General features: G+C 37.7%; 1 pseudogene across 1 annotated transcript; it reads right to left on the bottom strand.

Annotated features, from left to right (window-relative positions):
- Positions 1-31,165: 31,165 nt before the first annotated feature.
- Positions 31,166-139,069, bottom strand: LOC149172157 (polyubiquitin-like; annotated as a pseudogene). The gene is made up of 4 exons (XR_016259070.1): positions 138,943-139,069; positions 137,382-138,102; positions 85,033-85,269; positions 31,166-32,764 (listed from the first exon to the last, which is right to left on the bottom strand). The product of XR_016259070.1 is annotated as a polyubiquitin-like (transcript).
- Between the last annotated feature and the right edge of the window lie 5,110 nt (positions 139,070-144,179).

Genomic DNA, 144,179 nt, shown 5'->3' with positions numbered 1-144,179 from the left:
TTAGTGGAAATTGAAGAAAATAGAGGCCTCATTGATATAAAGGTTTATGACGATCAATTCATAGCTTTTGGCTGGTTAATATTTTTTTAGTTTGATTTTGGAGCTCTCTCTATATTCTATCTCTCATACTCTTGCACATTTAGAGCATTCTTGGAGCACTCTAGCATTGGAGAAAGGAAGGCAAAGGAAGGACATAAAAGCAAAGGAAAGCAAAGGTCAAGCAAGGAAGATATGGATCAAGCGGCTACAACGGAATTACTTGCAGGTATCGAGTTGCATGTGTGATTTCCTTGATAATTTGGACATTCATGTGTGTATTTGGTTCTCTTGTTGTCATTGGCATGGGATTTACTAGGTGTGACAGTGGTCTCATATTTTCGTTGCCATTTATAGATAACCTTGGTGTGATGGGGTTCTTTCATTTGGTTGAGCTTTGGATTTTCGGATGGTTTTGGAACTGAATGAGGTGGTCTCAATAAAATTCCCAAGGGCCTAGGAATCCTTTGATCGATAATGGTGAGATTGTGGTGAATCCTGAGGGTGGAGATGGGAAAATTCCTCAGGTTATTGGTGAAGAAATCTGGAGGCATCCAAGCTTGCTTATGGTCTAGTAATCCCTTGACCAGTTTTGGCAGGATTGCAGTAAAGTCTGGTAGTGTATGTTTTGTTTGGGCCTAGGAATCCCTTGACCAGTAACAGCAGGATTGCGGTAAAGCTTGGTTGTATAGGTGAAGGTTTTGAGCCTAGGAGTCCCTTGACCAGTTTTGGCGAGATTGCGGTAAAGCCTGAGGAAGCCCTGATTGATTTGTTGTGAGTCCAACATTCATGCTTGGAATATGGTATAGGGGTGATTGGCTGAAAGAAAGATTTGGTTCACACCAATCTATGGTCGAGTGGTACATGGAAGTCCCTAACTTGGTTGGATATTTCATATGTTAATAAAAGCTCTTTTCCTCTTGTATTTCATGAGTATTTATACTTGTTATTATGTGGCTTTGATGATTATTCTATCATTGTTATTATTCTGGTTATATGATGGTTATAAGCATGGTTTTATGACAAAATTTAATTATGACTCTCATCATGTTTTGATTAGTAAATGAATGGTTAATAAATGCATGACCTAATAGATGTTATTGCATATATTGTGAGAGGGAATCAGACCTTCTTAATTATTTTCATATAGATATGAAACCCCTATGTTTAGATATGCATTTTTAACCTGTAGATTACATGTTCACAATTTGTTTGACGAAATTTCTGTCATGGTTAGACCTTGTTAGGTCAAGTTATTGGCTAAATTTTTCACTAATGGATTTTTCCTTGTGTCATTCATCATTATGGAAAGTTCTATCAAGTTCTCGGCAGAGGTTTGAATCCTATCCCTAAAAAAAGTGGCTCAGATCTCGAGGCAAATGCACAAAACTGAGTAATTTAGACTGTAGTCAGTTGGAAGTAGGGTTATCCATGCCACTAGAGACTTACACTCATTGGCTTTCCTTGTTATGCAAGCAACTGAGATTCCAAGTCAGTGAAAAAGCAAGTTAGCTCAGGGTTTGGGCACCTGAAGTGATTGTTTAGCTCATGGGATTTCTATAGCTCCTAAGGAATGTCAGTAAAGTTTCAGTTTGTCGATTCCACTTCCTTAATTGTGCCTAGGAAATTAAGTCATATCATACTAAATATTTGTCACATATTTACCCTAATAAACTGGTAAAATTATATAATTATTATTAATAATAAATAATTTAAATAATCTAATCATATATGCAAACAATTTATATCAAATAATTTGTATGTGTAATGACCCACTCATGCACAACATTTAAGAAAACAAGCTTTCATCCTATGATAGAAAAGGATAAGCAGCTTAGGCTAACTAAATAATTAATTAAATTTAACTTTATGAATTTAGTAATAATTAAAATTTATGTTATTTATAAACATAAGAACCTAAAGAACTTCTTTGAGTTTCGTGAAGGCATGAAATGAGGTTGTTTCAGAGCACTCCAAAACCAGATTTTTCATGACAATGATTCCTCTCAAAACATAACTCAAATATGGGAAATGTATTTGTCACCACATTTGTTATGATAAATAATTTTTAAAATATTAGAAAAATAATTATAATAAAAATATTATATAAAATGTTTTATGGTAGAGATTTTCATGATGGAAAAATATTTATATAGGATATGGATATATGTATAATGTATAAACAAATATATATATGATATGGATAGTATGTATAATGTATTCACAAATATTATAATAGTACTGTAGTTATGAAATAACCAACCGAAAAATAATGTAAAATCGGAAGAGGTTGGAAAAGAAAAAAACTTATGTAAATATAAAATATGTTTTATTGTATATCTTTTTGAAGGTTAATTAAGGAGAGTGATGATAAATGATGATGTGGTTTTTAAAATATATATATATATATAAAGAGACATTGAGTCAAAAAAATTGTTTTTAACCCATGTAATCTCTTGATAGGTGATAGCCTAATCCCTTATCATCAATATGATGCCTTGCTTTTCAGTAATAAGTTAGCTATTAAGAAGACAATACCTACTATAATGTATTAATTGAATAAGTGTGTTAATAAAGATTCAAATCTTTTCTATAATATTAAGATTGAGATTGGTAGGATATTACTTTATTTATTATTTATTAAAAGTATATTGCGATATTTAATTATATTAATATTATATATATATATATATATATATATATATATATATATATTTATTTATTTATTTTTGTGTATGTTTTATTTTAAGATAATAATAAATTTGAGTGTAAATTAATTATTGATAAAGAAATAAATATGAATAGCATGAATTTTTTTTAGGTGTGTTTATGTGAAGATAAATTTACAATAAAGTTTAAAGATGCACATCTAGAACTCTTTTTTAAAATTAAAAAAAGTTAAAATGAAACTCTTTTTTGAGTGTGGTGATTATGTGTTGGAAATGTTACTTTAATGATATATTTAGTATTAGTCCTAATTGGTTAATACTTTGGCCATCCAAATAAGATATTCCTATGATTTTTATAAATTCAACTTAAATGGTTTAAAATGTTTTGTTTAAGGGTGAGCTCTTATATTATAAGAATAATAATAAGGAAAGAATAAGAATAAAAGAAGGAGAGATGGTATCCATTGTGACTTTCTTATCTTTTGACCAAATTGTGGTAAATCATATAGGATTGCATAACTTAGTTTAGATAGATACTTTTGTGGAGCATCTAAATTATGTTTTATTATTTAAATTTTATTGATACATTTAAATCATACACTATGATTTCAGTTAATAGCTATGTCAACGCAGGATTGTTGAGTATAATGTTGGAATGAGGTTTCATGATATGATTGTATGAGGATAATGATGCACACGTGGTTCTTATTCATTTAGTTTGATATGCTAATGATGTTGTATGCTCATGAAGGATATGATATGCATAGGGATTATGATGTTATGATATGAGGTATATTGGCATGTGGTTCATTTATTATGTGATTTCATGATATATCTTTGATGTTGGTATGTTGATGTTATAACTTATAAGGGTATTTATGATGCGAAGCATGTGGTAATTGCATGCAGATTTTATGACATGCATGACCATGCAATTATTTACTATCCAAAATGTGGATGTTATATTATCATGATGACATGCAAGACTTGCCATGTGGATTATTTTCTATGATTCTATGATACTATGATGTTATAGCTAATGCATTGGTTGCATGTTGATATGTGATGATTGACAGGAAATCCAGAAATGGGCCAAGAGGGTCGGGTTTTTTGGTGATCTCGTGGGAACCCATACCTACAAGGGAGAATATGAAATACCATAAGGGGTTGGGGACATACTCAATCAACACTACATATGTCAGTGGTTCCTTTGTCTTGTATATCTCTTGATGGATAGCCCTTCAAGGGCTATGGGACCACCTTGAGGAGGGTAAGTGCCTGATATTGGATTGGGATGTCGAAGTGTAGTGGGGGTGTAAGGACTTCAATGCTTGAGGTTTTGCACCTTAGTGAGTATGGAGGGAGTGGGTCAGTCTTTCGAGATGCCTGGAGTACCACTGCTTGGAGTACTAAGTCGAGTGTCCGCCTTGGGGCAGATGAGGTCTGAGCCTTGGCACGAGCCTTGGGGTCAACCTTGGGCTATGGTAAAGACTAATGAGGCTTTATTCCTAGTTTTGAAAGTTGGGAAAAATTACAAAGATTCCTTGGGATTTCCCTAGTGATGTGAAAGCTTTCGATCCCTGTTGGTTATACTAGTTTAGCACAGGATGTAGGGAAAACGTGAAGTAATAAATAACTAAATAAAATAAAAAGTTAAATGCTTCAACATAACTTCGGTACGAAGTTCCTTAAAGAGGGGGAGGGGGAGTATGTAATGCCCTGTAAAAATAATAATAAATAAATAAAATAATATCAATATATAAGTAAATAAATAATTAATAAGAAAGAAAAGATAATAATATTAAATAAATAATGAATAATGAATAAAAAATAATAATAGTAAAAAAATAAAAATAGTAAATAATAAACTATAGTTCTAAATAAATATATATATAATAAAACTATAAAAATAGTAAAAATAAGTAAAGTTAACAAAAAGTAAAAAGGAATAAAATTTGAACATTTAAATTAAGAGAAATATTAAATTTAGTAAAACTTAAAACAAATAAATAAAAGTTGCATGTCGACATATGGATTGTGTGCTTGCAGATCCCTTTCCAATTCCCTTCAATTTTTGGAATAGTCTGTTCTATTTAATAGATGAAGAAGGGAATGAGATGATCATTATTCTATATAAGAGTGTTGAGAGGCAAAGGAAACATTGGCAGTAGTACGTTGATTGAGGTCTCGAGGGTGGTCAGTTGTAGAAAGATTATGTGTATTTGAACCTACGGTTGGGTGGAGAGTAGTCTCCAAAACTTTGTTGCCGTTAATGGGATTCAAATAGTGTTCAACTCTGAAATCACAACTAAGGAATATCATCGCAACAAGGAAGTTGTCTCTACCCATGTTTTTTGAAATTCTATGCTAATTAGTTGAATAGTTTTGTGTTGATTATAAATCACATAATTGATCTAATTAGTTGTATATTTAAATTGTGGGTTGCTACAGGAATATGGATCTTAACAAACATGATTATTTCAAAAAATGAAACTATTAATAGTGATGTTCAAACTCCCAAGATTATGGTTCTATTTAGGGAGTATAACCTGAAACAAAAACCAAAAAAAAAAAAAAACCAAAGAAGAATCAAATTTCCTAGGTTGTTACAATGTTATCTAGTGGGTTTCTTCAATGGTGTAGCACAAGGGGAAAGTGTTGGACATTGGATAAACCAGCGCTCTCCATGTGTTTCACGACATGTGCTTAACCGCCTCTCTTGGATCCGTTAACTCTGGCGATGCGTCCATTTACTAACACCTACGGGTTTTGGTGTATTGGCAATCATGATTCCAACAAGTGGTATCAGAGCCAAAGGTATCGAGATTGAATCACACCCATCTTGCGCTGGGGGGGGAAATTGTTGGACATTGGATAAAACAACGCTTCCTGTGTGTTTCATGAAATGTGCTTAACTGCCTCTCATGGATCTGTTAACTCTGGAGATGCGTCCATTTAGTAACACTTATGGGTTTCGGTGTAACAACAACCATGATTCCAACAGAAATATGCCATGGTGGTACTTTTATCGAACTCCCAAGAAATAAGTCCTATCAATATAGAATTAGTATTGAAAAAGGAACAAATACAAAATCTCAAATGATTGCTTGTTGGGAACTTATGTATCTTGCTAACTTAGAAGAGAGAGTAATAACATTCTGCAAAGAAAGGGAGAAAAGAACCCTCCCGTAGAGGAGGACAGTATTGATCCAAGTCAAAATTTCCTACTCTCAGGTGTTATCAAAATTTTATTTAACACAAACATTCTCTTTCCATTGAACATTGTTTTATGGTGTTGTTACGTATGGTTTTTCAATTTCTATGATTTTTGTATGGTTTTCTAATATTTTATGTGCAAAAATGAAAGCAGGTGTTTAGCATCACAATCTAAAGTCTCTTTCTACCTAGGTTTTTAGGTTACTTTAGTCACCGGCAGTAAAAGTGGTGTTTTGGCACATTTGCTCATAATTTCACCACTAACAAATAACGACCATATCAATATCTAACATGGTATTTTATTATAAATAGAGGTTTTTCCTCACCATTTTCTCATGACCATTTTATCATCACCAAACTTATGAACCTATGTCTAAGTTCTATTCATCAACCATTTGTCCACTTGCATATGGAGAAAAGGGAGTAACAACATTATGCAACAAGGGAGAAAAGAACCCTCCCATAGAGGATGATGGTATTGACCCAAATCAGAATTTCCCACTCTCAGGAGTTATCAAAAATCTTATTTATTAAAAATATTGTATTTCCATTGAGCATTATTTTGTGGCATTTTTGCACATGTTTGTCAACTTCTGTTATTTTTGCAAGGTTTTCTAATCTTCTATATGCAGATCTAAAAGCGAGTGTTTAACATCACAATCTAGAGTCTCTTTCCATTTTTTTCATTTAGCGACTTTAGTCACCAGTAATAAAAGTCGTATTTTCACACATTCGCCGAGAATTTCACCACTAAAAAAAAACTGCCTATGAATAGAACTTAGACACAAGTTCATAAGTTCGACAACGAAAAAATAGTCATTTGCATATGGAGAAGAGGGAGTAACAATGTTCTGCAGCGAGGGGGGAGAAAAGAACCATCCCATAGAAGAGGGCAGTATTGACCCAAGTCATACTTTCCTAGTTTCAGGTGTTATCAAAAAATTTATCTGATAAAAACACTGTCTTTCCATTGACATTATTTTGTGGTTTTGTTGCATATGCTTTTTCAGTTTTTGTGATTTTTTCAAGGTATTATAATCTTTTTTGTGTATATATGACAATGGGTGTTTAACATCACAATCTAGAGTTTCTTTCTACCTTGGTTGTTAGGTTAATTTAGTCACTAGTCGTAAAAGAGGGATTTTGGCACATTTGCTCAGAATTTCACCACTAACAAATGGTGTCATTTTTTAGTGGTGAAATTCTGAGAGAATGTGCCAAAATCACACTTTTACTACTAGTGACTATAGTAGCCTAATAACAAAAATGGAAAGAGACTCTAGATTGTGATGCTAATGTTGGAAATACTAGGAAGGAGGTGAATTGATATTTCCTAAATTTTACACAATTGGTTAGTTTGTCCTTTTAAACATTCATGACATCAAACAAACATGAAACATCACAACCTCAGTACACATAATATTTTTCTCAACAAGAATTGTTATGTATGGTTTACATACAAATTTATCAGTTGAACTCGAAGGAAGTACAAGACTCCCCAAAGGTTTTACTAGCAAAGCTAGAAGAAAGAAAATGTTCCTTGAATGAGTTTGGGCTACTGTACCAAGGACAATGACCCAACTACGCTCTGCTCCATGATCTTCACTTCACTACTACACTCTTACTTCCACTGCTTCTATTGTCACATTTGTTTCCATTGCTACAACTATCCATTGGCATGCTTGCTACTATAACTTCAATTGTCCATTTTCACTACTGCTACTGCCACTTCAACTGTCCACTGACACTATTTTTATTATCACGTATGTTGCCATTGTTCTTGTTACTATTATCCATCGCAACTTTGTTATGCACTTGACCTGCGAGAAACCCAGAATACCATAAATATAAAACAATATTGCCCGAAACATAGAAATATCACATGAAATAAGACAAGTTGCAAAGATATTTTATTATTCAAAAGAAGAATACAATGTTCACTTGCCGCTCTAAGGGGACAACCTCCAACAAATCAAGGCTCAATTTCAATAAGACTCCATTCTTCTTCCCTTGCTATCTAATACTATTTATAGCCTTATTACATCCAAAACCCTAACTACTAGTAGTCCCTTGCATAACACGAGTTAACCACTTTATTTATTAACTATGGCCCATTTGTAACTAATTGTGGTCCCTTTTCTATAATGCATGTCAACTACTTACAATTCTTATTAATGTGGATAACTTCTTACGGGCTTTATTGGCTCAACTAACTAACTATGACTTTGACGATGCTTATTACATGAATCAGGGAGTTAGCGTTGGAACCTAACATGCCCTCCCCCATCAAAATCATCCTTGTCTAGAAGGTTGAAGCTGCGGAAAATGTTGAAGACTATTGGTTGGTTCCCATGTCACATATTCTAGAGAGGTGTCTTTCCACTTGATGAGGACTTCCTTGATCGTGTGTTCGCGGAGATGTATTTCAAGAGTATCGAGGACCTGTTTAGGTCGGAATCACGGTGAATCTTCCTCATTCAATTCTAGAAAATTCGTTTGAACCCTGAAATTGCTCCCCACAACTTTCTTGAGGCAGCATACATGGAAGACTGGTTGGACTTTTGAAGTAGTCAACAGGGCCAGTTTGTAAGCAACTGCTCCTATACGTTGAAGTACCTGATAAGGCCCATAGAAATGTGGGGCTAGTTTATGTCAGCCCTTTTCTTTGAGAGAAGTCTACTTATAAGGTTGGATTAATAGGAACACCTGGTCGCCTACTTGAAATTACCTCTCTAAACGGTGTTGGTCAACCTGTTGCTTCATTCGATTATGAGCTTGATGTAGATTATGTTTGAGATGAGTGATCATGGTGACACAGTTCTACAGGAGCTAATCAATTGCTTATACATTTGAAGATTCGAGGATATAAGAAGCTGGTGAAAGTGGTAATTGGCCATACACTGCCTCATAAGGCGTCATCTTGGTGGCTTCATGATAGTTAGTATTATACCACCATTCAACTAAAGGAAACCATTGTACCCATTGATGTTGCTTCTCTGAGGTGAAGCACTGCAAATAGGTCTACAAAAATTTGTTAACAGTTTTTGTTTGACCATCGGTTTAGGAATGATAGGTTTTACTCATGTGGAGGTGTGCGTCATGTAGCTTCAAAAGTTCCTGCCAAAAATTGCTGGTGAAAGTAGGGTCTCGATCAGACACAATGGAAGTTGGCATGCCATGGAGTTTGAATATTTGGTCCATGAAAACCTAGGACACCAATGTTGGGGTAAATGGGTGCAGAAGAGCGCAAAAATGAGCATATTTGGAAAGTATGTCAACACCCACCATGATGACAGATTTGTTTCCAAACTTTAGGAGACCTGTAATCAAATCCATCGAAACACTTGTCCAGAGGGAAGCAAGGAGTGGCAAGGGTAGCAAGGTGCCTGGTAGCTTGATTGTTTCCCTTTTGTTGCGCTAGCATATATCGCATGGCATACGTCGCATTCAACTACAAAAGTAAGAATGTTATGCTTCATGCCAATCCAAAAGAAAGAGAGACGTGCTTGTGCATAAGTCTTATGAAACCCTGAATGTCTAGCAATGGGAGAGGAGTGTAGATCTTCTAAGATGTAGGATTTTAGTGTGGAGGTCGGGGCCAAGACCACCCTATCCTTATAGTGGAGAACCTCATCCTTCCAAGAGTAATCCTCAAAGGAATTAGTATCTTCGCGTAATTTGTTAATGAGCTAGGATAGATAAGGGTGGGAGAACATTTGTGACGGCCTTCCTCAATCCAATCTGGTATGGGTAGAGAGAGGGATAACATTTCATGGTCCCCCCATCAGGAATAAGGACTTGGAAATTAAATATTGCTCGTACAAAACAATGAACAACTTCTGGTACTCTCTTATGGACAAATTTATGAGTGTTGCCACTATCAATCAACTCCAATTCTAGTTGATGTTTAATAAAACCTTGTATTTTGAGAGTTTGGGGCAAAGAAATTCCATCCAAGGCATGTAGTGATATAAACGGCTCATCTAGCGTAGTTGTAAGATCATTGTCTGGGTCAATTTGGGGTTCACTTGCTTCCTCGTCAAGCACTTCAGTGGATGAAGCTTCATCGGCTAAGTTGTTTTCAGTGGCATCAATTTCAAAGAATTTTGGTTCCTTGCATTTATGTCCTGGGGAATACTTGTCATCACAGTGGTAACAGAGTCATTGTTTCCTTCTTTCGGCCATTTCTGTAAGTGACGCCTTTTGAACCTTAAGTGTTTTGGTGGGGCCTGTAGCCTGGGTGGGACATCTATTTACTACGAAATTTGGATGATTGAACTGGGAATTTAAGGTGAATTCTACATATAATGCCTTGTGGCATGTGACCAACCAATTAGTTGGGTGATGCATTCAAACATGGGCTTGAATGGCTTCCTTTAGGCCACTGATAAAACATTCCAAGTAAAATTCATCTCCTAGTCCTTCAGTTTTGATGGCCAATTGTTCAAAAGTTGCAATGTAGTCCCTTATTGTACCCGTTTTCCTGAGCTTAGTGAGATGACCCAAAAAGTGAGATCCCTGATCAAAGCAGTCACAAATAGATTTTGGGAACATGTTCCAAGTTAGCCTCCCTAGATAAAATCTATGATGCCACTTCCACCATTGCCATCTCTCTTGGTCCAATTAAAGGGCTCACACATGTAGTTTAGTTCCATCCTCCTGTATATTATTAAGGATGAAATAAAGTTCTATTTGTGCCACCGATATTGTGGGGCTAGAACCATCAAATTTGTATATGTCCATCTTGGGTGTCTGGTGGCTCGAAGATTGGTGATCTCCATGGAAATGAATGTGATGGTCGGATTCTCCTTCTATGTGTGCATCTACACTATATTCTTCCCTCATGGGTTTGTGAGGCATCCTTATAGCATCCAATACTTGTTGGAGCTGTTAGAATATTGTAAAAATGGAAGAGTTTGGAAATGTGATAGGTTTGTTGAGTTGTATTCTTAGTTGTCAGGAAATGATCTTGATCTATGTGAGTTATGAGGGGTTGTTCTGGAAGTTATTGTTTTCCAATGTAACTAAGTTGTAGCTGAGTCAGAGTGTGTATCTTTCATGTTGTTATGTCCATTGAGTCCACTGATTCCATAGTTATATAATGAGACACATTGTGATATATTTGCAGTGAACAGGAGTAATCAGGCTTAAGCCTAAATTAATAAAAGTGTTTCGTTGTTTTAAACTCTATGCTTTCTATTTTGTTATCAGAGCTTTAAGGTTGAGATTTGGGAGGCTAGATCTGGATTGTTAATGATGGTTTTGAGGCCATCAGTGAAATTCCCTATTGTGGTTGTTGTGGAGTTGAGCCCGGCAAGAGGGTCGAAATCTCCGAGAGTAGGGATCTCGATCTGAGATATTTTTATGGTATTTGTTTGGTACAAAGGATTTTCGAAGGCCAACTTTGTTTGGTGGCCAAGAGTGGAACCTCGTCAGATCACTGTGACATCTGTCACTGGTGATATCACCACAATTTTGCATAAAGAGCCATGAATGGCTATGAAGAGTTCCAGTCACAAATTGTAGCTGTTTTTTTTATCTTTGAAACTTTAAATTGATTTCTTGATCTCAATTGAGATGTGTTGCTACAAGGTTGTTACATAAATAATTGTCCAAGTTATGGAGTTGATTTGCACTGAAACTATGTGAGCAATGGAGCTAAGAAGTCGTAAAACTTTGTTAAACCACTTTTAATCACCTTGTTGAAAAAGTTTTGCCGCGCGTAGTAAGAAAGAGCTTTTGTTGGAGCATTTTTCACTGTTGGCCATCTTGTTGTAGTGAGTTGTGTAGACTAAGGTGTGCATGTGGAGATTGAAGTTGTGAATAACAATGAGTCTTGTAAAAAAAAAGATAAGAAGGGTCGATTATTTAATAATAATAAAAAAATCAAGTTAATACATTTACGCAATGGCATTAAAGCACCATGCATGAGAATGTTTTGGAGAATTTTTTAAGTGGGTTTATTAAAATGTTTGGGGAGATCTTTCTCTTTAAATAAAATAGTGGAAGCGTGGATCAAATTAGTGGTATCATTCTTCTTTTTGCATGGATCAGAAAAAGTATGAGGCAAAGGATGCTAGATGAATTAAAGTGGCAGATCTGAGGTTTAAGTGAGATCATTTTACACTCTTTCCTTGTGCGGATGAAAATCTTCCCATTGTTTGTTGTTTGTTGTCGTTGGAACAACCATTGTTGAAGAAAGACACCATTTACTGCTCTCCTCTTGGAATCTATAGAGCCACATTGCTATTGGTGCTAGATCTAGCAACAACAGTGGAGGATTCAGTGCTTCAATGATTGGCACAAGCTTTGGTGCAGAGCCTCTATTGGAGAATTTTTTTTTCTGAGATTTGATGGATATATAGACAGTGATTTCTACCTGGTTCTTTTGGTGCACGCATCTTTGTAAGGTGCGGGTTTGGACGATAAAGGTGGCGGCTATTATTTTTTGGCTCTGGGAGCAAGATCCATGGGTTTTGTGAGCTTATTTGAAACTACAAACTTCATTTGGTTAATTAATTTCAGGTTCGGGAAGTTGTTAATTTGTGATACCAGTGGAGATCTGTTGACATTGTGTGGAGGGCCCGTCTTTCGAGGTATCCCATCTGTCGATTTGTCATAAGATTCGGAGAACTCTAATCTATCAACGCAAGTGATGGATCATCTGAGAATCAATCCGTGGCAAGTGAAGGTGAGTTGCAACTAAGGGAGTCTAAGCTGATTTTTTGTGAAGGAGATCTGCCATCCATCGAGCGAAGGAGAGCTTGATTCTTTCTATGTTGCTTGTCTATGAGGCATCACTGAGACGACATGTACAATCGTGGAAGAGACGCAAACTCACGACCTTAGTGGAAGCATGGTGTGGTGTGTTTTTGGTGCATTAAGGAGTCTCAAAGATCGGCCTCGATTAAGTTGGTGACTTGTATAGGAGGTAGTGCAGTTGACTCATACTTTTGAGCACTTATTGAATGCAATGAAGTAACTTGAAGTTGTGACTTGTGCTTGTTACATGTGAAAAGTCACAGAGGTCAACCAAAGGAGGTAGTATCTGTTGTGAGGTTGTGTAGTAACAAGCTTGTCCATTGTAAGTGCTTTCCTGTTGGTGTTTTCTATCGTATGCAAAGCGAAGTCATGTGACTTGATGTGGTTTCTTATTGCTCAATTGTGATTGAGACGTTGCTTGTGAGGCATAGTTGTTGGATGTGTAAGGCCTTGTGCTTTCGTTATTATAGAGAGCTGGTTTTTACCAGGTTGTCCAGTATTATGATTGTTCCACCTTTTCATCTGGTGCATTAATGAAAGGAGAAGGAAATTATGGATAGGAAAAGTAAAATAAAACAATTCTGAAGAGAATTTAAACAGTTTAGGAGAAAGTATCATGGGGCTGAGGTGGAATATGAAATGATAAATATAGATTTGAATCAGCGTTAAATGGAATGCTCTGAGAAAACTAATGAAGATGAAGGTGAATCTTTAGTAGAAAATCTTTAGCTTGGTGCAGAGATTGCAGAGGAAAAAGTTATGGATGACTCAGTAGCAACTGATGGATCGAAGAAACACAAATTTGCAATAAAATTTGATAATGGATATTTGTGTTATGAAAATAAATTGAAGGTTATATTTGAAAATAACTTGATTGATAATGTTGGCGGCTAAATGCCTACAGGCAGGAACGAGCATCAGCAAGGCCACCAGACACTGGAGGCTAGCCAAGGCAACGGAGAGCATAGCAGAACTGATTACGGGGATCAGAGGCCTAGTCTTCCAAACCGTCAGGAGAAAGGCGAATGGATTGGCGGATTTTTTGGCAAACTATGGAGCTGACAACCCGAACAATAACATGGACAGGTGTTGGCAGGAGATCGCATGCCCAATCATCAAAGAAACATGCGGACAGTTGGCGGAAATAGACTTACTCCAGGCCAGCCAACCTTAATTGGTGATGGCATTCGGCTTTGGTACCGGAATTCTAAGGATACCGGTTATGGATGTAAGGCCGAAACAATTTACGGGATGACAGGACGGCTCGAACGGTGGAGGTCCTGGCGGCGGCAGGTTATTCAGAAAAGCGATCATTACAGATCGAGAAACAGAATGCACAACATCAGCATAAGCATAATCAATACGCTTGGAGTGGATCCGTATAGCAAGGTTTCAATGACATTAATGGCAATCCTGCTTGAGGAGAGGTGGATCAAGGCTCCGCGGATTAAGATCGAGCATGCAGGCATACGGGGCAATTCGCGCACAACCTTCCACCATCCCCACCGTTGGATCGTACAAGACACATGGCATAAGGTCAGTCGGAATGGAAGCAGCCATTATCAATCCTATTCGACCTGCATCAGCTCCGCTTGTGTGATCCTCAATCACACTTATTATCAAAGTACTCCCACCTTCAACGGCATTAACACCATCCTCAGGAGGATGCACAAGGGAATTCGCTATAAAGCAGCGGGCAACTGCCCTGTCTTTCTCACAGCTTTTCAAGTCAGCATTGAGCACGAGACCGGGAACAGAATTTACTTAAGTTGGAAGGAGCACGCAGCGTCTGTGATGGATGCGGGAGGAAGTCGTTGTGCAGCAGCAAACCGGGACCTCCAGGAGGCTAAGGGAGGTTATGAAACCCGGACGGTAGCAAGAATCAAACGGAAGATAGTTGAACTGGAAGCTCAAGCCAAGCGGGAGGAGGAAGGGCGAACGGAGGAAGAAGTTGCAGAGGAGGTGGACTGGCTGAAGGACCCGGGAACCCCCTCGAAAAGGGCAACTCAGTTTGTCAGAACACAGGCGGAGAGCTGGCGCACCAAGACCCTAATAGCCAAGGCTCTGGAGTCGATTGAAAAGGAGAAGCAGCACATTGTTACAGAGGTGAACCTCACGGAGGCGCAGATGGCCAAGATTATTGACTACAACAGCGAGTTGGACAGCAAGATATCCACTGTGCATGAGGCGGTTCAGACTCTCAATCGGATGCTAACACTGCTCATTAGGCTTCTGAGGGATACTATCAACACGGCTCCTTCGACCCCACAGCCGGCGACCACTGAAGAGCATAAGCCCGAGTCCCTTGAAGCCATGCAAGCGAAGGTGGACCGCCATGTGCGGGAGATTGGACTGGACACCATCGGCCAAATGGGAAAATACATCTAAGGAGGCACCTGTGTAGTTCTCCTCTGCTTTCTTTTCTGTTTCGGCTTTAGTCTGTTTATGTTGTTGTTTCTCACTGTAATGTGTCGGCAGTAACAGTTTTAAGATCTTTTGCTCTGTTCAAGCTACCCTGCGCGGTGGGCTCCTAGCTGGTATTTTGTGTTTGAACTTCTAAAGCAGGGGATTAGCTCTCGTTTATTGTACATCCCTGCTTTTGATCTGCCTCGGCAGATTTTTTGTATTATACTCTGTTCTATAATATAATCTTCTAACTTACACAAAAAAAAAAAAAAAAAAAAAAACTTGATTGATAATGTAACAAATAAAATATATAAATAATATAAATATAATGTAAAAGGTAATAATCATAAATAATATTTAAGTTAGGCTAATAATTAGGTTGAAGAGGCATGTCTAATAGGACATAACTCTTCATGAAGAAACGCTTGCGTGATACATAAGCAAGCCTCTTGTTCTCATTGTAAATCACTATCATTATCATTCTTATTCTTATTCACATATTTAATATAATATTTATATCCTTAATGGATAATTTGATATTCCAAGTGTTTTGGAATAATTAATTTATAGAAGGAACTTTGTTCGCTTCATTTGGTATCAGAGCCACGTTTGGCTGATCACCAGACCTCCTTTGACTATCAACCTATCATCAACCTTGTTGCTGTCATAATTAAAGTGTTTCGCTATATATTGGGAGATTCTCCATTTTTTAGGCCTTTGGCCATTAAAAAAAAAATTAACCAAAAAAAATATATAAGTAAATAAATTTAAAAAAAAAAAAGAAGAAAATAAAAAGTAAAAAAAACAAAAATCAAAACGGATACAAAATCTCATACCAAGTATATTTAAAGCTTTTTACGTGGAGAAGCCCGTAGTTTTAAAAACAACCCATGGCATTTTAAAAAGTTAAAGGAAAAACAAAAAACAAAAGGAATACGTTTTACTTTTTACGTGGAGAACATTTTAACGGAGGTTTTAAAAACTACCCATGGTGATAGCCCATGGTATTTTAAAAGTTAAAGAAACAAGAATACAAAAGGTCTTACGTGAAAGGTAAATATTACTTTTTAAAGGAGGTTTTAAAAACAACCCATGGTAATAGCCCATGGGATTTTAAAAGTAAAAGATATTTTGATAACATTGGAGAAAAAAGTGTGATCTAAATAATTTTAATCGTTCAAATCTAAAGATTGTGACCGTACCAAGAGTTACGTCTCATCGAAATTTTCCGCGAAAACAAATATTATTATAATTATGAAAAATGATACTATATAGGCCTTATATAGTTACATATAAAAGGAAAAGTAGGTTTCAAAAAAGTATATATAAATTTTATATAATTATAGTTTTATAATATATATAAATTATTATTATATAAATTTTTTATTAAAAGAGCGAACCAAAAAAGAAGAAGAAGAGGAGAATATTTGAAAAAAATATGTAGGAGAAATAAGTGATATTTTATAATAAAAATAGCTCCAATTGACATATTGTTTACGTAAAAACATCAAGGAAAAAATGGAGACTAGTAATGAAAGGTTTCCTGAAACCCGTAGTACATGTGTTCGCACACTATTTAACATCAAAGGATCACTCGCAAGAAGAGACATCATAATCTCTATTAGTCCTATTGAAAGAAGTAATTATGTTAGTTCTAAATGTGCTAATCAATTGGTAATTCCTTAATCAAATATAGTTGAAACAAAATTTTTTGGCAAACAATACGATATAAGCAATTTACACCTAAATATTGGAGATTATACTTTTACCTCACAATTCACCGTGCAAACCCTATCTTTTAACGATAGTGACATTGTTTTGGGATCACCATGGATGAAAACTCTAGGTTCCTTTATTCTAAATACTAAGAAAAAAAATTTAACATTTTCTTACAAGAAGAAGAAAATAACGCTCCAAGATGTTACACTAAAACCTAATTCAGTAACGCCAGAAGATATATCGGATATTTCAAAAGTGATTTCTCAAGAAGGCAAAAAAATATTACAAAATATGCAAAATGAAATTGACAAAATCACTATTGACAAAAATGAAGAAGTTTCTCGACTTAAAAACCATAGTGAAAAATTGCCGACGCAAATTAAGATATAAAGGAAGGATAAGAAGTCATTAGAAAACCAGGTACAACAACTTATCAAGAAGGAAGCATCAAATGTAGGAATTCAAGTTGATGACAAAACAACACATACCGATTCAGTGAATGTCACAACTCAAAAAGAAGACAAGCAAGTTGAAGAAAAGACGTGCGTGGATGTTGCAATTCAAACGATGAACATCCCCAATGAATGTTTCATAACAAACTCAACATCTTCGCCAGAAGAAAATATAAAAATTGTCACATGCCCAGTAAGAAAAAATTAAACAAAAAAGGTTCCATATCGGCATCCGAATCATTAGAACAGACGAATCAACCATGCTACATATTTGAACAAGTCAGAAACGAAACAACAAACTGATGTTCCGGATAATAGTGATGTAATCTCAATCCAGTCTTATGCTAACAAGTCGTCACAAAATTCCAGTAATCAGAATGTTATACAGAAGATTAATCTGGGATGGTCGGACACCTTCTTGGTGCGACAATTTTGTTTGTCACTAAGAAGATCATATCAACTTGTATCGACAAGGATGACTATTCCAAAACAAAAAGACTTTCAAAGCCGAAAAAGAGATCAAGCTTTTCTTCATCGACAAGCTTTGAGGACAAAGCTTTTCGAGGAAGGAGGCAATGTAACGAATAAAATATTTAAATAACATAAATATAATGTAAAAGATAATAATCATAAATAATAGTTAAGTTAGGCTAATAATTAGGTTGAAGAGGCATGTCTAATAGGACATGACTCTTCATGAAGAGACGCTTGCGTGATATATAAGCAAGCCTCTTGTTCTCATTGTAAATCACTATCATTATCATTCTTATTCTTATTCACATATTTAATATAATATTTATATCCTTAATGGATAATTTGATATTCCAAGTGTTTTGGAATAATTAATTTATAGAAGGAACTTTGTTCGCTTCAGATAAATTGTTGTTTGCTTCAGACGAATAATAGGTTAATGCTCTGCCCATCGTGGTAGAAGCGACGGAAAATCATAATGACAATCTTATCACAATAGCAGAGATAGAAGAACATGAAGACAAATCCATAGTAGCAATTAAGGGAACAATAAAGTTTGAAGATGCCAAAATTGATTATGATGCCCAGAAAAAGCTTATTGAAGAATGGCTTCAAAATTCCTTTGAACACACTGATGAAGGTCTAAAAGATGCAGTGGGAGTTACATGCTTAGTGGTGAAGGGTCTTGAAAATGAGAAAAATGGTGAATCAATATATAATTTAGACGACATGGAAATGGGAAGAGTGTTTGATACATTTGAAGAAGTTCATAGTATTTTGATGCATTGGAGGCCAGATGAAATAAGATATTATTATGAACTAATGAGGCAACAGTGAAGTAAACAGGGAACTATTGATGATGAAAATGTACTTGTTGAAAAAAGAGTTGAAATGGACTGACATCATCCTAGTTACAATAAGAAGCAATATCCAGAGTTCATGATCTGAAGTAGGAAGAAGACTAAACAAGTTGAAAGCGTCAGAGTTTGGAGCAGCAAGTCCAAGAATAAATTTCATCAATATGTTGAAGCAAAGAAAGTCAAAATGAAATGTTTGAGTCATATTTGTAAGCCTAGCTAAGACTTAGACTAGCAAGCATTGTTATGTTATAGAAAATCCATTTCTCCATTAAGGGGAGATGTTAGAATAATATAGAAATGGAAGAGTTTGGAAATGTGATAGGTTTGTTGAGTTGTCTTCTTAGTTGTCAGGAAATGATCTCAATATGTGTGAGTTACGAGGTGTTGTTCTGGAAGTTATTGTTTTCCAAAGTAATTGATTCGGAGTTTGTATCGTTCATGTTGTTATATCTATCAATTCTAGTGATCCCAAGCCCCCTCTATCATAGGTTTTCATAGGGGTGGTATCCCCCCTATACGGGATATAAGGCAGTGCCCCTAGGAAAAAAAACCCCTATATTAAGTGGGCGGACCTACATATGGTTTTGTGAATGGATTTTTCACAAAGTTTTGGGCATGATGGTTTTTCTGCCCTGGTATTTTGTAAATCTGATCAAAAGAACTATGGTTATGTTCTAATCAAGGGTTAATGGATTGGGATTTATGAATGCTTCAGCATGTATATATATGTATTATAACATTGAAAGGAACATAATGAAAAATCAATATGGTAGTCCCAGTTTTGGGTTCTGGGGGAAAATTTTTGTGTATTCGTTTTGTGTTTCTCACCATTATATATTTTCTGTTTTTTAAGAATTCATTTGTAGGTAATTTCTATACAGATGTAAAAACCTACATTTGGTATCAGTATTGTTTCGACTTCAAGGGGACGCCTTTGTTGTTGATGGTTTTTTTGCTCGAGCTTGTGGTGGACCTTGTTTAGTGGGAGATCTGTGTGATCGATTCTTGCGATGAAAGAAAATAGTGAGCAATGGAAAGATAGAGATTGAGAAATTTAACAGTAATAGTTTTGAGTTGTGGAGGCTCAAGATGAAGTATCTGCTAGTGGATATAGATCAGTGGATCACAGTGGATTCAAGTACTAAACCACAGCAATGTCAGTTGAAGACTAGACAAATTTGGATCGGAAATCAAAGAGCACAATACAATTGTGTATCTCAGATTCAGTGTTGTTGGATGTATCAGGGGAAGCTACGATGAAGGCTTTGTGGGACGAGTTGGAGACTTTGTACCAATCAAAGTCTCTGGTGAACAAATTGTCCCTGCAAAACAAATTGTATAACCTGAAGATGAAAGATAGAGTGATAGAGCATCTGAGCTCCTTTAATATTGTGGTAATTCAGTTGTTATTTGTTGATATTAAAATTTCATATTAAAATAAATGCATCAATTTGTTGCGTTCTCTACTAAATTCGTGGGATAGTCTGGTTGTTGCAATAGGTAGTAATACAACTACCTTAAAGTTTGATGAAATAGTCCCATCCTTGCTATGGGAGGAGATGAGACTGAAAAATATAGAAAACCATAATGGATGTCTTGTTTGTACGAAGACGGTCCTATAACAGAAATAAAATTAAGTCCTCGAGTGGGAGATAAAAACCCCAAAAAAAACATGTAAAGGTATGCTAGAAATGAAGAAAGGAATGGCACTTCAAAAATGATTGTAGATATAAAGCTCCTAAGAAAAGAAAGGGATCTGATGATGCTCCTTCTGCAGAGGCAAAAACCACCTCAGATGAAAGTGAGCATGTGTACTTGACTTCTTCTTCAGGTACACATGTAAATCATAAGGCATTGTTGATTGACTCAAGTGCATCCTCTCACTTCACTCCACATAGGGAGTGGTTCTGCGAGTATGATAAATATCATGGTAGTGATGTCTTCTTAGAGGATGAAAGGAAGTCTAGAATTGTCGGATGCGGAAAAGCGACGTTGAAGTTGCAAGGTGGAAGGATTAGAACACTTTTGAGTATTCTACATATTCTCGCATTGGCCAGAAATCTGATTTTTGTAAGCAAGATGGATGACGCATGTGTAAAAACAGTGTTCGAAAAATATACTTGCAATATGGTTCGAGAAGCACTGGTATTGATGCGGGGAGTTCGGAATGGAATTCTACACAAGCTTCTGGGTAGTATTGTTATTGATGGGTGCAACAATTTTGTGGTACCTAAAAGTAACGCATAAAATCTAGTGGTCTCTAGAGAAAAGACCATGTTATGGCATCAAAGACTTGGACATATTGGAGAGAAAGGTCTTCGAATACTTCATGGTAATGATATGATAAAAGGTATATCTAATTTCTCTCTATATTTTGACTTCTTGGAACATTGGTTATATGGGAGGCAGAATTGAGTGAGTTTCCCCTCTAGTGCTAAGAAGATGAAAGGGATATTAGAGCTTACGCATAGTGATATGTTTGGACCTGAGTCTTTGACAGTGAAGTCTTTGACAAGTTTAAAAAATTTAAGGCTCTGGTGGAAAACCAAACAGAGAAAAAGATAAAGATGTTGAAAACAGATAATAGTAGAGATTTTTGCTAGAATGAATTTGAAGAATTATGTAAGAAGTGTGGTATAGCACGACAGAAGAATACTCCATAAACACCTCATAAAAATGGGGTTTCTGAAAGAATAAACAGTGCATTGATGGAAAAATAAAAAAGCATACTCAGTGGTGTTGGGTTAGGACAAGAATTTTGGGCAAAAGTGGTGGAGACAACATGTTACATGTTTAATAAATCCCCTTCATCAACATTGGAGGATAAGACTCCACATGAGGTATGCACTGGGAAGAAACCCTTTATTTCACATATGAGAGTATTTACATGTGATGCATATGTACATGTTCCAAAAGAGAAAAGAACCAATTTGGATAGTAAATCTGAAATGTGTATATTTATTGGTTATAAGAATGGTTTAAAAGGTTATAAGCTTTGAAATCCACAAACAAGGAAGGTTGTGTATAGTTGAGATGTGTTGTTTAGAGAGATAAAAAAAATTATTAAACATAAAGTTCTACCAAAGGAACCTGAGAAAATAAGAGTTTGAGTTCAAGGATGAAGAATCGGACTCTACAACAAAACAAGAATCAGAAAATAAAAACCACAAACTCCAATTGTGAGAAAATCAGTGCAAGAAAGAAGGCGACAAAAAAGGTATAGTCCATCTGCCTTTTGTTCAAATTTCATTTTATATATTATTGATGATGATCCCAGAACTTTCAAAAAGGCAGTAGATTCAAAGGATGGAAAACTCTAGAAAGAAGCCATGGTTGATAAAATGGCATCTTTGGACAAAAATCAAGGTTGGGATCCGATGGAGTTGTCGGCTAGAAGGAAACCCATTAGAAAAAAATGGATGTTTAAGAAAAAGATGAATACATAAGGAAATGTGGAGAAATACAAAGCTCGATTGGTAGCAAAAAGTTATTCCCAAGTGCCAAAAATTGATTTTGGTGATATTTTTCTCTTGTTGCCAAGGTAGCTTCTATTAGATTAATTTTATTTGTTGTTGTTGCTTTTGATTTTGAGGTAGAATAGATAGATGTCAAAACAACATTTCTTCACGAGAATCCCAAAAAAATGATCTAGATTAAGTAACCTGAAAGTTTTACGTTGACGGGAAAGAAAAAACTAGTATGCAAGTTAAAAAAATTATTTATATGGATTAAAACAGTGACCAAAGATGTGATATCAAAAATTTGATACATACATACGGGCACTTGGCTTCACCATGAGAAAAGTGGATCATTGTGTGTATCTTAAATTAATTGGTGACCGTGTTATTTCTCTGATCTTGTATGTGGATGATATGTTGTTGATTGGAAATGACAAAGAAATTATCCAGAATTCAAAAACCTAATTATCTTCCAAATTCTACTTAAAGGATCTTGGTGCTGCAAACTATATTTCAAGCATGGAAATTAAACGAGATTGGACAAAGATAAAGCTATGGCTAAATCAAAGGAAGCATGTCAAGAAAATATTGCAGAGGTCTAATATGCAAGATAGTAAATCAGTGAAAGTGCCTATCCCTGTAGATATAAAGTTATATGTTGAACAGTGTCCCAAAACATAGGAAGAGCAAGAGAACATGTCCCATGTTCCATATGCAAGTGCAGTTGATCCCCTGATGTATGCAATGATTTGTACTAGACCATACATTGCACATGCAGTGAGAGTATTGTGCAGGTTTATGTCAAAACCAGAAAAAGAACATTGGGCAGCAGTAAAGCGGGTTTTCAAGTATTTTCATGGCACTAATGATTATGGTTTGTGCTACCAAGAAAGACCAAGATTGGACAGAGTTTTGGACATCCATGGATTTTTTTACACACACTGGCTTGGAGATCTGGATCGGAGAAGATCTACACGTGGGTATGTGTTTAACCTATTTGAAGGTGCGGTCAATTGGATGAGCAAGATACAGTACGTAATGGCACTTTCAACTGCAAAGGCAGAATACGTGGCAACCACTCATGCAAGCAAGGACGCAGTTTGGTTGCAGAGATTGTGTTCAAGTATGTGGTTAGTACACTGAGTTATAAAGATATCTTATGACAACCGAAGTGCAATTTTCTTGGCAAAGATTCCTGCTTATCATTCAAAGACAAAGCACATTGATGTTGAATATCACTTTATGATAGATATGGTTGAAGGCAAAAAGGTGGTGTTCGTAAAGGTGGACACTTTGACGAATACTACAGATACATTGACAAATTTTGTGAGCACTGGTAAGTATTTTTGGTGTAAACAATGGCCATTACAAGGTTGGACCAATAACTAAGCTCTCATGTGACCCCCTGTGTGGAAAAGAAAACAATAAGTGGGAAAATGTTGGGGTGCATGTTATATTCTTTCCACAACTAGTCGCACGAGCGGGGTGGTCACAACCCCCTGTATTGGGAAGTTTCAGGGGGACGATAGCCCCCTTGTACAAGGCCTGGTGCGGACCTACCTATGGTTTTCGGCATGATGGTTTTTTTGCGCATGGTATTTGTAGATCCGGTCAAGAGAACTACGATTATGTTCTAAGCCATGGTTAATGGATTAGGGTTTATGAATGCTTCGACATGTATATATATATATATGTATTGTAACATTGAAAGAAACATAATGAAAAATCAATCCATTGTATATTTTCTATATTTTAAAAATTCATTTGTAGGTAATCTCTGTACAAGGTTAAAACCTACAGACTCTGTGTTTTCTATTTGGAATTGGGAGGTAATGGACACTTAGAAGTCATTGACTTTTTTCTCAAGGTTATCGACCTTCTCGACAGCGCTTTCCATAGCGATAACTTGAGACCTGGTATCAAGCATACACTAGCCCTGGTCAAATTTTGAGCTTACTTAAGAGTAGTATGGTTGCAAAGAGAGCAAACTCAAGAGTCAGTGACGTGGGTCACTTGAAACTGCATCAGGGAAATTTTGGGACTGCTTGAAAATAGGGGGCTTACAAATTAATGGTACCACTACAACCAACGCGTCATCTTAAATCTTATGGGCTAGGTCCCTTGCAAGCCTCTCGAGATGGCCCCCAGTGGATTTTACTCCCAGCTGATCAACATTATGGTGGCCAAATTCTAGAAAGCTTGATATTGTCAAATACCTTGCAAAAATCTAGAAAGCTTGCTACTGCGATAGCTTGAGACCTGGTATCGAGCATACACTAGCCCTGGTCAAATTTTGACCGACCTTAAGAATAATATGGTTGGAAAGAAGGCAAACTCGAGAGTCTAGGACTTGGGTCACTTGAAGCCCCGTCAGAAAAATTTTGGGACTCCCTAAAAATTAGGGGCGTACAAATTAATGGTACCACTACAACTAGCGCGTCGTCTTGAATCTTACGAGCTAGGTCTCTTGCAAGCATCCCGAGATGGCCCCCAATGGATTTTTACTCCCAGCAAATCAATACTACAGTGGCCAAATTCTAAAAAGCTCGATACTGCGAGATTCTAGAAAGCTTGTTCGATCTGAGACTTTTGTGATCTATATTTTAAATAAATGTCATAAGAATATGGGACTCTTATCTTTACTTCCAAAAAAATTGTGTCTAGGGCTTTGACAAAACTCTCTATCAATACTCGTATATTCTCTACAATATCCATCCTTATGTCCATATAGTTATGACATGCTTAACAATAACCATAGAATGTGTTTTCATAACTAGGTGTACAAGGTGATGATCTTCTAAAGGTGCCCCGTCGTTGAGAATATCCAAGGCTTTGTTGCTCTCCACTTTTGGATGCTCTTCTATGATTTGGCGCCTTGAATGCATCATCTTGACTTTTTTAGGCATTGGTCCTCCAACTTTCATTGTTAGTTGATTTATGCAAAAACTTTAATGTTGGGCTTCTCTTCATTTTTTGCACGAGGCTTCTTTTCTTCTTTGACATGTGACTTGTGTTCATCTTTGGCATGAGGCTTCTCTCCATGTTCGTCATGTGACTTCTCTTCATCTTTGAATTATTCATCCTTGCAACATGACAACTCACCGACATATCCAAGCCATGTCATGATAAGTGATGATCTTTGGCAATTGAGAATATCATCAAGGACCTGCGAGCTCCTCGATCTTTGATTCAGCGTGTCCAATTCTACTGTCAAGGTGAAAATTTCTTATTCAAAGATTTTATAATCCTCTTCCTTATACTTCATTTTACGTCTTAAGACTTCCTCAGTGCTTTTGGCCTCAAGTTCCCTCTTCAAGGAGGTGATCCAACTTGTTCAATTTATTTGGCTTTTCTTTTTCCATGAGCTGGTTTGTCAAGGTGTTTTCCCTATTGTTTGCCTCTTGGAGCATGTTTTTGAGGGTCAATTCCTTATTTGCTTCATCAAGTTCACAATCATTTTTTGGCGATTGTTGGTTTTTATTTTGATCCTAAAGTTGGTTGATTTTAACTACGAAACATCTCCAGTTATCGTATATCTTTGTCTTCTCGGCCTGTAGCTCTCCATGTTCTCGACTAAGAATATTATAATTTCCTTTGATCATATCCCTGTCCCATTTGAATTTTTGAAGTTTTTCTTTGAGGGAATTAACATCTTCGAGATCAACAACCATCTTATCTTCAACTACAATGTCCATCAATCAATTTTGAATGTCACAAATCTGCCTTCAAGTGGTTAAGCTTCAAACAAAGAACCTGCTCTGAAACCAATTGTTGGGAATACTAAGAGAGGGATGAATCAATATTTCCTAAATTTTATAGGATTAGTTAATTTTTCCTTTCAAACATTCAGAGCATCAAACAAACTGGGAACATCACCACATCAATACACATGAGATTTTGCTCAACAAGCATTGTTATGTATGGTTTACATACAAATTTACCATTTGAACAAGAAGTACAAGACTCCCCAAAGGTTTTACTAACAAAGCTGGAAGGAAGAAATTGCACCCCGAATTAGTTTGGGCTCCCGTACCAAGGACAATAACCCAACCCCAACAACACTTTGTTCCACAAGTTGCACTTCCCTACTACACTCTCACCACCACTGTTGCTACTGTCACATATGTTGTCACTGCTACCACTACCACTGTTGCTACTGTCACATATGTTGTCACTGCTACCACTGTACACTATCAATGATTAAATTGTCACTTCATCTGTCCACTGCCATTAATGTTATTGTCACTTCTACTACCACTATTGTTGTTACTATTACTATTATCCACTGCCCACTGCCATTAATGTTATTGTCACTTCTACTATTATCCAGTTACTATTACTATTACTATTATCCACTGCCACCGCTGCCCCCATGCTTTTCTGTATTATCACTGCCTACTTCCCTTATTTCTACTCCTTGTTACTACCATCCTTTTCTGTATTATCACTGCCTACTTCCCTTATTTCTACTCCTTGTTACTACCACTATCATTGGACTTCACTGCTACCCTTAAGATACATGGACCCTATCAGCCAAATAGATATCCATAGTGTTTAGAAATAAAAATCTTCTAGATTATTCACTAGCAATTAAGTCAATATTTGGAAACCAATCAATATGGATGATCACCAAAATATAAATAAAATAAAATAAAATCTTATCTAAAAAAAGATGTTAGATAAGGAAAGCTGTAGAAAAAGTTCATCATTTTAACACAAGTATACAAGTATCGAAGACAGATCTAATCTAGCCATTTTGGAACATCGTAGAGATGCATCAATGGCTCCGAATTTTGACCATCTCTAACGTGAGATGCACCAATGGTAAGTTGTCGTAGATATGCATCAATGGTTCCAAATTTTGACCATCTCTAACGCGAGATATAATGGTTCCGAATTCCCCCTATTTAATTCAAATTCTCCATTCATGTCTCGATGATGACATGAATCAATGGTTCCGAATTCCCCCTTAAGTTCAAATTCTCCATTCATGCCTCGATTATGAACAACAACAGAGTCTTAATCCAAAAGAGCATTATACTTGACTACATGATATCTATTTTATGAAAAAAATTATGGCGATGTTCTTCAATAGGGAAGCAGAATTGCTCTTTTCAAGTTATTTTTCAGTGTTGCAATTCAAGCTTATGACAGTATATAATATTTGGGGTTCTATTTGGTCTTTTTGAACATATTGATGGACTATTGACTTGCTGGTTGCTATCTATTTCCTAAAACAAATCCAGCTTGTCTTTTGAATGTGTATAGTGCATTATTGTTTATACGGTCATTATGTGAACAATTACATGCAAATTTTAAACTTAAAAAGCTCAACTCAATATGTATCTGAATACTAAAAAAAATAAAAAACAAACGATTATGTAATAATGATGAAACCCAAAGGAAGCGCTATCGAGACTAACTGAAGCTTTCACAGTATTTTGACAAACTGAAATTTTAACAGAATTTTCTATAAAAGACTTCGTAAATCCAGATTTAAATACCAACCATTTCTTAAGTTAAGATTTACAAAGTGTCTTTTCCGTGGTTAGTAGATCCAGACTTAGTAGATCTATATTTATATTTACAAGCAGACCTAGTAGATCTATATTTACAATCTATCTCAAGTTAAGATTTACCAAGTGTCTTTTCAGTCTTAAGTTGAGATTTACCGAGTGTAAATCCAGACTTAGTAGATCTAAAATTCAAGATTTAGTTTACCAATTTACATTAAGTATATTTACAATCTCTCTTAACTAGATTTACAGTATCTTTTTAGTACTTAGTAGTATCTTTTCAGTACTTAGTAGATCCAGAACTCAAGATTTACAGGTGTCTTTTCAGTACTTAGTAGATCCAGAGTTAATATGGATCTACAATCTCTCTTAATTCAAGACTTACCAGTGTCTTTTCAATACTTAGTACATCCAGACTTAGTTAATCCAGAGTCGGGTATATTTACAATCTATCTTAACCGAGTTAAATTTACCAAGTGTCTTTTCAATACTTAGTTAGTACATCCAAACTAGACTTAGTAGATCCAGAGTTAATATAATTCTAGGCTAGTTTCATCCCCCTTGATCTCACTAGTACATCCAGACTAGACTTAATCTCACTAGTAAGTCCAGACTAGACTTAATAGATCCAGAGAATATAATTCTAGGCTAGTTTCATCTCCCTTTTATCTCACCTTTAAATAAGCTAATCCACATAAATAATTCTAGGCTAGTTTCATCTCCCTTTTATCTCACCTTTAAATAAGCTACTCCACATAAATACCAATACCAGAGTCAATATCATGAATAATACCAACATTTTTTAAAATTTTCATTTTTATTATTACTTTACTTTTTCATTAGAGTTTTTTTTCATTACATTACCAAACTTCCAGCATATTGAGCTGGGGCGTAAGAGAAGCATTTCTAGTATATTAAAGTTATTTCTATTCATTATAATACAAAACATTTCTAGCATATTGCACTGGGGCGTGAGAGAACCCATGAAACATTTCCAGTATATTGGGACATTTCTAGTATATTGCACTGGGGCGTGAGAGAACCAATGAAACATTTCCAGTATATTGGGACATTTCTAGCATATTGCACTGGGGCGTGAGAGAACCAATGAAACATTTCCAGTATATTGGGACATTTCTAGCATATTGCGATCTACCAAACACAGAAATAGAACGCAATATACCAAACACAGAAACAGTATATTGCGTAAAACAATGGATCTACCAAAAACAGAGAAATAGTATATTGCACTGGGTCGGGAGAGCACCTACAGGTAAAAAAGATAGATCTACCAAACATGAAGAAATAGATTTAATAACCAAGGTTCATAACAACGCACAAAAACATTTTTAGTATATTTCGCTGGGATTCATAGGTAAAAAGATGGATCTACCAAACATAGAGAAATAAATATAATAACTAACCAAGATTCATAACAACACACAAGAACATTAAATTACAAAACATTTCTAGTAAATTTCGCTGGGGCATGAGAGAACCTATGAAACATTTCTAGTATATTGCGCTGGGGCGTAAGAAAAGCAGTTCTAGTATATTAAAGATTTCTATTCATTATATTACAAGACATTTCTGGCATATTGCACTGGGGCATGAGAGAACCTATGAAACATTTCCAGTATATTGGGACATTTCTAGTATATTGCACTGGGTCGTGAGAGAACAAATGAAACATTTCCAGTATATTGGGACAATTCTAGTATATTGCGCTGAGGCAGGAGAGCACCCTATAAGTAAAAACATGGATCTACCAAACACAGAAATATTATATTGCACTGGGTCGGGAGAGCACCTACAGGTCAAAAAGATAGATCTACCAAACATAAAGAAATAAATTTAATAACCAAGGTTCATAACAACGCACAAAAACATTTAAATTACAAAACATTTTTAGTATATTTCGCTGGGGGTTCTCATAGGTAAAAAGATGGATCTACCAAACATGGAGAAAAAAATATAATAACCAAGGTTCATAACAACCTACGAACATTAAATTACAAAACATTTCTAGTATATTTCGCTGGGGCGTGAGAGAACCTATGAAACATTTCTAGTATATTGCGCTGGGGCGGGAGAGCACCTATAGATAAAAACATGGATCTACCGAGGTTAATAACAACACACAAAAACATTAAATTACATAAAGCATTATATAACAAAGGTTAATAATACAAAGAGGCACAAAAATTCTCTTCAAGGGTAGGGATTTCACTTTGTTCTGCAGCTTCATACAGAGCTCTGCAACCTCAATTGCAGTAATCTTCATACGGAGCTTGAACTGAGCTCTGTAACTTTAATTGCTGTGAGCTTCATACAGAGAATGCACCGAGCTCGGCAACTTAAATTGTAGGGAGCATCATATAGAGATTCCACTGATCTCCGCAAGCCTTGCGACATGTAGTCTGGAAAATTTAAATTCCATCTCTACTTATGTATATGCATTACTGAATTAAATTACATCCCACCACCAACAGAAGCATGTACATTATCCAATTAAAATACCATCCATGACTGCAACGTTTAAATTACTGAATTAAATTACATCAGTAAGTTCATTTTAAAATAATTACATCCCATCCCTTAAGGCAGTATTTATATTTTTTAATCAAATCACATCTCTAATTGAAACTTTTAACCTGTGTAAGAGAAAATTTAGAGATCAAAGAGATCAAAATTCCTTCCCTGACTGCAGCATATCCAATATTGAATTGAATCGAAACATGGAAACACTACATAGTAAATTTTGCTACTCTAGTAGATTCTTCTAAATTATAACCTCAGCAGCATATCCAATATTGAGTTGAAGCGAAACATGCAAACACTATAGTAAATTTTGCTACTTTGGTAGATTCTTCTAAAATATAACCTCAGCTCATCCATATCTACTACTCCCCTACAATAATCTCTTGCAGGGTATATCCATTATTGAATTGAAGCGAAGTAAAAAAAACACTGAATTTCGTGACTCGAATAGATTCTTCAGAAAAAAACCTCTAATAGATTCTTCATAAAATAACCTCAGCTTATTCGTATCTCCAACCACCCTACAACAATCTCTTGCACGTTATATTCGTTATTGAATTGAAGGCTGAAGAGAATATGCAAACACTATTTCTTTACTCTAGCATATGCATTATTGAAACAAAATATAAAATCACTGTTTTGCTAACTGGTTAAAATCTTCATAAATACTCCTCCCCTACAACATTCACTTACACTAGTTGAAAGATAATGAATGCAATTAATCAAAAAATTCAGTAACTTCCCTCAACAAAGCCAATGAACATCCAAACTATTGACAGGATACGTTCGCCAATATAAAAGTTTCATCAACTCCCCCAGAGATGCGAAAACCAATACAAATATTGACCATCTCTCAGTAACTCCCATCAGCAATCTCTTGAGGGCATAGGAAAAGCCAATGAATATCCAAAATATTGACAGGATAAGCAAGCCAATGAATGCATAGACATAGTAATTTCAGAGCCCAACTTAAATTTCACCAAAGATTATTGGCATATATAGCCTCCAAAAAAGTAGCACAACATTTTCAACTACATTCACTTATCACATAATAGCAGATTGATTCACATAACAGATAGCATAGTCCTTATATTAAATGAAATAGCATAGCACTACCGACCACGTAGTACTTCGACTGACCAACGAACAAAGTGGAAATTATAACCTGAAACTAAACACACAAACAGCACATAGACATAGAAACATAAACAGTACTTATCCACGACAAGCAGGACGACAACTGAACATCACCAGACCATCATTGACACATAAGAGCCCATCCACCTAAAAGCCGCCACGGAGACGGAGAACCAGGTGAAGGGTCGACTCCTTCTGAATATTATAATCGGCCAGAGTACGACCATCTTCTAACTGTTTACCGGCAAAGATCAACCTCTGCTGGTCAGGCGGAATTCCCTCCTTGTCCTGGATCTTAGCCTTCACATTGTCAATGGTGTCCGAGCTTTCCACTTCCAGAGTAATTGTTTTACCTGTAAGGGTTTTTACAAAGATCTGCATCCCTCCTCTTAGACGAAGCACCAGATGCAGGGTTGACTCCTTTTGAATGTTTTAGTCAGCCAAGGTCCTACCATCCTCCAGCTGCTTACCAGCGAAGATAAGCCTCTGCTGGTCTGGCGGAATGCCTTCCTTGTCCTGGATCTTGGCCTTGACGTTATCGATGGTGTCCGAGCTCTCAACTTCCAACGTAATCGTCTTACCTGTTAGGGTTTTGACAAAGATCTGCATGCCACCCCTCAGACGGAGGACCAGGTGCAAGGTGGATTCTTTCTGGATGTTGTAATCGGCAAGGGTTCTCCCGTCCTCGAGCTGCTTTCCGGCAAAGATTAAACGCTGCTGGTCAGGTGGAATGCCCTCTTTGTCCTGGATCTTGGCCTTGACATTATCAATGGTATCAGAGCTCTCAACTTCCAAAGTGATCGTCTTTCCAGTGAGGGTTTTAACAAAAATCTGCATACCACCCCTCAAACGGAGGACGAGATGCAGGGTTGATTCCTTTTGAATATTGTAGTCTGCCAGGGTTCGGCCGTCTTCGAGCTGCTTTCCGGCAAATATCAGACGCTGCTGGTCAGGCGGGATCCCTTCCTTGTCCTGGATCTTGGCTTTTACATTGTCAATGGTATCCGAGCTCTCAACTTCCAGCGTTATCGTCTTACCGGTGAGGGTCTTGACGAAGATCTGCATGCCACCCCTCAGACGGAGGACAAGATGCAGCGTGGATTCCTTCTGGATATTGTAGTCTGCCAGGGTTCGGCCGTCTTCGAGCTGCTTTCCGGCAAATATCAGACGCTGCTGGTCAGGTGGGATTCCTTCCTTGTCCTGGATCTTGGCTTTTACATTGTCAATGGTATCCGAGCTCTCAACTTCCAACGTTATCGTCTTACCGGTCAGGGTTTTGACGAAGATCTGCATGCCACCCCTCAAACGGAGGACAAGATGCAGCGTGGATTCCTTCTGGATATTGTAATCGGCAAGGGTTCGGCCATCTTCCAGCTGCTTTCCAGCAAATATCAGACGCTGTTGGTCAGGGGGTATGCCTTCCTTATCCTGGATTTTTGCCTTTACATTGTCAATGGTGTCAGAGCTCTCGACTTCAAGAGTGATGGTCTTGCCGGTAAGAGTTTTGACAAAGATCTGCATCTTGAAAGCGTAATAACACTACTGAAGACCTGCAAATAAACAATTTCAATATTTCAAAGTCTTGAACAGATATCAATGAGTCAGGAATATTACAAGCTCGAGATAACAAGAAATACAGAGACGAAAGAATTACAAAAAGAAAATATCAGACATAAAGAAAATTTTCAGACATATAAAAACAATGAAGTGCCTAAATTATCAAAATTTTTGCTAATCATAAAATTTCTGCAAAAGCAACGGCAATATGTCATTCACAGGGGATAAAAAAAAAACCCTTTAACAAGCGAGACATCCGCAAAAAAACAAAGGCCCGATAGAAGTGCACAGAAACCCCCATAAAGATTTTCTACAGAAAACATATCGTAACCTAATCAAAATACAGGGCCGAGACAAAAGCACAGAAACCCTCCCAAATATCGCAATCTAATCAAAATAAAAGGCCGAGACAAGAGCACAGAAACCCTCACAAAGGCTATATACAGAAAACATATCGCAACCTAATCAAAATAAAGCACGGGTCAAAGGACCATGATTGCAAAACGAAAATTGAAATACACAAACCACAGAAAATACTGCAAAGCAAAGGGCAATGATTGCAAAACGAAGAGCCTGTTAATATTCTTTGCAAATAAATACAGAAACTTAAAATTCCATACCTGTTTCAGAAAAAATAGCTGAACTTATCAGAATTCGCAAACGCCGGAGAAGATATGAAGAATCAAGCAGAGTGGGTTGTATTTATAGAAGAGATGGGATTGAAAAACAGTGGGTTGTATTCACAAAAGAAAGGCGGATTTGGAAAACGGTGTGCTGTATTTTTATTATTATTGTTTTAAATGGATGGAGTGGTTTCATGGATAATTTGATAGATTTATTTGTGGGTAAGGGTTTTCAATAAAAAACGGTTGGTTGCTATTTTTAATTTTTTTAATTTATGGAGGAGGTTTCATGCTTCGGATGGGATAATTTGATAGATTTATTTGTGATCAAGGGTTTTCAATCAAAATATTAATATATTTGATCAATTATTTATATCACTTTTAAATAATATAGTTGTATTTATGTGATATTTATGTTAAGATGTTAATAAAGTATGAATAAAAGTTTTATTTTTACTTCTTTTAAATATATTTTTTATTAATTTGATTTAAAAATGGTTAAAAATTAATTTGATCACAGGAGACGTTTGAGATTGAGGACCACATATCTAGCACTTTAGCTTATCCTAGACTTTTCTCCTAGCTGCATGTTCTATTATATTTTATATTTTATAGGCATGCCTTTTGTTTTATCAAGATGGTTGTATTTTTTCAAAACAATGTACTATTTGTATGGTTGTGTTTTTTCAAAATAGTGTATTTTTTTTTTAGTATATATAAAATGTAATTTTCAAATTTTTTAATAAAAATTAAGATATTTTTTGGGAAAAAATAAAAATAAAAAATTGATAAAAAAATTATCATTTTATTATAAATTTTAAAATAAAATATTTAAATACTCTTATCAAATAAAAATTAAAATTTACTTAGTTTGGAAGGTTTGTTCATTTTGTGGATATTGGATTAAATTTTCTTGACACCTTTAAAGTCAAGCGTAGTAGCTGAACCGACAAGAAGTGATCCCTTCGGGTGGATTTGCCTAGTACCATAGCAATCACTAATCTCCGAAATTCATGGAGTACATAGAAAAAAATAAAAATAATTAAAATTCACTTAAATTAATATCAAAAATTAATTGTAAAATTGGATTTTGTTTCTATTAATTATTGGCTTTTATGGTAAATTTGTTTGTGGTGATTGTTTAATTGTGAGTGGTAATAATTCAATTGAATTCTATATATGTTAGTTATTAAATATGTAGGTATGGGGTGCCAAGTGTAAGGTTATCTTGTTTTATTTCATCATGGTATGTGCAGAAAATACTTTCAAATGGCAATGGTGTAAAGTTATAAGCAAATAGGTAAAGGTATTTGCTTTATTTCACGGGTTTAGGGAAGCCGCAGAAAATACTTTCAAATGGTGATTGGGTGAAGTTACAAGCAATTAGGTAAAGGTGTGTGTTATATTTCAAAGGGTTGAGGGTCATGGATGATAAACATATCAAAAATGTAATTGTTAATAAGGTTTCAACTCTAATTATTAAATCAGTGCTCAAAGTCTCCCTTGCAAGCAATGATACTCTAATAAAAATAACCAAATGAATCAAGAAAGAAGTTGCTTAGTTCAAAAGTGTTGAGTTCTACCATGTCCTCCAAATGCTTAACCATCACACTCATTGCATTGTCAATAAGGCCACCCTTCTAGAATGTGGCATTGAGGTTAAAAAGGAGGAGGGTATTTTTCTCTATCCCTTGAGTTCCATTTCAGTCATCATTATGCATAGCTCTTACATGCCAAGTATTTGGCACAATATCCCGCTTGAGGTGGTCAATTATCAAAGTCTATGACAAAGGTGCATTCACTCTGCAGACACCTTTGTTGGAAACTTAACTAAACTAAGAGGGGGGTGAATCAATTTAGTACATTCATAGACATTAAATTTTGATTTCGTTTCAATGATTAACTCAACTATTGAATAAGCAACATACAACTTATGAACAACAAATTTAATATATAACCAACATTTAATAAGTAAACCACAGTATAACAACTTTCATGAAAGCATAAAATCAGCACGCATAAACATCACATGTGGACACCAGATATAAGTGGAAACCCATAAAGGGATAAAAACCACGACTTTGATATTGTTGTGATGCAAAGGCAAACTCCAACTCCCTTTATACATCTTATTTATGTAGACTCCAACCTACAGGAGGTTGCTACTTGTATTGTCCTACTTGATCCTATCATGCCAATTTTGATTAGCATTTAATTAACCTGAAAATACTAACTTATAATTAATACATACCTACACTTGTGAAGTTGTAATTGTATTTTACTCATATGACTTTTATTATTTGTTATTATTCAATTCCCAAGGTGTATTCTCAAATTTACTTTTGGATAAGATATGGTCTTCTCCAATTTATTTCTAAATTAAATACACATATTTCAATTCTCAAGGTGTCTTCTCAAATTTATTTTGGGATAAGATATGGAAAAGAAAGTCAATATCATTAATTTAAAAGGATTGGGTGTTGAGATTGCAACAAGATGATGGAGCTTAGTGAAAAGAGTCGCCTTCACTAAGTGGGCCCGCAGGCTATTTTTGGCGCAAGTCTATTTTTAGACTATGTCTATTTTTAGACACATGGATCATGTCTATGTTTATGGATGATTGATCAAGTTGGGAAAAATAGATGGACTTCTATTTTTGATGAAAGTGTGAGTGATCACAGTGTGAGTGATCAAGTCTATTTTTAGACTAGCTGTCAAAAATAGAAAAGTCAAATATTATTATCTCACAATAATATTTGGACTATAAACTTAATCTTATTCTCTTGGAGCACTTCAGTTTGAGCTACGGAAGTGGCACATGCAGCTGTCAGAAGGAAATTCGTTTTTCTTATGAGTCAGTTGAGTTGTTGCATGCATGACTTCAGTTAGAACTCAAGTGAGTTGATTTTAGTGGACTGGAGGTACAGTTGATGGAGTTGTGTTCAGTTTAACTTAGTTAAACTGGTTGTAGTTAGTCTAACTGCAGATAGACTAATGATGAGTTGTTAAACTAATTATTAACTCATAATACAACTAAAGAATACATCAGTTAACTCAGTTGCATGTCAGTGCATGTTCAGTTCAACAGGGACAGGTGGTAGAGAATCAGATTGCTATCAGTTGTGACTATAGTTGTGCACCAGATCTTGCACAATCAAAGGATTGAGTATGCCAATGAGTTTGCTCACGTATTTGGCCCGCATTTTAGCCTTTGCTCACGTCCACAAAGAGTGAGTGACTATTTTGCAGGTGAAAATCGAGTTTGGGAAGCTATTCTCATCGGTTCTTGAGCAGGTATTGAGCAGTGGAGGCAGGCAAGCAGTGGAAGAGATTTGGAGATCAGATCTGAGCTGTATTGTGTGTAACAGAGGTTGAAATACTTGTGAGAAGTATTATGCTGTGTAATGTTACATGACTCAATCATTAATATACAGATAGTGTGGGGTTTTTAGCGCGATGCTTTCCCCGTGATACATATTGTGTTAATGTGTGAATGCTCTTGATGTTTTATTGTTATTGATGCTGCTATATTCTTGATCAACGTAGAGGAGATTATGTATTATACATGTTCCGCTTAAATTGTATGATCAGGATAATCTCTGTTGAATATGTGTTAAATTATTCAAAATTTCTACATGGTATCAGAGCTAGATAATTGTAGAAAAAGTTTCTACATGGTATCGGAGCAGCTTGATTTGTAGAAGAGATTTTTACAGGATATCAAGCGAGGGTTGATCGGAAGCAGTTGAGTTGGAGCTGGTGGAAATTCGAATTTGCAGCAGTGTTGTTGAAAATGTCTTTCAACGGATTGCAAATGTTATTCCAAAGCAAGAGCGACCTGGCGCTCAAGGATAAACTCAGTAACAATAAAGGTGAGAATGGATCTTCATCAAAGGTATCTGATGAAGAGAATTGCGCTTTGGCTGCCAAAGCAAAGAAGGGGAAGAACGAGAAAGCTTCTCATTCCGGTGCGAAAGGCAAGAAGCAGGATATGTCCAAAGTGAAGTGTTTTCACTGTCACCAGCATGGACACTATGCCACAAATTGTCCGCAGAAGAAGAAGAACAAGCAAGCTGCTGGATCTGCAGGGGGAGAGGCTTTAGCTTCTCAGTTTGAGCTTGATTTTTCATTGATCGCATGCTTGGTTTCAAGTGTGATGGGATCAGTATGGTTCCTGGACAGTGGTGCGTCTTTTCACATGACGGGAGATAGAGATTTGTTCTCTGATCTGGAGGACAAAGATCTTGGAGTGCACATCGAGATGGGCGATGATGGTAGATACAATGCGACCGGTATCGGTACCATTTCCTTTGAGAGGGAGTCTGGTAAGCCCTTTGTATTGAAGGAAGTCTTGCATGTTCCAGGATTGAAGAAGAATCTCATCTCAGTGGCGATGTTAGAAGACAAGGGGTATGATGTTGTTTTCAGCGAGGGAAAGGCCTTCCTGCGCAGCAAGACAACTGGTGAGACCTGGAAGATAGGGGTTCGAGTGAGGAACCTTTATCAGTTGCATGTAGATGGATGCGCAGCAATGGCAGGCAAGGCAAAAGGATTGGTGAGCCGGGATGATGGCGAGTTGTGGCACAGGAGATTGGGTCACCTTCACCATGGAGCCTTGAAGATACTGCAGCAGATCACTACAGGGCTTCCTAAAGGCACACTTGCGCAGTCAGATCAGTGCAAGGGCTGTACTTTGGGGAAGTTTGTGAAAGCCACCTTTCACGAGAAGGATAGTCGCGCCACGACGATCCTTGAGAGAATTCACACAGACGTGTGTGGACCTTTCTCAGTTGCTTCGACAGCAAAACACAGGTATTATGTGATTTTTGTTGATGATTTCTCTCGTAAGTGCTGGATCTTCTTCATGCAGAAGAAGAGCGAGACATATTCAAAGTTCTGTGAATTCAAAGCACTGGTCGAGAAGGAGTCGGGGAAGAAGGTGAAGGCTCTTAGGAGCGATAATGGTGGTGAATACATCTCGGACGAGTTCAAGGATTTCTGCAAGGCAGAAGGGATTCGTAGAGAGCTCATAGCTCCCCATAACCCACAGCAGAACGGGGTAGCTGAGCGGAAGAACAGAACGATTGTGGGTGCTGCACGGGCAATGTTGCATGATCAGGGCCTACCCCTTCACTTGTGGGCGGAAGCATGCAATACAGCAGTTTATGTGCAGAACCGTTGTCCTCATAGGATACTTGGCATGAGTACACCCGAGGAGGCTTATTCTGGTAAGAAGCCTGATCTTTCTCATTTGAGGATTTTCGGTGCTAACGTTTACATGCATGTGACGAAGGATGCCAGAAAGAAGTTGGAGCCGACTGCAGAGGTTGGGATATTTGTGGGGTACACTGATACGCCCCACAACTATCGTGTGTATTTGCCAGACAGTGGTAAAACTGTTGTGCGACGGGATATAAAATTTCAGGAGGAGAAAGCCATGAAGTGTTCGCTTGAGAGGGAGCTACACTTGCATGCAGATGAGGAGCTATTAGTTCCTAAGGATGAGCTTCAGGACGTGGATCAGCCACAGGACGAGGTTCATGGAGTGGAAGAGACCACTCATGCAGCGCCAACCATCAGAGGGCGAAAGCGCTTGACAGAAGCTGAGCGACTGGCTCAAGATGCAGAGAAAGTTGTAGGACCACCTACAGCCCAACGCAGGCAGAGACAGTCACCGGATCGGTACACTGGATACATGGCTCTTATGAGCAAGTATGTTGTGACTGAGCCATCCTCTTTCGAGGAAGCTATGGAGGATCCCGCATGGGTAGACGCCATGGTGGAAGAGTATGATTCTATTGTCAGAAACAGTGCATGGGAGATTGTTCCTAGACCGGAAGGGAAATCAGTGGTGGGTTCGAGATGGATCTACAAAGTTAAGCAGGCAGCTGACAGGAGTGTGGAGAAGTACAAGGCAAGATTTGTTGCCCGAGGCTTTTCACAGATTGAGGGGATCGATTATGAGGAGACCTTTGCACCTGTCGCAAGGTATTCTTCCATACGGACGATTCTTGCTCTCTCAGCGCAGATGGGATGGCACATTCATCAGATGGATGTGAAGACTGCGTTCCTCAACAGAGTCATTGAGGAGGAGGTGTACATTGAGCAACCCGAAGGCTTTGAAGTCTTCAGCAGCGAGTCGCATGTGTGCAGGCTCAAGAGAGCACTGTATGGGTTGAAGCAAGCACCACGTGCTTGGTACACACGGATAGACAGCTATTTCACAGGACTTGGATTCTCCAAGAGCGAGGCGGATCCGAACCTATACCAGATTGTGGTGGAGGGTAAGTTGCTTATCATTGTACTGTATGTTGATGATTTGATTCTAACGGGTGATGAGCTGTTGATACTGTCATGCAAGAAGGATCTTGCTACAGAGTTTGAGATGAAGGATTTGGGCCTCCTTCACTATTTCCTAGGATTGGAAATATGGCAGCGCAGTGGTGGACTGTTTGTTTCTCAGGGAAAGTATGCTCGGGAGATACTGGAGAAGTTCAACATGCATGGCTGCAAGCCTGTTGATACTCCTCTTCCTGGAGGTTGGAGGAAGGAGGATGCCACTTCGGGAGAAGAAGTGGATGCCACCGTTTATCGACAGTTGGTGGGGTCGCTGATGTATTTGGTCAATACACGACCTGATATATGCTATGCAGTTAACCAGCTTTCACAAGCTATGGTTAAGCCTACCAAGCTCTTCTGGAAGGCGAGCAAGCATGTATTGAGCCACTTGAGAGGCACATCGGGATATGGATCTTGGTATAGGCAGGAGGATGCAGAGTGGGTAGGGAGCCCAACGGACAGAAAGAGCACATCAGGAGGGGTCTTCAGTATCGGATCGACAGTAGTTTCTTGGTACAGCAGGAAGCAGAGATCTGTGTGGATGAGGATGATCTTGGTCGGGTTTTTCGGGTCCAAGCACATCAGGTACCATCATATCAGAGATTGTGTGCAGCGGAGGATCATGTTACTTTCATACATTCCAACGGAGGATCAGGATGCTGATATTCTGACGAAGGCTCTCACCAGGAGCAAATTCGAGTACCACCGAGGCAGGATAGGGGTTGCTGATAATCCATATCTCGTCGAGAGGGAGTGTTGAGATTGCAACAAGATGATGGAGCTTAGTGAAAAGAGTCGCCTTCACTAAGTGGGCCCGCAGGCTATTTTTGGCGCAAGTCTATTTTTAGACTATGTCTATTTTTAGACACATGGATCATGTCTATGTTTATGGATGATTGATCAAGTTGGGAAAAATAGATGGACTTCTATTTTTGATGAAAGTGTGAGTGATCACAGTGTGAGTGATCAAGTTTATTTTTAGACTGGCTGTCAAAAATAGAAAAGTCAAATATTATTATCTCACAATAATATTTGGACTATAAACTTAATCTTATTCTCTTGGAGCACTTCAGTTTGAGCTACGGAAGTGGCACATGCAGCTGTCAGAAGGAAATTCGTTTTTCTTATGAGTCAGTTGAGTTGTTGCATGCATGACTTCAGTTAGAACTCAAGTGAGTTGAGTTTAGTGGACTGGAGGTACAGTTGATGGAGTTGTGTTCAGTTTAACTTAGTTAAACTGGTTGTAGTTAGTCTAACTGCAGATAGACTAATGATGAGTTGTTAAACTAATTATTAACTCATAATACAACTAAAGAATACATCAGTTAACTCAGTTTCATGTCAGTGCATGTTCAGTTCAACAGGGACAGGTGGTAGAGAATCAGATTGCTATCAGTTGTGACTATAGTTGTGCACCAGATCTTGCACAATCAAAGGATTGAGTATGCCAATGAGTTTGCTCACGTATTTGGCCCGCATTTTAGCCTTTGCTCACGTCCACAAAGAGTGAGTGACTATTTTGCAGGTGAAAATCGAGTTTGGGAAGCTATTCTCATCAGTTCTTGAGCAGGTATTGAGCAGTGGAGGCAGGCAAGCAGTGGAAGAGATTTGGAGATCAGATCTGAGCTATATTGTGTGTAACAGAGGTGGAGATACTTGTGAGAAGTATTATGCTGTGTAATGTTACATGACTCAATCATTAATATACAGATAGTGTGGGGTTTTTAGCGCGATGCTTTCCCCGTGATACATACTGTGTTAATGTGTGAATGCTCTTGATGTTTTATTGTTATTGATGCTGCTATATTCTTGATCAACGTAGAGGAGATTATGTATTATACATGTTTCGCTTAAATTGTATGATCAGGATAATCTCTGTTGAATATGTGTTAAATTATTCAAAATTTCTACATTGGGGGTATTCATGGCATTGATGGTAGGTCGTTGAGGTAGATGAGAGGAAGAGACATAAAGGGAAGGAGAATGAGAAGAGAAGGGGGAGATCCTTGTTCTTTATTTTGGAATTGGAAGGTTTTATTTTGGGAGGAAGAATGTGGAGAAGGAGAAAGAGAAGGGAGAGAATGGAAAAAATAAAATAAAAAAATGAGAGAACTCAAACTTGGATCTATTGGAGAGTGTTGGTTTTAACTTGGACACACTATAGCTGGTTGGACTTGGGCTCGAAGGGTTAGGGAACCTGTGGAAGTTATTTGGGCTAGGAAATCATTCCTAGTTGGGTGGGAGGTAAATTCAGTCGAATAGCCAAGAGGAGCATCCCAATAGAGTCAGGAGCATCTCAACTGAGCCATTGGAATATGTATTATTCCATTTGTTGTTTTATTTATGTAAGTTGTTGTAAAATCGATTTTTTTACATGTTTAATATGTTGTTGATCAATTTTTACTTGTTTGATTTTATCAATTAAATGTAGAGTTATAAACATGTTATTTTTTTGTTATTGTAATTAAAATGAATGATAAATTTTGCCTAGTTAGAAGATCTAGGTTAGGTCTTCACATATGGTATCAGAGCCTAGATTCAAATATGGACCCAAAAAACACCCACCCACCTGCCAATCTTCTGTGCTCATAAGAAATTCACCTTGCAATCCAAAAAAAAATGAATTTATGTGGTTATAAGAAATTCACCCTACATTTAAAAAAAAATGAATTAACCGTATATTCAAGATATATGATTATGATATCTAGTATATTATGATGCCTGAGGTTCTTTTATTAGATCTGAGAGATTGGGTGTCTTTTAGTCTTGTTTGAGAAACTGTCATAACAAAAGCTTTCAAGTTCTTTTCTTGGACCTCAAAAATGGGGTGCCTTTTAATGTTATTTGAGAGATTGTCATACATAAATATGTCCATTTGGTAAATCATTTAGAGTATTCTTTCTATGGAGGGAGGAGAACAATAAAATTATAATATATGCTTTGTAAAGTTCAGATTATCGCCAAATTCATAAAACTAACAGTTGATAACCCAACATATCATTTAGAGTATTCTCTCTATGGAGGGAGGAAAACAATAAATTTGTAATATATGGTTTGAAAAGTTTAGATTTTCGCCAAATTCATAAAACTAACAGTTGACAACATGGATAAGTTGGGCCATAGTCACCAAGTGAGTTAGTTTTAGCTTGGCTGGGAATTTTCAAAAAGTGCATGAGTAGGAGAATGCTAGTCTAACAATTAGTGCATCAAATTTGTAAATCACCAAGGTGCACAAGGCATGGTGTTTGTTGGACATCAATCCACTAGAATAGCAACTTACAATGATATCAATGTGGCGTTGATTTGTCTTTCTTCTTCCTCAATATATTGAGATCCTTTCAATTTAACAAGGAATTTGTAATCATTGTTGGTTTATTGATTTATTGTTGTCATTTCACCACCATTGTCGAATAGACTAAATGCTGGAATGGAACAATGCAATTTGCCATATGTTTTTCCTTTTAGTTTTTTTGTTTCCTCATTTTAGATTTTTGAGATTACTGCTACTCCTATCATGTCATTGACATTTAGCCATTCTATTTATCATTATCGAATTCAATTTTATGTTGGCATTCTACTCAGTTAAATCCTACATTTCCATCTATAATATATAGACAACATTGCATTGCAGACATGCTCCAACAACATGTACAATTAGAAAAGTTATTGCACCTAATCACCCTATTGTTATGTGTGCCAAACTTTGACAAATAACCATATGTATATCAGGCAGTGACATACTTTGACAAATAACCATATGTATATCAGACAGTGACATACCCATATCCTCACTTTTAAGTGTGCCATGTCGACAAAAGTATTAGAAATTATTTACTTAAAAGAATAACAACCTATCATTTTTTTTTTACTTCTGAACTTCCTTTTCTCAGGAACACTATTTATTGTCGCAACACATTTTCCTTGAATTAATTACCTAAGTGATATTTTGATGTTATGAATTATTCCATGCTCTATTGTACAAAGGTGAAAATTTACTGGAAGAAAATTACATTTTTCCATGCTTGTTTAGTGGAGGGAAAGTGTATTAATGATCCTAATAGAGTAGATATTTAAAAGAAAAAATTGTTGGGAAAGAAAGGAGTGAGTGCAAAATTACGTGAGACAACTACAAAAAATTGACCAATTTTATAAATAGTTCAATGTTAAAATTACAAGCCAACATGCTCTTGGTGAATCTTTTCATGACAAATTTGATGCAATCAATTTATCATAAATGCAAGTGATCCTTTGTTTTTATTGAAAATGTGATTGATGCATATTTGCATATTTTCAACACTTTAAGGATTGATAATCATTCCTCATCATCCTGTATTTATTACCCATCTAAGCCAAATCCAAATAGCTCTTATTACATACCACATACATATTTATCTTTATATCTTTTTTCTTTTCTTTTTTTCGTGAGATACACATTCACGTTCTAGGAAATCTACTAGGACTACCATCGAGGGTAAATAGGATTATGCATAAGCTTGAGGCTTTGTCCATACAGGCCTCAAGGTGGTTGCTACAATAGTATACTTATTAAAAACATTACTCAGCACTTTAATTTACAATAAAATTTATATATACAAGTGAAGAACCTACCTCCAACACTAGCAAATGGTAAATATTAAAAACAAAAAAATGAAGAGCTTATATTTATATAAAGAAAAAAAAAGCTATCCTCATTTTACCTTTTATTCAATATAGGCCCTAATGTTTCCTCGCTCAAGAAAATAGAATACATTTTTAAGTAAAATTCATCCCAAAGGGATAGACAAATGTAATTCCAAGCTATAAAAATAAATAAATAATTAAAAGGAACAAGAGAGTCAAGTAATATTCACATATTTTCACAAACATTTCTCATCTTATTGAAAATTTTGTGCAAACTACACCAAATTCTGCTTATGAAACAAACTAGAATAAAAAAAATTGACTTTCACATGTTTGTCCAAACATTTCTCATCTTATTGAAAAATATGTAAGAACTACACCAAATTCTGCTTATGAAACAGACTAGAATAAAAAAAATGAATGTTCACATACTTGCCCAAACATTTATCATCTTGTTGAAAATTTGTAAGAACTACACCAAATTTTACTTATGAAATAAACTAGAATAAAAAAATTGAATTTCAGATATTTGTCCCAACATTTCTCATCTTATTGAAAAAATTGTAAGAACTACACCAAACTCTGCTTGTGAAACAAACTAGAATAAAAAAAATTGAATGTTCACATATTTGCCCAGACATTTATCATCTTGTTGAAAAATTTGTAAGAACTACACCAAATTCTACTTATGAAGCAAACTAGGACAAAAGTATAAAAGTTCACCCTGAACAGGAATGAATCTATGTGCCATAAATGCAATATTGGATTACTTAATCCAATTATTAGAATAAAGAAATTGCACCTTTGGCAGAAGTTTAATATTATATTACTGCACTAGATAAAAATCTATAGTTTCAGTGTGTTTCTCAAAATTTCACACACTGTGTTCTTCCCCATAATCCACTAAGTAGAAAAGCTCTCAAACCCTGCAAAAACACAGGCAAAGAAAGTTAGTGTTAAAGAATTGCATAGAATTGTATCACACTATAGATCATAATGGAGCTTAGATGTCACATGAAAAATTGAAAGGTGAATCTTAAATTTGGTGCTTCTGATAGGATTGTTTTGCATGCGTCTCCTCCTTCCTTTGGTGCTCGGGTGGAGCTTCTCATTTCGAGTGTTAATGCTTTGAATGTTGATGGCTTGGCAACTTGTCACAAAATATCTCTTTCATTCTCCCTCTGCCAAAATTTACCCTGCATATCCACCATTTTTTTAACTGAAGTAGAAATTTTTGAGCTATAAACACCCAAAATAAGGCACCAGAACTGAGTAGAAATTTCAGAGTTGCAAATGGCCAAAATAAGGCACTACAACTATGTGTTAGAGTCCTATAGTGATAGGATTCATAATTTTGAATTGGCTAAGGTTAAGTCTTGTACTATTGTATATACCTTTGTTTTCTGCAAATGTTTTCCATATTAAAATTAAAAAATGTAAAGAGAGTATGTCCTAAAAGAAATATCAAAGGACAAGAAAAATAAGAAAAGATCAAAAAATACAAAAAATGAAAAAACATGAACCCCAAAGAAAAAACAGGTCATGAAAGTGTGCAAATCCAAGTGCCACTACTTTTTACTTTACTGTCATAAATAATGGGTGTGTGCAGCTTGTTATACATGCCACAATCCATGATAGTCAAACTGCTTAATCTTGACTATTTCATGCTTTGAATGTCATGTTTATAGTTAGAGAATAAAAATCTGACCAAATAGTTTAATCTTGCCAGATCGTTAGATAGGTAGAGAAATAAAAGGAGCTCACCATTTTAATCTGAGCCCTTGGAAGATATAAGGTTAGAAGTAGATAGCCTGTTTCATAAAAGAATAAAGGAAAGAAAAGGGTTTGCTAGCTTAAGTGCACCCACCAAAGTGAAGAAAAAATGTGAGGGTAGATAAAAGGGTAAGTAAAGAAAGGTTGCGGAAATACAAGTCATTTGGAGCATAAGCACTACTATCATGCCTAACTATGTGTTTCAAGTGTGCAGGGGCAGTTATCAATGAAAAAAGCATGCTTATAAGCTGATTTGCCTGACTCCCCCTTCATTGCATTTCACCCCCTCTATATACTCACTAATTTCCCTTTTACCCCTTCATGGCTTATGAAAACCCCTTCCCCCTCATTTTTACTCCTACCCCTTAGTTTCACACATTTCCTAGTGAAATACTCCTAAAATCCATTCCCCTAAGTGTGAAACCCATTTCCCCCTTTTAAAATCATGTTTTTCTTTCAATAATTACCCAAAACTCCTCTAAACCCTTTATCCTAACTCTAAAAACCCCCCACTTCACTAACTCCGCCACTTAACCATTTCCCCAACTAAACTCGAGTTTAACCCGCCACCTTGGTGAGGTAAACTAACCTCGCTACCCCCAAAATTCCACTTTAATTAAATCTGTGATTAAGCATGGGTTAATTACTCTAAACAATGATCAAAACCCATGGGTCCCGCTAACCTCCGCCCAATCGCCCGACCACGCAACTTTCCCATGCAATGGTCGTCCGATCATCCACCCCCAGATCCAACTGCCATCGCCCATATTGCGCTCGCGCGATGTCCGGCCTTTAACAGCCCAAGAGCACGTGATATGGGTGGTTTTGCTCGGGGCCCATTTGCCTGCGTGTCAGCCTCTAGCATAGATCGCGTTCCCTGGCAAGATACCACCCGACCCCCATAAGCGATGCAATAGCCTCCAAAAACCACCTCCCCACCAAAATGAAAACCAACATTGTTCATAAAACATTCATTTCCCACCATTTTTCCAACTTGTCGCGGTTAAAAGCCTTCTGACCCCCATTTTCACCCTTTTTCGCTCAATTTGCATTGTTGAACCTCTGAGGCTCCTGCGCATTACGAACTCCTGCGACCAGCTATCAACCATCAGAGCCTTCTGACACCACCATTGCACACCATCTTAGCTGCCAAAGCCCTCTGCAAACCCCAATTGAAAACCAGTTGCAACCCCGACTATAAATTCTAGGTATTTAAGCATTAAACTGTAAGTGTCCTCCCTCTAATGAAAGAACATTAAATTCTTAAAATAACTGAAAGAGTTTGATTAATTTCAATTTAAATTGAGAATCTCCGATTCCCAAAGTACCAGAACCCCAACCTGCAACCAGCTCGTACCCTACCCTGGTTATTCAATTACTCAAATTCCACTCCCAAAGCCATATAAAGCCAAATTTTCCACATTTTATCACAAAAATGGCTGCCCCAACCTCTTTGCATGTAAAACCAGTGACAACCCCTCACTTAGACATTGACCACCTGGCCGTGGTAGACAGGGATTTTCAAATCAAAGACACAGTCACCCAAGACAACCTTCTAAGAATCCATTGTTGGGCCAAGGATAGATTCTTGAACAAAGCAGATGATATCCACCTTTGGGGCTCAAATCTATCCAACTATACATTCCCAAAAGCCCATCCATTCCCAAACATTGTACATTTTTGCCATGCTTGTTACATCCCTAACCAAAGGGCTATAATTGCCCCAAACGAGGACTTCTTGTTTTCAATTACTACTGAGTCTATTAACCAGATGCTTCAAATCCATCCCAGCCACAATTTGACTCCTTTGTCCATTGCACCCCTGTTGGACCTATACACCACATTGGACCCAGCTAAGATCAAACAAAATTTTCAAAATTTCATCATTAAGGAGCGCCATACTCCTAAAGACATTCCACCCTATGTTTTTGCTATTTTCTCAGAGACTGGCAAGAGAATAATCACCATGATCTCAAGCATCCTAGGATTCACATCAGACGAGTTTGTGGATGAAATAGTCATGGCCTTCTTGTCCATGTTCACTCCAGGCTAGCATCCTGCCATTTTGTATGATTATGCTCAGTGCATTGCAGACAAAATGCATGAACAGTTCACTAGATTACCCACTAAAAGAGTCTTGAAATACTCTTCAGTGTTGTTTCATATGTTCCTGTATTATCAAACAAGCAAGTTCCCAGTGAAGATTCAGAAAAAAAATACCAGGGGAAAGGAAAGATCAGTTATCTACTGGACACCCTTGATCTAGAGGTATAACGCCACATTCACATACAAAGACTTCATAGATTGTTTTGTGCACCTTGTCATGAACATGCTGACTTCTAACACTCAACCTAGAATCAGTACTGAGATCAAGAGAGTATTGCAACTGGAAAAGAATAGCAGAGGAGACTGGTACCTCTACCATAATCACACTGAAATTAGGATCTATGGCTGTGAGTTGCCCCCTTACAAATTGCCTAAGTATCTCCAAATGAGAATATTTTCCCTGGAATACTTCAGGCAAATGATAGGTGCAGATGAGATCAACTTCCTAGCTCCTAGGAAGAAAGACAAAGTTTAAGATGAAAAACCAAATGGGCCCTTTCATCTGCAACACCAAAGAGGCTGGGCTTGAAGTTGATAAGACACTCCAACAATTCAAATTCAAGAATAGTTTCATTTGGCATTATGACCCTAATGGGGTTATAAACAAACTCAGGCAAAAGGTCAAGCTGAGACCTTACATCTACTACCCAAGACCTGACATAGAATAGTATGCTAATCAGTCAGAATGGGTAGAGAACACATTGATAGATATGGACAGCATAATGGTGGATGTGGAGAACACCATGATTGACTTAGAGAAACAATTTGACCAAAGCTCTTTCTTGCAAGTCCCAGAGTTGGAAGAGCCGATGAATATACCTCCCATCATTCAGACTCTTGTCAATGAGGAGAAGAATCCAAAAAAGAAATAGGGAGGAAGCATCAAGCTCTACTATGGACACCACTGATCAACAGTTCCAACTAAGCAAAAGGCCCAAAATGACTCCTGTGTCTGAACAGGAAGAAAACATTGCATCAGCAAAAATGATTGATACTGATGCAATGGGGCAAAGGAGTAGACAAACAACTAAGACTGCTGCATCAGCAGAAACACAACAACCCTCTTCTTCAAACACCCAAATTATACAGAGACAAAAGAGTGTGGAGGTGTCTTCCTTTGTCAGGCCAGCTGACAAGGAAGCAGATATCAAGGAAAGATTCAAGGAGATTAAAATGAGGAATGAAAAGCTCAAGGCAGACACTTATGCCAAGTACATGCAGATGACACCACCGAATCAAAGTAGATTGATGTCAACCTTTGACATCAAAGAAGGTAAAATGCAGGTGTCTTTCCTACAGCCTACTGTACAGCAGCCTAAAACCACAACAGACTACAAGAAGACCAACTTTGAGGTCTTAGCCAAGGATGTGCATCCCATAGATCAAATAGAATTTCACAAGCAGGCTGGAGAGATGATCTACTCCACCCTCACAACAAAAGCAATGGCAACATTCAAGCTCAAGGACTCATTAGACAATGTGATAGCCCAGTACAAACTGGAAAAAGCATCTTCTAGTGCCAAAGACACAAGGATCAAATCCTTAGAAGACCTGATCATTGAGTTGGGCCATGACCCAAAGGACATCAAGGCTACTGAACATTTAATTAAGAAGAAAAATGAAGACATTGCAGCCCTTAAGAAACAGCTCAATCTGTCTCAATCACAGCACCCTCAAACAAAAGAAGTCCTAGAAAGCCAAACAAATCATGAAGAAATGATGGACTTGGTGCTGCAAATCAATGACTAGTTGAAGGAAATGGAAAAGGAACTAGACAACTTGATCCAGCTCAAACAAGCTGGTCTAGACAGTGCTCCTCCCACTGTCATTCCTACAGTGACCACAGTTGTGCCTTCCACATTGGCAGCAGCATTAGCTCCCGTTGGTCCAATGGCCACTACACTACCATCAACAACAACTACTACATCAAAAACGACATCGACAGCAACAGGTACCACAGGTGATGAAGCAAATAGGCTGGTCAAGGCAATGGAGGAAATGTCCATTCAGACCAATGAAATGAACAAGTTAAAAGAGAAACTTACCAGCTTGGAGATAGATTGCAGGTTAGCCCATATTATGCATAAGGAAGAATAACATAAGGCTACCAGAATGAATGAGAGAGTAAAAAGCCTAGAGAAAGAGTTGACACTGAGTGAGCCTTTGGGAAAGGCCAGACAATTGTTATGGGCCAATATCATTGACTCTATCAATGATATTTGGCCATCTATCCAGGTCTTTTTGAGCAAATAGACTTAATCAAACAAGCTACAGTGCCATCCAGAATGTCAAAGAAGAGCTTGGAGAAATGTCAGAGGAAGCAGTAAGAATTCTCCAATTCCTCAACTCCAAGAACAAATATGAGCTACAAGAACTTGACATACCTGACAGGATAGGTACCATTTTGGAAGTCAAGAGGGTCCTAACTAAGAGAAATTTAATGTTAAATTTAGAAGATAAGTGTCAAACCATGCAACTAGCCGTTGACAGGTTTATGACCAAGTTTGAGCTTTTGAGAGAAAAGGGACTACCTAGTCCCTTAGTCATAAATGATAAATTGATGACACAAGAGGACTACAACAAGAAAATCAGGGAAGTGGCCAAAGAACAGGCAAATACCTCATCAATGAGTGGTATACCAACTGGCAGAGTATTATACCAGACTTTTGAAAATATGTTTTACCTTTAGCATGAGGTGAAACACTTATTTATCAATAAGCCTACTTTTGCAAAATATACAGAGGTTGATGAGAGATATAGGAAAATACTCAACATCCAGTTACTAGATGAAGAAACATGGCAAAAACTGAATGATTCACAGTAGTAAAAACACAGTAAATTATAAACTGTAAATTATAAGTGTACAGTAAAAAGTAAATGAGCATGGTAAAAGGATGAAGATAGGTCAGCATAGTCAAAGTGTATCAGGTGAAAGAGTATCAGATGAAAGATGAAAGTCAAACAGACTATCCAGCGTGAAAGCCAAACAGCTTGCCAACATAAAGGGCTAAAAATCAAAGCATAACAGCCAGCAGAACCAAAATAACAGGGACAGCATGAAACAGTTCAATAGTTGTCTCTATCTTCTTGCAAGAAGATATTTTCCTTTCCTAGATTAATTCTCAAATTAGTTTGAGATATTTTGTAATAAACTTTTTGTATAAATACTTCAAAATTCGAAGTATTATGGTGGATTATTTTACATTTGTAGAGTTATTGTGATTTTGAACCTAAGGGTGATTGTACTATTTTCAAGTCAACAGACTGGAGCAAGTAATAAAAGAATTTCGCTATAGGATTCATGAGATGAGCCATTTGCAGTGAAGTACTTTCTTTGTGTTATTGTGTCACCTTTCTTTTGTGTTTCCATAATCTTAAATGCGTTCTAAAATCTAAATGAATTAACTAGAAATATCATACAGAATTTGTTTAATTACACTCTATTTTGCACAGTAATTTATTTACATGTTTTCTTCTGATACCCGGATTTGAGAACCCTCAATTGCTTTCCCATCCCGGTTGAATTCTTCTATTCCTTCCAAAGTCCGTTCTAGGGAACCCTTAATTTCTCCCTGGATCCGATTTAAAGCCATTCACCATTAGCCTCCAAGATTTGCAGTAACTCATCTATCTTGCCCTGTAGACCCTGTTTTTAGAACCCAATCCAGTCTTGTTTGTTAGCCATTCGACTCCATAGCCCAATGGTAGAACGCAATCTTCTTTCAAATTAAGTAAAGTGATCCAAACACCAAGTTTTCAAAACAAAACCCAAGTGCAATCAATAACTAGCCTAAAATTATCTTAACTAAAACAAAGTTAAATCTTAAAGAGAGAGCCCTCTCTGAGCATTAGGAAGGCTAGGTCCTGATCTCCAAAAGTGGTTTGTGGTTACCTTTGGTTTTTCTTTCTTCTTACTTCAAAAGAATTATCAAAGTGATAACATTTCTAGCGACCATATTGGGGACTTCGATCCTTAGTCTCATAAAACTTTAAGGAAACCTTAAATTAAATCTTGAGCCCCTTAAGGTCATTATCTGAAGTAAATTTTCAAAAATTTCATAAAAACAGTTTAAAAACTTAAAATTCTGGCTCCTAAGAAGATTCACTATACCAGGGCAAACCCAGATCCAAATCCTACAACTATAGTTGATGACCCAAATAGAATTCTAAGAAAACCAAAAAACCAAGAAACTTAGGCAAGTAGTAGCCAGCTAGCCAGAGCCAATTCACTCCCTGAGGAGTTGTCAACTTTAGAGGAAATCCCTTTTGATTTGTCATTTGACCTCTCATTATTTAGAACTAAATATAAGAATGATATCCATGAAACAGTCTTAGACCCTGAGTTTATTCAACTCATTGAATAAAAAAGGGTTATCCATCCATATTTAGATAAATTTGTCTTGGACGCTTTTGACAAGTTAGAAGCCTTGACCTCTACGTTGATCAGCAATATAGATAGTGCTTACCTTCAACAATTTGTTGAGCTAGCTGCCCTTATTGCTGCAGCCTCTCAAATTTCTGCACAGTCTTCATTCACTGTAAATACCCCTTCTTTTACCACAACTTCACCAATTGTATCTACCACAATCCAATCACCTAAGCCAGTTATTAATCAACCATCTTCATCATCATCTAGTTCACCTCCATCAGTTTCAAGTCCTTCCTCAAGCACTACAACTTTACCCCCAAGTCAAACCAAAATCACAGCAACGGCAAACTGATATGCTCCTCTTGTTCTACCTGCCCAACTCCATGCCATGCCTGCAGATTATCAGAGTAAGATTTTCCTGTTTGATGATATTGGTCATTACACTGCCTAGCAGCATGTAAACAAGATGTCTGACTTTTTTAAATTGCATGAGATAGATGAAGCAGATGTCCAAATGAGATTGTTTGCACAAACTTTGATTGGGGATGTCAAGAAATGGTTCAAAGCCTTTCCTGCTAACCATATTGCAGTCTTAGCCAATTTTCAAAGGTTATTCATTGATAGATGAGAGAGAAAGAAAAACCCATTACAAATACTTTCTGAATATGACAATATTAGAAAAGCTCCTAATGAGTCAGTTCAGGACTATTGCACTAGGTTTAATAATATCTACAATGCAATTCCAGCCAACATTAAGCCTTCACCTAACCTAGCATTAATAAAATCCCTGATGGTTTTGATGCTGACATGTCATACCAGCTAAGGGAAAGAAACCCTGAAATACTTGAACAAATGCAGAGCAATGTTGTTAGTGTAGAGGCCAACCTATTAGCTAAGAAAGCGTAAATGAGAAATGAAAAGAAAGTTTTATTTAAAGAGGAAGCTTCCACTTCATATGGAAAAGTAGATGTTTTAACTAAGAGTTTAGAAAGAATCATGGATAGGTTAGAAAACATGGAGAGGAAAATCAATGGGAGAATCAACAACAACAACCCCCAATATGAAACCCAAATTTTAGGAAGAACCCTAATGTTGCAAAGAATGCTACACCAGACCAACAGATTAGGCCCCCCTTCCAAGAGAACTATATTGAAGATTCACAAAACCAAGAAGCAGAGGATGATACCCAGATTAACTTGTTGGAAACCAAAGAGGAAAACATTGTTTTTCTTACTCAAGAAGAACAGGAGTTATATATGCTGCAACAGTTGCAGTTAGAATCTGGTGAATCTTTTGATTTTAAACAGGGATATGAGTCAGCTATATATGAGGTACATAAACAATATAGCTTGAGAAGTAAGAAGAATAACGAGACTCCCATTAAAAGATCCATCCAAACCCAGACTAAGATAATAAAAGAAGCTCCAATTAACAAAGTGTTGCAAATCCTCCCTAGGGGAACACCGAAGACTTCAACCCGTAAGATTGTAGATATAACCTCCACTGAAACCCAAACAGAGACAATTACTGAAAACAATCAAAATAAGAGAAATCAAGGCAAAACAGTAGAAACATAGACTAAAATGCCTACCACTGAGAAACAGAATAAGGACACTCAAACTGCACATATTAAGGAAGATCTAAATCAAACAAACAAACCTCAGCTCCCTTTCAACATTAAAAATGAAATAGCAAAATTAAAGATATCAGTTCCTTTGACCGAACTAGTAAAGAATGAATCTTATAGGTCACAGATAACTGAGACTTTGAACATAGGAGAGGGAGAGGATTTTGTTAATTTGAATGATGACCAACCTGAATTATTGTTTGGCCCTGAGGCCAATGGTATTCATCAGCAAGGGGGAGTTCCTCCTTTTTACATCAGCCTAAACATTCATGATAAAATTTTGCATAACGCTATGTTGGACTCAGGGGCATCCCACAATTTGATGCCAAAGGCAATAATGGAAAGACTCAACCTAGACATTACCAGGCCTTATAAGGATTTGTTTTCTTTTGACTCCAGCCAGGTTAAGTGCCTTGGTCTGATCAAGGAATTATGTGTGACTCTTGTCCAGTGCCCTGCAAAGAGCATTCTAATGGACATTGTAGTTGCAGACATCCCACCGAAATATGGAATGCTTTTATCTCGTTCATGGGGAGAAAAACTGCAAGGATCCTTGCAGTTGGATATGTCTTATGCCACTATATTTGTTTTTGGCCAATGAAGAAAATTATATGATCCGAATTAGATCTATAAAGAATGATTAACAGAGCCATGGCTATACCAAGTTGGGACAGACCTCAAAGAATTCATAACAGCGATCAAAAACACCTCTAAACCAGTCGCAGTGGCAGCCAGCATGGAACGATGAGGACCTCGGTCAAAGCGCGCTAATCGAGGCCCATGGAGACTGCGCGGGAGGCGAAATTAGCAACTGGGAGGCCCGGATCAGGAAACAGAGGGAGTTTTTGATGTGCGATTAGCGCATCACTGCGCGAAAACCATTAGCCTCAAGTTTAACAAAATATGTTGTAATAATGACGATACCCAAAGGAAGCGCTATCAAGACTAACTGAATCTTTAACAAAATCTTATATAAAAGGCTTGAGGTTTAATCCAAAGATGAATATTTGAAGATTAATCCAATAGAGAAAGATGATCTAAACATATTTAGAAACAAAAATCAATACACAAGTTTTCAAAAGGAAAAAATAAGACAAAGATAAAACATTATTGCATAGAGATATTACATACAAACACAGATCCATTTCCATCCTGAGTAGAAGATATTACATATCAACCTAGATCCATTGCATAGAGATATTACATATCAAACCAGATCCATTTCCATCCTGAATAGAGATATTACATATCAACCCAGATCCATTTCCATAGGTATATTACATATCATCAACCCAAATCCATTTCTATAGAGACATTACATATCAACCCATTTCTACAGAGATATGACATATCAACCCAGAACCATTTCCATCTTGAGTTATAAAATAGCCATCTTAAGTTATAAAATAAAGATATTACATATCAACCTATATCATCTATTAGGTATATTTACAATTTATCTTAATTCAAGTTTACCAAGTGTCTTTTCAGTATTTGGTAGATCCAGAATTAAATACCAATTTAATTCTGGATTTACCAAGTGTCTTGATTTACCTAGTATCTTTTCCGTACTCGGTAGATCCAGAATTAAATATCAATTTACATCATTTATCAAGTATATTTACAATCTATTTTAATTCAAAAATTTTACAATCTATTTTAATTCAAAATTTAAGTATATTTACAATCTATTTTAATTCAAGATTTAACAATTATTTAATAAGCATATTTACAATCTATAAATTTACTAAGTGTTTTTTCAGTACATAGTAGATCTAAAATTAAAGTATATTTACAATCTATTTTAATTCAAGATTTTAAGTATTTCAAGATTTAACAATTATTTAATAAGCATATTTACAATCTATAAATTTACTAAGTGTTTTTTCAGTACATAGTAGATCTAAAATTAAAGTATATTTACAATCTATTTTAATTCAAGATTTTAAGTATATTCAGGCCGATAGGCCTTCCTTTGAAAGGGACCTTTCGTCGTCCTTCTCCTTCTGACGCTGACACCTGGCGAACTTCGTCTTTGTTCATGCTTCATTCTCATTTGACACCTAGCAGAGTGGGCATTTTTTCCCGTAGTTGTTCAGGAAACGACTACCTCATTCATTACCTGCATATCGGCCTCTCTGCAAAGAAGGGGCGGAGGTATTCATGGATGCCGCCGCCTCACTGACTGAGCCTTGGCATAGCTGGACGATGCGCCCGCGCCTGGCGGAACAGAAAACACCCGGTTCAACGACAATCCATCCATTTTTTGCTCTTCATGTTTTTTCCACGCCCTCTGCAATAACGTTTTCCTGCTTTTCCACTCACTGCTGCAATAATGTCTCCAGCTTTTGCTGTGTTATCTGTCCAGGTTTTGCTGTCTTATCTGTTGTGCACTACTTACCTATCACTGTTTACACATTCGTTTACTGTTCACAAATTGCTCGTGCTCAATTTTCAGGTCAGACTCTCAGGCATACCATTGCGGAGTCGCTTTTCACATATCTCTGTCATTTAGTCTCTGGATCGTATCGGACAGCATCTGCGTTCTGGGCTTATTGCTGGTAACTTTCTGCACATTTTTCTCACTCTACATATTCGAAAACCCTTCTGCGTTTTGTTCTTCTTTATCTATTCTCTTTTTTTGTTTGTTTGTTTGGTTCAAACTACCAACAAATGATCCCCTGCGATATTAAACTTGATATTTTCTCCGCATCTTTGTGCTCCTCCTCGACCTGAAGCCTGCCACAGCAAATTTGAACTCCTGAGACGTCTCACTGCATCGATATCCGGTATCCAAGGTATGTAGTTTTTGCCTTTTAATGTCTAGCTTCATAATCTCTGAATCTGAAATAGGTTTTTAACGGGTTTTTTTGGGGGTTGGGGGCATTTTATATTCCGGATTTTAGGGCAACGGAGCTGATTTTTGGTTTCTTGGGAGTGGTTTATCGAATTGGGTCTTTGGTATTTTTTAGAAGTCCATAGAAGACAAGCACACACATTAAAGAGTCCTGGAGATCTGTCACCTTTGGCACAAACATGCTCTCCCATTGTAATGAGATCTGAGATTGAGGTCATGTTTTGAACTCATCTCAATCTTTAGGAATGAATTTGAATCTTTGTTGTGAATCAGATATTGCTGCTCCTCCCTGTTTAGTCAAGAAAGAATTTGAATCTTTATGGCAGTGGAATAATGTCTGTGTATGAAATTTCAGTCCTTTGATTGCTTTCATGGTTTCTTTGTCATAATTTAGCTTGTTGAATGAGCTAATTGTGTTAAAATCTTTAGCCCTAGATGATTGTTATCATTATAATCTCAAGGCAAACAATTCAAACTGAATTTATTTCACTGTTGAATCTAATATCTGAACATAGCATCAATTACACAATAGCTGGAAAAGTAAATGGGGGAAGCATAAACAAAATACACAAAAACACAGATGATTTTTCCTTCAACTCAGCTTCTCATTCCTTAGATCAAATCTTACGAGGTAACCTCCACAAGCTGTTAAACCAGCAGCTGTACAGTCAGACAAATCACCAAAATCCTTGTCTGTATGGCCTACAGCACATATCTGCTGTATGGACCTGTATGGCTGCTTTAAGGCTTCATAATATGATATATGGTTCTGCTGTATGGCCTTCTCACTAACTTTTGGTTCCTCTCCTGCTCGGTAGATCTATTCCACTGTAAGTTACCTCTTCTATCTTGTTTTATTTATGATGTACTAAAAAACCCCTAATCTGCCAAAACCCTGATCTCATCCTGAGATGTATGACCCGGTTTAAATCTAACTCATTAATGTATTAATTACACTTCATTAGACTCCTTAGGCTATGTCAACTGTAAAACATAATATATTTCACTTTTTTTTAGTGAATTATAAAATAGAATTAATTACCCACTTTTCTAAGTGGTCACTTTCGGCATGTCTCAAACCACTCACTGCACATTCACACTGAAATCTGTGCAATAAGTTCCTGTCTGAGCATGCTTCTCAACAAATCATATATGACATATTCACTTGATTGTTTTTCTTGTTTCTTCGACCGCATTTCCCCCTACAAGGCATTGGATCTGATTGAACCAGTTTTATGTTGAAAGTTTATCTTAATCAATTGATGATATGCCATCTTCAGGGCATGAAATATTGTTGTTCTGTGTATACCTTGGAGATCTGAACCGAACAGCAAGGAGATTGCAGGTGCGAGGCACTTTTTCCTGATTATCTGAAGTTCAGCCTTCATAATTTTAGCGAATCTCCTCTTTGATGACAAATATCAACACGCAAGAGAGAGGAAGTGTGATTACAAGACAATGCACTCTGTTTAAGCCTTTCATTTGACCCTGTTGAAAGCAAGATCCTCAAGGGCAGTTTTGAGTGATAACATGTCCCGGTGGTACCCTAATAAATGCAGTTGCCAATAGTCACATGGTGATGGCACGTAATACTAAATAGAGTGGTTTTCCACATTGTATGACCACAAAACTCAGAGTAAAAGTTGCCTTCGGAGATGACAAAGTACACATGGTCAAGGGTCAAGAAAATGGTTATAAAGATGCATATGGGATAATTCAGGAGGTATATGATGTAATGTACTAGGACTGACGAAGAATTTATAACTACTTTCCTGAATTGTAGAAGATTTTATAAGTAATTTTGAGATGATAATATATTAAGTTTGACTGAAGAAATGAAATAATTGACCTCGTTGACAATGTATAGTAATTAAATCAGGATGTTCCGTTGTAGACTAAAACCAAAAAATGTTTATACATCTGTCCAGTCTCTAGCCTGGAAAAATTTGACAGTCTCCCAACAGCGTTTTGCATTCTGACATTTGAATCAGTGCCGGCACGCACTGCGACCTGTACCTCCATTGATAGTCTCCCATTGTAATGAGATCTGAGATTGAGGTCATGTTTTGAACTCATCTCAATCTTTAGGAATGAATTTGAATCTTTGTTGTGAATCAGATATTGCTGCTCCTCCCTGTTTAGTCAAGAAAGAATTTGAATCTTTATGGCAGTGGAATAATGTCTGTGTATGAAATTTCAGTCCTTTGATTGCTTTCATGGTTTCTTTGTCATAATTTAGCTTGTTGAATGAGCTAATTGTGTTAAAATCTTTAGCCCTAGATGACTGTTATCATTATAATCTCAAGGCAAACAATTCAAACTGAATTTATTTTACTGCTGAATCTGTTTTCCTGCTTTTCCACTCACTGCTGCAATAATGTCTCCAGCTTTTGCTGTGTTATCTGTCCAGGTTTTGTTGTCTTATCTGTTGTGCACTACTTACCTATCACTGTTTACACATTCGTTTACTGTTCACAAATTGCTCGTGCTCAATTTTCAGGTCAGACTCTCAGGCATACCATTGCGGAGTCGCTTTTCACATATCTCTGTCATTTAGTCTCTGGATCGTATCGGACAGCATCTGCGTTCTGGGCTTATTGCTGGTAAGTTTCTGCACATTTTTCTCACTCTATTTATAAAGCCCTTTTAGTTTTTGAAACTACAAGTATCAGAGGATGCCATATTCGAAAACCCTTCTGCGTTTTGTTGTTCTTTATCTATTCTCTTTTGTTTGTTTGTTTGTTTGGTTCAAACTACCAACAAATGATCCCCTGCGATATTAAACTTGATATTTTCTCCGCATCTTTGTGCTCCTCCTCGACCTGAAGCCTGCCACAGCAAATTTGAACTCCTGAGACGTCTCACTGCATCGATATCCGGTATCCAAGGTATGTAGTTTTTGCCTTTTAATGTCTAGCTTCATAATCTCTGAATCTGAAATAGGTTTTTAACGGGTTTTTTTGGGGGTTGGGGGCATTTTATATTCTGGATTTTAGGGCAACAGAGCTGATTTTTGGTTTCTTGGGAGTGGTTTATCGAATTGGGTCTTTGGTATTTTTTAGAAGTCCTGTTGTGCTCTACAACAACACCCCATTTCATATCATTTTTGCTTATAAAACATTAACGTATGAAATAGGTCCCTTTAAAATTTGATTTGTTATCAATGCTATTATAATCCAAACAAGTCCAAAAAAAATGAATAAATGCACTTTATAAAACTTTCTGGGCAAACCCTTAAAAGAAATCATGTAATGATTTGTCATTGCGATAAAGCGATTGCAAGATCGCATATCGCAATGACACATGAATTATATTAAGCACCCCAAAGTTTTCCGCCGATGCGCATTCGGCGATCGGCGATCGACGATATTCCATGTACATGTTATAATGCTCCATGCCAATAGTCCCGACCCGATACACGTTCGGCGAATTCGGCGATCGGCGACACGCTACCACAGTTGTAATGTTCCCAAAGACTTGTCCCGATGCGATGCGCAATCGGGAATCGGGTATCGCGGCAATCTCACCCAAGTCTTATCGCACTCGAAGTTTTTCGCCGATGCGATATCGCATTCGGCGATCGGTGATATCCAATACGCACCATTAAAGCACACTAATTATATCCCCGATTGCGATCCGATAAAGCGCGGTTTTCAACGAAGAGCCGTTAAGTGATGGGATGGCACAATTCAATTGTAATAAAGGCTTGATCTCTCACGCAATCCTTCATCTACGCTCAACCGCCAAAACGTCCATTGCATGCTTAAGTGAATCGTTCACCCGAATAACGATATAATGGGCATTTAAGAAATGACGGATTGAAAACGGCTAATTAATAAGATCATGTCCTAAAATCTTTTCACGGATTGTATACGCGCCCATTTTAAAAGCTAAATCCTTCAGTTACGCATCTATTCATATGTGTTGTATCACTTAAGAGTTTTTATCGCTATCTCTGTGTATTACGCCCAATTGCCTCTTTGTGCAGAATTCATTCACGGAAGCTAGGCCTGAGAAGATGGGGAAGAAGTCCAAGAAGACTGCAGGTTCTTCCGCAACACCAACTGCGGGACAAGCGGCCGCAAACAAGAAGAAGGGACTAATATCCGATACCACATGCACGGGACTCACCAGAGTGACTTGGCAGGGCACTTATAACCTAATTGAAGCTGAGCAACCACAAAGGATAGTGACAGAAGCTAGTGTGGACTTACTCAAGAAGTCTGATGCGACTCTCAAAGATTTGGCCGACTCTTTCCTTCACAGGATAGCGGCCAGAGATCAAATTCTTCCTTATACTGACGTTGTGCGATGGGCGATTGAAGAAATCCCCATTTTGGACAGAACTTTTAATACAAGAGATGGGAGGATTTTCGGGTCATTCAAGCCAGAAGACCTAAGGCAAATGTATCATTTGCCTGAACCAGAGAAAATATATAACAAAGACTTCTTGGAGAAGTTCGCAAGCGAGAATGAGATCGAATCTGAACCTATCAAGGATTGGAGGCAAAATCCCAACAAGCACAAGCACGAATCCTCCGGTAGGTACTCGGTTGACTCTTTGGCTTCTCCTTATTGTTATGCGGGGATTATGATGTGTAGGCTGTGGGGATTGCATGATTCTGCCAATTTTACCATTGAAATGGTTCCTTTAATGGAGGCAGCAGTAAATAGTTGGATTATGGATTGGGCTACTATCCTTTCGGATAAATTAGCAGTAGCTGTTCGTGATTTTAGGTCTCAGTCTGTTGTTTCAGAAAGGAAAATGCCCCCGTTCTACTATAGTGCATATATCCTAGACACTCTTTGTTTCAATTCCGAATTTCCTGTTCTCGGGTGGAGGTGGACTGCACAGGACCCTTCACCCATTCATATATATCATCAAAAATTGTGGAAGTCTTCTTATAAAGACCACCTGTATCAAATCTGTAATGGTTTCATGGTGCCCATTTACTATTCCATTTTTGATAAACCCATTTCAAAAATTTCCTATCAAGCTTCCTTTGATTTACCAGCAGTAGCAAGTTGGTTTGGAGAAGAAAATTTCACCTATATCAGAGTTTTCGGCAGCAAAGCCGACCCACATGTTCTTCCTCTTTATGTTCCAGATAAGCTGCTAGCAAGGGAGATTGCATATCAGATCATGGCTGAGAGTACTACACAGACTCTCAAAATAGAAAAGAAGAGAGGATGGCCATCTTTTCCCTTCAGATGTGGCGTTTATACTCTGCATGATCTTAAACATGCAGAAAAGGAAGCCACGAAGCTCCAGTCTTTAACGCTAGCCACGATCCCAAACAGACCATACGACCCAAAAAAGACTGCTTACAATGCATTAGAGCAGGCCAAGTTAACAAGGTTTGAGCATCAGAAGGATATGTTTGATGACTTGTTCATTGCCGCTGAGACAATTGGTCATGTTAAAGAACTCGCTAGGATGCGATATAATGATGTGGGATTAACTGAGTTCAATAAACTCAGAGAACAGAGGTTGCAAACTCTGCCTCTGCATTTACTGACAACATCCCCAGCAACATCATCAAGCCGACCTGTTCAAGAACAAGAGGAGCAACAGAGAAAAGAACAGGCAGAAAGGCTAGAGAAAGAACAAGCCGAGAAACAGCATAGAACACAATTGGAACAAGAAGAAAGAAGGAAGAAAGAACTGGCAGATAGGCAGAAAAGGGAGCAAGAAGAACAACAAAAGAAGGAACAGGAAGAAAAACAGAGGAGAGAAAAAGAGGAGCAGCAGAGGAAAGAGCAGGAGAAAGAGCAGCAGAAGCAAACCACCAATATAGACACTACTATAGACCCCAATTTATTACAAGAATGGCAGCAATTTCACTCCATCATCAGTGGATTGGAATGTTCGAAAGATGGGGATAATTCTAAGACAAACGATACGCAGGATGTTACCTCTCCTCAGGTTCTAAGTGGAACCAGCGGCCCACCAAGTTCAAAAGAAGTTGAAGTTATTCCAAAAGACCCCTCTGACCAGGTTATTCTACAGATAGAAGATATTCCGCCATTGGATGTTTTCTACAGCCCAAAACACAGGGCAGTTGTAAAGCGGTCAAGGAAGAGACGAAGGATTGATCAACCTTCTATCTTCCCCGAACAAACGGTCACGGGTAATGTAGTATGGAAGGAGGAATTGGATCCCTCCGATGACTTAACAAAGCTATCACAGTATGCAGGCACTTACTCGGCGGCAACAATTGACAAAGCATCGGAGGTGAGCCTTCTATTGAAGAATAAGGACCAATAAATCCTTGTGTTACAGGCAGAATTGGTTGAAACGAGGCAAAAAGCAGCACAAGCCGAAGAACAGTTGCTGGCGCAACAGCAAGAGAACAATCAGTTGACTCAGCAATTGCAAGCAGAAAGGCAAAGGATCGATCAGGATGCGATCCAGAAACAAAAGGAATTGTCGGAGGCGTTGGAGAATTTGAAAGTGGCGAATGAGCAAATGATAAAGACCAAAGACGAGCAGATTGCTCAAATGTCATCGCAGCTGGAAAAGATGAAGGGTGCATCGCAGGTAAAAGAGTTTAAAACAGAGGCATTATTGATAAACAATGCGTTGATAGCTCAGGTCAGACTCTTATGTCAACAGATGGATCAAGCTGAGTCCCTATGTGAGCTAACTACAGTGATAAATCAACAGGTAGAAAAGGCCAGGACTGAACTAGATCAAGCGGACGAAGCCATTACTTCATATCTTGACTGGCAAGATACTGATTTGGGAAAAGCAGCGAAATTGCCCAGAATTAATGAAACACAGAAAGATATTCTTTTCACAGAATGGCACACTCAAGTGATGAAGGCAGAAAGTGCAGCTTCAAGATGTAAAACAACCACCAGCAATCTAGTGGATCTAGTCAATAACACTCTTTACCTAGCCAATATGATTTCTCAATGTACACCGGGAAAGATAACAACTCCAAATGCATTAGAGCTAACATGCTACCCTGAATTAGAAGAAAAAGGAAGATTAATCGCTGGAGTTAAAACCTTATCCTTAGATGCATATTGGCTCTTTTTGATCAAGCCACATACACAGAGATCTGCCCTAAAGTGCCTTACAGACGCAATCGGGTGTATAATTCCCGATATCCAAGATGCCACCTACGCTGCACAGCTCAGTTCGCGCCTCAACAAACCTCCGGAAGTTGATCCAATGCTTGCAATTAATCAACTCAGATTCAAAGGAAAGCAGACGACTTAATGAGTCACCCTCCCGCTTGCCAGATCGCCAGCCAAAACAGGATCAAGAGTTATTGATACCAGTTTAGTAGGATTTCTGTTTAAGTAGATATTTAAATTAGATTAGTATTTATAGACCCTTTCATTGTTTTGGAAAGGGTCGTAAAATTTTGTAACAGACTTAAAGGCTGAAGTTTGCACTACTGTGCTTCAGCCTATATTCTTTTGTGAAACTCGACCAATGGTTCTTAATTTAATGCGAAAGTTGTTTTATGCAATTGCGCACTATTGTCTGTTGTTTGGAATGCTTTCTGAGTTGAAGGAAGGACTGCGACGTAGCAATTAATATATGGGAGTGTTAAGCAGCTTACATGGTACTTTTATCTGCATCTGTATTCATTTCTCTTATATGAATTGTTGTGTTATTACTTCTTGCTATTATTGAATACATGCATGCGCTATAACAACAAATCTCTATCTCAACCCACTATTGGATGTTTTGTGATTTTCATTTCTTTTAATCATGTATGTAACAATGATATAAATGATAGTGTAGTAATTTCGCTGTTATCGCTTTGTGTAACTATTTATGCATATCAATCTTGAACAATTTAATATCTATGTTTTAGGACAGAGTCATCTATATGCATGTCTAAAAGCCCAGATCATCAAACGCTACACTTTAGAGATCGATAAAACCCAGGGGTAGATTATAGTTATTTTTATTCCTGGCAATATTTGTAGTTATTCGCTTATCACTAGTATAATCTATAAGTCGCGCATCCATCCCATTTTATCCATTTTTGGGAAACTGGTCTCATTATCCCCAGTCGGAGCCACTATTCCAAACGGAAAAGGAGCTGTACTAAGGTCTGGACCGGGTGGTTTCCCCTATGTTGTTGCAGCGATTTTCGAGGCCTCAACAAGTCCATAGAAGACAAACACACACAATCAAGAGTCTTGGAGATCTGTCACCTTTGGCACAAACATGCTCTCCCATTGTAATGAGATCTGAGATTGAGGTCATGTTTTGAACTCATCTCAATCTTTAGGAATGAATTTGAATCTTTGTTGTGAATCAGATATTGTTGCTCCTCCCTGTTTAGTCAAGAAAGAATTTGAATCTTTATGGCAGTGGAATAATGTCTGTGTATGAAATTTCAGTCCTTTGATTGCTTTCATGGTTTCTTTGTCATAATTTAGCTTGTTGAATGAGCTAATTGTGTTAAAATCTTTAGCCCTAGATGACTGTTATCATTATAATCTCAAGGCAAACAATTCAAACTGAATTTATTTTACTGCTGAATCTAATATCTGAACATAGCATCAATTACACAATAGCTGGAAAAGTAAATGGGGGAAGCATAAACAAAATACACAAAAACACAGATGATTTTTCCTTCAACTCAGCTTCTCATTCCTTAGATCAAATCTTACGAGGTAACCTCCACAGGCTGTTAAACCAGCAGCTGTACAGTCAGACAAATCACCAAAATCCTTGTTTGTATGGCCTGCAGCACATATCTGTTGTATGGACCTATATGGCTGCTTTAAGGCTTGATAATATGATATATGGTTCTGTTGTATGGCCTTCTCACCGACTTCTGGTTCCTCTCCTGCTTGGTAGATCTGTTCCACTGTAAGTTACCTCTTCTATCTTGTTTTATTTATGATTTACTAAAAAACCCCTAATCTGCCAAAACCCTGATCTCATCCTGAGATGTATGACCCAGTTTAAATCTAACTCATTAATGTATTAATTACACTTCATTAGACTCCTTAGGCTATGTCAACTGTAAAACATAATATATTTCACTTTTTTTTAGTGAATTATAAAATAGAATTAATTACCCACTTTTCTAAGTGGTCACTTTCGGCATGTCTCAAACCACTCACTGCACATTCACACTGAAATCTGTGCAATAAGTTCCTGTCTGAGGATGCTTCTCAACAAATCATATATGACATATTCACTTGATTGTTTTTCTTGTTTCTTCGATCGCATTTCCCCCTACAAGGCATTGGATCTGATTGAACCAGTTTTATGTTGAAAGTTTATCTTAATCAATTGATAATATGCCATCTTCAGGGCATGAAATATTGTTGTTCTGTGTATACCTTGGAGATCTGAACCGAACAGCAAGGAGATTGCAGGTGCGAGGCACTTTTTCCTGATTATCTGAAGTTCAGCCTTCATAATTTTAGCGAATCTCCTCTTTGATGACAAATATCAACACGCAAGAGAGAGGAAGTGTGATTACAAGACAATGCACTCTGTTTAAGCCTTTCATTTGACCCTGTTGAAAGCAAGATCCTCAAGGGCAGTTTTGAGTGATAACATGTCCCGGTGGTACCCTAATAAATGCAGTTGCCAATAGTCACATGGTGATGGCACGTAATACTAAATAGAGTGGTTTTCCACATTGTATGACCACAAAACTCAGAGTAAAAGTTGCCTTCGGAGATGACAAAGTACACATGGTCAAGGGTCAAGAAAATGGTTATAAAGATGCATATGGGATAATTCAGGAGGTATATGATGTAATGTACTAAGACTGACGAAGAATTTATAACTACTTTCCTGAATTGTAGAAGATTTTATAAGTAATTTTGAGATGATAATATATTAAGTTTGACTGAAGAAATGAAATAATTGACCTCGTTGACAATGTATAGTAATTAAATCAGGATGTTCCGTTGTAGACTAAAACCAAAAAATGTTTATACATCTATCCAGTCTCTAGCCTGGAAAAATTTGATAGTCTCCCAACAGCGTTTTGCATTCTGACATTTGAATCAGTGCCGTCATGCACTGCGACCTGTACCTCCATTGATAGTCTCCCATTGTAATGAGATCTGAGATTGAGGTCATGTTTTGAACTCATCTCAATCTTTAGGAATGAATTTGAATCTTTGTTGTGAATCAGATATTCCTGCTCCTCCCTGTTTAGTCAAGAAAGAATTTGAATCTTTATGGCAGTGGAATAATGTCTGTGTATGAAATTTCAGTCCTTTGATTGCTTTCATGGTTTCTTTGTCATAATTTAGCTTGTTGAATGAGCTAATTGTGTTAAAATCTTTAGCCCTAGATGACTGTTATCATTATAATCTCAAGGCAAACAATTCAAACTGAATTTATTTTACTGCTGAATCTGTTTTCCTGCTTTTCCACTCACTGCTGCAATAATGTCTCCAGTTTTTGCTGTGTTATCTGTCCAGGTTTTGCTGTCTTATCTGTTGTGCACTACTTACCTATCACTGTTTACACATTCGTTTACTGTTCACAAATTGCTTGTGCTTAATTTTCAGGTCAGACTCTCAGGCATACCATTGCGGAGTCGCTTTTCACATATCTCTGTCATTTAGTCTCTGGATCGTATCGGACAACATCTGCATTCTGGGCTTATTGCTGGTAAGTTTCTGCACATTTTTCTCACTCTATTTATAAAGCCCTTTTAGTTTTTGAAACTACAAGTATCAGAGGATGCCATATTCGAAAACCCTTCTGCGTTTTGTTGTTATTTATCTATTCTCTTTTTTTGTTTGTTTGTTTGGTTCAAACTACCAACAAATGATCCCCTGCGATATTAAACTTGATATTTTCTCCGCATCTTTGTGCTCCTCCTCGACCTGAAGCCTGCCACAGCAAATTTGAACTCCTGAGACGTCTCACTGCATCGATATCCGGTATCCAAGGTATGTAGTTTTTGCCTTTTAATGTCTAGCTTCATAATCTCTGAATCTGAAATAGGTTTTTAACGGGTTTTTTTGGGGGTTGGGGGCATTTTATATTCCGGATTTTAGGGCAACGAAGCTGATTTTTGGTTTCTTGGGAGTGGTTTATCGAATTGGGTCTTTGGTATTTTTTAGAAGTCCATAGAAGACAAACACACACATTCAAGAGTCGTGGAGATCTGTCACCTTTGGCACAAACATGCTCTCCCATTGTAATGAGATCTGAGATTGAGGTCATGTTTTGAACTCATCTCAATCTTTAGGAATGAATTTGAATCTTTGTTGTGAATCAGATATTGCTGCTCCTACCTGTTTGGTCAAGAAAGAATTTGAATCTTTATGGCAGTGGAATAATGTCTGTGTATGAAATTTCAGTCCTTTGATTGCTTTCATGGTTTCTTTGTCATAATTTAGCTTGTTGAATGAGCTAATTGTGTTAAAATCTTTAGCCCTAGATGACTGTTATCATTATAATCTCAAGGCAAACAATTCAAACTGAATTTATTTTACTGCTGAATCTAATATCTGAACATAGCATCAATTACACAATAGCTGGAAAAGTAAATGGGGGAAGCATAAACAAAATACACAAAAACACAGATGATTTTTCCTTCAACTCAGCTTCTCATTCCTTAGATCAAATCTTACGAGGTAACCTCCACAGGCTGTTAAACCAGCAGCTGTACAGTCAGACAAATCACCAAAATCCTTGTCTGTATGGCCTACAGCACATATCTGCTGTATGGATCTGTATGGCTGCTTTAAGGCTTGATAATATGATATATGGTTCTGTTGTATGGCCTTCTCACTGACTTCTGGTTCCTCCCCTGCTCGCTAGATCTGTTCCACTGTAAGTTACCTCTTCTATCTTGTTTTATTTATGATTTACTAAAAAACCCCTAATCTGCCAAAACCCTGATCTCATCCTGAGATGTATGACCCAGTTTAAATCTAACTCATTAATGTATTAATTACACTTCATTAGACTCCTTAGGCTATGTCAACTGTAAAACATAATATATTTCACTTTTTTTTAGTGAATTATAAAATAGAATTAATTACCCACTTTTCTAAGTGGTCACTTTCGGCATGTCTCAAACCACTCACTACACATTCACACTGAAATCTGTGCAATAAGTTCCTGTCTAAGCATGCTTCTCAACAAATCATATATGACATATTCACTTGATTGTTTTTCTTGTTTCTTCGACCGCATTTCCCCCTACAAGGCATTGGATCTGATTGAACCAGTTTTATGTTGAAAGTTTATCTTAATCAATTGATAATATGCCATCTTCAGGGCATGAAATATTGATGTTCTGTGTATACCTTGGAGATCTGAACCGAACAGCAAGGAGATTGCAGGTGCGAGGCACTTTTTCCTCATTATCTGAAGTTCAGCTTCATAATTTTAGCGAATCTCCTCTTTGATGACAAATATCAACACGCAAGAGAGAGGAAGTGTGATTACAAGACAATGCACTCTGTTTAAGCCTTTCATTTGACCCTGTTGAAAGCAAGATCCTCAAGGGCAGTTTTGAGTGATAACATGTCCCGGTGGTACCCTAATAAATGCAGTTGCCAATAGTCACATGGTGATGGCACGTAATACTAAATAGAGTGGTTTTCCACATTATATGACCACAAAACTCAGAGTAAAAGTTGCCTTCGGAGATGACAAAGTACACATGGTCAAGGGTCAAGAAAATGGTTATAAAGATGCATATGGGATAATTCAGGAGGTATATGATGTAATGTACTAGGACTGACGAAGAATTTATAACTACTTTCCTGAATTGTAGAAGATTTTATAAGTAATTTTGAGATGATAATATATTAAGTTTGACTAAAGAAATGAAATAATTGACCTCGTTGACAATGTATAGGAATTAAATCAGGATGTTCCGTTGTAGACTAAAACCAAAAAATGTTTATACATCTGTGCAGTCTCTAGCCTGGAAAAATTTGATAGTCTCCCAACAGCGTTTTTCATTCTGACATTTGAATCAGTGCCGGCATGCACTGCGACCTGTACCTCCATTTATTAGAAGTTTCTATCTTTATCTACGAAGAAGAGCCATGGCCTTGTTCCCAAACTTGAATGAACATAAAATATGCCCTCTACATATATTTATTTTATGCTCAATTTTTTTGTTTCTGGGTAAACACGACCTTTTACATGTTGATTTACTGCGCTGCTACACACGAGCTGTGGAATCCATATGTCTTCTCTCAGTATAGAAGGTAGTTATCTTATTTTTTTCCTTTTTAGTATTTTATTTTTTCCCCAAAACTTTCGTTTTATTTCAAAAAAATTCAAAGCTTCATTTACGGTGACATGTTCATGTTTTATGACTCCTAACTTTCAGAGCGCTGTAAATCAGGATGTTCCGTTGTAGACTAAAACCAAAAAATGTTTATACATCTGTCTCATTTATTAGAAGTTTCAATCTTTATCTACCAAGAGATGTACATTGACATGTTGGTTTGCAGAAGAGCCATGGCCTTGTTCTCAGAATTCTGTTATTCGAGTGTTTTCTTAGTGTTCTCTTCTGTGTTTTTCACTGGCAGGGACAGAGCTGTTTCCAGGTTCAGAAATTGTTCGCCCAGGTTCCCAGGTTCTCAGAATTCTTCTGTTTACCTTGCAGGTTAGTGCTCTCAAGCGCAAATGCCGTGCCTGTGTTTCTTTCTATTGTTCCTGTCCATGGTTTTTGGACCAATTTGGTGATTACATAAGCTTTATTGTCTCGGATGCTTCTTTACCTATTCTGAAATAAACCCAGAATAAACTATATAATGTATTGATTTAATCTGATTCCTCAAAGCATCAGATGGAAAGTTCTCTTATTTTTACAATTAGGTTATTTCTATTTTTCTCTCAACCTATGTTGTTGCTTTCATGGTTCTATTTGCAAACACTACGGAGACTTTAAAAAGGACTGTTTAATCAATAAGTGTGAGTATGTGAACTGAAAAAATTATGTGGTCGATAAAACTGTAATTCGTGAGGTGGATAAAGTGTTAAAATCTGTCAAATTCACCTAAGAGTTACCTGGGAGTGTCGGATGCTTTAATTACCATTTATATACGCCAGTGCTTTCAATGTGATTACGAACCCTGCCCCTACGGTTCACTTTGCACATAGAAGGTCGGAACTTTACTTCTCCCATGGTCCTTAAACTGCACATGGGCTTATCATGTGGATAACTCGCAAAGGCATCGTCTGAAAATTGATTCGGGTGCTTTTTATATTACCTTCATTGTTTCAATTTCATCTGAAATCCATGTGGGCGTTCGAGAATAAGCTTCTAATTGCTTTGAAATTAATCTGGGTATTTGGGTATGGCCAGCCTTGAAATCTAGTCTTTAAGAAAACAACACTCACAGGCCTTTTGATATCTAGGTGATCGAGATTGTCACAGAGATTTTCACCACTTGTTGGGATTGAAATTGTAGTCCCACTAGAACATATGATGATGTCAAGGGAAGAGAACAAGGATGTACAGGCCCCGGACTCGTCTGCCATTGAGGCTCCATGCCCTCTTGCAGAACCAGGAGATGGTGGTGGTGATAATAATAACGATGGAGATGTGGTTGTTTCTGCTTCTCAAGAAGAAGCCAAAATGATCAATAGTAACATCAAGAAGGATGGGTGGGAAGCAGCTCGTGCATGGTTGATGACATTGCCCAGGCGGAGGAATGTCATGCACAATGAGATCGAAGATTGGCTTCATAACAACAAGCACAATCTCTCTAGAGAAATCATCACAATGCCGCGGCAACATCTTTACCGATACCTTGTCAACCAGCACAAGCTCATTCGCAGAGCTGACCAGCCACAGTCGCCCCAACAACAGGTACTCACTTTTATCTTTTTTGTTTTTTGATAAGTATGCTTTTGCTTAAGTCACTAGGAGATATGAACCCCACTTCATAATACAGGACAATACCCACTTTAACAGGAAGAGTGATTTGAACTTTGTACCTGTACCGACTGATCATGCAGTAATACCTTTAATCTCAATCTAATTCTGAATTTTCATTTATATGGGTGTAGTACAGTTCTGAATTTCCATTTATTTGGATGCGGTGTAATTCTGAATTTTCATTTACTTGGCTTTCACAGGATAGATTTATGCCTTTTCTTTTCCAAAGTTTCCAAATAATATCTCGTGTGAAACCCAAAAGATATTTCCCCACATTTGTGGAAGGCATCTCGTGTGCCAAATACAGAGGGGTTTGAGCTAACTGAATTACCAGCAACATTGGCTGCAACTGATTGAGCTAAATGGTAGATTATGTTTTTATCAACAACCATTTTATTATTTTTTCTACTATAATTTATTTTGATGAATTTATATTAGGTACCATCTGCAAAATGCAAGAGAAAGTACCTGAAGTTTCTCTATGAGTTTTTCCAAAAAAACATAATTGCATTAAGAGAAATGAGGTGCACTCTACAATTAATGGAAAAGATTTATTGCTTCTGTGACATGCATGCATAAACCAGGAAAAAAACTGATCGAAAAAGCAAATAAGGTATATCACATATATCATGTGCATACATAAACCAAGATAAAAGTGCTGACCAAACAAACAAAATAAATGGGCATATATCCATCATAACCTATATACTTTAAACATTGAAAATTTTGTGTATAAGCTTTTTTAGATCTCTTTTTTGTGCTTAAGAGATTTAAGAAAACCTTGGTACTATTCGCCTTGCAGGCATGTAAAGGACAGACTCAGTATTGCATTTCTAAATTTGCACCTTCTGTTCTATTTAGGTTTGAAGCTATTTTGCGTAGACACTGCCTTCTTAAATGAAAGGTTACTTGTCAGAAAACAGTTGAGGATAAATTTTGTGTAGAAACTGTTGAACTTTCCATAAGAAAGCAAAACAGTGAACACTTTGCAGAAAGCGAAAGTCAAGGAAAATCATTCTCACACATGTAGTGGCAATTTAACTAAGTACCTTGAAATTAAGAGTTATTACCTTGAAATTAAGAGTTATTTGAGGAAACAATTTGCATGTAATGCTCTGTATCGGTGAGAATATGTTTTCACTTGTGCTATAAGTAATGTGTCGAGCTGATTTGGAGGACTCTGTGTGTCACTAGGACCAACAAAATAATACCCATGGTGCCTTGATTGCCAGTGTATATGCCTGCAGCCATGCTAGAACTTTTACTTTCACATCGAGTTGATGTAATTCCATGTTTATTAGGCACCGATATGTTCTCACCATGGCTTGGGAGGTCTGTACTAGCTGCTTAAATTTTTTTGAACATTACCTGCAGGCTGCTCCCTATTTTGTTCAGAGGCATATTTTCCTGTTTTTCCAGGGCACAACTAGGGCTAGAATTTGGGCACCTAACAAATATGGTGTATCGCAATGCAAACACAAATGGCAGACAACATTTGTAAATGGATAACCAAGAGATTTTTCTTCCAACTTTCCCCCTTACAGTACGGGGCTTAAGTTGAAACGATTTTAAGTAGTTTCAATATCATCCTCACTTAACACCTGTTCTGTCAGCGCAATTGTTAAGCACTCACCCCTACTTTCCTCTGTGGTGAACATGTCTCCAACATCAACATTTGCTGGTTTTCAAGGAGAACACAGTCCGTAGTAGGGGCATGTTCTCATGATCTATCTATTTATTGGGCTGAGGCTCCTCCCTATTTCTCTTCAACACATGTCATTCACCTCTGAATTCTGCATGTGTGGTGCATAAGAAACTGACATACTAACAACACCAATAGACAAAACATGGTGTGAGCACACATTTTTAGAGCAAATTTCCATGGTCCACACCTAAGGATAGGTAGGAGGCGAGGTCATCGGAAGCCCTTCATTTCAGTGCATGAAATTACATAAGTTAGTAAGGCTAAAATTATATTGAAACTGCCCACATCCTTTCCCCTTTCACATCATACTCCATTTGCCTCTTTTTAACTTTGTACAAAAAGAAAATGGGAATTGATTTACTCCTCTTCTCCAGATCGCTGCATTTAGATGGGTTGGCCAAGCTGCAAATAAATATAAACTGCCCATCAACATTTAGCCTTCTTAGATTAGATTCCGCATTCATGTCACATCTTCTTTGACTAGAATTCTGTATTGTGGTAAAATTGATGAATTGCAGGTACTCCTATCACAGGAAAAAGAAACCTCTTGTTCTATTATGGAGACAACCTTGACACCGAATGCCATTCCTCTATTGCTGAATGGTTGCACCGAGATTCAACCACTACTTCAGATAATCGATGTAGGTTTTGTTACCTCATTGAAAACGACATCCTCGCACTTCCACATTACTCTATCTGATGGAGCACATCAACATAAGACTTTGCTACCATCCGCATATGGCCCACAAGTTGTCTCTGGAGACATCCAAATTGGATCAATAATTCTGCTCAAAAAAGCAGCTTGCACAGTGCTCCAAAACTCCTCGTAAGACCCACCATTTGAAATCACCCTCTTTTACTTTACCCGCCTAGCCGTTTTTTGCATCAAAAGAAGGAAAATGGAATCTTTATTAATTCATTTCTTACTTGTTTACATAAGGTCCATCCGAGTCGTCGAGCTTGAAGTTGTGAAGCGCTCAGCAGTGTTGATGAAGGACACACCGACGCTGCAACATGCACAGGCGGGTTCAGCCCAATTTAGCTCTTCGTCAGCTGAAGATACCTTGCCCTCTTTAGTTACTCCACCACCTACGGCAACGACTACAACAATTCCATTCACGACACTCAACCCTTACCGAAAGTATTGGTCTATCCAAGGTAGAGCATCTGCGAAGACATCATTGAAGGCATACAACAATGTGCGAGGCTCAGGAAAAGTTTTCGGATTTGACCTTATCAACCGTGAGAAGGAAGAGATCCACCTTTCTGCATTTGCTGAACTGGCCGAATCTCTTTACAATCTAATTCAGGTTGGGCAACTATACATTGTATCAAATGGCACAGTGAGAGAAGCAAATCCAAACTACAACCACCTCAAGAACAAATGGGAGATTTACTTGTCTGCTGCTTCCATTATCAATCCATGTCCTACAGATGATCCAACGTTTCCCTACCAAAGCTTTCACTTCAAGAATATTGCTGAAGTAAGAAATGCAACTCCAAATACAAATGTAGATGTCATTGGTGTTGTTACTTCCATGTCACCTGCATCAACAATTCGACGAAAAGATGGAAGTGAGACATTAAGAAAAACACTCATACTAAAGGACATGTCGGGTTTTAGCATTGATGTAACATTATGGGGAGACCACTGTGACTATATCGGACAGCATCTTTCTGAATTCTACTCTTTTGACAACCCACCAATTCTTGCAATCAAAGGAGGCCGCGTGTCTGAATTTAATGGCACCACAATAGGGACAATACCAACGAGCACTCTCACAATAAATCCACAGGTTGAAGAAACTCAACAACTACATGCATGGTTCCGTGAAACCGGCTATAGCTCTTCTTCTCCATCTTTGAGTAGAAACTATGGTGTTGCTTCGAAACGTGCCCTGCCACGAAAGACGTTTCATGAAATTGCTTGCATGCAGCCCTCTGATAAAGCAATCTGGGTTTCAGTTCGAGCAACAATTACTGCTCTTCATATGGATGACTTCTACTTTCTAGCATGTCCACTAGATTTCAATGGCAAACAATGCATGAAGAAGGTTGTGGAGCATTCTAACAATCTTTGGCATTGTACAAAATGTAACGGTGACTTCCCAGAATGCGACTACCGTTACAAACTCAAAATTGAGCTACATGACCACACCGGGAATCTACAGAACGTCACAGTTTTCAATGATGCAGGGAACGAGCTCATGGGCATCACGGCTAAAGACTTGTTCCTACTTTCTATCGAACCAACTGATCTACAAGAAATTTGTGGCCGGATTTCAGGGCACCGCTTCCAGCTAACACTTTCCATTAAAACAGATTACTTCAACGGTGTTCAACGCTTGCAACCAATACTGATCAATTCAGAGGAAATTCAATATGCCTCTGCATGCAAGGAAGCGCTCACTAACATTCAAGCACTGTCCGCTTCAAAACGACCTATTGTTCGCCGCCTGTGAACTTTTTCTTAGGGCTTCATCTACCACGCCTATTTGTACATAAACAAACATTTCCACACAACTAATTGTCTCATCTTTGTAAATTACACACCCATGTTATTATGATGAAACCTGTAGTTTTCATTGCAAATACTCTCTTCCAGTCATTCCAACATATGTATGTTTGCCATTTACATTTTACGTAATATAAATATCAACATTTGTAAAGAGTCACTACATATGTGTCTCGTTCGTTCTCTACATGCTACACATTGATCCCTTGCTTGCTAAGCTATTCATTTTATCGCTCAAACATGTGAAACAAAATTTTTTTTAAGAAAAGGGATATGTGTCTCGTTCGTTCTCTACATGCTACACACTGATCCCTTGCTTGCTAAGCTATTCATTTTATCGCTCAAACATGTGAAACAAAAGTTTTTTTAAGTAAAGGGAACGAAATATTTTGATTCTTGTTTCTCTCCTCTCAATGATAGATACTGAAATAACATATGATTTCATAGCATTCCTAATTGCATGTTTTCCCTTCTACCTAATCTACCTATCTTCACCGATGTTGAACTAAGAAACATTTAAATCTATGTTCAAAATATAATGTTCCAATTTCACAATGGATGTGCACCCAATAAAATGAGATACCAAACATGCACTACTTGTTTACGAAAACTAACAACTATTACTTGTACTTGTTTAGATATGCCACCAAACAATCAACTTGCGGCCAAAAACAAGCAGCGGCGTATTCTTCATGCACAACAAAAGGATCGAATAAATGCACGACGTCGACTACTTTATGAACAACACAAAAACCCTACTACTTCCTCTACATCCCTTCCCACCTCAAATGCTCTCCCACCTATACAAACCAACCCAGCACACGGTCATCATATCCAATATAACCCTCCCCTTAACGAAGAGCACCGTCGCTTTCGAGAAAGGATTGATGGACTTTCTACCTTGCATGTTTGCACAACATGCAAGGAAGCATACCCAGGAATGAAAACAAAGCTCTTCCACAATAGACTCTCTTGTTTTCGCTGTGCGTCATCTAAATCTACCAATCGTTTTTCTGAACTGAACAACATGGACCCTGGAGAACAACCCTATGTCCTTCACCAATTAACCCAAGTTGAAGAAATGCTCATCGCACGTGTCAACCCCATTCTACAAGTCACTCATTCCCGTGGTGGTCAATATAAATATAGTGGCCATACAATTAGCTTCCCTCAAGATATTACCAGTATTGCCAAATACTTACCCCGGATGCTCTCTGACTTAGACATCCTCATTGTGAAAAGGCAAAATCCATCTGAAAAGGCTTACAAATTCTACGTTTGCAAATCACGTGTCCTTGCAGCCCTTGAATACAAAATAAAATATGACCCTTACTACCGTGATGTTCAATTGAATTCATCTACAATTTCTACACTGCCAGATCTCCCTACAGACATTTCTTCTCTTCTCCACAGTGTAACCACCTCCTCTTTTGAACCCCATCAAACCACTACTGATTCCACTTATAATCCTGATGATGTCATGCTACCTCCATTAGAAATCCAACCCTCTTCTTTCGTTCCAGTCCTCCCAAATTCATGTACCGAGCGTGACCACATTTGTAACTATTTGCACTCGACCCATTCAAGTTCAACAAGCTCTATCGATTGGCCTCCAATATCTCCAACCGCTATAAATGAATACAACACCATCGGCCTCCTTGCCATGGCATTCCCCACACTCTTCCCTACAGGAATTGCAATGATCATGCAACCAAGACTTACAAAAGTTGAAATGCATGAATATGCTTTGCACTTGCTTCACTACCATGATAACCGCTTTGGCCAACACCCAAGATTCCGCTACTAGCTTTATAACATTCTAATGCACCACCGTAGCCAAGCAACAACCAGTGTCTTCGTGAAGAAGTACATTGAGAACAACTTGCCAACAACGGCATCAGACCTACGCCAGTGTCTTCATGACTCTCCGGATTCAAGATTGCCAGAGCAAATAATGAGGTTTGGGTCAGCTCTACGAGGAACACGGTCTTTCTGGAACAAACGCCGATCTGAGCTGACTGACATGATCACACAAATAGGAAGCCCAACATTCTTCTTCACTCTCAGTGCAGCTGATACTAAATGGCATGACTTGCACACGATCATGCCCACAAGTGTTCATTCCACTCCAGTCAACCCCTTCCAATGGAAAATCCAAAACATAATTAAAAACCCACATCTAACAGCACAATATATGCATTGTAGATTTACAATTTTCCTTGAAGAAATCCTTCAAAAAGGCCTCCATGCAACCGACTACTGGTGCAGGTATTATTTAATATCCATATCCCTCTACGTTAATTTTATACATTGCATATACATGTATTAACTGAATGAACCCTTCATGTTATATTCAGATACGAATGGCAACATAGAGGATCCGCACACATTCATGGCTTCCTTTGGCTACAAAATGCACCAGACATGGACACACTTGATTGGGACAATGCATTGGAAGTTGCTAATGCACAGAAATATTTCGACCACTACGTAACTGCTTGGAATCCACGTCAAGCAGAACACCGAACTATTCCGCTTCACCAGTCAACAATTCATAACCCGTGTTTCCTTGACACAGCAGCAATATTCGCATCCAATCAATTTGAAGACTACACAGAGCTTGTCAACTGCGTCCAACGACATACAAAGTGTCATGAATCTTCCTGTCTTCGTAAGAAAGACAATGTGCTTAGCTGCCGATATGGAGTACCGTGGGAATTGAAGTCCACTTCTTCACTTTTCATTGATGATAAGGGTCATAAAACCTATGTCCCTGCTCGCAATGATGAAAGATTGAATATTCACAACGCCGATCTACTCTCTATTTGGAGAGCAAATGTTGATTGCCAACCAGTCCTTTCTCGCCATGCTGTATTGAAATATATTTCAAAATATGCAACAAAAGCAGAGACAAGATCTGAGAGCTACCGTCAAATGCTATCGCGACTATCACAAAGTGCCCTTCCAGAAGCACCTACTAGTGGTGTCATCCGGAAACTCCTTACAGAAACCATTGCAGATAGAGACATTGGTGCACAAGAAATATGCCATATGTTACAAAAGCTACCTCTCTCTCTTTGCAGCCGTACATTCCGTTCTTTGAATGTCAACAGGACTGTTTTCAAACGTGTTTCGCAAGATACTGAAAATCCTGGTTCGACACCAAACTTTATCGTTGCGTATATGAACAGGCCTGCCTCACTAGAAGCACTGCCCCTCCTTGAAGCTGCTCGCTCGTGGTCATATTCTGCCCAACGGAGAAGCAACCACTGGAAACACATATTTCCCCCAAGGATTGTACATGTCTTGCCCCATTACAATGTCATTCCTTCCTCTACTAATCCTTCTTATGCCACCTTCTGTTGGAGTGAATTACTCTTGTATTTCCCCTTCCGAACACTCCCTGATGATATCGGTTCAACTGATGCAGAAATTATTGCACACTGGGAACAAAAAAAGGGTGCATATACACCATGGCATGTCCATCGCGAACCCGAAAACCCACAAAGCCCACCTACTGAAGATCCACCTACCCCACACAACCCCCCTGATTCCATTCAGATGGATGAATGGCAAATCCTCTCTCAACTACACCCAAGTTACAATATTGCAATTGATGACCTCGACATGATTGGTTACCGCGACTTCCATGTCAACCACAATTGGTCACAAAATACTATCCCTCCCCCCTTGCAAGAAACTGCCATCGATTTCATTGAATTCAACCGCTCACCCATTCAAAACCAACATCAATCATTTTCCAACCTTCTCCATGAGCATACATTATCCCCTACCCAAAGCATAGCTTTCACCGCTGTTTTTTCACACTTCAAAACCCCTTCGCCAAAATCCCCACGGAAGATCATCGTACAAGGAACAGCTGGCACAGGAAAATCCCATTTGATTAAATGCCTTCACCAAGCATTTGTGGAAAACTCGCCAGCCAACAAAAACCCTTTATTGTTACTTGCACCTACCGGCGTTGCAGCTTTCAACATAAATGCCCTCACAATTCATTCTGCCCTTCATATCCCTATCCAGACAATGCATCCTCTCAAAGGCCAGCCGCTCCTACACCTGCAAGAGCAACTCCGTCATGTAGAATACATCCTCATTGACGAAATGAGCTTCATTGGTCCAAAAATGCTTTCTCACATTGACGATCGTCTAAGAGAGGCATTCCCTCTTCATCAGAATACACCATTTGGTAATCGCTCAATTATCCTTGTCGGAGATTTAGGCCAACTCCCACCTGTAAAAGACATTCCTTTATATGCTGGGACATCGCGCGGCACTGCAATTTGGCGCAGCTTCGACATATTCATAACACTTTCAACCGTTTTCCGTCAACAAGGAGCTAGCTTGTCCCAGGTTGCTTTCCGGCAAATACTTGCAAATCTTAGGAATGGAATATCTACACTTGAAGATTGGCAACATCTAATGTCAAGAACAAGTTCCTCTCTTACAACTGAAGAGAAATGCACATTCAGCGAGTCCATGCACCTATTCGCAACAAACAATGCAGTTGTCTTGCATAATAAGAAAATGTTCAAACAATTGAACATCCCAGTAGCACTTTGCTCTGCGGAACAACAAAGACAGAAAAATCCTACTACAACAGAAGATGAGCACCTTACCTGCAAAGGTGCTCTTATGCAATGAACAAAGAGTTATGCTCACCAACAACTTATGGGTACATGCAGGCCTTGTCAATGGCGCGCTTGGGAAGGTCATCTCAATATTTTATTCAACTGACTCAAAGCCCCCAGCATTACCATCCTTTGTGGTTGTTGACTTTCAACACTACAGAGGAACACCGTGGAACATTTCACACCCAACATATGTACCCATTCCTCCCATCACAAGGGGTGCACGCCGTCAGATACCACTTCAAATGGCATGGGCTTTAACGATACACAAGTCACAAGGAATGACATTAGACAAAGCAACAGTGGACATCGGGACCAAAGAACGCCAAGGGCTAACATTCACTGCAATTTCACGAGTGCAGTCACTATCGGACATACACATCAATCCAGCATTCCCATTCTCCCGCATTGCACAAATGCACAAGAATCCATATCTTAAGCGTAGACAGCAAGAGGAATCATTCCTTGCATCAAAATCTATCCAGGATAATACACTTTAGCCAATCATACAACCTGCCTTCCAGAATTACCCACATGGTAAACACCAGTCACTATATACCGAAGTTTCACATAGATTTCTTGCTATTACATTTAATTTCATATGATTTTATACTCATTTGGAATCGTTTAATTTATTTCCAATTTTCAAACAAAATCGTCAAACATATTCATTGCCAATTACAGTGTTCCCTTTTTTGATGCCAACAGGTATGAATACATGCTATTTACGACAATTGTACGAGTGTTGCGAAGAAATCCAGCAACAAGAACTTACATTACAGGATATGCAGACAAGGATCCTTCCACAACCATCCATGCCACTTTACCGTTTGCGCCCAGCAATTACGTTGTTAAAGAATATAAGGAAACTACTTAAGATTACAATTCACATCCATGAAAGGGATGCACACAGGCAGATGCGACATCAAGTGCAGGAACAACTCGCACAACATGGCACCACAATAAACACTAACTGGTGTTGCCGATGCCATGGCCCATCATGCATATATGATTAGCGGCTCATTCTCAATTACATCTCTACATAATGCTTTTATTGTACATATGCTTACAAGCCAACAAAACTTTCATTGTATATATCTTTACTTATATATGGCATGTTTAGTTATATCTTAATAGAACTGTTCTCTGTTGTATGAACAAAGAGTATTCAAGTACGTGGTCCACTGCTCTTTGTTTTGGGTTTTATGATTCAACCAACAACTTTTTTTATAAAGAAACACGTTTCTGACTTTAGATAGGTCGATGTTTACAACAACCTATTAGGGAAATTTTCATTCAGCTCTTTAATTCTTTCTATTAGTGTTGATAGGGTCAAAATCTGCAAATTGTTTTTTATCATTTACCCAGTTGATGACTAGCTCTGAATCTCTCAGTATCTGGATTTGAGCAGTACCTTTCTTAATTGTTAAATTTCCCAGTATCGAAAATGCACTTACCTCTGCCCAGTAGTTGGTACCTTCTGCCAATGCAGCTTTGAAACAGAAACTATGGTTTTCCTTCAGAAAAAACACACGTCCAGCACCACAAATCCCTGGAATTTATGGGAATTTCATGTCTCATGCATGTCAGATTCATATTTGCAATTAAAATAGTAGATGAGGATAGTTCTTGACAGTAGAGGTGTTTTCTTTATAATGAACTATTTCTTTTACTCTGGGCTCTTCACATGTTTGGTGATGCATGTTAGAGTGCCAAGTTTTCTGAGTTGAATTATTTAGTTTCATATTGTCTACATATGGCTCTTGGGCCTTTACTCGGATTTTAGAAGTGCTATCATTTTCATTTTGGAGGACAGGTTTGTTCAGTTGACATTCTTTACAGTAGATTACAGCTGCTGGCTTATAATGTGGATAAGTTTAGGTCCTGTAACATCTTTTTCCACAATATGAAAACAGAGTAACATCATTTAACCAGAGCTACTATTTGTAACAAATAGTAGGAGAGCAGAGTTACACTATAAGCATTTAAGCATTTATCGCCCTTCATTCACGTTTTTTCTTCACATTATGAAAGGTGAGTAACATCATTAAACCAGAGTTACTATTGGTATGGTCTCTTTAACATGATACTGGTTTTTAATGCTTTCTGTACCTAACTGCATATCTTGTATGTGTTTTGTCTCAGACTGATAAGGTTTTCCAGCTGGAGACGGTTTACAGTTACCGTTACCTATAATGGCTCAACCTTGTCTATCAATGTATTTAATGCTTGGCCCAAATCCTGCTCAATAATTTCTTAAAGAAAGGCGTCAAAGAGAAGGTTGAAATTTATAAGCTTTGATTGATTTTTACCTGGCCTGGTGTTGATTTTTACATTGATTAATGTTTATCAAAGCAAGCAAGGCTTCAAGAAGAGGCAAAAGCAGCAGAATTTGCTCGTAAGCAAGCTGAAGCAAAAGCTGCGGCTAAAGCTAAACGGAAGTTGGAGATTGAGCGTGAAGTTGCACGCTTGGAATTACAGCATGTTTTGAGTCCTTTCTGTTTTATTTAGTATTCTCTCTTCTTGTTATCACAATTTTTGCCTTGCAAGCTTCAGGTAGCAAGAGCCCAATAAACAAGAGAAGTCAGTATTGATGAGTTTATTAACCTTGCATTATAAACACACGGCAGATGGAGCAAACTGTTGAGCTCGATGAAAACACTCAACTACTCAAGGATCGATGAAAACATTCCCAGTTCAGTGGATGAGACATGCTCTGTTCATTCTCAAGATGGACTGGCACCCCTTGCGTTGCAGGGCAGGAATTGTTTGGAGCAATTCGGTTTGTTCATGAGAAATGAAAATGAAGAGGAGGAAGAGGCTCCTGCTGGTGGAATAGCTACAGGAAATGCTGGTGGAATAGCTGCTGGAAATGGTGATGCAGAGGAAGGCGAAATAGATTAGCATAGCAGACTGTATATTATTTTATTGCTTTATTCTTTTGTGAGAGGTTGAAGTGATTTGGACCTGAAGTCCCTTGTTCTGAGGCTCAAAAATATTATGAAAGAGTTGGCGGTGGGTACAGAGAGTGTGATATCTTCGGGTGTGAGGCCTAAACTCTGTTTTATTAACAGGTTACCTTTTCTGCTCGATTGGGGATGTAAGAGAAATGGGCATTCCACTCTTGCCTTAGATTTCCTAGGCATGAGAAGGTCATTTAGCTGAAGCCGCTCATGGTAACATCGAAATTTTGTTTAGATATGAATTTTGCCTAATTTTTCTGCATACCTTGTTCTGCCACTGTTTTCCGTTCTAAGTTTATTCTGCATAACTTGTTCTCCAACTGATTTTCGTTCAGTTAGTGAATAACTTGCTGCAAATCTTGCAATGGAAACATTTTAAATGCAAATAATTTTTTCTATCACTGTTTGTAATGCAATTTATCCGAGATCTATATGCATCCTCTGCCCTGAAATCCCTCTCAATGCATTTTGTCACCATTTCATATGGCTATCTTGCACTGGAACTATTTGCAGGGTATTTTGCGTATGCTCTATATGCATATATTTCAATGAAACTGATCTTATGCAGTTTGTCTGTGCCTCTGGTTCTGCTGTATACTTTTCCCCTATGACTGTGGCTGTCACTAAAACATTTTACCCTTTACCCATCTACGTGGTTAGTGCCTTCGTCACTACTGAGCTTTATATATGCTTGCCTATCTATATAGGTCTCCTCCTTTTACTAATCCTATCAGCCTCTCTTTGTACCTTTTGGGACAATTACTAGTTACAATCTATTTTAATTCAAGATTTAACAATTCTTTAATAAAAATAGTTACAATCTATAAAATAGATTTAACAATTCTTTAATAAGAATAGTTACAATCTATAAAATAGATTTAACAATTCTTTAATAAGAATAGTTACAATCTATAAATTTACCCAAGTGTTTTTTCGGTACATGGTAGATCTAAAATTAATGTAGATAGCACTACCGACCAGATAGTGCTTCAATTTACCTACGAACAAAGTAGATATAATAACCTAAGAGACTAAACGCACAAACAGCACATAGACATAAAAACATAAACATCACCAGACCATCATTGACACATATGAGCCCATCCACCTAAAAGCCACGACCACGACGGCGACAGCGAGAGCGACGGCGCACCAGATGCACCAGATGCCCCAGACGATGCACATTATGCACCACATGCCACATATGCAACAGATGCACCAGATTCATCCCTCCTCTTAGACGAAGCACCAGATGCAGGGTTGACTCCTTCTGGATATTGTAATCGGCAAGGGTTCGGCCATCTTCCAGCTGCTTTCCAGCAAATATCAGACGCTGTTGGTCAGGGGGAATGCCTTCCTTATCCTGGATTTTTGCCTTTACATTGTCAATGGTGTCAGAGCTCTCGACTTCAAGAGTGATGGTCTTGCCGGTAAGAGTTTTGACAAAGATCTGCATCTTGAAAGCGTAATAACACTACTGAAGACCTGCAAATAAACAATTACAATATTTCAAAGTCTTGAACAGATATCAATGAGTCGGGGCTATTACAAGCTCGAGATAACAAGAAATACGGAGACGAAAGAATTACAAAACGCAAATATCAGACATAAAAGAAAATTTTCAGACATATAAAAACAATGAAGTGCCTAAATTATCAAAATTTTGGCTAATCGTAAAATTTCTACAAAAGCAACGGCAATATGTCATTCACAGGGGATAAAAAGAAAACCCTTTGACAAGCGAGACATGCGCTAAAAAAAAGGCCGTATAGAAGTGCACAGAAACCCTCGCAAAGATTTTCTACAGAAAACATATTGTAACCTAATCAAAATACAGGGCCGAGAAAAAGGCACAGAAACCCTCCCAAATATCGCAATCTAATCAAAATAAAAGGCTGAGACAAGAGCGCAGAAACCCTCACAAAGGCTACATACAGATAACATATCGCAATCTAATCAAAATAAAGCACGGGGCAAAGGGCCATGATTGCAAAACGAAAATTGAATACACAAACCACAGAAAATACTGCAAATCAAAGGACCGTGATTGCAAAACGAAGAGCCTGTTATTATTCTTTCGACATAAATACAGAAACTAAAAATTCCATACCTGTTTCAGAAAAAATAGCTGAACTTATCAGAATTCGGAAACGCCAAAGAAGATATGAGGAATCAAGCAGAGTGGGTTGTATTTATAGAAGAGATGGGATTGAAAAACAGTGGGTTGTATTCACAAAAGAAAGGCGGATTTGGAAAACGGTGGGCTGTATTTTTATTATTATTATTTTAAATGGATGGAGTGGTTTCATGTTTGTGATGGGATAATTCGATAGATTTATTTGTGGCTAAGGGTTTTCAATAAAAAGCGGTTGGTTGCTATTTTTAATTTTTTAAATTGATGGAGGAGGTGTCATGCTTCGGATGGGATAATTTGATAGATTTATTTGTGGGTAAGGGTTTTCAATCAAAATATTAATGTATTGATAAAATATTTATATTACTTTTAAATAATACAGTAGTTGTATGTATGTGATATTTATGTTAAGATGTTAATAAAGTATGAATAAAAGTTTTAATTTTACTTCTTTTAAATATATTTTTTATTAATTTGATTTAAAAATCGTTAAAAATTAATTTGATCACGGGAAACGTTTGAGATTGAGGACCACACATCTAGCACTTTAGCTTATTCTAGACTTTTCTCCTCGCTGCATGAGAGCCTTTTAGTTCTATTATATCTTTATGTATAATGTTGAAGTTACAGTGACATGGATAAGGTTTTATAGGCATGTGTTTTGTTTTATGCTTGATGGATGGTTGGTTGTATATTTTCAAAATAATGTATTAATTTTTTTGTTGTGTTTTTTCAAAATAGTGTATTTTTTTAAGTGTAATTATAAAATATAATTTTCAAAAAAAATAATGAAAATTAATATTTTTTTTGAGTTAAGATTTTTGTGATTTATAATAATTTTAATAGCATTTTTCCGGAAAATCACAAATATTCTTCTCACCAGTTAGTATGGTTCATGTTAGTACAGGATGAGGAACTAAGGGCCAAAATAAGTCAGAACTTTGACTAAAAAAGATAACGGAATATAATGAAATAATTTAAAATATATATATAATATTATAATATGTTGATTTAATAAAATGATTAATTTTTATTAAAACTTATTTTAACACCTTATTACCCGAATATTATTATATATAATAGTCTAAAAATATTAATATTAATGGTTTAAACTTATTCATATCCCCAAATATTAATTAATATAAAAATAATTGTAGAGGGTCATAAAATAAATAATAAGGAATTAACAAATAATAATATTATAAAAATATAAATAATATTAAAAAGTAAAATTAATATTGTTTAGGGGAATAACTAAAGATTAGTAATGGAAAAGGTTTGTTCACCAGAGAGAGATCCCACGGAGAAACCAGAGAATGGCGAAGGCGGATCAGCTAGCTCACGAGAGGAAGAAGGCCCAATACGATGCGGGTACCCTGAATCAACAAGATTTGCAAATCTCAGATCGCATGGCAAAGCTCGTAGCCAGTGATCCTACTGCAAGGGCCGATGTCTCTCGGCTTATTGGATCCGCAGGCCACGAAATCTACAGGAATAGAGACGCAGCTACGGCCCTTGCCTCTGCGATCAAGCGGCCCAACAATGATTTTTGTCCTCTGATATCTGGAAGCCGTGATGGAAAGGGGATTGGTAGACTGGCTGTTAGGGGCCCAGCTGCTTCAACCTTCCCTATCGGCCTCCGCAAAACCGACTCTGTCAGATGCATGAACTGGATAGCAGCGGTTTTTGGATCTGCAGGCATACCCATCGAATCTGTTGTTTAAGGGAAGAAAGGGGGACTGCATGGTACAGATCCGCTCTCCCCCGTCCACAAATACTACAGATCTGGCCCGGATCTAACCGATCTGGCCAAAAAACAAAAGAAAAGCCTACGCATGGATACAGATCCTCTGCCTCCCACCGATCCAACGAGGGGCGGCATCAATCGATCGAAAGGGCGAACAACGCTTGGAGGGACAGAGCCAGACGGTCTAGAAACGATTCAAATTTTCATCAGAACCCTGTCAGGGAATACAATCTGCATGCAAATAAGAACAAGGATGCTGATAAAAAACATAAAGGACGAAATTCAAGAATTATCAGGCATATCAGCAAGTCTGCTGAGCTTGGTCTATGCAGGACACATTTTACAGGAAGAATTTACAGTGCAGCATCATGGAATAGTGAGAGATTCAACAATTTTTCTAAGTATGAGGCTGAGAGGAGGAAGCTTTGGATCTAGCTCAAAGGGCACAGGCTCGTTCAAGGACGCTGTCAAAGGAAAAGGGGAAGCTACCAACAAGCCAGCGCCACCACAAGATCTGCCTGGTCCTTGTATAGTGGAGCAAAGTAAGCAGAACCCAGTTCTGACAATCGATTTGCCGAAGGTAAACAACTTTCATGATGATCTCTCTTCTTTGGCAGTCATTTGTAGATTTAATGGCTTTTGGCCAAAAACAGATGCTCTACGGCATTGAATCCATTCCACATGGACACCAAATTGTGACATCCTTTTATGCACAAAGGGTTTTTTTATTGTAAAATTCGACACAGTTGAGGAAAAAGACCATGCCCTCCATGAGAGGCCATGGTTCTGGGGCAACGCAAGGCTCTTTACGACCCCCTGGTTTCCGGGATTTGACCCCTCCTCTATGGTGGTCTCCAAAATGCCGGTCTGGGTAAGGTTACATAATCTCCCGCTTCACTTTTGGCTTCCCAAAGTATTTGAAGCAATGGGGAATGCAATAGGCAAATACATCAAGCAAGATGTCGAAAGAATTGCTAGATGCATTCACACTTTTGCCAGAATATGTGTCGAAGTTGACCTCAGTCAAGGGCTTCCTGACAACATTATCTTGATCCATAACAACTCCCAATGGAAACAACCACTAGATTACGAAAACACGGCCTTCAGATGCCGAGGATGTCAACAGACAGGTCATCTCCGTAATAACTGTCCTCAAGCCAAAAAGGAAAACAAAAGGAACAAGAAACAAGAAAAAAAACCAAGAGGCTAGCAAAATACAGTGAATCCAGAAGAAGAAACAGAAGACGAGGAGGCAGACAATCCTCCACCTGCACATGACGATGACCCAATTGGAGGCGAAGCCGCGGTATCCTCTCCCATAGCACCTAATCAAGTTCACATGTCGTCAAAGGCTCCACAGCTCCACCCAAATCAGGCAGAGAAGATAAACGATGACCAGAACATGGGAGGGATAAAGCGGCACCACCAATCAGACACATCAGATTCAGACAAGGAATCAGGCTCGCAGAAAGCTGAAACACAGTTAGTCATAGCCTCGATCGAGCCCACCCAAGGAGAGTGGCGCAAGGTCGAAAAGAAAAAAGGAAGAAAAACCTGAAGCGCGAGTCTTACTCACATATGAAATTCAGTTTTTCTTGCTTCCACTTCTCTCCCTCTCTCTCTCTATTCTTTTCTCATCATTTTTTTGCATGTTAGTCATGTAACGTTGCGTAGGGTGCCATGGCACTGGAGCCCATTGGGCAGCTTATGGGAATGCATCATGCATCTGCAATTGTAACTTTTCATTTTTTAAATAAAAGGTTACAGATTTTTCCACTGGAAAAAAAAACGAAAGATTAGTAATAATATTAAATAGTAATAAAATAGAGATACTTAAAAAAAGTTTAAACTATTAATATTAATATTTTTAGAATATTATATATAATAATATTCATTAATAGGGTGATAAGGGGTTAAAATAAGTTTTAATAAAAAATAATTATTTTATTAAGTTAACATATTATAATATTATTTTATCAAAAAAAATTAAATTATTTAATTATATTCCCTTATTTTTTTGGTCAAAGCCTTGACTTATTTCGGCCCTTAGTCAAATTAGTTGTTACTTGCTAACAGCTAGTTAGCCGCTCTCTACCTCTATTTATTTCATTACTCGCTAACAGCAAGTTAGCCGCTCTCTACCTCTATTTATTTCATTGCTTGGATCTAGTTCCTCATCTTGTCCTGAAGATGAACCACACTGGCTGGTCCGAAACGCAATGACGATAATATCTCTTATGTTATTTTTTCTAAAAGATGTTGTTAAAAGAAAATTAAGATGTTTTTTGGGAAAAAAAATTGATAAAAAAATTGTCATTTCATTAAAATAATTAAAATAAAATATTTAAACACTCTTATCAAATAATAATTAAAATTCACTTAGCCGGAAGGGTTTTCTCAATTGGTGAAGTCCTTGTAGTTAAAGCACCTTTGTTATCGAGAGATCGTGGATTCAATTCTATTGACACCCTAAGTGTCACGCCCCCAATTCTTTTTTTGTTAAATTGGCCGGGTGCGGCACCGCCTAAGTTAATAACTTGTTCTGTCGTTAATTAACTTTACGAACTACGCCTTAACAATTCATAATAAACATGAATTCATATTATTAATGTGCGGAAACCATTAACAATATAACAATAATAAATCAACTCGGCAATAATAATAATCAATCTCTTTTATTATATATGCGAAGTTACATAACCGGGAGGGCGCCCGCCCGTGCAAGAGCGCACGGCGGTCTGCCAAAACTCCACCGAGAATACAAGTTATACAATGTGTTTACCCCTTGTGTCGTTGGGCGGGTGGGCGCACCCGTGCACAACCCACACCCGAACCTCAACACACAACCAAGTCACATTACCGTGCGGTGGGCGCCCGTGCGCACCACGCACAACCGCCCAAGTTTGCGAAGGCCTTACATCCTCCTCCACCTGAAATCGTTGTCGTCCTCGACAACATACCATCCCGGTAGCTCTCCACCAAGATCATCATCCATCCACGATGTCGACCTTTCTACACAAGGCAAACATCCTTGCAACATATGTAGAGACTCTTTCTCCACTATGTCTCGGCCTAGTGACCACTGCCACCAAGCTCACCATACCAAAGTATGTATCTCCATAATCCATGCTCAGGTCCATGGAAACTCCATCCATCTCATCTGCAACATGTTGTCCATGTGTGTGTCTCCTCCATATGAAGAGATCATCTCATCAACCCACTCTCGATGTGCCCCATTCAGGTCCATGAAGCCTCTTCATCATCTGCAATGTGCCATCCTCAAGTCTCCATAGAAACAAGTATGCACTTGTCTCACCTATCCATGTGTCAAAGTAGTTGAGTCTTGGCTCAACCCATGCCCAAGTGCAGCCACCAAGGCATCATCATCATCGTTGTAACTCCATCACTCCAAAGTGTCTCATATCGATCCTCTACATCAAGTCACTCTTCCAAGCCATGCCCATACATGTACTTTGAAAGTATGCATCCCATACTGCATCAAAGTCTCCTGACCTCAGCTCCTCAATGCATCAAATCCTCTAAGTCCACCATATATGAAGTCCCTAAAAGTCACAACAATCTCATGTCATCATGAGCTCCATGAGTCATCTCCAACCAACATCTGCCTCAGCTCTCCATGTAGTAGGAATGCTCCATATTCTGCCCACAACTCCATCCAAGTCCATGGTCTTGTTGTACAAGAGTGTACAACCTCTCCATCAACTCATAAGTAACAAGTCTCCATGTCACACTAGCAAATCCATCTGCACAACATCCTTGTCTTGGCACTCCTCATTGGATGTCCATGACACCTCTACAAGTGCTCCCACATAATGTCCCTGCATAAGACTGCCATGCTCCATGCCTCCAACCTGATGTCCATGACTATGTTGTCCATGTAGTCCAACCAAGTAGACTCATCACAACCATCGGTCATCTCACCCAAGTCTTCAATCTTCGGTTTAGTGAACTCGGTCACTCAACCATATCATCATCATGTCATGAGTCTCTTCCATCACAGCTCCTCCACCAAAGTGTCCACCAAGACTATCTCTTGGTCTCGGCCATGAGAAGTCCACCCAAAACATCACAAGTGTGTGCCCTCCTCAACTGTCCATGAGTCATGCCGGGCACTTAGTCAATTCTCCATGTGGCTAAAGCATGACCCATTCCTCCACAACAATCATCAAGTTCCACCCTTGTTACGGGCCCTTGCACCTTTCATCACAAGGTCACAAGCAACCCCAACAAGCCCTGCAATAATCGACAATCCTTGCTTCTCCATACAAGGTTCAATCATAGTCATCCATGGTAAGATGCTCCCTTGCCTTGGCAAACTGGCTTTGCCCCTTCCTGCACACGGTCCATCTCCCAAATGCCCAAATGAAACACAAGTATCATCACTTACTTCATCATCATGAGGCTCCTCCATGTGAGTGACCTCATTCATACATGTTGACAAACTGCACGATCCTGGTCCGACTTGATCATCCTCAAGTTCGTCCTCCATCATGGTCATGTCTGCAACATCTTCAATCATCATGACTTCCTCTTCCTTGTTAGCACAATCTGCAACTTCACCTTGCTCCATTGTCCAACCAAGTTGAAGAAGCTTGTCTTCAACATCCTTTTCCAAGGCTTCAAGTTCTTCACGGATTCGAGGCCTCTCTTCCTTCAACCTCTTCAACCTGTCCAAGGTAAGCAAGAGCTTCCTTCCACCTTCTCCCAAACTTGCCATGCCTTATCGTTCAGCTTGGTCCAAGCACCGAGCTTCACCTCTGCTAAACCTGCTTCCACTGTCACGAGCAACCCTGCTCAAATATCAACTGTCAAATTTCCAAGTGTACCCACACTTGCTTCACCAGCTCCAACCGAGCTCTGATACCAACTGTCAAGTTGTGTATCAGCTTTAAACCTTCACGAGCAAACCTTGCTCTGATACCAACTGTCACGCCCCCAATTCTTTTTTTGTTAAATTGGTCGGGTGCGGCACCGCCCAAGTTAATAACTTGTTCTGTCGTTAATTAACTTTACGAACTACACCTTAACAATTCATAATAAACATGAATTCATATTATTAATGTGCGGAAACCATTAACAATATAACAATAATAAATCAACTAGGCAATAATAATAATCAATCTCTTTTATTATATATGCGAAGTTATATAACTAGGAGGGCGCCCGCCCGTGCAAGAGCGCACGGTGGTCTGCCAAAACTCCACCGAGAATACAAGTTATACAATGCGTTTACCCCTTGTGTCGTTGGGCGGGTGGGCACACCCGTGCACAACCCACACCCGAACCTCAACACACAACCAAGTCACATTAACGTGCGATGGGTGCCCATGCGCACCACGCACAACCGCCCAAGTTTGCGAAGGCCTTACACTAAGGGTCGGGTGTCGTAGTTGAGCCGACAGGAAGTTATCCCTTTGGGTGGATCCGACGGGAAATGATTCCTTCAAGTGGATCTGCCTAGTACCGTAGCATATCACTAATCTCTGAAATTCATGGAGCACATGAAGAAGAAAAAAAAATCACTTAAATTAATATAAAAATTAATTGTAAAATTGGATTTTGTTTTTATTAATTATTTGCTTTTATGGTAAATTTGTTTGTGGTGATTGTTTAATTGTGAGTAGTAATAATTCAACTGAATTTTATATATGTTAGTTATTAAATATGTAGGTATAGGGGTGTTAAGTGCAAGGTTGTTTTTTTTATTTCATCATGGGAAGTGTAGAAAATACTTTCAAATGGTGATGGCGTAAAGTAATAAGCAATTAGGTAAAGGTATTTGTTTTATTTCAAGGGTTTAGGGAAGCGCAGAAAATACTTTCAAATGGTGATCAGGTAAAGTTACAAGCAATTAGGTAAAGGTATGTGTTATATTACAAAGGGTTGAGGGTTATGGATGATAAACATATCAAAAATGTAATTGTTAATAAGGTTTCATCTCTAATTATTAAACCAATGCTCAAAGCCTCCCTTGCAAGCAGTGATACTCTAATAAAAATAACCAAATGAATTAAGAAAGAAGTTGCATAGTTCAAAAGTGTTGAGTTCTACCACGTCCTCCAAATGCTTAACCATCGCACTCATTGCATTGTCAATATGGCCACCCTTATGGAATGTGGCATTGAAGTTAAAAAGGAGGAGGGTATTTTTCCCTATCCCTTGAGTTCCATTTAAGTCATCATCATGCAGAGCTCTTACATGCCAAGTATTTGGCACAATATCTCGCCTGAGGTGGTCGATTATCAAAGTCTATGACAAAGGTGCATTCACTCTGCAGTCGCCTTTGTTGGAAACTTAACTAAACTAAGAGGGGGGTGAATCAATTTAGTACATTCATAGACATTAAATTTTGATTTCGTTTCAATGATTAACTCAACTATTGAATAAGCAACATACAACTTATGAACAAAAAATTTAATATATAACCAACATTTAATAAGTAAACCACAATATAACAACTTTCATGAAAGCATAAAATCAGCACGCATAAACATCACATGTGGACACGAGATATAAGTGGAAACCCATAAAGAGATAAAAACCACGACTTTGATATTGTTGTGATGCAAAGGCAAACTCCAACTCCCTTTATACATCTGATTTATGTAGACTCCAACTTATAGGAGGTTGCTATCTGTAATGTCCTACTTAATCCTATCATGCCAATTTTGATTAGCATTTAATTAACCTAAAAATATTGACTTATAATTATTAAGTAATATTATTACATACCTACACTTGTGAAGTTGTAATTTTATTTTACTCATATGACTTTTATTATTTGTTATTATTCAATTCCCAAGGTGTGTTCTCAAATTTACTTTTGGATAAGATATGGTCTTCTCCAATTTATTTCTAAATTAAATACACATATTTCAATTCTCAAGGTGCCTTCTCAAATTTATTTTGGGATAAGATATGGAAAGGAAAGTCAATATCATTAAATTAAAAGGATGGGGAGTATTCATGGCATTGATGGTAGGTGGTTGAGGTAGATGAGAGGAAGAGACATAAAGGGAAGGAGGATGAGAAGAGAAGGGGAGATCCTTGTTCTTTATTTTGGGATCGGAAGATTTTATTTTGGGAGGAAGAATGTGGAGAAGGAGAAGGGAGAGAATGGAAAGAAAAATGAGAGAAATCAAACTTGGATCTATTGGAGAGTGTTGGTTTTAACTTGGACACACTATAGCTGGTTGGACTTGGACTTGGAGGGTTTGGGAACTTGTAGAGGTTCTTTGGACTAGGAAATCATTCCTAGTTGGGTGGGAGGTAAATTCAGTCGAATAACCAAGAGGAGCATCCCAACAGAGTCAGGAGCATCTCAACTAAGCCATTGGAATATGTATTATTCCATTTGTTGTTTTATTTATGTAAGCTGTTGTAAAATGGATTTTTTTACATGTTTAATATGTTGTTGATCAATTTTTACTTGTATGATTTTATCAATTAAATGTAGAGTTATAAACATGTTATTTTCTTGTTATTGTAATTAAAATGAATGATAAATTTTGTTTAGTTAGAAGATCTAGGTTAAGTCTTCACATATGGTATCAGAGCCTAGATTCAAATATGGACCCCAAAAAAAACCCACCCACCTGCCAAGCTTCTGTGCTCATAAGAAATTCACCTTGCAATCCAAAAAAATGAATTTATGTGGTTATAAGAAATTCACCCTACATTAAAAAAAAAATGAATTAATTGTATATTCAATATATATGATTATGATATCTAGTATATTATGATGCCTGAGGTTCTTTTATTAGATCTGAGAGATTGGGTGTCTTTTAGTCTTGTTTGAGAAACTGTCATAACGAAAGCTTTCAAGTTCTTTTCTTGGACCTCAAAAATGGGGTGCCTTTTAGTGTTGTTTGAGAGACTATCATACAAAAATATGTCCATCTGGTAAATCATTTAGAGTATTCTTTCTATGGAGGGAGGAGAACAATAAATTTATAATATATGCTTTGTAAAGTTCAGATTGTCGCCAAATTCATAAAACTAACAGTTGACAACCCAACATATCATTTAGAGTATTCTCTCTATGGAGGGAGGAAAACAATAAATTTATAATATATAGTTTGAAAAGTTTAGATTTTCGCCAAATTCATAAAACTAACAGTTGACAACATGGATAAGTTGGGCCATAGTCACCCAGTGAGCTAGTTTTAGCTTCGCTGGGAGTTTTTGAAAAGTGCATGAGTAGGAGAATGATAGTCTAACAATTAGTGCATCAAATTTGTAAATCACCAAGGTGCACAAGGCATGGTGTTTGTTGGACATCAATCCACTAGAATAGCAACTTACAATGATATCAATGTGGCATTGATTTGTCTTTCTTCTTCCTCAATATATTGTGATTCTTTCAGTTTAACAAGGAATTTGTAATCATTGTTGGTTTATTGATTTATTGTTGACATTTCACCACCATTGTCCAACAGACTAAATGCTGGAATGGAACGATGCAATTTGCTATATGCTTTTCCCTTTAGTTTTTTTGTTTCCTCATTTTAGATTTTTGAGATTACTGCTACTCTTATCATGTCGTTGACATTTAGCCATTCTATTTATCACTATCGAATTCAATCTTATGTTGGCATTCTACTCAGTTAAATCCTCCATTTCCATCTATAATATATAGACAACATTGCATTGCATACATGCTCCAGCAACATGTACAATTAGAAAAGTTATTGCACCTAATCACCCTATTGTTATGTGTGCCAGACTTTAACAAATAACCATATGTTTATCAAACAGTGACATACTTTGACAAATAACCATATGTATATCAGACAGTGACATACCCATATCCTCACTTTTAAGTGTGCCATGTCGACAAAAGTATTAGAAATTATTTACTTAAAAGAATAACAACCTATCGTTTTTTTTACTTCTGAACTTCCTTTTCTAGGAACACTATTTATTGCGGCAACACATTTTTCCTTGAATTAATTACCTAAGTGATATGTTGATGTTATGAAGTATTCCCTACTCTATTGTACAAAGGTGAAAATTTACTAGAAGAAAATTACATTTTTCCATGCTTGTTTTGTGGAGGGAAAGTGTATTAATGATCCTACCGGAGTAGATATTTAAAAAAAAAAATTGTTGGGAAAGAAAGGAGTGGTTGCATTACATATTTGCATAAGCATTCCTCATCATCCTGTATTTATTACCCATATAAGCCAAATCCAAATAGCTCTTATTACATACCACATACATATTTATTTTTATATCTTTCTTTCTTTTTTCCATGAGATACACATTCACGTTCTGGGAAATTTACGAGGACTACCATCGAGGGTAAATAGGATTATGCATAAGCTTGAGGCTTTGTCAATACAGGCCTCAAGGTTGTTACAATAGTATACTTATTAAAAGCATTACTCAACACTTTAATTTACAATAAATTTTATATACAAGTGTAGAAGCTACCTCCAACACTAGCAAATAGTAAATATTAAAAACAAAAAAATGAAGAGCTTATATTTAAAAAATAAATAAATAAATGCTATCCTCATTTTACCTTTTATTCAATATAGACCCTAATGTTTCCTCACTCAAGAAAATAGAATACATTTTTAAGTAAAATTCATCCCAAAGGGATAGACAAATGTAATTCCAACCCATAAAAATAAATAAATAAATAAAAGGAATAAGAGAGTCAAGTAATATTCACGTATTTTCACAAACATTTCTCATCTTATTGAAAATTTTGTGCAAACTACACCAAATTATGCTTATGAAACAAACTAGAATAAGGAAAAATGAATTTCACATATTTGCCTAAACATTTCTCATCTTATTGAAAAATCTGTAAGAACTACACCAAATTCTGCTTGTGAAACAAACTAGAATAAATAATAATAATAAAAATGAATGTTCACATACTTGCCCAAACATTTATCATCTCGATGAAAATTTGTAAGAACTACACCAAATTTTACTTATGAAACAAACTAGAATAAAAAAAATGAATTTCAGATATTTGCCCAAACATTTCTCATCTTATTGAAAAAATTGTAAGAACTACATCAAATTCTGCTTGTGAAACAAACTAGAATAAAAAAAATTAAATGTTCACATGTTTGCCTAGACATTTATCATCTTGTTGAAAAAATTGTAAGAACTACACCAAATTCTACTTGTGAAGCAAACTAGGACAAAAGTATAAAAGTTCACCCTGAATAGGAATGAATCTATCTGCCACAAATGCAATATTGGATTACTTAATCCAATTATTAGAATAAAGAAATTGCACCTTTGGCGGAAGTTTAATATTATATTATTGCACTAGATGAAAATCTATAGTTTCGGTCTGTTTCTCAAAATTTCACACATTGTGTTCTTCCCCATAATCCACTAAGTAGAAAATCTCTCAAACCCTGCAAAAACACAGGCAAAGAAAGTTAGTGTTAAAGAATTGCATAGAATTGTATCACACTATAGATCGTAATCGAGCTTAGATGTCACATAAAAAATTGAAAGGTGAACCTTAAATTTGGTGCTTTTGCTAGGATTGTTTTGCATGCGTCTCCTCCTTCCTTTGGTGCTCAGGTGGAGCTTCTCATTTCGAGTGTTAATGCTTTGAATGTTGATGGCTTGGCAACTTGTCACAAAATATCTCTTTCATTCTCCCTCTGCCAAAATTTACCCTTCATATCCACCATTTTTTTAACCGAAGTAGAAAATTCTGAGCTATAAACGCCCAAAATAAGGCACCAGAACTGAGTAGAAATTTCAAAGTTGTAAATGCGCAAAATAAGGCACTAGAACTAGGTGTTAGAGTCCTATAGTGTTAGGATTCATAATTTTGAATTGGCTAAGGTTAAGTCTTGTAATATTGTACATATCTTTGTTTTCTGCAAATGTTTTCCATATTAAAATTAAAAAATGTAAAGAGGGTGTGTCCTAAAAGAAATATCAAAAGACAAGAAAAAAAAAAAAAAAACATGAACCCCAAACAAAAAACAGATCATGAAAGTGTGCAAGTCCAAGTGCCAATACTTTTTACTTTATTGTCTTAAATAATGGTTGTGTGTAGCTTATTATACATCCCACAACCCATGATAGTCAAACTGCTTAATCTTGACTATTTCATGCTTTGAATGTCATGTTTATAGTTAGAGAATAAAAATCTGACCAAACTATTTAATCTTGGCAGATCATTAGATTGGTAGAGAAATAAAAAGAGTTCATCGGTTTAATCTAAGCCCTTGGAAGATATAAGGTTAGAAGTAGATAGTTTGTTTCATAAAAGAATAAAGGAAAGAAAAGGGTTTGCTAGCTTAAGTGCACCCACCGAAAGTAAAGAAAAAATGTTAGAGTAGGTAAAAGGGTAAGTAAAGAAAGGATGCAGAAATATAAGTCATTTGGAGCATAACCACTACTATCATGCTTAACTATGTGTTTCAAGTGTGCATGAGCAGTTAACAATGAAAAAAGCATGCTCATACGCTGATTTTCCTGACTCCCCCTTCATTGCATTTCACCCCCTCTATATACTCACTAATTTCCCTTTTACCCCTTCATGGCTTATGAAAACCCCTTCCCCCTCATTTTTACTCCTACCCCTTAGTTTCACACATTTCGCTAGTCAAATACTCCTAAAGCCCATTCCCCTAAGTGTGAAACCAATTTCCCCCTTTTAAAATCATGTTTTCCTTTAAATAATTACCCAAAACCCCTCTAAACTCTTTATCCTAACTCTAAAAACCCCCCACTTCACTAACTCCACCACTTAACCATTTCCCCTACTAAACTCGAGTTTAACCCCCTACCCCCAAAACTCCACAATTTAATTAAATCTGCGATTAAACATGGGTTAATTACTCTAAACAGTGATTAAAACCCACGAGTCCTGCCAACCTCCACCCAATCACCCGACCGTGCAACTTTCCCACGTGATGATCGTTTGATCATCCACCCCTACATCTAACAGCGATTGCCCATATTGCGCTCGCGTGATGTCCAACCTTTAACGACCCGAGAGCACACGATATGGGCGGTTTTTCTTAGGGTCCATTTGCCTACGTGTTAGCCTTTGGCATAGATTGCGTTCCTCCAGAAAAATACTGCCCGACCCCCATAAGCAATGCGATGGCCTCCAAAACCACCTCCTCGCCAAAATGAAAACCAACACTGTTCATAAAACATTCATTCCCCGCCATTTTTCCAACCGGTCGTGGTTAAAAGCCTTCCGACCCCCATTTTCACCCTTTTTCGCTCAAATCGCATTGTTAAACCTTTGAGGCACCTGCGCATTACGAACTCCTGCGACCAACTGTCAACCATCAGAGCCTTCTAACGCCACCACTACACACCATCCTAGCTACCAAAGCCCTCTGCAAACCCCAATTGAAAACCAATTGCAGCCCCGACTGTAAATTCCAGGTATTTAAGCATAAAACCAGAATTGTCCTCTCTCTAATGAAAGAACATTAAATTCTTAAAATAACTGAAATAGATTGATTAATTTCAATTTAAATTGAGTCTCCCATTCCCAAAGTACCGAAACCTTGACCTGCAACAAGCTCATACCCTACCCTGGTTATTCAGTTACTCAAATTTCACTCCCAAAGCCATATAAAACCCAATTTTCCACATTTTATCACTACAATGGCTGCCCCAACCTCTCTGCATGTCAGACCAGTGACAACCCCTCACTTAGATATTGACCACCTAGCCCTGGTAGACAGGGATTTTCAAATCAAAGGCACAGTCACCCAAGACAACCTTCTAAGAATCCATTGTTGGGCCAAGGATAGATTCTTGAACAAAGCAAATGATATCCACCTTTGGGACTCAAATCTACCTAATTATACATTCCCAAAAGCCCATCCATTCCCAAACATTGTACATTTCTACCATGCATGTTACATCCCTAACCAAAGGGCTATAATTGCCCCAAACCAGGACTTCTTGTTTTCAATTACCGTTGAGTGTATTAACCAAATGCTTCAAATCCAACCCAACCACAATTTGACTTGTTTGTCCATTGCACAATTGTTGGACCTATACACCACATTGGACCTAGCTAAGATCAAACAAATTTTTCAAAATTTCATCATTGAGGAGCGCTAGACTCCTAAAGACATTCCACCCTATGTTTTTTTTATTTTCTCAAAGAGTGGCAAGAGAATAATCACCATGATCTCAAGCATCCTAAGACTCACATCAAATGAGTTTGTGGATGAAATAATCATGGCCTTCTTGTCCATATTCACTCCAGGCCAGCCTCTTGCCATTTTGTATGATTATGCCCAGTTCATTGCAGACAAAATGCATGAACAGTTCACTAAATTTCCCACTGAAAGAGTCTTCAAATACTCTTTAGTGTTGTTTCATATGTTCATATATTATCAAACAGATAAGTTTAGAGTCAAGATTCAGAAAATAGATATCAGTGGAAAGGAAAGATCAATTATCTACTGGACACCCTTGGTCCAGAGGTATAACACCACATTTACATACAAAGACTTCATAGATTGTTTTGTGCACCCTGTCATGAACATGCTGACTTCTAGCACTCAACCTAGAATCAGTACTAAGATCAAGAGAATATTGCAACTAGAAAAGAATAGCAAAGTAGGAGGCTGGTACCTCTACCAAAATCATACTAAAATTAGGATGTATGGTTGTGAGTTTCCCCCTTACAAATTGCCTAAGTATCTCCAAATGAGAATATTTTCCCTAGAATACTTCAAGCAAATTATAGGTGCAGATGAGTCCAACTTCCTAGCTGCTAGGAAGAAGACACAGTTTAAGATCAAAAACAAAATGGGCCCTTTCATCTGCAACACCAGAGAGGTTGGGCCTGACACTGATAGGATACTCCAACAATTCAAATTCAAGAGTAGTTTCATTTGGCATTATGAACCTCATGGGGTTATAAACAAACTTAAGCAAAAGGTTAAGCTGGGACCTTACATCCACTACCCAAGACCTGACATAGAACAGTATCGTAATCAGTCAGAATGGGTAGAGAACACATTGATAGATATGGATAGCACAATGGTGGATGTGGAGAACACCATGATTGACTTCGAGAAACAATTTTACCAAAGCTATTTCTTGTCAGTCCCGGAGTTGGAAGAGCCGATGAATATCCCTCCCATCATTCAGACTCCTGTCAATGAGGAGAAGAATCCCAAAAGAAATAGGGAGGAAGCATCAACCTCTACTATGGACACCACTGATCAGCAGTGCCAACTAAGAAAAAGGCCCAAAATGACTCATGTGTTTGAACAGGAAGAAAACATTGCATCATCAGAAATGATTGATACTAATGCAATGGGGCAAAGGAGTAGACAAACAATTGACACTGTTGCATCAACAGAAGCACAACAATCCTCTTCTTTAAACACCCAGATTATACAGAGACAAAAGAGTGTGGAAGTGTCTTCCTTTGTCAGGTCAGCTGACAAGGAAGCAAATATCAAGGAAAGATTCAAGGAGATTAAAATGAGGAATGAAAAGCTCAAGGCAGACACTTATTCCAAGTACATGCAGATGACACCACCGAATCAAAGCAGATTGATGTCAGCCTTTGACATCAAAGAAGGTAAAATGCAGGTATCTTTCCTACAGCCTACTATACAGCAGCGTAAAACCACAACAAATTACAAGAAGACCAACTTTGAGGTCTTAGCCAGGGATGTGTATCCCATAGATCAAATAGAATTTCACACGCAGGCTGGAGAGATGATCTACTCCACCCTCATAGCAAAAGCAATGGTAGCATTCAAGCTCAAGGACTCATTAGACAATGTGACAACCCAGTACAAACTAGAAAAATCATCTTCCAGTGCCAAAGACACAAGGATCAAATCCTTAGAAGACTTGATCATTGAGTTGGGCCATGACCCAAAGGACATCAAGGCTACTGAACGCTTAATTAAAAATAAAAATGAAGACATTGCAGCCCTTAAGAAATCGCTTAAGTTGCCTCAGCCACAACACCCTCAAACAAAATAAGTCCTAAAATGCCAAACAAATCATGAAGAAATGATGGACTTGGTGCTGCAACTCAATGACGAGTTGAAGGAAATGGAAAAGGAACTAGACAACTTGATCCAGCGCAAACAAGCTGGTCTAGACAGTGTTCCTCCAACTGTCATTCCTAAAATGACCACAGTTGTGCCTTCCACATTGACAGCAGCATTAGCTCCCACTAGTCCAATGGCCACTGCATTACCAGTAGCAATAGCAACTACATCAGCAATGACATCAATAGCAACATGTACCACAGGTGATGAAGCAAACAGGTTGGTCAAGGCAATGGAGGAAATGTCCATTCAGACCAATGAAATGAACAAGTTAAAATAGAAACTTACCAGCCTGGAGACAGATGGCAAGTTAGCCCAGATTATACATAAGGAAAAACAACAGAAGGCTACCAGAATGAATGAGAGAGAAAAAAATCTTGAAGAAAGAGTTGACACTGAGTGAGCCTTTGCGAAAGGCCAAACAATTATTATGGGCCAATATCATTGACTCTGTCAATGATATTTGGCCATCTATGTAGGTTATTTTTTAGCAAATAGACTTAATCAAACAAGCTAAGGAATCCATCCAGAATGTCAAAGGAGAGCTTGGAGAAATGCCAAAGGAAGCAGTAAGAATTATCCAATTCCTCAACTCCAAGAACAAATATGAGCTACAAGAACTTGACATACCTAACAGGACAGGTACCATTTTGGAAGTCAAGAGGGTTTTAACTAAGAGAAATTTAATGTTAAATTTTGAAGATAAGTGTCAAACCATGCAACTAGCCGTTGACAGGTTTATGACCAAGTTTGAGCTTTTGAGAGAAAAGGGACTACCTAGTCCCTTAGTCATAAATGATAAATTGATGACGCAAGAAGACTACAACAAGAAAATCAGGGAAGTGGCCAAAGAATAGGAAAATACCTCATCAATGACTGGTATACCAACTGGCAGAGTATTATACCAGACTTTTGAATATATGTTTTACCTTCAGCATGAGGTGAAACACTTATTTATCAATAAGCCTATTTTTGCAAAATATACAGAGGCTGATGAAATATATAGGAAAATACTCAACATCCAGTTACTAAATGAAGAAACATGGAAAAAACTGAATGATTTATTGTAGTAAAAACACAGTAAATTATAAGTGTACAGTAAAAAGTAAATGAGCATGGTAAAAGGATGAAGACAGGTCAGCACAGTCAAAGTGTATCAAGTGAAAGAGTATCAGAAGGATGAAGACAGGTTAGAGTGTATCAAGTGAAAGAGTATCAGATGAAAGATGAAAGTCAAACAGACTATCCAACGTGAAAGCCAAATAGCTTGTCAGCATAAAGGGCTAAAATCAAAGCATAACAGCGAGCAAAACCAAAATAAAAGGGATAGCATCAAACAATTCAATAGTTGTCTCTAACTTCTTGCAAGAAGATATTTTCCTTTCCTAGATTAATTCTCAAATTAGTTTGAGATATTTTGTAATAAACTTTTTGTATAAATACTTCAAAATTCGAAGTATTATGGTGGATTATTTTACATTTGTAGAGTTATTGTGATTTTGAACCTAACGGTGATTGTACTATTTTTCAAGTCAACACACTGGAGCAAGTAATAAAACCATTTCGCTACAGGATTCATGAGATGAGCCATTTGTAGTGAAGTACTTTCTTTGTGTTATTGTGTTACCTTTCTTTTGTGTTTTCATAATCTTAAATGTGTTCTAAAATCTAAATGAATTAACTGGAAATATCATACAGAATTTGTTTAATTACACTCTGTTTTGCACAGTAATTTATTTACATGTTTTATTCTAATACCCGGATTTGAGAACCCTTAATTTCTCTCACATCCCAGTTGACTTCTTCTATTCCTTCCAAATCCAGCCTAGGTAACCCTTAATTGCTCCCTGGATCCGATTTAAAGCCATTCACCATTAGCCTTTGAGATCTGCAGTAACTCATTTATCTTGCCCTGTAGACCTTGTTTTTAGAACCCAATCTAGTCTTGTTTGTCCTCAACACGTGCTCTCAAAATCATCTTGCTTGTCCTACAACCCCAACAAGGATTCATCTTCCTGCTCATCATCGGGGCGCTCAAGGTCATCCTCATCTTGGTTGGTTGACTAGCGGGACCTTTCTTCTTCTCTCTTCTCTTGAAGAACAATGGCTAAGGTATTGGTTACATGATTCTGGTAGTATGCTTCTAGGAGGAGAGCATTATTGGGGTTCTCTTTATATTCACATTTCATCTTATGAAGCTTCACTTTTTAGTCATATAAGCAGGAGAAAAATTCATTAGCATTATATTCCCTCACTACCTCCCTGCATGACTTAGTATATTCATCCATTCTTTCTTGCGTAACTTGGAGGCTTGCGAGATCCAATTATCCATCATCAGAGGAGGAGGTATTCCCTTTCACATTGTTATTGACGAGGTTATCCAGAATCTTCACCGCACAAGTTAGGTGAGCAAGGTCAAGGAGACAACTAAGATTCTCTTCATACGAACACCTTACTATGTCGAGCTGTACTTCTTGTGACCTATAAAACGTGATCACGAGTTCCATACCCATGCTCTCCAACATATTTTGAAAAGTTTTTGCATATTCCACCGCTTTATTTTGGAGTTCTTGAATTTCTTGGTTATTGAGTTTTTCAATTATATGACCAAAAGATATCCATTTTCTATGATTTTGCATGTTAAGATTATAATGGAATCGTTAGGGTGAATTAAAGTGCCTAGATAGATGTTTGCTTCACCCTACAAGCATTAACTTTAAAGTTCAATGAAGAACTAGAGCTTCGTTCTTCCAATGGAGTCACCAATAATGATATGACGATATGTCGTATGGGGAACAAAACAAACATCTCGTGTCCCCAAAGAATTAGGGCTTCGTTCTTCCAGTGGAGTCACCAATAATGATATGTTGATATGTCATACGGAGAACAAAACACACATTTTGTGTCCCCGACCATGGTGCCAAAATGTTACCACTCAAACTAGCAAGGGACCTAAGGAGAAACCCTAAAGGGAAAATGTTAGCCCAAGGGCAACAAAAGGAGTCTTAAGCCCATTTTCACCTCAGTTAAGGCTCCCTTCTATGTACAGACTTTCATCAATGGGAGGAGACCCGATATGTATGGAGTCACCAATGTGTAATAAGCCAATGGATATGAGTGACCCAGGCCCTTTCTGAGAAGGTTTTGAAGAATGGGACTTGCATTCTTTCTAAGCAAGGTACTATTTGCTTCTAGGGAAAGGAGGGGATTTTGCGGGTTAATTGTATGAGGATAGACTTTGAAACGAGTTTCCCACACCCTAAATCCTTGTTTAGGTTGGTATCCCATATGATTCTTAAATAGTATTCCCTTGAAGGAATGGAACCACACGGGACCAAGTGGACCCAGTCTAGGGTATGAGGAAAGTATGGGATATCAATGAATTTTTTTACCGTAGACAAGGTGGGAAAGATCAAAGAAAGTATTTGACTCAATGATGTCGTTTGACCCTGGGAGGTGTTAGCCTTGGGGATCGCAGAGCATGTTTTGGTCCTAGAGCTAGGGCTTAGCTTTTCTCCCAACTCCACCATCGAAATGTCTTCAAATTTAGAGGAGGGTTAGAAGAGAGGCCAGCACACGAGACCCTACGAGATTGAACTTTTTAAATGTATAACTTGTCGGGAAATTGATGCACTAGACACCCCAATGTAGCTAGACTTGGGAAAGGTGAAGAATATAGGAGTTTTGATTACCACTCCTAGTAGATCAGTGCCTTAATACTTGAGATAATGGAGTCTATGTTGAGTATGCGTAATATTTCTTGGTTCCTAGTCAAGGAGGCCTCAAAAGTACTTCACAAACCCTCTAGGTCAAGTGAAAGAAATCTTGTAGCTTTTATACTTCAAATGCATAAGAAGAACGGCTTGTCAAGGTCAAAATTTACCTCTAGGAAATTTCGCTCATACTATAAGGATCAATGCATGGAGATAACATTATGATAGAGACAATCCCACAATATTAAGCAACGATTTGCATGCAACAAGCAGCCTTAAAACAACAAAAAGCCCATCTAGCATATATGAAAAAAGTAATAAAGAATAGCATCAAAATTTCGTACTTACAATGCAGTAGATTATATCCAACCATTCACAAATGACAATAACGAACCGCCAATAGAAGATAAACCAATAACCATACATCAAAATTCATCCATAAATGCTCTAATTCATCCTCCAAAAAGAAGTGTGAAATTCTCTAAAGAAAAGAGAGATCCAATCAAAAGTGATGATGAGAAATGATCTCAGCTCTCTTGTATTTATACACATCTAAGGAGTTCGAATTAGCCTCCTTGGCCTACATAAGCCCCAAAAATAAAATAATGTGTTAATAATATAACTTTTGGTGACAAGCCCACCAATCTAGCTCATGAATAAAAAAATAAGCCTCTCAAGAGATCAAATAATAATATATGCATGTCGTAGGGCCCTCTAAGAGGCTTAATGAGGTCCATGGATGCCACAATGAAGAATATGGCCCTCAAAAGCAGTGGACAAGGGATTGGCCCCTTCTAGTAACTTGTGGTGCTCCAAATGATTATGGGGTCACACAAGAATCATCATGGGTCTTCAAACAAATCGAAGATGCTTGTAGGTTTCCCTCAAGGGCTAGGATGATAATGTAGGAGATGCCCCATCATCGTATAAGTCCCAAATCATCTGCCAAATGTATGGTGTAGATATGGAGCCAGCTAGGCATGACGGATCAGGGGCATCCTCCTCGTCCAATAAGTGAACCACAAGCAATCTCTGAATAGTTGTGGGGATCCATAGAGTGTACTCTATTGCTGTGGAGGCCCATGGCTCTCAACGCTCACCCTACATGTGCCAATTTAGCCCTCTAGAGGGTTAGGACCCCGTATAGGAAGATCAAACCCCAAATGTAAACCATCTGCAATCCTACATATAAGATCCAATGCGTCCCCTATCTTTCAGTACAACAAGTCATTAGAGAAATCAAGTAAATGAGCCTAACTAATCATGGACACAGGTAGGGACTTCATAATGGCCCACCCTTCCATAACGGGCTTCGGGATGTGCCAATGTCTCCTAAACTCCCAACGGGGTTAACCAAGTATCCTATTAAGTGGTTTCTGCTTCTAAAAGGGATAACATAGTCAAGGTACATTTGTCAAAAGGTAGTGGCATGTGGTAGATAGGTGAATGAGGTAGTGAATGACAAGAGGCAACCTTGGGTCACAAGCTGGGGCACAAGGGTAGCTAATAAGATGGAAGCCCACACTTGAGTTTATAAGGGGTAGGAAGGAGAAATCGTGGTACATGAGGTGCCCTGGTCTTGATTTTTCCACCCTTCTTTATATGTCATTTTGCTTTTTTATGATTTTCTTTTATTAACTGCTCGAGGCTCAAGGGATTAGAGTATGATGTATAAGATATAGAAGTGAATTCCCCCCTTTAAGGTGGGGTGATTCATCACCTATCATGGGTTGGGACAATCATGGATTCCGATATGATGAAGAAAGCTCATAGAACCTGTTGGAACCAAGGTGATGGCTATGATGATGGGGTAGAGATCATGTATTAGCTTTTGTCCACGTGTTAAATGCTTTTTCACCACCATATTTTGTAATTTGTCGTACTTTTCCTATTGAATGTAGCCATATATGCTTTTAACTTTCTTTTTAGCTACATCAACCTCCAGGCTTCATTCCAGGCCATGACCCAAGGCGTGGGCAAGGGAAAGGAGAGAGCTGACCCTATGTGGACTCGATGGAGGAATGTAGACACAAGTGAGAGAAATGATGGATGGGGTAATAGTGAGTGGAAAGAGGGTAATATAAGCGAATAAGAGAGCGGGACCACCCAACCAAAATTAGGGTTGCTATGAAATACCATCCATGAAACCAAATGGTCAGTAAAAGAGATCCCACGGGACTAGAATGCAAAGTTATCCCATTCTTTCCGCCAAATCCCCCCATTAATCCATGCCCAGAAGTGTCCATGATAAACAAACTACAAAACTCAATTTCAAAATGGCAAGGCATACCTTTATATTTGTGAGGCCGACCTTCAAACATACGATCATGGAAGATGGACAAGGGACCACATGACTGGCTCAGGTGGTGAAGAAATGGCACACTAAACAACATTTTCAAGGAAAACAGAGAGACCGGAAAAGTGCAAGATCGGTTTACCAATCTATTTTTGGCTCCTCGTGGAGATATTTGAAACAAAGTATTATGATAGTCAAACGAAGATTATATGCCAAAGTTATGACCCCGAGAAGTTAGAGGTTTAAATTACTCATTTACACAAACACTTTGTGTACATAATACTTGTAGGTTATAAATACCTATATGTTCATTAACTTAATAATCTCACCATAGAATCATCGAGAAGGTCATATGCCCTCTCCACATAGTTGCAATACCACTTATTAGTCCATACATGCATTAACTAATCAATCACTAAACAATTCATGACAAGAGCCATAGAAGATACACATCATCTGAACAACATATAACCCGAAAATAATCAGCATATAGACCATGGTAACCCAATGATAATATCACCAACATAATGCCAACAATTATACATGAATAATCATAGAAGAATAGCTCTTATTAACATATGAGAATGTCAATCAACTCAGGGACTTCCACGTACCACCCTACCATAGATTCCGCTGAACCTAATCTATCTTTCAGCCAATCACCCGTGCGCTATATTCCAAGCGTGAATGTGGGATCTCATGAAATAAACCAAACAAAACCAAACCAAGGCTTCCAGAGGCCAAACCACCTCAACCTCCAACTAGTGAATCCACTTCATGACCAGACATCACTAACATCAATAGATCGGTCTCTACCCAAGTTGTTCAAGGCTCTAGCGCATTTGTTCCAACGTGGCTCCAGAACTAGTAACTCAACCCATAGTTGTCACGGGGCTCCAAAGTGTTTTGTCCAACCAAGGCTCCAAGACTAATAGCTCAACCCAACAAAGGCTCTATAGCGTTTATCCAACTAAGGCTTCCAGGAATAGTAACTCAACCTAAGTTGTTCCAAGACTTCCAGAACGTTTCTCCAACCAAGGCTCCAAGAACTAATAGCTCAACCCACAACCATAAGGAACATGAACACCAGTCAGAAACAAAAAAAGAAAACCCACAACACCAAGGCTATCCAGGAAATAGAAAAGCTAGGCAAAACCATTGTCAATCTAGCCAATACTCCAGGAATAGTAACTCAACCCAAGTTGTTCCAAGATTTCCAGAACGTTTCTCCAACCAAGGCTCCAAGAACTAATAGCTCAACCCACAACCATAAGGAACATGAACACCAGTCAGAAACAAAAAAATAAAACCCACAACACCAAGGCTATCCAGGAAATAGCAAAGCTAGGCAAAACCATTGTCAATCTAGCCAATCCTCCATGCCAATGATAGATCATAACCAAATAACCACATGCATGCCAAAACTAGTAAGTAAATCATACATGCAACTCGATCCCTACAAAGAAATCCAACTATAGTTGTTGATCCCACTGTCCCCTTGCGTTGTCTTGTTTTCCTTTACCTTCCAATGTGCTCCAAGAATGCTCCAAGAAACTTGTGCAACAATGTGAAAGAGAGAGCTCTAAGCTAAAACTGACAAAAAACTATGAATTGATCCTCAGAAGCCTTTTTATCATCAAGACATCTGTTTTCTTCATTTTTCCTTAATTTTCCTTCAATTTCTTCCTCATGCAATTTTGTGACCTTTCACCTTCTTTTTCTCCTATTTTTCATTACTTCATAAATAAAACGCGAACAAATGTCGCTTTGCCTTTGTCATATTCTTTTTCAATTTCAATAGTCATTAATTAGTCACAAGTGATCCCCATCACTATGGTTTTGCCCAACATTCAGCTTAGATTACGTGTCCCATGACCTTGGTATTTTTTTTGCCTTTATTAAATTTATTACATGGAGTTTTAACCGAGGTTGTTACGCTTTCTGGTAGGCGCCAATAAACTTGATAGAGAGTAGTAGCTTCCTTCCAATCAAAGTTGGAGAATTTGTGGAGGTTGTAGCCTCTTGCGAGTAGGACTAGTAAGAATTTGCGTCAATACAAGATGTAATAGACTTTCTTCATAATAAGAAAAAAAATAGAGACAATAGCAGTGGTGGCTTTCTCCCACATTGAGTTTTCACCTAAAATCTCAATGTCCCCATGTGTCTTATGTGGATGTGTTGATATGCTTTACATGTTTTTATACTTAATGTTGTCCCTGGCTTATAACATAATATCTTGCTAATGAAATAACTAATCAAGACAACTTTGAAAAGAAAACATAAGTTAAGTAAATTTAAATTGAGCATGAAACATTAACTCACCCCCGCCCCCCTCTTAATATTTCTAATAAAGCCTTCTATATCTTGCCCTCAAAGAGGTAAAAGGGAGGGTTGATCAACTTAACCATCGATGGGAAAATTTCCCATCCTAGTTTCAACAATTCAATAAGAATGTTCATGCACTAAAGCAACCACTCCTTTGCCTATAGAGTTATCTTACTAGGGCACTCAATCAACTTGATGACTGATGGAAAAATTTCCCATCCTAGTTTGATCAATTCGATCGGAATGTGCATTCGTGTTTATGCTGGGCAATTTTTAAACATCTAAGTTTGTGCACCAAAATGCTAACCTTGATCTTTATGGGGATCCTACCATATGTAATTTTCAACTCATATTGAAAATCACTAATTTTTCCTTTTTAGAGAAAAAAAAAATCAATAGGAATGTGTATGCACTAAAGCAACCACTTCTTCACCTATAGTAGCTAAAACTGCTTCATCTTTTGGAGGTGTTGAGGATTCATTGACCCATGATTTTCCATCTTCTCACAATATTGGTTTGTTAGCCATATTTGAATGGGAGCGTATCTCAACCATGGTCACTCCATCATATCTTTCATAGGTTATTCACTTCAAACCCTAAACAAGTATATCGTGACTCCAATACCTATGAGCCTTACTTTATAAAGATGGGGCAATCCCTCATACATAACCTTTCATAATTAGATTAATTGAACTAACAAAGCATTTTATAGCTAGATCCATCAAAATCTTATGATTCCTTTGGTAGGTTATTCATTTCAAACCCCTAGCAAGTCTATCATGACTTCAATACCCAAATTTCTTGAGAACAAAGTTAGAACACCATGCTCCATTAGCATAGTGTTAAAATTTGGGTACCAAAGGACAAGTGGTTCTCTAAGGCTTTGATCTTTGGCCTAGGGAAAAGTGTCCAAATTTATTTTTTACTTTTCTCCTAAAGTGATTTTATAAGTGGTAAAGTCAATTTAATTTAAAAGTGACTTTATAAGTGGCAAAGTTACATTCTAATTTAACAGTGACTTTATAAGTGGTAAAGTTACATTCTACTTTAAAAGTGACTTTATTAAAGTGAATGGAGAATTAGAAAGTGAAAAAGTGACTATGGAAATAAAATGCTAAGTGGATTTTTATTTAAGTGGGTGGATTGAAAAATAGAAAGTGAGAATTAAATGCACATTTATTCTCATCCCTAGATCTAAATGAATCTCAGCCATTAGATCTTAGGGTAACCCAAAAGGTCATTTAGAAAATAAAAGGAGAAAAGAAGAAAAAAAATATCAATTCATTCTTTCATGAGCATTTGAGAGAAAGAGAAGAAAGAACAAGTGGAAAATTTTTAAGGAGTGAAGGAGAGCAGCAAGAAGACATTGCAGCAAATTTGAGCAGCAACATTTATTGGCACGCATCCCAAGGAAAAACTGTACAGTAAGAGAAAGGCACAAAAATTGAGGAAGAGGGACAACAAGTTTTGGACACATTTTTCGAGGCTAGTCGTACATCATTTAATGTTGTTTTACTGTTGTAAAAAGTTATGTTTTGGATGTTTGCTGATTGGCATGATTTTCGAAGTGGAGTTCAAACACGAAAATCATGATAAGTTGTAATTTGTGGTTGCTGGAATTTTCACTGTGTATTTCAATTTCTCTGTAAAATCATTTTCAGAAAAAAAGAAGAGCTCTCAAACTGGTTTTCCCCAAGAGTTGTAAGGTGTTTTGCCAGGGTCACATTGACCAAAAATAATTGTGTTATTTTCTATGTGTGGTTGTCATAATTTTGCTGTGTTTTATTTCTGCAATTTTTGCAGTTGTGAAATCTCTAAATTTGTGTTTTCAGAAAAATATTATCATTTTCAGATTTTAGAATTTTTATCATGCTTGGATTTAAAACTAAATGCATGGAGTAGGGGTTGAAATTTCTTCATGGTATCAGAGCTTGGTTGACTGAAAAGCGTAGTTTGGGACAACAAAATGAAGATTACAACACGCTGATTTTTACACAGAAAACAGAAACCTTTACCACAGTTTGAAAATTTCAATTTGATAGGACAGTAAAACATGTCTTTGGGTTTGAGAGTTGAAGACAGGTTCCATGGGCAGAACAACTAAAGTGCATGGAAGGAGAGAATCTAGGGCATCTTTGAGGAAGCAGAACTCTTGGACATTATGGTAAATACCACACAGAACCCAATAGTAGTACCAGCTGACCCTGTAGATTTGGTAGAGTTTAACAAAAAGGATGTTAAGGCAAAAAGATTGATTTTGGAAGGAATCAAAGACCATGTCATTCCTCATGTGAGACGAAAAACTTATGCACATGAGATGTGAACAACCTTGACTAGTCTTTACTATAGCTCAAATGAAAACAGAAAATGGTTCTAAAGAAGAAATTAAAGGCCATTAAAATGGGTAATACTAACAATGCTACAACATACCTCACAAAGATCACTTCGGTGAGAAATGAGTTGGCAGTGGTAGGTGAGATCATTGCACCCACTGAGTTGGTGAGAATTGCTTTGAATGGTCTTCCCAAGACTTTGGAGAATTTTGTGACTGGCATTGTTGCACGAGAAAACCTTCCCGATTAGGAGAGGTTGTGGGATGATTGCATTCAGAATGAGATCAAAAAAAACCATCTTGGGGCAGGCAAACAGGTGGAGGAGGATGACAATGTGGCATTGTTAGCAAGAGGCAAGAAGGGCAGAAAAAAGAAGCAAGCTTCCAAAGTCAAATGCTGGAATTTTCAAAAGTTGGGACACTATGTTGTTTTGTGTTTGGAGAAGAAGAACAAGAAAGGGAAAGACAAACCCATGGCAGCTTCTGCAGAGATAAAAAGTTTTTCATAGAGATTTGATTAGGAGTTTGGGTTCATAGCATGTGAGGCCACTAGTGCGGGATCACCTACCATACAGGTTCAGAGGGAGTGTGCATTCCCCGCTACTAGCAAAGAATCTTCTAGCATTTGGTATGTTGATAGTGGTGCTTCCCGCCACATGATAGGAGTCAGAGAGTACTTCTCAGAGCTTTCAGAGGGTGATACTGATATGGAGGTAGTACTTGGTGATGACAACATTGTTAGAGCAGTCGGTGTGGGGACATTGACATTTGATAGGGGACCCAAACCTCCCTTGAAAGTGTCAGATGTTCTATATGTGCCTGGAATGAAGAAGAACCTGATATCCATCTCAGCACTTGAGGATAGAGGGTATGATGTGTTGTTCAGGAGAGGGCAGGTGCTTATATATCCTAGGGGAACTCCAGCTTCTTCAGCTAGAGAGATTGGTGTGCGCCATGCCAAGGTGTACAAGTTCTCATTCCAGCCCTTGATGGCATTAAGTGACAGCACCGAGACAGGACCAACAACAGATCTAGCAGTTCAGAGTTGTGTGAGATTTGGCACCGCAGGAGGGGGCACATGTATCATGGGGCCTTTAATACATTACGGGAGATCACCATTGGTGTGGTAGATTTCAATTCTGATCACCTCGATGTATGCAGAGGGTGTGCTATGGGAAGTTTTCCAAATCCCCTTTTCCCAGCAGTGACAGCAGAGCGACTAGGATCCTTGACTTGAGACATACAGATGTGAGTGGTCAGATTCTCATGTATCATTGAGTGGCTATGAGTACTATGTTTTATTCATTGATGACCATTCGAGGAAGACCCAGATTTATTTCTTGAATACCAAGAGTGAGGTTTTCAAGTGGTTTCAAGAGTTCAAAGCTCTTGTGGAGGCCTAGATAGGTAGGAATATCAATGTCCTCAAGTTGGACAATGGAGGGGAGTATACCCTTAGTGAGTTTGTCGATTTTTGTGCTGAGGCGGGCATTAGGAGGGAGTTCGCAGTTCCTTACTACCCCTAGCAGAATGGAGTTGCAGAGAGGAAGAACAGATCCATTGCAAGGGCTCCCAAAGCCATGATTTATGATCAGGGGTTACCTTTATTTTTGTCGGCAGAGGCCTGAAACATTGTTGTGTACTTGCAGAACAGGAGTCCACATCGTGCCTTGGGGAATGTGACTCCGGAGGAGGCTTTCTCTGGGAAGAAGCCTAATGTTGGGACTTTCATATCTTTAGGTGCCTTACATATTCCTATGTCCCCAAGGAGAACAGGACCAAGCTAGAGCCCACTGCAGACAAGGGCATCTTTGTGGGTTATAACGAGAACTTGAAAGCTTATCGAATTTATATTCCTACACAGAAGAAAGCGGTTGTCAGGCGGGATGTTCACTTCAAGGAGGAGAGAGCTTTCAAGAGGTCACGAGAGTTAGAGTATCCAGAGTCACCAGACCCTCGGGAGAAGTTAAGTCAGACACAGGGATCGAGTGGTCAGGGATCAGCAGGTACGTCAATTACAATGTCAGGGCCATCTGTGAGCAATGGCTCTTAGAGTCAGGTGGGTGGTTCCTCGAGCAGCATGCAGGGCATTCCGCAGAGCAGTTCACAGGGTAGTCCACTAATGGACAGTTCACACGGTACTTCAGCATCTATAGGCACAGGTTCAGGCATGAAATCAGTTGACAGGCCTTCAAGAGTTGAGGCTTATGATAATGATGAGGATTCTTTCACTCCGGTGAGAGAAGTATGCTCAGGGAAGAGGAACCCAAGTGGCTTCAAGATACCTTACACGAGGCCACATCGGTTGCTGGGCCAAAGAGACAGGTTAGAGAGAGTAAACCACCTGAGCGGTTTTGAAGTTACATGGCATTGATAACAAGCATTGTTGACTCTGAGCCTTCTAGTTATGAGGAGGCAACTAGCCAGCAAGTCTAGAGAGAGGCCATGATGGAGGAGTATTATTCTATTATGAAGAACAATGTTTGGGAGGTAGTGCCGAGGCTTGAAGGTAAATCAGTTGTTACTTCCAGATGGATCTACAAGATAAAGCATGCTACAGATGGCAGCATCGACAAGTTCAAGGCTCGATTTGTGTCAAGAGGGTTCTCACAGGTAGAGAGAGTTGACTATGAGGAGACCTTCGCTCCCATAGCTCGGTATGCATCTATTCGCTCCATTATATTGATTGCAGCAGAGATGGGTTGGAGATCCACCAGATGGATGTGAAGGTCGCATTTCTCAATGGCTTCATTTACGAGGAGGTTTATATTGAGCAGCGGTAGGGCTTTGAGGTGCATGGGAAGGAGTCGCATGTATGCAAATTGAAAAAGACACTCTATGGCCTAAAGCAAGCTCCTAGAGCTTAGCACTCGAGGATTGATACATACTTGCAGCAGTTGGGTTTCACAAAGAGTGACGCTGATCCAAACCTATACTTCATTGTGGTGTGTGACGAGCCTCTCATTCTGGTGTTGTATGTTGATGACTTGATCATCACTGGTGCAGAGAGACTCATTGAGGGTTGCAAGAGAGATCTTACTTCAGAGTTTGAGATGAAGGATATCGGCATGATGCATTATTTTCTGGGATTGGAGGTATGGCAGGAGGAGGGGTATTTCTTCCTGGGACAAGGGAAGTACATTGTGGATATTCTTAGAAAATTTCACATGGAAGACTGCAAACCTATGTCTACACCTATGATCACTAACTAGAAGAAGTTTCACGCTTCTGATTCCGAGTTGGTGGATCCTACTCTATACAGACAATTGATTGGTTGTTTGATGTATTTGGTCAACACTCGACCAAATATATGTTTTGCAGTTAACACTGTGAGTCAGTTCATGTGTGAGCCTAGGAGAGTGCACTGGGCAGCTGCAAAACACATTCTTCGTTACTTGCAGGGGACAGTGGATTTTGGTCTGGATTATAGAAAAGGTGGTGGAGTGACACTGACAAGGTACACGGATTCAGATTGGGCAGGTTGTGCTTCAGATAGGAAGAGTACTTCGAAGTGTTGTTTTGGGTTGGTTTTAGCAGTTGTGTCGTGGATCAACCGAAAACAACAGTCAGTTGCATTGAATTCAACTGAGGTAGAGTATATGGTTGTCAGTTTGGCTAGTTGTGAGGCCATATGGTTTCGCAAGATGTTGTTTGGTCTATTTGGTCTGGCATTGAGACCTTCAGTAATTTACTGTCATAATCAGAGTTGCATAAAACCCACAAAGAATCCAGTTTTTCATGACAGGTCAAAGCATATTGAGATCAAGTATCACTTCATTACACACTATGTCCAAAAGGGAGCTATGAAGTTTGAGTACATTTCTACAAATCAGCAGGTAGCAAACATTTTCACCAAACCCTTACCACCGTGCAAGCATGTATACTTCAGAGACAAGATGGGAGTGGTGAGGAACACTTTTTTTCTGTAAGAGGGAGTGTTAAAATTTGGGTACCAGAGGACAAGTGGTTCTCTAAGGCTTTGATCTTTGCCTAGGGAAAAGTGTCCAAATTTATTTTTTTTTTTTCTCCTAAAGTGATTTTATGAGTGGTAAAATCAATTTAATTTAAAAGTGACTTTATAAGTGGTAAAGTTACATTTTAATTTAAAAGTGACTTTATAAGTGGTAAAGTTACAATCTACTTTAAAGGTGACTTTATTAAAGTGAATGAAGAATTAGAAAGTGAAAATGTAACTATGGAAATAAAACGCTAAGAGGGTCTTTATTTAAGTGGGTGAATTAAAAGATAAAAAATGAGAATAAAATGTACATTTATTCTCATTCCTAGATCTAAATAAATCTCAGTCATTAGATCTTAAGGTAACCCAAAAGGGCATTTAGAGAATAAAAGGAGAAAAGATGAAGAAAAGATCAATTCATTCTTTCATGAGCATTTGAGAGAAAGAGAAGAGAGAGCAAGGATAAAAATTTTGAGCAGTGAGGAAGTGAAGGAGTGCAGCAAGAAGGCATTTCAACAAATCTGGGCAACAGCATTTATTGACACACATCCCAAAGAAAAACTGTACAGCAGGAAAAAAGGCATAGAAATCGAGGAAGAGAGAGCAAGTTCTAGGCACATTTTTCGAGGCTGGTTGTACAACATTTAATGTTGTTTTATTGTTGTAAAAAAAATTGTTTTAGTTGTTTGTTGATTGGCACAATTTTCGAGGTGGAATTCAAGCACAAAAATCGAGATAAGTTGTAATTTGTGGTTGCTAGAATTTTTACTGTGTATTTCAGTGTCTCTGTAAAATCATTTTCGGAAATAAAGAAGAGCTCTCACACTAGTTTTCTCCAAGAGTTGTAAGGGGTTTTTCCAGGGTCACATTGACCAAAAATCACTGTGTTATTTTCTGTGTGGTTGTCATAATTTCGCTGTGTTTTATTTTTGCAATTTCAACAGTTGTGAAATCTCTAAATTTGTGTTTTCAAAAAAATATTATCATTTCCAGATTTTAGAATTTTTATAATACTTGAATTTAAAACTAAATACATGGAGTGCTAAGGAAAACTGATAACCGAAGTGGAGGTTGAAATTTCTTCACATAGATCCATCTTAAGCACATCTAACATGAGCCGAGAGAGATCAATTTTTTTCAAGTGCAAACTTATTTTAGAATGCAAAAAACAATGTGCAATTTTTCATTATTTAAATTGTATTTTTGAATTCTATAGAGATTACATAACTTCAAATTGTAAGTCCAAAAAATCTATATATATATATATATATAATGTTAAAAGCTTCTACTAGTATGCCAATGTCTGGATTAAACTTTGGTAACCATTTTTCAGATGGGCTAGTAATTGACTCAAAGGTGCAGGCATTGCGACAGCTCCTAGATTGGTCCATGGCATTGGTTGAGGTTGTGCCATTATTGCGCTAACGATAGCAGACGGTGAGGAGACAGTTGAAAGTGATTGGGTAGAGGATGTTGGAGCACTTGTACCCTTTTGGACCATGATTTGGAGTTGTGAAACAGATGGATGACTTTGCAATGGTTTAGATGGAATGGATGATGATGAGTAAAGAATCTCACTGTCATACTCTAAAGGTGTCTTCCTAGCTCTTTTTTCTACTTGGCAAAGGAAATTCAATTGGTGAAATACCAAGCTTTTCACTTTGTGCTCTAGTAAGAGGCTGGGATGGAATATATTGCGAAGTCACACTGCCTTGTAATAACTCAGACTGTTCTTAGGATATCAAAAACCCTTGGAGTTTATGAATCAAGGACTGTACTTTATGGGGTTCAAGAGAATAATTGTCAGGCGTGTTTAAGTTTTCAGCAATGGGTGTTGTATTTTCCTTTTCAACTTCTCTCTTAAAAATAGGAGATTTATAATGCAAAGGAGAAATTGGAGGAGATGGTGAGGGAGTTTTACTCTTAAAATGGCCTATGGATTAGGATTCGCTCGCCATAGAGTTGGAAACTACTAACGTTTTAGATGATGATGGAGGATTATAGGATGATGATTTATTTTGGGTAAGCACAACTGGAGTTTTCTTCATGAGAGCTTTGCCTTTAGTAACAGAGATTGAATTTTTCTCTTTTGGATTTGTTTGAACAGGGTCTACTGCATTTTTACTTTTGGTATTTACCGGAAGAGCTTCTTGTTCACTTTCATTATCAGAGTTGCGCAAGATAAAGTCCCACATTCCATGACATTCAATTGTTTCATCTTCTTCTGTTTCCTTCGATGTGAGTACGAATAAAATATGAATTAATAAGCACATACTAAAATATATATATTAATAACAAAAACTCATTTTAATGATCTAGCCAACATTACTTTTCTATTTAAAGAATATTTTATGAGGGACACATATCAACTCTAAATTGAGCATAGAAATACTTGCACATCATCTTAATGAGCCTCATACAAAACTTTTCCCAATACCCACATTTCTAGAGAACAAAGCTAAGACACCATCCTCCACTTGAATTAAAGATACAAATCTTTTCACCTCTTCTTTTCTTCTTTTGATCATCGAAAGTTGTGCCACTGTCATTGGTTGACCAATCTTCCACCATTCTTTATAGGGCTTAAAATACATGGCAAAATAGTACATTGAAGGCCTACTCAAAAATCTAAGCGAGATTTGATGTTTAAAGATGGTATATTGATGTATTGCTTAAAGTTGAGTTGATATTGATGGCACCCAAAGCCCAATCTAAGTGAAATTTAATGTTTAAAGATGGTATATTGATGTAATGTTTAAAGTTGAGTTGATATTGATGGCACCCAAAAGAATTGAGGCAACTAAGATAGGAAACTAAGTTTTCTACATAATCATGGAGATTGATTCAATAGTAATCCTTTTCATATACACATGGTGATTTATAGATATAAATGAAGTTAATATTAGCGTAAATTAGTTAACATAGATTTTCGAATAGTTTATTTAATCTTCTGTTGAAATGTTTTTTTTTAAATTATAAGGTTTTAAACATCTTATTCACACAATTTTTTTTTCCTAATTACTTTAAAATATATTCAATTTTTTTTTATTATAGCTGACATTATTTTTCTATTGATAACATATTTTTTTTTATAAAGGGGAACAATAAAAATATATTTCAAAATATAGAGGGAAACAACTCAAAAATAAAAATATAATCAAAATATAAAGGGGAACGGGTCAACTCAACAATAAAAATATAATCAAATATTGATAACATAATTTTTTTTATAAAGGGGAACAATAAAAATATATTTCAAAATATAAAGGGAAACAACTCAACAATAAAAATATAATCAAAATATAAAGGGGAACGGGTCAACTCAACAATAAAAATATAATCAAATATAAAGGGGAACGGGTCAACTCGCCACTAAAAATATAAAAATATGAAGGGGAACAGGTCAACTCGACAATTTTTTTATTTTTATTTTTATAGAGGGGAATTGGTCAACTTAACAAACGGATAGAGAGACAAACAAACTCCCCTCACACTAGATCGTATGAATGAGCCTCTCCCTCCCAACTCAAACAAACTCCCCTGAGACAGATAAAGCCCCCTCATACTGGATTGTATGAATGAGCCTCTCCCTCTCAACGCAGACAAATTCCCCTCATATTAGATTATAGAATGAGTGACAAAGAGATAAACAAACTCCCCTCATATTGGATTGTATGAATGAGCCTCTCCCTCTCAACTCAAGACATATTGGACAAATGGACAAAATGGAAAAAGAGACAGACATACTCCCCTCATATTGGATTATATGAATGAGCCTTTCCCTCTCAACTCAGACAAACTTCCCTAAGACAGAGAAACTCCTCTCATACTGAATTGTATGAATGAGCCTCTCTCTCTCAACTCAGACAAACTCTGTTATGAAACCAACTCACAAAGAGATAGAAAAGAAAGATCAACGCCTTAGAAATCAACTTCTTCGAGGGGGCAACCTCCTTTACATTACACAAATGAACAATTCTTGGATGATACAAATGACCAAAACCTCCTTTCTATATATAAGAATCTAAAAGGTCACAATATAATCAAAGCCGACATAACAATAATAATATAAGGGCACAACAATAACAATAAGGGCTATAATGACAATAGTAATAGGAAAATCACTAGTATTATAGGGACCTAACATGCCCTTCCCCTTCAAAAAAGTGGCATCCTCAACGCTTGAGTAGTTCTGGATGCTTCTGTATAAAATTCTCATCCTCTCCTGTGGAATCTTCAACAAGTAAGTTTTTCCAATTAACAAGATACTCAAAAATTGATCAATTTCGTAACTGTCAAGTTCTTGTTTCTATGACTACTTCAGGTTTCAATATGATTTTTCCTTCCTCGTCAAGTTCTGGAAATATTGTTTGAACTGAGAGCTTGTCACCAATAACCTTCTTTAAGCATGAAATATGTACTGGGTGCACTCGAGACGCTGTAGGAAGCTCCAATTTGTATGCCATAGTACCAATCTTTTGCAACACCTTGTACGAACCATAATACTTTGGTGATAATTTATTATCCTTCTTAACTTGCTTAAGGGATATTTGTTTATATAGTTGTAGCTGTAGAAATACCCAGTCACCTATATCAAAACTTCTTTTGTTGCGATGTTGATCTCCTTGTTGTTTCATTCTATTTTGTGCCAAAGTTAGGTTATCCTTTAAGAGTTGGAGAACCTGTTGATGCTCGATGTGATTTTCCACTACTTGAACCTTAAAATTTTCTCTTAAATATGATGTAATGGACGATGGGTGATATCAAGTTCTTGTTTCTATGACTACTTCAGGTTTTAATATGATTTTTCCTTCCTCGTCAAATTCTGGAAATATTGTTTGAACTGAGAGCTTGTCACCAATAACCTTCTTTAAGCATGAAATATGGAAAACTGGGTGCACTTGAGACGCTGTAGGAAGCTCCAATTTGTATGCCATAGTACCAATCTTTTGCAACACCTTGTACGGACCATAATACTTTGGTGATAATTTATTATCCTTCTTAGCTTGCTTAAGGGATATTTGTTTATATAGTTGTAGCTGTAGAAATACCCAGTCACCTATATCAAAACTTCTTTTGCTGCAATGTTGATCTCCTTGTTGTTTCATTCTATTTTGTGCCAAAGTTAGGTTATCCTTTAAGAGTTGGAGAACTTGTTGATGCTCGATGTGATTTTCCACTACTTGAACCTTAAAATTTTCTCTTAAATATGATGTAATGGACGATGGGTGATATCCATAACATAAATGGAGTCATTTTTGATGCAGTATGGAAGTGTTATACCACCATTTAGCGAAAGGCAACCATTTGACCCATTGTGTCTGTTTATCAGATACAAAACAACGAAGATATCCTTCCAAACATTTGTTTACTATCTTAGTTTTCCCATCAGATTGACGATGATAGGATGAGCTATGAGCTATGAGCTAACTGAATACCAAGACAAAAAAAATAATTATGTTCAAAAATTTCTAGTGAAAATGGGATATTTGTCGCTTATAATAATCTTTGGGTTTCCATGTAGTTTTTGAATTGTTTCCATAAATGCAGTGGACACTGTATTAGCTTTGAATGGATGAGATAATGCACAAAAATGTGCATACTTGGTAAGTCTATCAACTACCACCATGATGACACTCTTTTCTTTGAACTTGGGTAAACCTATGATAAAATCCATTGAAATCTCCTCCCAACGTTGACTTGGAAGGGATAAAAGTTGCAATAGACCCAGGGTCTTAATTGTTTCAACTTTATTTTGTTGGCAAACCAAACATTACGCCACAAACTTTTGAATATCAGATTTAAGGCCATCCCAAAAAAAAACATTCTTAACCCTGTGGTAAATTTTTAAAAATCCTGAGTGCCTTCCCCTAAGGGAGAGGCATGCAATTCCATAAAAATCTTTTGATTGAGTTGGGAATTCTGACATGGGTATAAGCGATCTTTGTACCATAACAAATCATTTTTCCAGCTAAATGTATCAGATGTACTGGGATCTTGTTGTAACTTTTGAATGAGTGCCCACACTTCTTCGTCATTCTTCCATTCATCCCTTGCTTCGTTTATTCAATCTGGTTGGATAATATAAATGGCACAAAGTAATGCATCCACATCCTCATCATTTCTTGAGAGTGCATCTGCCACAACAATTTGCTTCCCTTTTTTGTATATGATTTCAAAGTCATAACCCAACATCTCTGTGACCCATTTTTGTTGCTCTTCTGAAGATAATCTTTGTTCTAAAAAATATTTAAGACTGTCATAATCTGTTTTTACCTTGAAGTGTCTTCCCATTAGATAGGGTCGTCATTTCTTAAGTGCACATAATATTGCCAACATTTCCTTCTCATAAATAGCGTTGTGTAAATACTTTCCTTTGATTAAACGACTTCCGAAAACAATGGGTCTTTCTTCTTACATTAAAATAACACCAATTCTATTTCTCGAGGCATCACATTCCACAATAAAGGTTTTTGTGAAGTCCGACGTAGCTAAAACCGATGCTTGGCACATTGCCTTTTTAAGATGTTCGAAGGCCTTTGTTGCTTCTAGAGCCCATACAAATGCATCTTTCTTCAATAATGTTGTTAGAGGTGCTATTATTCTCCCATAATTCTTAACAAACTTGCGATAATACCCTGTCAACCCGAGAAATCTTCGCAGATGCATAATGGATGTGGGGATTTCCATTTCTTAATGGCTTTAATTTTGCTAAGGTCTACCTTAACACCTTCATGAGATACAATATGGCCCAGATATTCCACCTTTTGTACTCCAAAGGAACATTTGAAGCTTTTTGCATATAATTGTTTCTCCCCCCAATAGTTTAAACACCCTATCAACATGTTGAACATGATCCTTCCAAGACTTGTTATAGATTAGTATATCATCAAAAAATACTAACACAAATTTTCTAAGGAAGGGTTTGAAAATGGGATTCATCAAACCTTAAATGTAGAAGGTGCATTGGTAAGGCCAAAAGACATGACCAAAAATTCATAATGACCTTCATGAGTTTTAAATGTTGTTTTCAAAATGTCTTTGGTCTAATTTGATGATATCATGAACGAAGATCCAACTTGGTGAAGTAAATTGATCCATGCAATTCATCCAATAGTTCATCAATGATAAGAATGAGAAATTTATCTTTAATAGTGAACTTGTTGAGCTCCCTATAATCCGGAAACGTGTGTCATGATCCATTCTTCTTGTGCACCAATACTACTAGAACAGAAAAAGAACTTTGACTACGTTGAATTATACAAACTTCTAACATTTCTGCAACCATACGTTCAATTTCACTCTTTTGGGCATAGGGATATCAGTATGGCCTGATGTTTGGAGGAACACTCCTAAAACCAAATGAATACCATGCTCATGATTACAAATAGGTGTAAGACCTTTGGGAGTCTCAAATACCTTGCATGATTGTCCAAGATTTTTTGAAGATCTAGATAAATAGATGATTTCAATGCAGAAACCTCTAGTGAACATAATTGTGCAATTATGCCTTGTTGTTCTTTTTTAGAAGCTGTCATTCCATTAGCGTTGATTATCTTTCATGGTTTCCCTGCAGTACCTCTTAATTCAATTTTCTTTCTTTCTGAAGAAAATTTCACGAAAAGTTCTTGAAAATTAAAAATTATTGTATCCAAGAATTGTAGCCATTGGACTCCTAGTACAACATCTACACCACCCATTGGAATGGAAAGCATTGGACTATTCAATACATATTCTCCTATGGATAGCTTGATATTATGCCACTTTCCAGAGCAATTTATGGTCCCTCCACTTGCAACCATCACTTGACACTCTGATGTTGGATATAAGAAGCAATTCAATTCTTTGACTATCTTACAATGAATAAAATTATGGGTACTACGCGAATCAATCACAACTATTACCTTTTTCTTCTTGATATGTCCTTCTATCTTGATAGTTTGAGGAGTGGTAATTCTTGCCAATGCATTAAAAGATATGGTAGGATTTATTTATTCTTTCTTTAGGGTTTGTTCATGGTGTGTATCCTCTTTTTTTGATGTTTCTTATTCATTTTCTTCTTCCTCTTCACAATCTATGTAAAATAAATTATTATGGATGCACTTATGACCTTTAGTATATTTGTTATCACGATTATAACAAAGCATTTTTGCTCTTATTTCTTCTAATTGTTGAGGTGTCAACCTTGTAGGTTGTGTAAGGTTAGGAGAAACAACACTTCCATCCTTATGGTTGTGAGTGGTAAGCTTCACTGTTGCCATAATTTTTTTCTTTTCCATTTTTCTTGCCGACCTGAATGCATTTTACAATGAGTGAAGTTCTCAAAGGCGAACCTCATGTTGGATGTTATCATTTAAAGTCCCTATGAACACATTAATCATATGCTCCTCTATAATATCTTTTACCCTTATATTCAATTTTTGGAAGTCATTAATGTGCTCCATTATTGAGCCCTTTTGTTTGAGGTTTATCAATTGACTAAAAAAAGTGTTGTTTTTTGTATTCTCATAATGTGTTATCATTTCTTCCATAAAAATTGTCCAAGTGACAATTTGTTTATGAAAGCAAAGTCCTTGATACCATACAAACTTATTTGATTCCAAATATAAAGTTGCAATGCGTACCTTTTTTGTGTTTTGCACATTATGAAGATCGAATAATTGTTCCATCTATAGTATCCATGTTGCAGGATCTTTGCCATCAAACTTCCTCATATCGATCTTTGGAACATGGTGGGTCTTCAATCCAACGTTAGAGTCCATGAAATCATGATTACTTCAAATTTTCCATGTCTTTCAATTTTACTTCTATACCATCCCTCTTAAGCATCCATGCCATTCATCTTATTAGTTTCCATGTCATCCCTCTTAACTTGCACGCAATTCATATTAGCTTCTACGCCTTTCTTTAAACCATCAATCTTAGCTTTTGTTACCTTTTGTGAGAGTAAAATTTGTTGCACTTAGTTTCGTAATTTTGATATATCACGTTACATTTATTTCTATTCTTCATGAGTCATGAGTCATGCTAGAGCTTTCAGGGTGCTTACTAGGTGCTTCAATTTTCAGGGTGCTTACTAGGTGCTTCAATTTTCTTTCTCTGGGGCATCAATTAATGATAATTATTCTTCACTATGCCATTTGAACTTCAAACTAATTTTTCAACCCAAACTTGTGCAAAATTTTAAAAAGACTGCACAAATTTTTTCACGGTATCTCTGTAATTGTGGATCTCCAACGTCTGAAATTTCTTTTTACGATAGTCCTTTGAATCATCTTTCCAATGCAACCAGTCGGATCAAAATTGGATTTTCCAAAAAATAGTTATGTTCAATCCCTCCCCTAAGATGATCTGATTATATAATTTTTCAATAAAGAGAACTTGTACAACGTGCCACATGTCACTGTTTCAACCTTCGGATCTAAAAAATATACATAAAAAACTACAGTTTGTCATCTTTCTGTAACTTTTTACGAAATTTCAATTTGATGCTAGAAAGTTATGATGATTTTCCCAAGATCACATGTTTAGAATGTAATTTGGGACTCTGCAAAAACCCTAACTTGCTCAGCTCATATCTCCCAAAATATAGCAAAACAATATTTGAAATTTGGACCCAAGGTTCAAAACAATGTGAGCTTAATTAAATGGTTTTTTTTAGCTTCCGAGAACAAAAACAACGATGCCCTGTTTGGAACAGTGAAATCCTAGAATCCAAAACATAAACAACACAAAAAAAAAAAAATCACGATGCCCTGTTTGGAACAGTGAAACCCTAGAAGATCTGATACTAAATGTTATGAAACCAACTTACAAAAAAATAAAAAACAACGCTTTAGAAATCAGTGTTTTCAAGGGAGCAACCTCCTTTACATTACGCAAACGAACACTTCTTGGATGATACAAATGATCAAAACCTCATTTCTATATATAAGAGTTTAAAAAGTCACAATATAGTCAGCAATCAACATAACAATAATAATACAAGGCATAACAATAACAATAGTGGACTTCTATGGAGCACAATAATAACAATATGAAGATAATAGGGCACAACAATAACAATACAAGGACAATAAGACACAATAGTAACAATAAAAGCTACAATGACAATAGCAATGGGTGAATCACTAGTATTATAGGGACTTAACGCCCCTCATATTGGATTGTATGAATGAGCCTCTCCCTCTTAGCGCAAACAAACTCCCCTCATACTAGATTGTAGAATAAGCATCTCAACTCAAACAAACTCCCCTCGTACTAAATTGAAGAATCTGCCTCTCCCTCTCAGCTCAGACAAACTCCCCTCGTACTAAATTGTAGAATCAATCTCTCCCTCTCCCTCATCCTAAATTGTAGAATCAATATCTCCCTCTCGGCTGATACAAACTCTCGTAAATTTGCACCGTTACCTTCCTTAAAGCCAAATGACCTTTAAGAATGAATGGCATTGTAATGAACAAGGCCTTTAAGAATACCAAATGACCTTTAAGAATGAAAGGCAATGTAATGAACAAGGGTAAGAGATTTGCACCCTCGCTTCTTTGGGCTAAATATCCTTTAAGAATGCCATATCCTTAAGAATGAATGGCATTGTGAAATTGTGTCTGAGGGGTAGAATGAATAATGAATAAGGGTAAGAAATTTGCACCCTCAACTTCCTTAGGCCAAATGAGATCTTTAAGAATGAATGGCATTAGGGTAGAATGAATAATGAATAAGGGTAAGAAATGTGCACCCTCAACTTCCTTAGGCCAAATGAGATTTTTAAGAATGAATGGAATTAGGGTAGAATGAATAATGAACAAGGATAAGAGATTTGCACCCTTTTTTTTAACAAAGTCGTCTACTTGTGTATTATAAAACATCAATTCAGAAATCTAGTACAAAAAAGGGAAAGCTCCGAGAGCTGAGGTTCAAAATTGGGTGCGCAGACCCATAATCCTCAAAGCTTCTCTTGATTAAACATAAAACTAAAAGCCAACGGCTATATTGCCTGACGAACGAGCCTCCTAGCCAACTAAATTTGCAATGCATAAGTATTATGGAGAGTGCTGTGTGACCGAGTCATCCGGGAGGTGTTCCCTCCTGCTTACTCTAGTTGAGGCTTCAGCATGCTGGCTTTCGGTGAGGGAACGAAGATGGTCTATGGCAGCTTCCATATGAATGCAGTGATCCTTTAAATCTTCGATCTCTTTCTTCCTTTTCTCCAGCTTTTTGCGTTTGGAGTTTCTGTCAGCGTGGTAATCCTCAGTCAGCTCCTTCACTTGCTTGTTCAGGGCATTGATCATGACTACATGTGCTTTGCACATGTGACACTCCTTGTTGTTGAAAATATTGCCCATAGAGTTTCTAGGCTGGGGCTGATTGGCAAGCTGATTGTGTTGCTCGGCCATCTTGTATGGAACAGGTTCAACAGTGCCTCGAGAAGTAACAGGAGTTATGGAAGGCGTAAGGTTGTTGCTGCCGAGCTGCTTGATCGGAGCAATATGAGTCGGGAGGCTCAGATGCTGTGTGAGGGCGCAGCTGAGAACATAAACCAGATTATTAGCACTAGTAAAATCACAGAAATAAAGAGAGTTGGTTACCCTGAACAGAAGAGTGTCAACTGAATCCCGGGACGGATAGGGCGTCTTCGAACGATGCTTGGTATTAGAGAGAGCAGTGTGAGCAGAGGGAGTCTGATGTTTGATGCCAACCGAGAGGAGCTCGGTGGTTCCTTTAACCCCGATACTGGTCTTGCAGTCTTGAAAGTTTGACCGCTGTCCCCGCCTCCAAAGAGCTCTTCGCCTCTGTCTCAGATTGCAATGGTTTGTGAAAGCGCTCAGAGGCTTGCTGTGATTTATAAGAGCGAAGCGGGCTTGCTCACTATTGTAACAGGGGGTGGTGAATCTGATCTTGGCTGTCGTGAGATCCTTTGAGTTGATTTTTACCCGTCCTTGGGGCCTGAAGCCAGCATGGGCGTGATCACGCCCTCTGATTTTATCTGAGGTGTACAATGATGAGTTCCTGCCTTTTCCTGCATTCCTCGATTCCGGAGGCCGATACGTTGTCCTATATCCCCAACTTCGGCAGTCGAGAAGGATATGGTTTGTAGAGGATCGAGTTTGCGCAGGCCAGCAGTATTGAAGCGGATGCCTGAGGTGACTGGTAATCTGATGCAAAGGGATAGCGTGTTGACTATGGAATATCTTTGTCATAGAGCTCATTGTTTTCCTTAACCTTACCCGTGGGTCTTCCCGTGGCCTTGTTGGCCAGCTCGTCCGCTTCCGAATTGTAGCTTCTTAGGACGTGCTTGAAGGTCACTTTGTTGATGCCCCTGGTCTGGTCCGCTATTCTTCCTTTGATTCTGTTTAAAGCAATTTGGTTGAAGTCTTTCCCAGTATTCATGGCTGCTATGAGAATTGCAGAGTCCCCTAACACTAAGAGATCATGAATGCCCAGCTTCAGGGCAATGGAGGTCCCCAATAGGAGGCTGTATGCTTCAGCCTTATTGTTCGACATGGTACCCAAACTCCACTCATAAGTGACGATTGTTTTCCCTTGAGGATCTCTAATTATTCCCCCTGCTCCAGCTCTGCCTGGGTTGTTTTTTGAAGCCCCGTCGAAGTGAAGCGTGGACCTCTTTTGATTTTGGATCCAACTATTGATTTCCTCCTTTGTCCCTCTGAGTTTCCATTCCTTCTGCCCTGTTCCTTTTATTGATTTGCTTTTTGTTTTTGGCTTATGGTTGAATCTTCGGACCCATTCCTTCGCCCTCTCATCTGTGTAAACCGGGTCAGCATGAGGGATCCCATTAGCTTCAATAGTCTCTGTTATGAGCGCAGTTGTTTTAGCCAGAATACTTGTTATACTAGGTTTTTTGTTTTTGAATATACTTTCGTTCCTGGCTAACCATAATTGCCAGCAGAGGTTTGAAGGGATGCTGGTCCATAATCTCTTGGCGAGGATCATGTTCTTGCTTGCATAAGGGAAGAGTTTCCCCCAACCTTTCTGAAGTAGAGAAATCTGATTGGGTAGATCTCCTATATCTAGAGGGCTAGTTATGAGTTTCCAGCAGGACCATGCTACTGGACACTCAATGAAGAGATGGTTGATGTTTTCCTCCGCCTTCCTGCACATAAAACAAATTGAAGGACCCTGAATACCCTTTTTCCTTAGATTTTCTGCTGTTAGGATTTTGCCATGAAGCAAGGTCCAATTAAAAAGTTTGATCTTCGGAAGACTTTCAATTTTCCAAGCTGCTTTGTAGGATTGCCAATTGTTGGGTGCTGCTAGGTTTTGTAGCGCCTTGTAACCTTCCTTGACTGTGTAATTGCCTCCAGTTGGATCCCAAGCGTAACTATCATCTCTCATTCTGCTTGTAGGGGCTGCCCCTGCAAGAGATAGCTTAAGTTCGTTCCATAGGTCGTCTAATTCTTTAGGAAGGTGCATATTTTTCCATCCTTTCCAGCTGTTTTGATCCCAAAGTGAGATGTCGAAAAGGGTTTTAAGGTTAGCTTCTGACATCCACAGCTGCAGTGGCCTCAAATTGATGGACTTTTCCTTGGCTTCCGAACCCATTATTCTATCCCTCCATATGCTGATATGTTTCCCATTACCTGGGACTTTAGAGATGTGAGACTTGAGAAGGGGTAAGGTTTTTTTGATCAATTTCCAAACAGGGGTACATTGCCTTTCTGTGATTACATCAGAGAGGATGTTGCTATTGCTCCCACTCAGATATTTCTTTTTGAGAACCTCTGCCCACCAGGATCCCTTCTCTTTTAAGATTCTCCATATTAGTTTAAAGCCCATTGCCAAATTTGCCAGCCTGGGAACTCTAATTCCTAGTCCACCACTTTCTATGGGGAGGATGACCTTTTCCCATTTGCCTAAACTGATTTTTTTCGTATCTTGCTTTCCTCCCTTCCAGAGGAAGCTTCTTAGGATCAGCTCCATATGCTTGTGAATGCTTGATGGGGCGAGGGTAATGGCAAATTGGTAGATAGGGAGGGCTGAAAGGATTGCTTTGATGAGGATTGTTCTGCCCGCCAGGTTAAGCCAATACATCCCCCAACCCTGTAGTTTCCCTCTCAGCTTCTCAATTAGCTTGACCCAAACTTCGTTTTTGATTGTCTCTTTGGCCAGAGGCAGTCCTAAATACATAAAGTGAGACCAGCTTGATTGAGCTGGGATTTCCATAATTATAGAGATCCTTTGGGTTATGTATCTAGGAACATTCCAGGTATAAATCATGCATTTGTTGTTGTTTAATTTGCCCCCCGAGGCTTGGAGGAAGAGGTCCAGGATGGCCTTGAATCTCCTGGCCATGAGGCTTGAAGCACCGCCTATTAGAAGGGTGTCATCTGCAAATAAGAAGTGATTGATCCCTTTGGCTCCTCGGATGATGTCCACTCCTGTTATTTCCTTTAACCTTCGCTTGTTTTCCAAGTGCAAACTTAATGTCTCTGCCATGATGATATAGAGGAAGGGGGAAAGAGGACAGCCTTGCCTCAAGCCTCTTGTGCTCTTGAAGGCTCTGCATGGCCTACCGTTGATTAAAGGAGCCGTCCAATTTTGGGAAACACATTCCATAACCCTGCTGATGAAGTGCTCTGAAACCCCGAAGTTTGCAAGCACAGTCCTCAGAAATGTGTGGTTTACCCTGTCAAAGGCGTTCGCCATATCCAGCTTAATTATCATACCCTTCTCATTTCTAGCAACACTGCTGTGTATCGCCTCCTGAACCAGAATTACATTATCTGTTATGTGTCTCTTGGGGAGAAATCCTCCTTGGTTGTCCGAGATGAGTGAGGGAAGGATTTTTTTCAGCCTATTTGCCAGAATCTTTGTGATGATTTTGTATGAGACATTGCATAATGAAATAGGTCTGAACCTGTCAAAGGATTGAGGGTTGGGCTCTTTTGGAATTAGAGCAAGATGCGAAGATTTGATACTGCTGCCCATTTTACTTTTTGAGTGGAAATTTCTCACCATTCTTATGAAGTCTTTCTTGATGATGTCCCAGTGTGTTTTGTAGAAGCTCACCGTGAAGCCATCCGGCCCGGGTGCTTTGTCAAGAGGCATGCTATTGATTGACCACTCAACCTCCTCTATTGAGATTTCTTTGTCCAGTTCACAGTTTTGGGCTTCTGAGACCTTTCTCTCAATGATGTTGGCGAAATCTGTATTTTCTTGATAGTGGGGATCAGCTGTGAGTAGAGATTGAAAGTGTTTTGAGGCAGCCTCCTTGATTTCCCCTTTATCCGTTAGCTCTTTCCCTTCAAATTTCCAGCTCTCCTTACTTTGAGACAGTTATGGAAGAACGAGGTGTTTTTATCCCCAGAATTGAGCCAGAGACATCTTGACTTTTGTCTTAGCTCTTCCTCTTCTTTACGGTGCTGATTGTACAGTGCTTTATACATCTCACCTTCTTTCCTTTGGTCTTCTTCCGTTTCTTGGACTGCCTCTTTTTCCTGATTCCATTGCTCTAGTTTCATTTGCAGATCGTTTTTTGCCTTCCTTTCCTCCTTCACGTGATTCCTCGCCCAATTTTTTATGGCAACCCTCAGCAATTTGATCTTCGTTTCCCAAACGAAGTGCGGGGAGCCTGTTATCTCTGATCTCCAGATTTCTTTTATCATGGCTTTGAAATCCTCGCTGGAGTCCCAGACTTTGTTGTATTTGAATGGCAGCGGACCCAAGTCTTCCTCTTTGTCTAGATATAGCGCCACGGGTTTGTGATCAGAAATGAATCCCTGAATGATTGTGCTGCGAATCCTCGGAAAGTTGGCAGCTGCTCGCTCCTGTACGAGGATTCTATCAAGTCTTTCTTTGATATTGTTCCTGCCTGTCCTTTTATTTGACCATGTATAACGGCCATTTTGGGGAGGAATGTCTATGAAATTGTGAGTTTGTATGATATCCTCCAGTTTTTCTCTATATGGGTCAATGAAAAACTTCCCTCCTAGCTTCTCCTCTGCATTCCTTATTAAGTTCAGGTCTCCTCCTAGGAAGATATTCCTCCCTTGGGTAGTCTCAATATCTGCTGTCAAAGATTCCCAACAAGTAGCTTTGTCTCTGAAGTGTGGTGGGGCATACACGTTATAGATTGTGTATTCCTCCTTCATATCTGTGCTTTGCATATCTATTCTAATCCACCATCTGTTTTGTTTGTTATTTATGAGATTCCAGTTACTTTTATTCCATATTACTCCTATACCTCCTGAGGCTCCTATTGCACTCATGGCTATTCCTTCATACTTTCTATTTCTTATCAGGCTGTTTTGGAATTCTTGATCACTGATTTTGGTCTCCTGGAGTAGGAGAAAGTCTGGTTGTTCTGCTTTAATAAGGTCTCGGACTGCATTTGCTTTCAGGGAGGAGCCCATCCCCCTACAGTTCCAAGAGACCAAAATCATCATTTACCTGATTTATTGTGGATCCCGCTTTTCTCCTTCATCTTCTCGCCACTTCCTTTGTTCCTGTCCAGGTATGTGTCTATTGGTTGCTGAGTCCCTGTAGTCATTTCTTTAGCTGCATTCTCATCTCTTATTTCCTTGTTTGATTTTCTTCCTACTTTTCTTGGTGGATCCGTGGCTGCTATGTTTTCCTTTGTTTTATTTCTCGTTAGGATCCTTTCCACTGTTTGAGGTGGGGAGACCTGGAGGGGAGAAGAGGGGGAGGTTCTGGGGCCCTTGGGGGATGGAGGGGGGGATGAGGGTTCCTCTGAAGCTAGGGATTCAAAGGGATTGGAGGATGTGGGGATGGGAGGGCCCGAGCTTGAAGGATGAGTGGAGAGGATTGGAGTTTCAGAGGAGGGCTCTGCTGATTCAGGGGGAGGGTTTGACTTCTTTTTTTTCCTGACTATTTCCCATGCTTCCTCGGGGGTTTCGTTATTGCTATTATCTTCTGATCTAGATTTAGTGCACCTATTAGCAAAATGACCGTACTCATGACATACCTTACACTTGAAGGGGAGCTGCTCATAGTCCACCTGCTGAATGTGCATCCACTAATCCACTTTGAGTTTGATTGCCTCTGGTAAGCCTTTGCCCAAATCTACTTCTACACAAATCCTTGCGCATGCATGCATATTCTCCTTTGGCTCCGATCTGTCCACGTATTTCCCTATTGCGTTTCCGATGGCCCGGACGGATTCATCAGCCCAACAATGAAGCGGAAGATGCGGGAGGCGAACCCAAACAGGGACTGCATTGGGAACGTCCATTTCTGGGTCAAAGTCAGGGGTCCAGCGGTTGAGATAAAGGCCTCTGGTGTCCATGAAATATGGTCCGTTTCTGAAGATGAGGTTACGGTCCTCCACTGTTTCAAAAAGGAAGGTAAAGAATCCCCTTCCACAAAACCTTATTGCGATTTTTCCCTGGACCATAGCATTCCAGTTTCTTTCTACCCAGCGCTGAACCGTGCGAGGGGAAGGCCATAACCCCGTGAACTGGCCAACCAGGCCGCGTTCAGCCAGGGCCACAACAGCTCTCCTTGGAAGTGCTGGGGGAAGAGAGACTTCCGGGATTTCATCAAGCTTCTTGACAAACTTTGAGGCTGAAGGCCGAATCCTTTCCGTGATATTCTCTGGGATAAGAGATGCAAAGGCTTTCTCCAGTTCAGCCTGCTCTTGAGAGGGTGGATCCATTGAGCCACACAGGGGCACTCGACGACTGGCGAGAAGGAATCCGGATGAGGAGAGGGCAGGAGGCCCTGAGAAATGGGAAGCAGCGGGAGGCTGCCGACAGCTGCAGAGCTGCCAAACGCGATCAAGAGGCCAGGGCAGGAGGCCCGAAAGGGAGGGAGCAGGAGGTCTCAGGCGGAGGGGGCCCGCAGCAGGGTGCTGCAGCCCAGCAGCAGAGCTGCCAAGCTCGGGCAAGCAAGGAGGTCAGGGCCGCGGCCTGGAGCGGGAGATCGCCATCCTCAGCTGGGGAAAAAAAATCGTCTAACCATTGTCCAAGAGATTTGCACCCTTAACTTCTGAATAGCATTGTGAAATTGGCCTCAATGTAATGTTGCCATTAGCAAAACTAAAACCAAACAAAAAGGAGGACACCATGCTCTATTTGAAAGGAAGATAAGGTGCCTCTCTTTTTCATTTTCTTTTGACCATTAAAGGTTCACATGCTTCCCGTAAATAAAAAGTTCATACACTTCCCACCAAAACTGAAACCAAACCAAACCAAAGGAAGAAACCATGCTCTATTTGAAAGGAAGATAAGGTGCCTCTCTCTTTCCTTTTCTTTTGACCATTGAAGGTTCACACGCTTCCCACCATTGTGTCAAATATCATAAAAACTAAACTCACCTCTTGCATTGATCATTATGTTAAAAACTAAACTCACCTCTTTGCATTGATCATTATTTGAAACAACTTGATCTACTTGGAGAATTCTTCAATTCTTCACGGGCCAATCTCCTACCCTTCTATAGACAGACTAGTTAGAAACAGTAAGACCAATGTCTCAAGGGCTATGGAATCTTAAGTACACATTCCTAGTGAGAATTGACCCTTCTATAGACAGACTACTTAGAAACAGTAAGACCAATGTCTCAAGGGCTATGGAATCTTAAGTACACATTCCTAGTGAAAATTGAAGATGTGGATGTCATCTTGATGTATGTGGAGAGGTTTCTCCATTGTCATCTTCATCTTGATGTATGTGGAGAGGGGAGAGCTATAGCGTGGATAGGATTCTATCATCTTGATGTGTGTGTAGAGGAAATCCTATCCAATCTTGATGTATGTGCAGAGGGGGTTCTCCACAGACCAATCTCCCACCATTTCTGTAACTGACTTTTCCGTAAATGACAAAACAATGCCACCATTTCTATAAATGAAATCACTAAAAATAAAATCAATGAAAATAGATCAACGCCTAACAGAAATAGATCAATACCATTTCTGTAAGTGACTTCAATGCCACCATTTCTGTAAATGAAATAGATCAATGCCACTATTTCTGTAAATAAACAGATTAATGCCACGCTACACCTGTAAATGGCTTGAATCAATGCTTTTAAGAGCTGTCTGTAAATGACTTGGATCAATGCATTAAGAGCTAAGAACTGCTGTAAATGACTTGGATCAATGCATTAAGAGCTATGTCCGTAAATGACTTTGAACAATGGCTATGAATTCTCTATCAATCAAAAATCTAAGTGAGATATAAATGACACCGGAAAAAAATCTCAGTAATACACTACTTCTGTAAATAATTTTACAATAATACACCATTTCTGTCGATGACATATGGCTTATAGATCAATGCTTTTAAGAGTTAACTGATTATCTAATAAGAAATCTCAGTGAGATGTAAATGACAACGTAAAAGCTCAGTAATATCTAGGGTGACTAGGCCTGGTTAAGGATTGGTCCACAATAAATACACAGAATACAACGATGATTTAGATAAAGATCTAAAATCAAAAAATGGTACTGAGCTATAGAACCTTTATTGGAGTGATTTCTCTTCAATTACAGAGATTGCTCTGCAAGCTTCATTGATGTCAGGGCATGAATTTCAAAACCACACGTTTCAAATTTGGCCTCAACCAACTGCATTACATGTCTTCAGAATCTCCACTTTTTCAAAAATTAGTATATATATAATTGGTAATATGAAAACGATGAATTTACTTAATCCATTATGTAAATTAAGGAAACACTGGTTTACTCTGCCCGCTTGGTAGATGTGTCGTGCAGATTATTGACAAAGGAAGTTTCAAATTACAATAATAATTTCTAGGAATTTCATCCACATTTCACCACATAACTTGGAATTACATAACGGATAACGGAGTCTTTATATTAAACGAAATGATCTTGCAGTGCCGGCCAGGACACCAGTATTGGCTTCAACTGACCGACAAAAAGAAAAATACAACATAAGAGAGTCTAAAACAGACAAACAACACTAACACATACCTACATAAACACAATTTATTCGTGAGAAATACGACAAACACTGAACATCACCCGAATTTATTATCCACAAATACCCAAACCTAAAAGCCACCACGGAGACGGAGCACCAGGTGAAGGGTCGATTCCTTCTGAATATTGTAATCGGCCAGAGTACGACCATCTTCCAGCTGCTTACCGGCAAAGATCAACCTCTGCTGGTCAGGTGGAATTCCCTCCTTGTCCTGGATCTTAGCCTTCACATTGTCAATGGTGTCCGAGCTTTCCACTTCCAGAGTAATGGTTTTACCTGTAAGGGTTTTCACAAAGATTTGCATGCCTCCTCTTAGACGAAGCACCAAATGCAGGGTCGATTCCTTTTGAATATTGTAATCAGCCAAGGTCCTGCCATCCTCCAGCTGCTTACCAGCAAAGATAAGCCTCTGCTGGTCAGGGGGAATTCCTTCCTTATCCTGGATCTTGGCCTTGACGTTGTCAATGGTGTCCGAGCTCTCAACTTCCAATGTAATTGTCTTTCCAGTTAGTGTTTTTACAAAGATTTGCATGCCACCCCTCAAACGGAGAACAAGGTGGAGGGTAGATTCTTTCTGGATGTTGTAATCGGCAAGGGTTCGGCCGTCCTCAAGCTGCTTTCCTGCGAAGATCAGACGCTGCTGGTCGGGGGGAATCCCTTCCTTGTCCTGGATCTTAGCTTTAACATTGTCAATGGTGTCAGAGCTCTCGACCTCGAGAGTGATGGTCTTACCGGTGAGGGTCTTGACAAAGATCTGCATCTTGAAATTGAAATATGACTAACGAATATACCTGCACATCATCACAAGCTAATTAAGCAGATACTTCAAGGAATAAATAATTCATGACCGAAATACAGACCAACGGACAGATTCTGCGAAAGAAGCACAAAAGAAGAGCGCAGCAGACACCCTAGCAGCCCATAGTTAACAAACTGAACACAAATATTAACAAGAAATCAAAAAGAAAGAGACACCCTAAAACACAATTGCAATAGAAATAAAATATGGCACCAGCAGTCCACGAATTAGAAGAAGAACCGTCAGTTCGAAGAATAAGAGGAAGAAAATAGGTGACATGTGACATGTCAATAGTAACGCACAAACCCTAACAGCTTACACACAGAGGACCTTATAATACGGAAAGCACATCACTGTGAATAATCCCTCAGAGCACGGGCCCAAAATTAAAATATTACTAAAGAACGCCACAAGAAAATGCTCAAAGAAGAAAGGGTTCCTGTGAGAACGAAAGAGGGAAACTATAACAAGGGTGGAGACAAAATATTAAAGGACAACGCAATAATCTGCAAAGACCTGCTGAAACACATGACGCAATAAACGCAAACACCTGCTGAAACCTTGACAGACAAGAGACTATTACAAACAGCGACTACTCATAACTTACATACGAAAATTAAATATTCCAGAGAGACAGACCTATCAAGGGAAGAAAACACAGAAAAAAGCACGAAAGCCCTAGTAATGTCAGCCATAGTCGAGAGAAAAATAACCCAAATAAACATGAGAAACCCAAAAAGACCTGGCAAAAGATTCTTCCCCCACAGAAACCACCATTAACAATTTACAAAGACAAAAAAATGATAAAGTAAAGGCCTTCAAAACACCATACCTTTGAATGAAAAGCTCTCTGAAAATATCGCACTGATTATACAACGCAAGAGAAAAGATGTGAAGGAAGGCGTTGAACGCGAGTATTTAATGGCGTTGGATGAGACCCTTCTCCCGCTACGCGACACGCAAACAGACGACCTGTCACCATCGGTGGTTGCGTACCAGCGGGGATAACAACGACATTTTCCAATAGAGAAATGACACGTGTATACTGTGCGCTGGCTGTGTCGGTGAGTTCTACGGGGTCATTCGGTCGCACATCCGTCACGCTTCTCGAGACGGAAGTAAAGCGCGTCTGTAGGATTCCAACTCCGCGTGGACCCCACAATATATTACTTTTTAATACAAAACCAGGGAGATAAAAGATTCTCATTCGAGGCATCTCCGATATGTAATTATGTCATTTAGGTAAAATAAATAAAATTTTTGTTTTTAAATGTAAATAAAAGAAATAAATGGTTGGTTTGTGAATATTTTTATTCATTAGTTTAGTTTATGGGGTTTTGGATTGATGATAAATAGGTTCACATATTTTTTGGGATAAGTTATTAGTTTAAATTTTTATAGCTGTTTATCTACCAAAAAAAATTATTTACTTTATTTTTTTCTCTACACTTTAAATTGGAAATGTTTTATCTTCTAAAACTTGTCCATCAATATTTGTTCACTTTGGTTTTCTTTTTGACTTAAAGAATGTAATGTAAGGTAAAGTTGGAAATGTTTTATCTTCAAAAACTTAGTCAATCAATATTTGTTCACTTTGGTTTTCTTTTTGACTTTATAATACATAGAATTTTTACTTTAGAATCCTTGGATTTTCTTGAAAATAAGTTTGGTAGATGGATTTCTACATTGATAAATCTTGTTGACTTGGTGAACATCTTTCCAACTATGGGCAATTTGTTCAAGTGGATCTTCTAGACTCCTTTGAGTGGATATATTTATACAATTTTGATATGATTTAGGGAGTAATGTAGTTATTTGATATCAATGTAGTTATTTGATATCAATGTAGTTAGATTTTTTCCAATATTTAGGATTGTAACGGTTGGTGGGAAGGTGGGTGGGAAAGTTAGTGGAGAGTTTGATAATTAAATAAAGAATTTTTTATGTATTTGATTTGGTAACATCTGATGGAGGGGTTTTAAATATATATATATATATATATATATAAGTGAATTTATTTTGATTCAATGGTTTTGTTTTTTTCTTTGTTTTATAAAGGTGTTGTGATTTTGTTATTATGACAATTATATTAATTGGTATTAAATTATAAAGTTTTTAGAGATTGATTTACACTTATTGCTAGTTTTATTGTTCGGTAATTTAAATTTTTATTATTTTTAAATTTAAATTTATAGTTATCGTGAGTTTTATTTTTTAATAGATTATTGTTTTTATAATTATTAAGATGCTAAAAAAAATTAAATTTATAGTTATCATGAGTTTTATTTTTTAATAGATTATTGTTTTTATAATTATTAAGATGCTAAAAATATGTTTCACTTCTAGAGTTTGATTTAATTTTTGGAGTAAGATTTAAAAAATAAGAAAATAATTTCTAATTTAAGGTATTAAGAGGCCAATATCTATGATAACTAAGGAATTTATTACATCGAGTACTCACTCACGTCATATTTTAGTAATCTAATTCTCAATATATCTACTACATGATGTCCATCAAGGATAAACCAACCTCTCACTTTAGTTTAGAAGCTTATTCACCACAACTCCTCTAAATCGTGATTCTTGCATTGTAGATACTAATGTAAGCCCTAACCTATTGAGGGGGCCCTTATTGGACACTCCAAAATCTCTATGTTGAGAGCCCAATATTAGCTTGCCTAAGTATTCTGACAACATAGATGGTCAACATATTGATGCTTGGAATTAGCCCATCGATCTTGGTCGAACAGTGAACGTCCTGAACTAGAAAGTGTTTGCCAACCAATATAGGGACCCTACCTAGGTTCGAAACTTGATTTACCTCTCTAGCGAGGCTTGTGGGTAGTCTCACTAGGCTCAGGTTTATGTGGTAGTGCCACTGACTCGATCTCAGGTCTCCTTAATGACAAGCAATAGGTTTACCGATTCTCCTAGCCAAGGTATTATATTTTTTATGAGCACACTAGCTTTTTTGTCACTAGTTCTCAAGTCAATGAATTCAAGCTTATATTGATCAATTCACTAAGATAAAAGTGCAATTATATCCAAAACATGTTGTTTGTATAGAGTTTATTACTAATAAGTTTCCTTCTTTATGCTGTGAGGTTGAAATGTTTCATTATGATAATCACAATCAAGCCTTTGATTAAACACTTACAACAGAAAGCAATTGGAGACGTCCCTCGTATTATCTCCTCGTTCTTCCTCCTCTTCTCTCTGTTCGCCTAGCTCATCTGATCCATCTCCTTCACCTACAATAACCTCTCCTTACACTTAGTAGAGTGAGTAGGTGCATTGTTCTCCAAAATATTTTATGTATTACTTTATAGGAATACATGTAATTTTATCATGTTGTCTATTTATATTATCATGTATTGTATTGCTATAAGATAGATTTTGTTGGGCTTTGACTTGAGCTCAATGAGTAAAATTACCCTCTTGTGATCCTTAAGATTTAAGGTGGTCATGGGTTCAATACACCCAATGCACTTGTGAGCAACATTCATGACATTGTTAGTGGCTTTCTACATTGTATAGTGTCATAGTGAAGGATCTCATGTGTGAAATGTACAAATGTAATGGGCTCCCAAGTGGTTATTGAAAATTCGTTTATGAAAATCCTTGATGAAGTAGATGAAACTTTAGAAAGGTCAAACTTCCAACATTATGAAAATCCTTGAGGAAGTAGATGAAACTTTAGAGAGGTCAAACTTCCATCATAAGAAAGAACAAGAAAAGGAAAAAAGGTAGAAGGATGTTAGTTTGTAATACCTATGTTACAAAGGTTTGAGACATGTGGTATGCTTTCTCTTTTTTTCCTTTTCCAACTAGATTGAAATTTGATCTTTGTGAAAGCATATCTCACAAGAAAACATTGGATCGTGATCATTAAGGGATTAAATGTTTAAGAAGAGGTTAAGTGGGTTTTAGTAGCTGAGATTTGGGTTATATAATGTTATAATAAGTTGGAACAAATCAAGATGAATGACTTTAAGGAGGCCAGAGGCACTCTTTATTTGATTCATAGGTAACTTAAAGGATATGAATAATTCAATTGAAAACATACTTGTCAGTGTTCATTTTTTACTTAATGAGGTTCTCGTTCTTTCATACTAATATTGGGTCTCTTTTCACCTCAACCTTCTTATGGGTCAAATGGTGATACTCATTTATTTGTTAGCAAATTCTCTATTTAATGAAGGCAAGAGGAAGATGCTTTAGAGCATGACGCATTTAAATAAACTCCCTACCAAGTATATCGCACCCCTAGTGGATCAATTAACCATAAAGGGTCAATTTTGTGATATTGTCTATAATAGCCATAAAACCTAAATAACAATGTCATAAGATAAGTGTCTTTGAATGTTGTTGCACACATACACACCTACATAATATGTCTAATGGAGGAGGAGGGGAAGCTCAAGCAAGCTCACTCGCCACATAACTAGTCATTATATTGAGCTAACCTAGTTAGTCTTGTTGCACCACATGCTCCACATGTTTGCACATTGGATGGTTCTTGCAAACAAGATAACCCAAAAGATATGATTTCTATGGTTGTGTTTCTCAACATGTTTCGTTATCTCAATTCCATGGGATGGAGATTAATCCATCTTGAGAACTAGTAGTTGTGTCTAGATATGTAATACATCTTCAAGAAGTAAAACATGAGCTTGATTTCTCCTATTTTTCATGCTAATGGACCATAAAACCATTAATGATAATTAATTCATATATATCTTATTACTTCCTAATATTGAAATCTAAATTTAAACCTTCAATGTAGTAATCAATGGATAAATTCTATAGCACAACAATAACCACCTTAACCTTAATGTAAATACCTTACTAAATATAAATTATATTAATTTCCAAATCTACCTCACAAACTCTATCAAATTTATACCACTCATACTATTTTTAAAATAAATACAAAATCGAATTTTAAATAAAGTTGTATTATAGATTTTTTCTTAATATAACTATCTTATCCTTTCAACTTTATCTTCCACACATAACATTTATATTAACATTTTTCTAAACAATTTGAATCTAAAACCACCACAAAATTGAAGATAAATATCTTTAACAAGTGTACTACTATTTTGATGATAACATACTACTTCAATCATGGCTAAACTACAAAGTTAAACTCCCTTTCACAATAATTTTATTAAAATAATTAATTGAACAATGACATAATTAATTATAATAATTTTATTAAAAAAATTAATTAATTGAAACAATGACATAATTAATTATAATAAATTTATTGTCAAAAATCTTCCATGATATTTTCAAAATAGACACAACTCTTGGTGTATATGCTTTGTTTGCACTCATATATCACTGTTAGGGTCTCAATCAAGTTGGCTTATTGTAATAAAAAACCTCCACCTTAGCTCCTCTAATATCATGCCTCAAAATGTGAAAGTCTATGGAAAATAATTGATATTTAGGGATTTTAACAAAACTTTATTGGTTGTGTGTATTGGACTCTCCGCTTTTGATTGGTTGTTGACCAGCACGTTGGTGCAACCAACAAGGAAAATGGAGTAGGTGGTTAGAAGGGGGTGGTTGAAACCATTTATATATACAAACGGGAAGAGTTGCCCCATTGAAAAAGGTTGCTTATTTCAATTGGAATTGTAAAGGGTATGAAAGATTCTTTACCACTTGTTCTAATGTTTTTTATTCGTTGAATAAATAAACTTTATACATTCAATTTTGCACGATAACTTTATTATTATTTTTAATTGAATAATATATCCCTAACGTGAGAGAAGGGGATGTTGAAAGCAACATGGTTAGGTGGAAATTGGGGTTAAAATTTCAAAATGTAATATTTAATTTATAAAATTTAATGGTTTTGGAAATTTAATTATCAAAGATGATTATCAATATTTTTAAATTGCAATGGAAAAATAATTTAGGCTTAGTAATTTGTTTATCGAATTTTATTTTTAATGAAAATATTGTATTCAGGTAGGTAGGAAGAGGTTTTTGTGAATGATTTAGAAATGTTTAATAATTTTCAATTGTGTGTAAATATTTATGTGTTTAGTTTTA

Source organism: Pinus tabuliformis, chromosome 4_2 (genome assembly GCF_031772625.1).
Source record: "Pinus tabuliformis cultivar Carrire ecotype Pingquan chromosome 4_2, CPIR1, whole genome shotgun sequence".
NCBI classification, from domain to species: domain Eukaryota; kingdom Viridiplantae; phylum Streptophyta; class Pinopsida; order Pinales; family Pinaceae; genus Pinus; species Pinus tabuliformis.
The sequence above is the reverse complement of the archived record's forward strand: the minus strand, read 5'-3'. Positions and strand labels throughout refer to the sequence as shown.